This window comes from Erpetoichthys calabaricus, chromosome 2 (genome assembly GCF_900747795.2).
Source record: "Erpetoichthys calabaricus chromosome 2, fErpCal1.3, whole genome shotgun sequence".
Lineage (NCBI taxonomy): Eukaryota > Metazoa > Chordata > Cladistia > Polypteriformes > Polypteridae > Erpetoichthys > Erpetoichthys calabaricus.
Genome location: NC_041395.2, coordinates 30798366 through 30942544, shown reverse-complemented (window position 1 = coordinate 30942544; position 144179 = coordinate 30798366). Strand labels below are relative to the sequence as shown.

The 144179-nt window shown below is 40.9% G+C and overlaps 1 protein-coding gene across 1 annotated transcript; it reads left to right on the top strand.

The window, feature by feature from the left end:
- Positions 1–38663: 38663 nt before the first annotated feature.
- LOC114645724 (von Willebrand factor A domain-containing protein 5A-like) lies at positions 38664–130109 on the top strand. Its single transcript, XM_051922125.1, has 18 exons — positions 38664–38703; positions 40023–40225; positions 47252–47474; positions 51023–51189; positions 52286–52400; positions 57395–57570; positions 62738–62826; positions 62915–63059; positions 71585–71664; positions 77461–77575; positions 77654–77812; positions 102159–102262; positions 102522–102749; positions 119556–120066; positions 120160–120259; positions 124397–124542; positions 128935–129061; positions 129969–130109. Exons 1-18 carry the CDS (start codon positions 38667–38669, stop codon positions 130046–130048), a joined length of 2805 nt encoding a protein of 934 aa, XP_051778085.1. The 5' UTR covers positions 38664–38666; the 3' UTR covers positions 130049–130109.
- The last annotated feature ends 14070 nt before the right edge of the window (positions 130110–144179 follow it).

The window sequence follows — 144179 nt, the reverse complement described above, 5'->3', positions numbered from 1 at the left end:
TATACGAGGGGTGTACAATAATTTATTTTCCATGACTATGAAAACAAGGTGATGGACCTTCAGCCAGCCCATTACCACCTCCTTGATGTCATTATCATGAGAAATCGCTGTCCACATAAGAATTTTCTTCAGGTTTCAAAAGAGAAAATAATCACTGGGGGATTCTCCATCAACAGAACATCCTTTGTATCCCAGAAAACTATTGCCTTGACTTTTCCGTCCAACTGCTGCACATAAAATTTCTTGGGGTCACAGACCCCTTATGCTTCCTTTGCATTGATTTTTGTTTCATTTTAGGGTCATGGTGGTGACCCCATGTTTCATCCCAAGTAAAAAATCTGTGAGAAAAAGTTAGTGGATTTTTCTCTAAGAAGGTTCAAGTTCTTGTGACTGAATTCTTGCTTATATGCTTTTTGATTTGACCTTAGACCTTTGCTTTCTCGCCTTTAACATCATCAAATGAGCATGGATGGTTTTGTAAACTGTTCCAGCTGACATGCCTAGTTCATGAGCTATAAAAACCTTAATATGCTAATCTTCCATAATTATGGCCTCCACTTTTTGGCACATCTCCTGTGAAGATGCCTCCACACTCACACATCCCCCAACGCAGACATCGGATACAATTGTTTAATTGTATCAAAAGTAATAGTTATGGTAGTAGTAATAATATTGAATTCTTGGTTGGCAAGAATGACTATAAATGGAACAGTACATGAAATGAGAACAGTAAAAATGTATTCAAAAAGTGTTCTTAATATTTTGTAGAAATTGTATCCTGTGTTGCCTCTTGCCATTTCCCAGAAGGCCGATGGATCATGGGATCTTGACGAATCATTGCTATCTGTACTTGATAAGACAGAACAAGAAGTGCTAAAGAAAATGCCAGCACAGGTCAGCTAACAGCTGTTAAAATCCTTTAAAGTTGTGCTAAATCTAATTTAGGTGCTGCACAAATGCATTTATTTCTCTTATTACAAGACCTTAATGATAGCTTCTTTTGGTTTTAATCACATTAACAAAGTATCAATAAAGTTGTTATTTTTTTCCATACTTACATATTTTTATTATAGAATGTTCAGAGGTGTCTTAAGGGAAACTTAAGTAATTTGTCTTGACATTGCATACTTTAGTATAAGATCTGTGTATTCTCCATATTTACAAATAATTTTTTTACCAGTGAATCAAATGCTCTTAATTTTTACATTTACTTATTTGGCAGATCCCTTTATTCAAGGCGACTTACAACATTTGAGATACATTTGGTTACATTTCATTTGTAATTCCAGTTGGAGCACAGGCAAGTGACTTGACTTACTTATGGTCACATAGTGGTGTCAGTAGTGGAATTTGAACCCCATATTTACAAGTAATTTTTTTACCAGTGAACCAAAGGCTCTTAATTTTTACATTCACTTATTTGGCAGATCCCTTCATCCAAGGTGACTTAAAACATCTGAGATACATTTGGTTAAATTTGATTTGTTTTTCCCATTTGGAGCACAGGCAAGTGACGTGACTTGACTTGCTCATGGTCATAAAGTGGTGTCAGTAGTGGGATTTGAACCATCAACTTCAGGGTTTGAGGTCCAAAGTCATAGACACTATGCCGTACTGCACAGAGTAGAAGAACCATTTTACTGTAATGATTTATAAGTGTTATGAAGCCCCAGAGAAGTCCTTGTTAAGTTCTTGTTACATAACAGTATGTGAGAATGCACCTCAAGTGACAATGGTTTGGTTTAATAAATGACCTTACCAGGTTTCTTAATAGAAACCTCAATAGTCCCTTTAACATCCTGCTAAATATAATATGAATGCACTCTGCTAGTTTTCTTCTTTTAAAAAGCACACGTCATGTTTAAAATAATGATCAATAGAATGGTGCATACCTGCATCCATTCAGGTGCTTATAAAGGGGTGTGTGACAATGTCAGGGGGCAGAGGGAATGCAAGTTTTTGGAAGGGGTTGGGTTCTGCTTTGCATGTGTCTCTTTAAAGGGACCTTGGGGAGATATGTCATCTGCCACCTGTCCACTTCCTTCGGGTTCACTGGCTGGCACTGGATTGAAAACAACAGGAAGGAAAAAAAAGGTGTTAAAGTTTTGAAGAGTGTGCTTTGGTGGTTTTGTTAAAGTATTTCGGCTGAGTGTTATAAAGAGCACACATGTGGAGAGTTCCTGGAACTGGAAAGCATTGGTAAGCGTGCACCCGTGCTCTCTCAAGAGCAAGTGAGTGCCCACTGTCACCCATCTTAATAAAAAGACAAGTAGTCTGTGTATCTGTGTCTGTCCAGCCAATATGCCTCTGTCATTCCAACAGATGGCACATCACAATGGAAGTACACTTTTTGAACTGAGGTGGTGCAGTTGTTGCGCTGTTGCCTCACAGTAACGAGACCAGGGTTCTCGTCCCAGGTCCTCCCTGTGTGGAGACCCCGTTTCTATATGTGTTTTCTCCTGCAATCCAAAGACATGCAAGTTAGGTGTATTGGTGATACTAAATTGGCCCTAATGTCTGTTTGATGTGAGTGTGTGAAACCAACATAGATGCAGTATTAATACATTACAGGGCCCAGATGTGTGCATCGTAGGAGACGGGTCAAGTGAAAGAGACCTTCACATTCATTATGTCACCAGGAAGTGACGGTATAAATACAGCGGCAGCTTCAAACTAAGCTATGCTTCAGTTGGATAAACAACAGCTAGAAAGTCTTTAGTGACAATTAGGACAAGTGCCAGGTTTTGTGTTTGGTTTTTAATAGTTTTCTTGACTTTTTAACTTTGATTTCTACTTCACCCCTGTGTTTTGTTTGCATGGTTACCTTTTTCATCTTCTGGTTTTGACCTTGCCTAGCCTTGACAATAATTCAGCTTTGTGTTTCTTATCTCCCAGTCTTTTAGTTCACTCACTGTAACTTCCTGTGACTCTGTCACATAACACCATGCAGTACATAAAGCTGGTTCAGAAAATGGATGTATGGAGTTACTGTGATAATAACTATCCAGCCACCCATTTACTTAATTTCATGTAGAAATTAGGTGGCACTGTTGTAGCATCCCTTCACCCAGAATAATGTCAAGGGGGTCAAAACATGCAAAAAGATTTTAAAGTGTATTAGAATAGTACAGTACCTGTGTTCATGTACAGATCCAAATGTACAATTTATTTTGGAAACTGTTAAAGTCGGTCAGTCAGTCAGTCATTGTCTAACCTGCTTTGTCCTGAACCGAGTTGCGGGGGTCTGCTGGAGCCTATCCCAGCTAACATAGGGCACAAGATAGAAACAAACCCTGGACAGGGCACCAGTCCACCACAGGGCAAACACACACACACCCCCAACACCAAGCACACACTAGGGCCGATTTAGGATCATCAATTCTCCTAATCTGAATGTTTTCAACTGTGGGAGTGTGCCTTTTTATTTCTACCATGATTAAACCTGAGGATTAAACTGTGACCACCATATTTAAGCATTGCTTCCATACTGTTCTTGCTCTTTTTGTCTTTTCAGCTAAAAAATACATCATTATGGGTAACTTTCCTAGCAGTACTCTGGCTTGGTGGTTTCAATGATCTTCTGAATTCTGAGGTGGAGATGATCACAATGAAAGCAGTCAGCTGGATTGTCCCACACATAGGTATATCTTGTTATAATCATTTCACTTATATGGGTACCACAAACCTGCTAAGGTAGTCAAAATGCTAAAGCTGTGGCATAGAATTAAAAGTATGCAGTGTGCTTGACGTGCATAGATTTCTCAATGCCATTATTACCAGTCATAAATACTTGTGCTTAACTTTCTTTTCTTTAAGATTTAAACTTTGAGCACTAGGTAAAGTATGGAGGCAACACGACAATGTTGCACACTTCACCACATCCAAATGATATGGCTGTTAACCTCCTTGGCGTTAAACCCAAGCGTCTCTGGGGCTTGGAAAGCTATTGTCACAATAATGACCATCAGACATTGCGAAGGTTTGGGGCAGCCACCCGTATAATTGTTTACGGCTGCAAAACGAACTAATCATTAAAGACATGTGCATTCAACTGAGTCCAAAACAGAACTGATTCTCTTCAGGCAATATGGCGGCTTTAAAGGCCAGCGGAGGAAGTGACGTCATCAGCACCGGAACCGGAAGGGACATCATTGGCTGCCCCAGAGCCGGATGGTATTTCCCTAGAATGGTCTGCAAAAGATTGAGAGGGAAAATTAGTGCACTTCACCACCCCCTGGTCTGGCATGGAATTACATATATTCAAGCCCTTTAGTTGTCTCCAAAACACACGTGTGTGACACTATGTACAGTATGTAAATATGGTAAATCCTGAATAGTACTTGGGTTAACCCACTTTGATGAGATATGGAACATTAAGCCCAGCAGTATTTTGCTTCCATCATGTAGATGAAATAACATCATACTGCAAAAAATCATGAATTCTTCTAAGCGTTCTTCCACTCAATGGTAACTCATCGATATTTATGAGTTTGGTGGAGTCATCAATCAAAATACAGTGTCATGTAAACGACAAGCGTTTAAGCTGTTGTCTTTAGAGCAAAGTGAAACTGAAGCATTTGTTGAATCAAACTTTGGTGACGACAATTGTGAACTGGTCATCAGACATTGACACAGATAGTGAAACTGACACATGCGGCACTGTATAACTGCAAGGCTATGATATGCCTGGTGAATTCGATTCCGTAAAAGTTCACTGTATTGCAAGTAGCTTTGCAGCAAAAAAGACTAAAATGATTGCTATCAGGTGGAAGGCCAAGAAAGATGTTAGCTCCCTAAGTACTGTTCATCATGCAGCAACTGTCAATGTCATTTCAGGGTTAATGTGGAAGCCACTTAGCCTTACAATAACACAAGGGGCGCATCCATTGTGTAGGTCAGGCACTGACATGCTACCCTCTCATGCACACGCAACCTTATAAGAAAATTGCAGAAGGAAACACACTTCTGTTGTCCTGATTGTGATGTTGAACTGTGCGCTGGTAATTTTTTAAATGAAGCCGGAGTAATTTATTTTATAGTTGCTTTTTTTTCCTTTATATTTACTTGACACTGAGTAAATAGATGACTATCGTTATTTGATTCTGGAGAATTTTGAAGCTGTCAAGGTCTTGCTGGGACTTCGAGATGGACCAATAAAAAACTTCTGGCTTGCATGGGGACAACTTTTGGTGCTTTTTTATTCAAAGGGCAGAGTGACTAGGTTGAATCACTCCACACTTATTTAACAACTTGTTATGAATACTCTTACTGACATGCTACCCTCTCATGCACAAGCAACAAAACACACTTCTGTTGTCCCGATTGTGATGCTGAACTGTGTGCTGGTAATTTTTTAAATGAAGCCGGAGTAATTTATTTTATAGTTGCTTTTTTTTCCTTTATATTTACTTGACACTGAGTAAATAGATGACTATCGTTATTTGATTCTGGAGAATTTTGAAGCTGTCAAGGTCTTGCTGGGACTTCGAGATGGACCAATAAAAAACTTCTGGCTTGCATGGGGACAACTTTTGGTGCTTTTTTATTCAAAGGGCAGAGTGACTAGGTTGAATCACTCCACACTTATTTAACAACTTGTTATGAATACTCTTACTGACATGCTACCCTCTCATGCACAAGCAACAAAACACACTTCTGTTGTCCCGATTGTGATGCTGAACTGTGTGCTGGTAATTTTTCAAAACGTGTCACACAAAGGAAGTGTACTAAATCTGCATCAGTACAGCAGTGGACATTAGGCATACCTTTCCTACTGTATTATGTTGACGTGTTAGTATTCACATATCTCTGTTTACACATAATAACATTTTTTCTTGTTAAAAATAATTCAGCATTTTTGGGTCATATTTCTATGGGTAAACATTAACACTAAGGAGGCCTTTTCTGTCTCACTCCACGCTGTCTGTGCAACGCGGCTGCAGAGAGCTTAAACATCTCGGCACAGCCACATAAAAAACGACAAGGAGTGAGCTTTCTTGAAGGCTTTTACTGGACGTACCTCGTTGTAAACTGAAATATATACAAAAGAAACATACAGATATATACAGGTGTACAACCAAAGACAATAAAGAATGATTTACAAAGCAATACATAGCAGACAGTGTACATTAAACAATAAAGCTTTAAAAGACACTTACAAGGCGAGTGATTTCCACGGTTGGATCAAGACAAAGAGAAGCACGTAGACAGAGGTTCAAATTGCTGTGTACCACAACTAACCAGACCCAGGGGTTTATATACCCTAAAGATACGCTTCGGAGGTGACTGAAACAAGAGATAAAGGGGTGCCTACATGAGACATATGGGGTGTATTGTATTCAAATGTTTATTATGGGACCTATGTGTTTTTATGTGAGTTTCATAGACTTTTATAGCAACACTGTGAGTGTGGGACGTGACTGACTGGTATGTTAATAAATGACAAGATGTAGAGGGAGCACAGTTCACCAAATAACAGTAACAGCTAACAAGATGTGAGACAGAACAAGGCCATTGCCACAAACAACACTGTGGCACCCAAACAAGATCCATCCATCCATCCATTTTCCAACCCGCTGAATCCGAACACAGGGTCACGGGGGTCTGCTGGAGCCAATCCCAGCCAACACAGGGCACAAGGCAGGAACTAACCCTGGGCAGGGTGCCAACCCACCGCAGGACACACACAAACACACCCACACACCAAGCACACACTAGGGCCAATGTAGAATCGCCAATCCACCTAACCTGCATGTCTTTGGACTGTGGGAGGAAACCGGAGCACCCGGAGGAAACCCACGCAGACACGGGGAGAACATGCAAACTCCACACAGGGAGGACCAGGGAAGCGAACCCAGGTCCCCAGGTCTCCCAACTGCGAGGCAGCAGCGCTACCCACTGCGCCACCGTGCCGCCTACCCAAACAAGATAACATACAAAAATAAAAACAAGTATTGTATTTGTAAAAAATATGTAGAAACTATCACTCAAATTCCTGACACCCACCTGTGTCAGAGGAACAGCACTACCCCACATATTCCCTGCAGAGATCATGTGCCCTCTAGCAGCCAGGAGATATTACAGCTTGTGCCATATCTTCCCTGCCATCACACATGGACAGGCCAATATGATGGACAAGTCAAGAAGTGCACAACATTGACCTTAGAAACTGTCACGTTAATGGCATCACGTGTCGCACCCTCAGGACCATCCTGGCTAACAATGGCATTTCCACCATCAGAATAACTCTAATATTGGTGGAGTCCATATGAAAGACATAATTGTATCAAGGGACAACATGATTTAATTTTTATGAGGTTAAAAATGCATCAGATTGGAAAACACATGTAACCATTAATATCCTTAGTGCCCAAATCCCCCAAAGTGTTGCCTCAGTTATATTTTGAGACCAGAGATAAGTTAAAAAAAAATTGAAAAACAAATACCAGATTGTAGCGGGGCTACATAGTTAGTGTTGTCAAATGTCAGTACTGAAGGCGTCTTGTTCCATTGTCCCGTTTGCTGTCTGTGTGTATCAGTGAATGCCGTCCCCCTTGATGGAAGGAGACTGCAACCTCAAACCTGGAAAGCACCTGTTCACTATTAATCAATTACAGCCGTCACAGGACTATTTAAGTAATCAGGAGGGAATAGTCGAGAGAGGAGAAAGGAAGGAGAAGGAGAGAGAGGAGAACATTTTTTCAACCACGGATTCAACTTACCTGCTGTATTTCACATCGCGCATTTTCATCTAGTTTGTTTTTCAATCCGCCGGATTTACCTCAATACCCTCGTCAAGAGAGACCCCGGGGTTGGACTTCATCATCCACCACGCGCCGAGGATTCACGGTGAGGCTGCTCCATTTTGTTCCGGGAAATTCAAACGACTCATTTATTGCTAGTTCAGTCAACCGTATTCAGAACAGTTTTTATAACCGGACTCAAGTTCACGATCATTCAGTATATCATTCATTTTTTGTTATTCGTGTTGTGTGTTATATGTTACAGGGGCAAGGGAGGGTTTGTAGTATTAAAATATGGTGGTGTCTCGTTGTTGATGTGGTGGAGGGATATTTATATTTATATGTTTATCTTTCTATCTTTGCATTTGTCTTTTGTTTGATTTAATCAGTATAATTTTACATACCGGCTTTTGTGTGTTTATATTTACACCGTCGATTGTGGGGAAAAGTGTAATATGTTAGAGGTACGACTTGATAGTTAGATTCATATTCAGTAAATTATCCAGGCCACAGGTCTTGGAGGTGTAGCTGCCGGCTGGGTAAGGGGTCGGCCTTTACAAGATCATGACAACAACAGGGTCAAAGTCTGGTTTTTCCACTTCGTTTATGGTTTTTAATTAACAGGATGGCACTAAGGTGCAGCTTCCTTGATTTATAGTTTTTTTTTTCCTTTATATTTACTTGACACTGAGTAAATAGATGACTATCTTTATTTGATTCTGGAGAAGATAAACTGGACGAGTGTTTCGAAGCTGGCAAGGACTTGCTGGGACTTCGAGATGGACCAATAAAAACCTTCTGGCTTGCCTGGGGACAACTTTTGGTGCTTTTTTATTCAAAGGGCAGAGTGATTAGTTTGAATCACTCCACAATTATTTAACATCTTGTTATGAATACTCTTACTAAAGAAGTGTTGTAGTCTGGATCTGGAAATAAATATTGTAAGGTAAATTGAAGCCTGTGGTGTGCTGGTGCCTTGCCCTTGGTTTGTTTCCTGCCTTGCGTCCTGTGTTGCCTGGGATTGGCTCCAGCAGACCCCCGTGACCCTGTACTTAGGATATAGCGGGTTGGATAATGGATGGATGGATAAATTGAAGCATAGCAAGTTGGAAATGACGGCGGTGGGTTGGCACCCTGCCCAGGATTGCTTCCTGCCTTGTGCCCTGTGTTGGCTGGGATTGGCTCCAGCAGACCCCGTGACCCTGTGTTCAGATTCAGCGGGTTGGAAAATGGATGGATGGATGGAAGTTGGAAATGAGAACATGACATTGAGCCTGCATCTGAACATCGTAAAGACTATAATCATCACAACAGGTGGGGCAGTACGAATAAGGGTAAAAAAATAAAAATTCAGTGCATTCAAAAATGTATTTTACTGGGATCCAAAATCAATCAATGTGTCAAATCAGGCCTTGAGGTCAAACAACCCATAGTCTTGGATCAAAGTGCAAAATTCAGCATGAACAAGACCTGGAAAGAAGATGTCAGCTAGGGCTGGGAGGTATACCGGTTCATACTGAAAACAGTTTTTTATTTTTGTTATGATATGGATTTTTCTTATACCGCAACACTGGTTTAAATAGCCTAAACATTCAGAACATGGAGTAGTGGGAAACTGTTTAAGGGGGAACCTTTTTCACTGCTACACATGCATGCAACAGAGAACATGCGTTAGTGAAGGTATTGAGTGGTAAAAATGGACAGAGAACATTCTGAAACTGAAGCTGTAACAGATGATAAAGTTGAACATGATGGCACAGAAGAACTTTTGCCGAAAAAAGGAGCCGTGTCTGTTGTCTGAAGATAATTTGGTAGTAAAAACATACCATAGTAATAAGAAATGTACAATGAATGTGTGTATAATCAGTTTTCTGTTATCTCTATTATCAGTCAGTACAGGTAGTCCCCTACTTACTATGGTTCAACTTAGATTTTTCGAAGTTACGATGTCGAAAGCGAGACGATAATTTATATAAAATTGTGTAAAATATAAATTTTCAAGTTGACGCGGCAAGTGGACATTTTTGTGGGCCGAGCAATGCGGTACGATATGTTGCCGGAAACTCCCACGTTGTGAGATGCCTCAGTCTAGCTAGCGATCGATAGAGATCAGTGATCTTGTTGTTACAGCACTTTTCGATACGCTTTTGCTAGAAGGAAAGTTAGCTTTGTTGATTTGACCTTGATTCCCTGCATGTGCATGACAAGCAAAGAGCAAACAGCTTCTAAAATGGCATGTGGAGAGATACCAAAGTGAATGTCAGTCAGTCAGTCATTCTCCAACCCGCTATATCTTAACACAGGGTCACGGGGGGGGGGGGGTCTGCTGGAGCCAATCCCAGCTAACACAGCGTGCAAGTCAGGAACAAATCCTTGGGCAGGGCGCCAACCCACCACAGGACACACACACACCCTCTAGGGACAATTTAGGATCGCTTATGCACCTAACCTGCATGTCTTTGGATTGTGGGAGGAAACCAGAGCACCCGGAGGAAACCCATGCAGACACGGGGAGAACATGCAAACTCCACGCAGGGAGGACCCGGGAAGCACACCCTGGTCTCCTTAATGCAAGGCTACCACTGCGCCACCCCCAAAGTGAATGCTCAAAACAAAATAATCCGTGGATGACTTTTTGCATATTCTCGTTGAATCAGACTCTGATTTGTCGGATTTTGATGCAAGTGATCTGGAGATGGAGATTGAAAATGAAAGTGAGGTACTGGGATCAGCTGATCAGTCCCCAGCTGATCGTGGTGCTAAACACGTTCCTGTAGCTGATGCACCTATGGCAACGTTTGCCTGGGATGACCGACACTTATAACAACACGAGGTACAAACCATATTGCGTCTCACTGCAACGGTTACCCCTGCGCACCTGTCTCACAAAGACAGCCAGGCAGCCTGCCCACCGTGCATTCCTGCTGGCCTAATTTGAAGCAAGGTCCATATTAATACAATTTGTGTTAATGATGGTTCAATTGGTAAAGATGTCATCACCAAGTTGCACTTGTTTTGTTTTTATTTTTATTTGGTGAATACTGTGTAATGTACCTGGGCTTGAAGCCTTGAAGTAATAGTATTCTTACTGGAAGTTGCACTATTATTTATTTTATTGTTATTATTTACTAGGGGGCTCCTCCCCCTGCTCGCTTCGCTCGCCAACCCCTGGTCTTGGGTAGTCCGAAATACATTTGAAAGAGATTATTGTCTTTCACATTGCAACTTCATTAACGACGGGAAGATTGTATTGTGTTGGATCTTGTTCTTTGTCCTTTATTAATACTAAAGCAATTGTAGTTGGTGCTACACCTTCTGCTTCCGCTTTTGTATTGGCCTCTCTTTCAACCTTATGTAGCATTTTTATAGATTTAGCTAATGGGTGATTGTTTATGACTTCAGCGACGTTTCTCATTATCAGCTCTGTGCATTGCTTGTTTTCAGGAAGGGTCATTCGTTGATTGTGTCATCTGGATTTAACACGTAGATTTGTGCATATTTGCGTTCGTGATTTGGTTGAGGGTGCACTGTTCCAGTCTGATGTAATATTTGTCCACATACGCGAAAGCAGTATGGGCCATTGCCAGCTGGTGGCCTGATATTTAGCCCGGTAGATGCAAAAGCAAATGAACTATTGTAGGATCTAATGCAGTCCATAAAGTTTTTACTTTCGGGTACATTGTTAGTTAGAAGCTTCTGTAGATATTCAGGATATTCATCTAAAGGAGGCAGTCTAACCTGACCCTTTTGACAACGTGTAAACTGATTAGTTGTATTGCCAGTTGTTTCTTCAGGAAAGTTAAGTGAATGACAATGACTGCAGATGACATTCATTAATCCCAATGAATTTTCATTAATAGTGGACTCATTATAGAATGCGTTGTCAGCTAATTGGCGGAATTGTTTAGCGGCTGTTTGAGAGGCGCGTTGTAGGCGCCTGCGTTTATTAATTCTATTTAGGCGGGCTCGTTTTTGTATGTCCGATCTCTTTCTGTTTGGAGCCGTGCCTGCTTTGCTTGCGGCATTTCAGACCTGCGTTGTAGGCGCCTGCGTTCATTGATTTTATCATTCTTATTACCCAGGCACGTGGACCATGCTGTGTAGTGTGGACGTTTAGTTCAGAAGCGCGTTGAAGGTGCCTGTGCCTTTCGTACTATCTCGGGTTTCACTTAGTTCATCAGCGCGTTGTAGGCACCTGCGCCTCTCGGGTTTCACTTAGTTCAGAAGCACATTGTATGCGCCTGCGCATTTCGTACTATCTCGCGTCTTCCATAGTATCTTGGGTTTCACTACGCTGTATGTTGAGGACTTTTCGGGACTCCGTAGTAGCTTCCATTTGACTCTGGGGTGAGGCACAGAATCCTCTTTTTTTTTGTGGCTGTGTCTTTCGTCTTTAGCTATTGGCGCGTTGTTGCTTCATTTCTTATTTACGTTAGTTGAGCTCTTTCGTTTTTGAGCTGTGACTCCTTCGTTCGCAGTGGATCAGACTTCACTTGCGGTTTATGAGACGTGCGCTGTAGGCGCCTGCGCACTATGTCTCCTGCGTCCATTGCCGTGTACCTGCGTCTGTGCCTTCCGGCTTACCATTCTCGGTTAGTAATATGGATTAGTTTAAATGTTATGCACTTTAATGATAGTAAAGTTGTTTAAAAAGTCACTTTAACGTGTCAATGGACAGAGATTGTTAACATTAACAGAAAGTGTACTTGGTTTACAAAAAAATTTACTATTTATTCCTTTTATAAGACATGTTCAATGCAATAGAACATTTGACAAGCACCTCTGGATATTTTACTATGTCTAAATATGTTGTCAAAATTATAGTTTAAGTTGTTTGCAAAATTTGTTCAATAAAAAGGTTGTATATTTTGACTGCAATTGTCATGCAATGTGATTCCTTCTCTTCATTAGTGCCACCTCCTTGAAAACTATCACTTTATGGGGCCATGCAAACCCGTATTAATACTTGTGTGCACATGTTTTTTTGTACAATTCTCATGACAGTGGAATAGGTTATTCTTAGCCAGTCTACTGCAGTAATTGTAGTGGAAAATGTGGTTAACATCCACTCATGCATGGGGAAAAAAATACCATTGAATACCATGAAACTGGCATAATTTTGAAAAATACTGTGATACAGAATTTTGGTCATACCGCCCAGCACTAATGTCAGCTTTGCAACTAGCGATATTGATTTGCATGGCAATGAAAGTTGGACTTTGAAATTGGCAGATAGCTGAAAGATTAATGCATTTGAATTATGGTGCTGGAGGAAGCTGCTTTGCACACTGTAAATAGTGAATGTAGCAAATGGAGAAGTTCTAAGTCACATCAAGGCAAACATCATTCTGGAAGGAATGATCACCAAGTTAAGACAGACTGATTTTGGCCATGTAATACATGCCATCGGTTTAGATGCTTGGAAAAATCAGAGAGAAGAATAACAATGAACACACTAGATAAATGCCATCAGAAAGGAAAACAGGCATGTGTTTGTAGCACCTAATGGATGAAGTGCAAGAAAGCTGTCCCAGACAAGTCGAAAATGACTAAATGAATAAAAAAGAAAGAAAATGAAATGCCTGAAAAATGTGATAACACATTAGTGTGTAGGGGTTCTTATGAAGATATTGAGTCCATAATCACAACAGCCCAGGTAAAAATGAAAAGGAGGATTGATCAACAAAAGTGCATCACAGATGAATATACAGTGTCACGCATGAGCGCATAGGGAGCAGCTTAAACACCTGACAAGCAGCGCAAAATCTCATGTCCGGGGACAATGGCAGTGTACTAACCTTTCTCTCTTTGTTCCTTCAGGAAAGATGAAAATCGACCGCCATGAGTTCACCCAATCACGGTAAACAAAGACGCAAGCCACTTCCGGGTTCCTTCCTTCCCTCTGGTCACCACTACCTATCCACCACAGCAGTTCTTTCCCAGCATTCTGTCCCCACCTCATAAATTGTCTGACTGTCATTTTTTCTGTGGTCTGTGTTATGTGTACAACTCATATTGCTGCAAAGAAGAACTTCACAGTATACGGGGATGGATTCCCCAAACCTTTACAATCTTTTGTGTCTGTTTATTTTACAGTGGCGTAGCTGGCAGGATCCAAAGTCCGAAGATGTCAGAAGAGCAGGACCTGAACACTGTGTTGACTACCATAATGACAGAGCTCCAGAGTGTGAAATTAGAGCTCGCGCCAACCAGGACGGAGCTGGCGGAGACCAAGACACGGCTGGCGGCAGTAGAAGCGGTAAAACCGCCTCCACCTCCTCCGATCGTACCACTAGCTGAGTCGGACGACATAGAATCATACCTGCTGGTATTTTGAGAGTACTGGCTCTCATAATCAGTGGCCGAGGGCAACATATTAGTGTTGCACCTGAAGAGCACTGCGCCTATTATGACCTCCCCGAGGAGGAAGCCGCTGATTATGATCTCCTGAGGACCGAAATCTATAAGCGCCACGCCGTGACCTCAGGCCAGAAGGCGAGTGAATGGTGGCACTGGAGGTTTGACCCTGATAGCCCAGCGAGTGGCCCAGGCATTCGAATTCTGGGACAAGCTGGGGTGCTGGCTAAGGCCGGATATAAACCAGGCATGCCAGGTGCTAGAGCAGGTGGCCTGTGAGGGTCTAGTGAATGCCATGCCGGAGTACCTCGCCCAGCAGGTCCGCCAGCATCCCTTTAAAGACATGAATGTCTTCTAGAGGTCTTAGAGCACCAGCTGGCAGTGAACTGACCCGGGGGGTCAGAAAAGTCTGCTCACGGAGCCTGACAGGGACATGTCGCTCCCCCTGAACCCACCCGTCGCGTTGCAAAGGCTCCGGTGAGACCAAAGGAGAAGGTTCCCAGCCTGCCGTGCTGTTTCAATTGCGGAGAGCTGGGACATATTCTAACCACCTGCCCACTAAACGCCGAACTGATGGACTGCACTTGGCTCAAAGGAGAGAGATACTGTGCTCTGTCGAATCCCCTGGCTGTTCCAAACACGGGAGTGGTACTGGTGAATGGGCATTCGATGTTGGCATTGTTTGATTCCAGGAGCAATATCACCATTGTTGCTTATATTATATTCAACCGTGACAATGGGTAGCCCAGAAAACAAGGGTGACCTGTGTACATGGGGAGACCAAACTGTATAGATCCACAAAATGCTTTATAACCTGGAGGGGTGACCCTAAACAACTGCTCGTAGCTGTCCTGCCTAAGCCCCCCTTCCTGGTTATAGGACATGGCTGGTAGAAAAATAAAAGCGGTAGGCTGGAACCCACTCCTATAGCTAGGTTGGGTCTGATTATGGACGGACAAGAAACCTTTCCAGCTACTCCCACACTGTGTTCTTCGGCAACTATTGATGGCGTGGACAGACGGGAGTTGGACCTTCTGCGACTGACCTCAGCCCGGAACTAGACTCGGGTGGGGATCCGCTTCCGGTCCACCAGCAAGATCCGTTAACCAACTAGACTTTCAGTTTCAGTCTATGCCAGCTTCATTTAAAAGGGAGCAGTGAAACGATGATTCCCTGAAGTTCACCAGGTATGCCATCGTTTCCGTTGACAGACCAACACCAGAAAGTCCCCCACCACTGGGACCCTACTTTGTTCTAAAAAAATTATCTGTTGTATCGGGTAGCGGAAAACGAAGGAAAGGTCAGGATGTTGTTGTTAGTTCCATGGACCTACCGGCGGGAGGTCTTCGAGCTAGCCCACGGACACCTCTTAGGCGCCACCCATCTCGGGGCCGAGAAAATGTTAGAGAGAGTGAAACTCTGATTCTGTTGGCCCAGAATCAATGAGGAGGTCCGACATTTGTATCAATCCTGTCTAGAGTGTCGGCTACATCAGATACCTAGGAGGGATCATGCTCCTCTAGTCCCCTCATTGATATACCCTTTGAATGGATCAGTGTTGACCTTGTAGGTCCCATGGAGCCTTCGAAGAGAGGCTATAAATACATATTAGTTATGGTCGATTATGCTACTCGATACCCAAAGGTGGTTCCCCTGCGAACGGCTAATACTAAGAATACCACACGGAAATTGGTAGGGCTTTTCCCGAGTGGGCATACCCAAGGAAGTCCTTACGGACCAGGGTACATTCTTTACTTTAGATACGTTCAGGGAGGTTGCCAAGTTACTCCGTATTAAGCATCTTAAAACGTCTGTTTATCACCCACAGACGGAATGGGTTGCTGGAAAGATTCAAACAAACTCTAAAACAGATGCTCCGCAAGGTAGTCAGCGAGGTCGGTAGGAACTGGGACCAGCTTCTGCCTCTGGTACTTTTTGCCTATCGGGAGGTACTGCAAGCCTCTATGGGGGTTTCCCCTTTTGAGCTGTTGTACGGATGCCACCCCCAGGGTATATTGGACATCCTAAAAGAAGGGTGGGAAGGAGAGGCACTTCCCTCTACCAATATATTGGAATATATCGCGCAGTTATGCAATAGATTGTCCAAAATCCGACCTCTACTAAAACAGCACATGTCGAAAGCTCAAGCAGCGCAGGCATGGAACTATAACCAGAATACCTCCCTGTGGGAGTTCCAGCCAGGAGATTCAGTGATGATGCTCGTGCCCACTTTCCACTCTAAATTATTGGCTCATTGGCAAGGCCCTTACAAGATTAAAGAGAGAAAAGGTCTCGTCGATTATTTGGTGAAACAACCAAACCATTGACCGAGCGAGTGGGTGTATCATATCAACTTACTAAAGTCGTGGAAGGACAGGGAAGACCGCTCTCTCGCCAGCCCAGCCCACTCCCTTTTCTCAAAAAGATTGGTCCTTAATCTCCGCCACATTTTGAGTTCCCGCCAGTGACAGGAGCTGGAAACTACGATCCTGCCTGTCCCAGAAGTGGTCAGCGCACCACTGAATATGATGTATTGACTGCATTTTATTTAACCTTTCAACAAGGCCTATGCAGCTTATTTGCACTGAAGAAGATTTTTGTTTATCTCCAGTTTATATCGACTACCTGTTGTCACTTCATATTGCAATAAGGGCATCTAGTGCGAATAAAGCAGTTTTTGTTAACTGTGAGCAGTTTCATTCCATTAATGCACAAGTCATCTGTGATGTCCAAGATATGGCTGAAGAACGCTGAGTACCAGTAAGGCAAACTCGAGGCTGTCATAACCAGTGACGTTCACAGCCATTTTGGTGGGCAGTGGGTGGCAGGGTATCTAATGTTTGAACACCCAGAAGACGGAGAAGTGGTTTATGGTCTGTTTCCATGAGGAAATAGTGAACAAGTCTTGGAACCCCTCCCAAGCCCATGTCAAGCTCAGTGCTTCCTTTTCTATATGTGCACAATGCTGCTTAGCTGTAGTTAGAGCATTTCATTGATGTGCCACAGGTCTCCATGCCTCCTCCCACCTCTGCAAGAAGACACCACCCAGTATAAAGGAAGAAGCATCAGCTGACACTGTGGTATCTTGGCTGGGGTCATATGCAACTAACACAGGTGCTGAGGCTAAGTCATCCTGCTGCTTCTTAAAGGCTGCAAACTGCTCAGTAACCATTCTACACTGAAAATGCTCAGGCCTTGAGGCTATTCCGAATGAAAGATGATTAAAAAAGAATCTGCCAAAGGTGTGAGGAAGGTGCAGTACCCAGCTGTCTAATTTGCCAAAACCCCATGTTTGCATTGTGGTTGCTAAATATTTTGTATCCTGCCAAAATTCAAAGAGTCTGGTCAACTGGAGGAAGAAGGTATTTTTCTCTCCTCATAACCTCACTCAGTTTAGAGAGATCCTTGCACATGTAAACATCTACGCTCTTTTTCGTAACCACAACTAACCCTGAGCACCAATCAGTAGGGTCCTCTACTCTGCTAATGGCACTAATTTTCTCGATATGGTGGAGCTCCTCTTTGACTTGGCACAAGAACAGCAGAGGGATCTGCCTTGGGGGTCTTCAGAGAGAAGGGTACTGCATCTAGCCTAAGCCTGCTGTATAACCGTAAGCCACTGCACTTCTTTAGATAGCTCACCTGTGTAATCGCCATACCAATACTGTCAAGCCATGCTACCATTTCAAAACTAGTGATGGCTAGCCCACCAAGAAATGCTATGTACATCAATTAAAAATCTGCAAACATCTTGTGTCACCCCTTTTCAGTGAAAGGTTTGTGACCCCCACAGTGTTTAGTTGTTGTGGATTAGACCCCAAGAGAGGTCTGGTCACAGGTTTCAGAGGTGGCTTAGAAGTATGTGAAAAAATATCCATGAACACCTCTTTTGGGATAGCAGTCACATCTGCCTTCATGTCAACTTTAAATTTTACATTTGTGCCTACAACTACAATGTCCTCCATCCAAGGGTCATCAGTGGCTGACGCAGTTCCAAGAAATATACTGATGTCCTCTGTAACCTCATACACCATTTAAGCTGATAAGCACACACACTCAAAATGCCCGTTTTAGCACATAGACGACGGTTCACATCATTTGCAGGGCACAAACATTTGGGATGGGAGGGGATTTTCTCACATTTGTACCACTTGCTGTTTTCCACTTCACTTTATTCTGTCTTTGTTGTGCAGGGTTTTCCTTTCTTTGAGGACATGTTGCTCTTAATCACTCTGTCCATTGAGCCTTCACAGTTGCATTCGGTTTGGTTCAGCGTGCAGGCTGCTTTGCTGCCATTTCACTTCTTCAGATTGCCTAACCATATTAACTGCTTTCTCCAAAGTCAAATCTTTATCAAATTTTATGCGCTCTGAAAACCCTACATCAGCTAGGCCAACAACTAGCCTGTCTTGTATGGGCTCATCATGAAGCTGTCCCTAATTACAGTTTTGTGCTAACACACATAGGGCAGTAATGAATGAATCCACCAAATCACTTTCCTCCTGTGTTCTCATATTAAATGTGGCCCATTCATAAATCATGTTTTGCTTGACAATAAAGAAAGAATTAGAGTCATCTCTTAGAGTTAGAAAAGTGTGCCTCTACACATCAGTGAAATTCAGTCCTCTCAAAATGTCATCTGCCTTATGTCCTATGAAAAAAAGCAGCGTGTTAACCTGGTTAATGAATAGACAAACGCAGGTTACTGGCCAAATGGAAGCGTTCAAAACACCATATCCATCTGGGCCATTTTTGGGGTTTAGAGAAATCATGTGGCTCTGGCGGCTGAATGCTAATGATGCGTTCCATTTACTTTGGTAGCCTGGATGTCACAGCTGGGAATGACGTCACACGTTCCAGTAAAACATTCAGAAAACCAATATGGAAGTCTCCACGATAACCTTTGCCGTACTTGCATTTTTGGAATAAATAGCAGTTGATAATAATGCATCATGTTGTATTTTGTGCATCCAAACACTGTAGCAACATGTCCACAGATAAAAGTTGGTCAGTACCGTGTGTACAACTGATTTAAATGAGACACAAATAGACAAACGTGCTAATAAAGACAATAATACAATAGCTTTCAATATACTGTAGTTTGCAGTATACGTTGCCATTTTGGATTGACGTCCTATCTGAAGGCCCAGGTTCGTGAGTAGGCAATCTGACTTGTGGAGGTGTTCTAGTTGGAAATTCCAACCTCCCAGTTCAAATGAAACACAACATAAATGTGGTGCTTGGTTCTGGTGCACACCCATCATGGCATCGCTCTGCACTCTAAGATGCATTCCAATCCTTTACAAGTAAAGGCTGGTAAGTTTTTCCCACTTTTAACTTGGAACTTACACCCTTACACTTAAACTTTGACTTCTCTTATTTGCACTGTGTGAAAGTGAAACAATATATCTCATAGTGAACTTCTGACACCATGTTGTGTTCGGCAACAAAGCAATTGTGAGTCTGACTCTGTGGTTCAAGCAGTTAACCCTTTTATTCAAGGACTCTCTTTTTCCCTGTAGCCTCCTCCACCTCCAGCCTACATTACCCATGAGGCCATGCTCTCATACATATTTAAATCATAGCACAGATTATCCTACAATCTTTAGAATGAATAATCATTACATTACATGATGGGGGGGGGAGGCATTTTCTATCTAATAGTCATATTAGTTTGGTACTTCTGAAATAAAATGCAGTATTCTGTTGGAAAGTGATGGTGTACAAATGACATTCCAATTAATCATTTTTAAGTGCATTCCATCCAGATCGCGTAACTACTTTTGGTTAATACGTGTGCTGTTCCCTTGTAAGAAGGGATAACAGTCCATCTTACTTTATAGTTACTGTGTGCTTGTTAGTGTGCACAGGGCCGGATTAAGACCCTTAGATGCCCTAAGCACTAAGTAATTTTGGTGCCCCCTCACACTATTAATTCAAAATATTAAAACATTAACAAACTAGAAAATAAAATTTGATTTTATTATCGAAAATTCAAAATTAAATAAAACATACTTATAGTAAGAAGGAAAATAATATTTATTTTTTTATGCTTCATTTTATTTTTATCTTAATAATTTTGTCCTACTTTTTTTCCTTGCAAACTCTTTGATTAGATCTTCATAATCAATCTTACGTAGCACATCTGCTTCTATACATAATAGAGATAAGGCATCCAGCCTGCCTTGATGCATAGTTGTTCTGAGAGGATTTTTAATATATTTCAACTGAGAAAATGAGCGCTCAGCTGAGCAGTTTGTGACCATTAATGTTAAAAATATACGAAAGGCAATGTCTACATTTGGAAAAGCACACTCAATCTTCTAAAATTATTTTATAAAGTTCTGCATGACTGAATCTTGTTTTTACATTTTCTGTTGCACTGAACTTATGGCGCACATAAAAATGAAACTGCTGAAGTTCAGCTGAGAAATTACTGTTGAAGTAATGAAAACCGTATTTACCATTTTGATTATTTATTATTTATTTATGGCTTTTGTGTCAGTGTAGCAAATCTATTTACACATATTCTTAGTACAAGATTTGAAGAATATTTTGTGAAAATTTTGTTAATAAATCTTTTATTAGTAAATAAGTTATAAACAATTTTATCCAATAGTAATCAGCTGTACCATTTTCACTTTTACATAATGTAAATGAATTTTAAAATATCCAAGAATAGAATTAAATAGACTTACCAGAATATTTTTTCCCCAAACTGGGACAATTTTTTTGTTTTTGCTTAAAACAGAAAATAACGCTTTCTACGCACTAGAAATTTATTTTAAGTTAAATAACAGATAATTCACGAAACACAACAATTACGTGATAATAATTTTTAATCAACTATTAACTATTATTTAAAAAATATAAAAACATATTGTTTTGAATCGACTTATTTTCACAATATTTTGATATAACATGGCGTTTAAGGGAATCACCATGAAACGGGTTATTCCCCATCGTAGATGGCACCAGTATGCAGAACGCACTGTGTAAGGCGCCATCTACGAACAGTGACGGCATAGGGAGGTACAGGGAGGTATTATTCATTTTCATTAAATTTTGAAAATGGCTATAAATTTAATTAATTTATGTGGGCGGCACGGTGGCGCAGTGGGTAGCGCTGCTGCCTCACAGTTGAGAGACCTGGGGACCTGGGTTCGCTTCCTGGGTCCTCCCTGTGTGGAGTTTGCATGTTCTCCCCGTGTCTGCGTGGGTTTCCTCCGGGCGCTCCGGTTTCCTCCCACAGTCCAAAGACATGCAGGTTAGGTGGATTGGCGATTCTAAATTGGCCCTAGTGTGTGCTTGGTGTGTGGGTGTGTTTGTGTGTGTCCTGCGGTGGGTTGGCACCCTGCCCGGGATTGTTCCTGCCTTGTGCCCTGTGTTGGCTGGGATTGGCTCCAGCAGACCCCCGTGACCCTGTGTTCGGATTCAGCGGGTTGGGAAATGGATGTATGGATAATTTATGTGATAAATTCGGCCATGAAAAATTTTTGTGGTGCCACCTTTGCCCTTGATGCCCTAAGCATGTGCTTACTTTGCTTATATGGTTAATCCAGCACTGAGTGTGCAACTGTTGGTGAAGACGATGTAAAAGTGTAGGTCGGGTAGTGAGAAAAGCAAAGAACGGAAAAGGAGGATTAGAAAACACACAAAAGAGTTTATGGCTCCTGGTTCAGGTTTTGTCATCAGTAGCAGCACATTCCAACGAGAGACAAAATCAGTCAGCTGGCGCTAGTTCGATGAGTAGCACCCAGTTATCCAGTACGACCACCAAACCGTCTTGTCACGGCGAAAGTTAAGGGTAAGGCAGTAGGAATAATTCTGATAGGAATGAATTTTTAACCCTCACTTTTGGTCGCTGCCACACTTAGTAACTGACATGATCAAAACTGATATAACGAAAAATAAATACAGTGTTGTACATTCCCAAAAGATTCCCGTACACCGATCCGCAAAAAAAGAAAAGATGTATTTTTTATGTTGTGGAAGAAATTAAATTTAAAGTGTCACCACATGAAGCCAGATTTCGCCTTGGGGACAAAAAAGTTCTGTAATTAATTGCGTATTTTTGCAGCGCCAGGATGCTGTCTTCCCTCTCGTAAAATAATGGTTTCATTATTCATATGTTTTTATTATATATAAAGTTGTTTTGTTAAACTTCTTTGGTCCACGAAAATATTAGACATGCATTTCCCAGTCTTTTGCTAACAAGTGTTTGGAAACCGTGGGACTAGACCATAGGTAGTACGCTTTTTTTCTTTCTTTGCAAGTTATGGGAAAGGGAAAAAGTTGTAAGATAAGCCTATGCCTTTCGCTTAAAAAATAGTAACGTATTAAATTCCGTATAATATAATATATACATTTTCTTATTACCGTGATTGTGTGTTTACTGGTAGTTGGTGATCGTGGTTAGTTAGGGACGTTTATGTTACTACCAGTTTTGAGATGTACTAAGACGCACGCCGTTGCAAAACACGAGTATCCTAGAGAAACATCTGCGCATACACGTGAAGTATGTGCTTTTTAAATGGGATTCGAAATCCTGGGTCTATAAACCCTGCAGCTGTAATCACTACACCGCCTTTGAACTATTTTCGAATTATTCCTATTGGCTAACTAAAAAGATTACAATATGCAAGCTTTCGAGGTAACTCAGTCCCCTTCTTAAAAAGTGTCATTTTGCTTGCTAGTTTCAGGGGCGATCCCTATTCAATATATTTTGAATATGTCAAAAATAAGGCTCTCCGATTGGACATTAAACATCTAATGGACGTATCAGTTTTCCAGTCGCTGGAAGGAGAACACCCCTTATGGGCGTGTTATGATGGGACCGCACACCTTATTGGATGAAATTCCACGAATAAACGTGCACACACATAGGCTACCCAGTAATAAACATTTCGACTTGTTTTCCAATAGGGTGGTCTAGATCTAATTATGCAATTTTCATTACGCTAAAACTTATTAAGTTTATTACATCCATCCTGTAGATTTTCAGTTCAGAAGCAGCGGCGCACTGATTAAGTTGTTTGAAAACGTATTTCTGCAGGTAAGATACTATACCGCTTTGTAAATATCTAAGTGTAGGCAGCGGACGGCATTCTACTTAAGTTTTCTTTCATATAGCTTATTCGGGCTTTTTTCCTACTGTAAAGATATAATAATTACGTCATGGTTAAAATAATATTGCTGAGAAAAGGCGTGACGTGAACTGGACCTGTCGAGCCCCCGCGCGTGTTAATTCAATCAGACGGATTTACGATTTACTCCATAAATCTGTTTTATGTCTTTTCCTGCATCTCCCATTTAGGGGTCGCCACAGCGGATCATCCGTCATCTTCCTGCCATTCCCTTGTTGTCCTCTGCTCTGTCAGCGCTACTGGACTGTATCGCTCAAACAATCTGTCATACCAGTCATCTCCTAATTATCTGCAAGGTCGTTATTATTCTCTAATACAGAATTTAATGCTTGTTCAAATCATCATTTTGGTGTATTTTACAAAATGTCAGATATGGTTTTCACCAAAACGGAGTCTTTTGCTTCTGTTTTTTTTTTTTTTTTTTTAAATTTTTACACCATTGGGCTCTCACTTTGAATGACTATCCTCATGGTTTCTTTCTGTTTTGCATACCATAAAATTTCAAAAGTGACCTATTAGACCACCTGCTCAAAATGAGCCACACCCTTGTTAAACAACCAGGACTATTTTTTTTACAAGCTTTTTATTTAGGCCTGATTGGTTTAGTTTAAATATAATCGTGAGGATCGAAGTGTTGCTGGGGTGTGTGATAGATAGTGAAAATGTAGTGAGTGCAGGTGAATCCCTGGACTTTTCCTGTTATTTGACATTTATTCTTGTATATGCTAATCCCGTTTATGAGCAGGGCTGCAGGGTGTGCCCTCTAGTCATCCGGATGGTGGATCCAACAATGGGTACAGCACAGCTATATGGCACTCCACTGGAAATGGTGTCTCACTGTGACTTGATATGTGGTCATGCGTGGGCAGTTCTCATTAATGAAGGCTTAGATACAATAGCAACTTTAAAAACCTGTCGATTTAGTATGTGCATATATCAAAGATAGTGCGTCCTTTCTTCTGATGTTCCTGTATACGTGTTGAGATTTTTTTTGACGTTTGTCCTATGTATACAGCTGAGCAAGAATTGCATGGAATACTATAAACTGCGTTTCGTGTTTCGGCACTATCTTTGATATATGCACATACTAAATCAACAGGACACACATTCAACTGGGACAACGTGAAAGTAAAATGTAAGGCCAGTACAAAAAGCGCCAGAGAGTTGGCCGAGTCTTGGCTATCAGATGAAAACGCCATCAACAGACACTTGGACATAAACCCAGCATATGCCAACTTAAGAAGGGCATATGCACTTTAATTTAACGATACCCCCCCCTCCCCCTTGATCATACTGACTTAGTCACCTCCACCCACACCCCCCTCCATACTGAATGTGTTGCTATATATTGCCTTTGATTCTTGTAAGTCTAAGCATTATCCTCTGATGAAGACCCCTGATAGGGGTTGAAAGCTCAGGAATAAAACTATTTTATGATACGTGATTCGTTTTTTCTCCCTTTGTGGATCTCCAACTGCAAATATATATATATATATATATATATATATATATATATATATATATATATATATACTGTATATATATATACACACAGTGGAACCTCGGTTAACAAACTTAATCCATTCCGCAACTCTGTTTGCTACCCAAAACGTTCGCTAACCTAAGCAATTTTCCCATTGAAATTAATGTAAATACAATTAATGTGTTCCAGTCTCAGAAATTTTGTAATTTTATTTTTTTAAGGGTTTTTCTGTAATGAAAAATATACAAAAAAAATGTATATATCATTAGTACAAACAAATAAACTAAATTACATAAAACAGCACTGTATTTACCTTGTTTGTTGTAGTTGGTGGCATAGGTGGATAGCGGAGGAAGAGGAGAAGGAAGCTACTGTTTTGAAGGGGAATCCCCCTCCATAAAAACATTGGGTTACACTGATTTGCCATTTTTTCATGTCGCGATTCCTTTTCTTTGGGCACAAGAAAGCGATCTAATAAGATTTGTCTTTTTCTTTGCTGCAGAATTTTTCTAAAATGCGATATTGCATTGTCATTCATTATGTTACTTGCCCTATTAGCCACAACTTTGTTAGGGTTGTGCTTCTTAATAAATGCCTGCACATCATTCCACTTATTGTAAATTTCCTTTATCTGAGCACTAGTGATTTCCACCTTAACCTCCTCTTCCTTGCATTAGCACAAAATAAAAGTGTAAGCCTGTCTTTCATAGACTTGTGTCCAGGTAGTGCCTTCTCCTCTTGGGTGATGTAGGTTCTTCTGGGCATTTTTTTCCAGAATAACCCAGTCTCGTCACAATTAAAACACTTGATGTGAGAGGTAGCCTTCACTTTCAACAAACTCCGCGAATTCATCCACAAAGGCTTTTGCTGGTGTTTCATTTGAACTTGCAGCCTCCCCGTGCCTTATAACACTATGAAATCCTCTTCACCAGCGAAAATGATCAAACCACCGCTTTAAAGTCTTGCTCGTCGGCACTTGCACTGGGTGTTTTGGTCAACAAATCACTGCGTAACTGGTTAGCCTTTTCACAAATTATTGCTTCGCTGACACCATCTTCAGCCAAATTGACAGCAGTTTTTCCACTTCTTCTAGCACTTTGGACCTTTGTTTCGTTAACACAGTCACTCCTTTAGCCACTTCAGCCACCTTAAATGCCTCTTTGTTGTTTAGAATTGTACAGACAGTCGATTTCGGCATATTGTATTCCTTTGTGATGTCAGAAACACGAATGCCATTCTCGTGTTTTGATATAATTTCTTTCTTTACTGCTACACTAACACGTTTCCCACTGCCACTATCACTAACACGTTTCTTTTTCTTAGGTGCCATAACGAGTAAATATGTACATAACAAATAACATTGAAACTGAAAAAATAACAAAAAAGTAACGTTAGTGAACACAACACTCAGAAAAGCAATGTTTACAGCAAGCATGTCAAAGCACAAATGAGCATGGACGCACAAAAACCGGTCTGTGCTTGCGTTTGTTATCCAAATTTCAGTTGTTAACTAACACAAAAATTGTTCAAAATAAAAGTTTATTAACCAATTTGTTCGTTAAGTAGTGCGTTCTTTAACCGAGGTTCCACTGTATATATATATATATATATATATATATATACTGTATATATATTTACAGTACACCCCCAAAATTTGCGGGCGTTACGTACCTAGAGCAGCCGCGAATTGTAAAAAACTGTGAATTTTGGATGTGGTTAAAAAAATGCTTATTTTTATAGTGTAAACCCTAAATATGCCCCCAAAAAACTTTAATTTGATTTCAAATTCAGCTTAATACATTACCTAAAAAAAGAATGTAAAGGTAAATCTGTATACTGTACTGCTATGTCTATGTCACTGCCTTTTTTCTTGAGTCTGATCCTCCAATTAGCTGTGAACCACCCAATCTCACTGAGATTGCACAGGGGGTGAACCAGCTGGGTTTGGGGGATTGGGAAGGCTGCAGGGATCTGTGGTATCTTTGGTGAACTTCTCCAGGCTGATGGTAAGGCTGTCCTCTTGGCATTGCAAGCAATCTTTGCTTCCAGTTGGGAGACTGGCATCATCCCAGCTGACTGGAAAATGGGACTTGTCGTCCCTATCTGGAAAGGGAAGGGTGATCGCCTGGATTGCAGCAACTACAGGGGGATAACACTGCTCTCGGTGCCAGGTAAGGTCCTTGCTAGGGTCGTCCTCAATAGGATCCGTGATCACTTGCTCACCTACCAGCGACCGGAACAGTCTGGTTTTATGCCTAAGAAGTCTACCATTGATTGCATCCTGGCACTGAGGGTTCTCATGGAGCGCAAACACGAATATCGGCAGAGTTTCTTTGCAGCTTTTGTCGATTTTTGCAAAGCGTTCAACTCAATTGATCGAGCTGCCCTGTGGAACATCCTGAGGGTTCGCGGGATCCCCTCGAGGTTGCTGAATATCATGGCAGGCCTGTACACAGGTACTGTGAGTGCTGTGCAGAGTGGAGGCAGGACTTCTGCATTTTTCCTAGTTGATTCTGGGGTTCATCAGGGGTGTGTTTTTGCTCCTACTCTGTTCAATGCTTGTATGGATTGGGTGTTGGGCAAGGTCATGGGGTCCAGCGGCTGTGGGGCATCTGTTGGTGAAGAAAGATTCACAGATCTTGACTTTGCTGACGATCAGTCAATGGAGGCTCTGATCAGGATGCTCGAGAGACTGAGTGAGGAGTCTGAGTATCTGGGCTTGCGAGTGTCCTGGATAAAAACCAAGATCCAGGCCTTTAATGACCTCTTGGGCACAGCCATAAGCAGTGTGTCTGTTTATGGAGAGAATGTTGACCTTGTTGAGAGGTTTACTTACCTTGGCAGTGACATTCATGTCTCTGGTGACTCTTCCTGTGGAGTCAGTAGACGGATTGGGAGAGCATGGGGGGTCATAAGTTCACTGGAAAGGGGTGTGTGGCGCTCCCGATATCTATGCAAAAGGACGAAGGTCCAAGTTTTTAGAATCCTGGTGCTTCCTGTCTTGCTATATGGTTGCGAGACATGGACGCTCTCCAGTGACCTGAGACGAAGACTGGACTCCTTTGGTACTGTGTCTCTCCGGAAAATTCTTGGGTACCATTGGTTTGACTTTGTGTCGAATGAGCGGTTGCTCATAGAGTCCCGAATGAGGCACATTACCTGCATTGTGAGGGAGCGTCAGTTACGGCACTACAGCCATGTGGCGCGTTTCCCCGAGGGTGATCCAGCTCGTAAGATCCTCATTGTTGGGGACCTGAGTGGCTGGACCAGGCCAAGGGGTCACCCACGTAACACCTGGCTGCGGCAGACAGAGGGTCATTTCCGGAGGGCGGAACTGGACCATGTGTCTGCCTGGGAGGTTGCAAACTGGGATCCCGAGTTGTTTCGCCGTGTAGTGGGTGCAGCAACGCACTGTACCAGTGCTTGCTCCCCAACTTTACTTGACTTGACTTGATTTATGTCTCCCGCAGTGCTAGAATGTAAAATACCGATGTTACCGCTATATGTACTGTAGTTCATGCAAGCGCGTTTTCATTGCCAGAATCCTTAGGGAGGTGCAGGACGTTTTGACGGCATCTTGGAGCTTTAAGTGTTAAACTGCCACATACTTGGGTGTTAATGCATCCCTGGACTCCAAATACTTTTTTGCTGCACTTTAAGTAAACATCACAATTCACAAAGAAAACGTGAAATTTTAACAAAACACATTTTTTCCATGCAAAGAGCATCAAAATTACTGCAACACTGATCATTTTACACACTGCTAATGAACTGTAAAAAGCTATTTAAAAAAACTACTGAAACAATATGTACAAAGTGCAACTGACAGATGAAACTCAGTAAATCACCGAGCCAACTGTGCTTGAGCTGGCAGCACACAAACACACAGAGGTAAACGCTGACGCTGTCTCAGTCCCAGAGACAGTCAGGGTGCAGTGCTGCAGGGTGTCACGCTTGGGTCACAGAATTGCACAGAAACACAGGAGATTGTAGAGACAGGAACTTTATTCAAACACTTCAAACAAACAAATATGTCTCTTTCCGAAGTTAAACGAGCTCAGTATGCAGTTAGTTATCGATTAAAGAATAGACAAACATCATAGGGGAGCACAACCCCCAACAGGAGCAGAGGATGTTGTGGGAGTAGAGAGAAACAAAGCAATCAGCCAAAAAGGACAGGTGCTGTTCAGGCTTTTAAGTAGCATCGCACAAGAAGCATATCACACGACAGAGCAGCCGCAAGTAAGGGAGCAATGTGAAAGTAGACTGTCAGCGTTTTTTAAGAGGGGTTTTTTGAGGAGCGTCCGTGTCTTCTAGGGGTGCATTCAGCTCCCGTGCTCACAAGGGGCTGGCAGTGGTTCATGAGTTGGCTGCTCAACAAATGTACAACACTGACTGATCAGCTCCTGTGTGCTCGCAAATGGAACTGGGAAACGACTATAGCAGGTTGTGGCGGTTTAAGGGTTAAGAGGAACAAAACGGAAAACACGAACACTCAGCTGGAGATGCATCACAGTCAATCAGCAGCAAGAAGAAATTAATAACGCTGTAGCAGTCCGGTGCCGCTAAGATTTACACTGTCAAGAAGACGGCGATTTATTTATTTTTATGTTGGAGATTCCAGGGACTTTGACCCAACCTGCACGCACTCACAAACAGAGACAAAAACAAAACAATCTGATAATCAAACAGCAAATGAAGAATGTAATGAAAACAACAATGCCACCCCTGTTCTCCTTACAGCGATTACACATTAAATACAACAAAGCACCAACAAAACACATACAGTAAATCATGAAAAACTGCAACAGATAAAATGTAATGATGAAAATAGATAGTCTAGAGATCCGCATGTTGAATGGGAATGTAAAGATAGTCCTACCGCTAGTTTCTGAAATGTTGAAGATGGGTTCAGGAGTGCTTCTTTGCAGAATGGCCATGAATCCACTTACAGTCCTCATGTACACAGGCAGACAATGCAGACGCCAAACACGAAATGATCCAGGACAAAACGAATAAGTACAGGTAACCCAACAGAAGGCAGGCAGAGAGACAGGAACTTGAAACACAAATTACAAAAACTTTTTTTTTGCTTTTGGTCACCGGCCCCCTTTGTAAAAGCAGCGCTGACATCCTTTGACCCCAATAGCCCCAGCACCATCAGCAGAAGACTAATCAGAGCCACTGCAGGGACTGCTGGGAATCGCAGTTTCAAATTCTGTTGGCTACTTTCACCATCCTAAGCCGTGTTTGTGCTGCAGTTGCTTCCTGTTCTCTCTATAGTACAGTATTGCCATGAAAAAAGCCATAAAAATTGCTGAGGATATTTGCGGTTTCTGCTAATAATTATTGGATAGGTTCTAAGGGGAAAAAAAAAAAATATATATATATATATATATATATATATACATATATTGCATGTCTACAAACATACCATTTACATTAAATACTGGTCATCTTTTATAGTAACATCTCAGATCATTTGCGTAATGAACAGATTTTGGTAATTGAGAGTGCCTAATTATATACTTTGAATGTCCAGCTATTGAAACAACACCTGAAGTGACACATTCTCAGCCCGCTTAGAGATGGGGAGAACATGGAAACTCCATACAGACACTAACCAGGCTAGCAATCAAATCTGAGCTTGTGGCATGGTTGAATAATAATAATAATAATGCATTTTATTCATACATCACCTTTTGAATGCTCAAAGCACAACACAGATAAGCAAAGGAATGTAATAGACATAAAAGCAATGAGGACAGGATACAAACTAATGTCAAACATTAATATGTATTTGAAAATCTAGGTTTTGAGTTAGATTAAGAAACAAGCAAGAAGAAAAAGAAGAAAGCTAAAGACATAGCACAATTTTTGTATGGTTACTAGGAATATGAATGTTGAGATTTCAATCAACCACGATGATAAGGAAAAATTAATAGGATTAGAGAGGATTTAATTATCAGTTTTATAGCGTTATGCTGGAGAAACATCAAGTATTCAATTGCTATTTGTTTGCTAGACTGCTGCACCACTGCAAATTAAACACTTGGGCCAGAAATCCCCTGTTAAAAACTTTGCAATTTTACATCATTCTAAATATATTAAGCTTATCGAACTCAATCCATTTACTATCTGTGAAACAATTAAAATAGAGAAGTTCATCATTATAGTGTGACAAAATGCACTCTGCAAAAAACCGCACCGACCACATTAAAACTAAACATATACTACTGATGTCTGGTCTCTTGAGAACATTGATTACATACTTAATCTGTCACTGCAAAGGTACTGTCAATAAACATGCAGTTGTATACATGGAGACACTTGTGAGGCTTTCTGCTCCTTCTTGTCTACTCACGTCATCTGATGAAATGGCATCTAGTGATTCCAACTCTGCATGGTATGAAATCTCAGTCCAGGCTCTTCGTGTATAGCTCCTAAGTGGTGGAATGAGCTGCTTGCCTCCATTGAAAATTCTGACTCCTTCAGTTTTTATAAGAAATCTGTAAACACTCTCTGTTCTTTGTTAAATTTCTGTTTAAGTGATGTTAGCTGTTAGGTTTTATTATCTAGGAATTGAAATGAATTTCACTTGTGGTGATCAGTTTTGAACCTGCGCCCTGTTAACGTTTGTTCCCAAACAGTGTCCCATTGTGATGTTACTCGATTATGTTAACCTCTTGTAAATTGTTATTGATTAAAGCATCTGCTGAGCAAATACATGTGAATGTAAGTGTAAACTCCCTAGTGAGTTCTCACCTAGAGTACTGTGCTCAGTTTTGGTCTCCATATTACAAAAGTGAAATAAAAGTGCTGTAGAAAGAGCAGAAGAGGAACTAGGCAGATTCAGAACCAGGGAGAATGAGTGTGGAGGAGCAAATGGAGGATCTTAACATTTTCAGATTAAGCTAACAGAGACTTAAAAATGACATGAAATTATGAAAGGAATTAGTACAGGGGAGTCCTACCATTATTACTTCAACAAGGATACATGGAAATTATGATAAAATTTCATACAATAGTTTTTTTTTGTTTTTTTTTTTAACACAAATAACCATAGACACATGGAATAAATTACCAATTAGTGTGGTAGAGAGTAGGACTTTGGGGATCTTCAGGGAACTCTGCATAATGCTCTGTGTAGAATTTGGAATTTGGGTGCATAGACAAAACTGGAAATGTGTGTGCACACAAAAAAATCCAGATGCATTAAACTGTGCATACGCCAAGTTCCATGCACTTCCCCTTTATAAATGCCAGTGAACATGAAATTTAATACATGTGCACTCGCCTACAGCCCCATCCCAACACCTCCCTGAATATGCAAATCAATCAATCAATATAAATAGCCCCTCCCATTCAGTGTTTTGTTAAAAGGCAATGGCAAACGCACATGGAGAAAAAAAAAGAATTTCAGTGAATGCAAAGTGGAAGCAAGGAAAAAGCATACTACTTGTAAAGGCAACAAAAGGAAGTTGATGGAGTGATACAGCATGGCGGGGACACTCAGAAAATTCAAGTTCAGAAAGTCACACAGTGTCCGAAATAGAAATGAAGTGGTCAGATATCAAAGTCCACATGAAAAGGCAAGTCGCAGTCCACCGTCTGTTTATTCTGTTTCAGACAATATTACAAAAGCTGACCCCTGTGCGATGGTCAGGTGGTGATGGTGCTGCTCTGCCCAGCACATCTTCGGGCGCTGGCTACACACACGCCTTTGCATTAGAAACCAGTGGGCGACCATCTGGCTGTGTGCTGACGGACGCTGTTCTGGAGTCACAAAGTGCAATAGTGGATACTGTAAGAGATGTGGCCAATGAACTATGGAATTTAAGGGCTGTACTATGTGATACTGACCACAAATTAAATAAATTGGCTAAAAAATAAATTCTGCATCTGATTACCTGTTTTTACATTCTGCTAATTACCTTTAAAATGACGTTGTAGCGCTGTCTGATTTGGCTGATCATTTGGTGGGTCAGGGTCAGGTTCAACATACCGAATCTCTTCAGGTACGGGCAAGCCGCGATTGTGTGGCACATTATGCAGCACACTACATGCTTGCACAATGTGACACACTTTCTGCGAACTATAGAACAGCACATTAATAGAGTGTAAATGCTTTCATTTTACATAAGCAAATTCATTCTGTGAAGATGTCTTTATAGTGTAGCATTGTGCCACACAATGCCATAGCGGATCGATTCTCTGCTCTTTAAATGGCTCTTCAAGGTTACTGGCTATCCTTAAACGGACTGCTTGCCTTTTACTGCACTAGTTGAAAAAAGCACCTGCTATAGATGTTGTAATGGCAGCTCATTCTTTTGGTGATTCATCCTTGGCTGATGTAATTTGTCCGGTACCATTGCAATAGCAATATGCATGCAGTTGACCGCTCCGATCACATTTGGAAAACCGGATGTTGCTGCAAATTGCACTTTGATGTTTTCCAGTTCAACAACAGTATAAGGAAATCTTATATATCTGGATGAAAATTGGATAATGCCTTCCTATACATCAGGCATGGTGTGACTCAGTGATGATTGTGAAATAACTGATTGGTCATCAGTTCAATTTGTAAAGATCCTATGACTAAAAACCACAGGATGAACAGAACTTGCAAAGGAGCAGGTAGAGCACAAATCCTCGATGTCTGTCATTGTAAAGCCGGCATCAGTTCAGCACACAGCTCCAAGAAGATAGCTCTTGGAAATCAAAGCCAACTTAGAAGCCAGCCATCATCATCTATACATACATGCTGTCTTCTAATTCTTCCATTTGTGATGCATTCGAACAACACTAGAGCAGCCATGGTAGTTTCAATAGTTTGGCCATTTTGTGCACCACTATATAGTTACAAAATGATTACAATGAAGTGCCTTAAATTTGTAAACAATATGCTATTGATTTCGGTGTATTTGATAACGCCCGTGTCATGGATGCAAATATGATAAAGAAAGGTAAACTACACAAAAACAGTAGCACTACTTTGAGGCTGTCTGCCGCCAGTTTGCAAAACTGAGCATAAAAGTGCATATGCACAGTGTGAGGCTGCCGTGAAAATGTGCATAGCTTTACTCCAAGTTTAGTTTTTATAAATCTCAAAGTAAGCGTGAAAATGGGCATACACAACATTTTTGTGTGTACGCTCTGTTTATACATGAGGCCCCAGATATTGACACAATGCTATTTTAAAGACGGTGATTTGGATTTACAAGTGTGTTATGCTAAATGGCTTGTTCTTATTAAAATTGTTCTAATGTTCTAAAACAGTGGTTCCCAACCTTTTCTATGCCTCACACTCTTAGAGGATGTTTGATTTCTTTTCTCACCTCCTACAAAAGTAATATCACATATGAAGATGAAGATGTCAAATTTTGTATTTTTAGAATACAAGTTGAACCACAAAGTACTATTGGGAAATATTTGAACTCAACAACACCAGCACTGCAGTTCTAAAGCAGATGTGCTGCACTACTGCCAGGACCACCAACAGGAGAGATGGACTGAGTGTAAGCAGCAGGTATTACATCCAATTCAGTCCCCTTTGATGACCCCCCCCCCCCCCCCCCAAGGCAAAAATGTACATCAAACATTGAAATCAGTGATGTTTCATGATCAGGGGTTGCATAAAAATCAAAACTAGATTTCACCCTTCTCTACAGATCATTGCAAAAAAAAAAAAAGCGCTCTGCTCACAGTACGGATCCCACAAGAATATGCATTTCTGTGGCTCATTCACAGGTGACAATTGCATGCGCAATGCTTGATTCTTTTCATATCGTAGGACAGGAGTACTAACAAATAAATGACCTACAAATTATGGCATACTACAAAACACTAATTGTACCACAATAACACACCTCACTCAATTTTGGCAACTCGTGACACAGCCTTCCTCTTTGTCCCACCATCTGAAATGCCCAGACCAGACTTAAACCCCACAGAATGTGGAAAGACCTGAAGATGACAGTTTACAGACACTTCTCATACAAACCAATGGAGCTTGAGAGGACTCACCAGGAAGAACAGAATAAACCTCCCTAAATCGACGCGTGCAAAGCTTGTAGAAACTGTTAAGGGTAAAGTCACAGTTAAAGAGAACACCTTTATTAGCACCTGTTGATTCACCCACAGTAACTGAATTATGTTTGGATTCAGCGGTTTGGAAAATGGATGGATGGATGGATGGTTACACTTCTTACACTTGGTTCTTAAATGCACAATTAATTACTGGAGTAGATTAGTGATGGTATGCAATTCTCATGTCCTTTCATGAATCTGATAAACAGAACCCATGAGTTGGGATGTCTTCTCTTCTTGCTTAGAACGAAGCACAGCTGGGTCACAGGACAAAAGACTAATTAAAATGCTTTCTAAGAGTAAACGCTAATATGCTACAACTGCGCCACCATGCCGCCCCCTTACTATTTATTATTATTATTATTAATTATATTTATTTACATATGTGATTTACCATGGGCGGCATGGTGTCGCAGTGGTAGCACTGCACTCTCGCAGTAAGGAGACCAGGGTTTGCTTCTCGGGTCCTCCCTGCATGGAGTTTGCATGTTCTCCCCGTGTCTGCGTGGGTTTCCTCCGGGCGCTCCGGTTTCCTCCCACAGTCCAATGACATGCAGGTTAGGTGCATTGGCGATCCTAAATTGTCCCTAGTGTGTGCTTGGTGTATGTGTTTGTGTGCGTGCATGCTCTGCGGTGGGCTGGCACCCTGCCTGGGGTTTGGTTCCTGCCTTGTGCCCTGTGTTGGCTGGGATTGGCTCCAGCAGACCCCCGTGACCCTGTAGTTAGGATATAGCGGGTTGGATAATGGATGAATAAATAGTAAGGGAAGGAGACATTTGCCTGAGGGCTCCAGGGCTCTGACTTTGTCTGGCTTGTCTGACTCCTTTTTTACAATCTGGCTGTGGTTCTACAGTTAGCTGATAGACAGATTGATTATTGTTTTTCTTTTATGTTAATTTGTTTCTACTTTATTTTTGATGCATTTTAACAAATCTGTATCCTCGTATGTGATTGTTCTGTATTTAGTGAGTGGTATAATCTATTTTTGTTTTTTGCCTTGCAGTTTGTGCTATTCTGTTGTATTTCTAAGGTGGCCATGATAGATTGACCATCTAGCTCAGTGCAGAGGATTTCTTGTATTCTGTTTTGTGTGTTGTATTTACCCTATTTTTTGACACCCATTGCACTCAACCTACCTGGAAGGGGGTCTCTCTCTGCATTGCCTTTCCCACAATTTTTTCCATTTTTTTTCTTGTCTTTTTAGAGAGTCAAGGCTTTGGTCTGTCAAAAACAGGGTCTGTTAAAGCCCATTGAGGCATTCCTTGTGTGATTTTGGGCTATTTGAGAAATATCTTTGGTAAAAAAACAATAATTTAAATAAATAAAGCACCCTTATATAAGAACGATCTATAAATAAGAGAATTCTAAATGACAGTCCAGTGATAAGGCCAGGGTGGACAGGAAAAATGTGAAAAGTTAAACTGGAGAAATGAAAAAAGAAAACAAAGATAGATAGATAGATAGATAGATAGATAGATAGATAGATAGATAGATAGATAGATAGATAGATAGATAGATAGATAGATAGATAGATAGATAGATAGATAGATAGATAGATAGATAGATAGATACTTTATTAATCCCAGGGGGAAATTCACATACTCCAGCAGCAAAAAATATTAAATTAAAGAGTAATAAAAAATGCAGGTAAAAAACAGACAATAACTTGAATAATGTTCAACGTTTACCCCCTCTGGTGGAATTGAAGAGTCGCATAGTTTGGGGGAGGAATGATCTTCTCAGTCTGTCAGTGGAGCAGGACAGTGACAGCAGTCTGTCGCTGAAACTGCTCCTCTGTCTGGAGATGACACTGTTTAATGGATGTAGTGGATTCTCCATAATTGATAGGAGCCTGCTGAGTGCCCGTTGCTCTGCTACGGATGTCAAACCGTCCAGCTCTATGCCAACAATAGAGCCTGCCTTCCTCACCAGTTTGTCCAGGCGTGAGGCATCCTTCTTCTTAATGCTGCCTCCCCAGCACACCACTGCGTAGAAGAGGGCACTCGCCACAACCATCTGATAGAACATCTGCAGCATCTTACTGCAGATGTTGAAGGATGCCAGTCTTCTAAGGAAGTACAGGCGGCTCTGTCCTTTCTTGAGAGGTTGAGGGCAAAAGACCCCACTGGGCATTTTGCCTAACATAGAATGTTCTTAAGTAGTTCTTTATTGCTTTTTTTTTTCTTCTTAGAGGATTTAATGCAGCAGGTGTTGTGACAGGTTGGGCTATCCACTTTCATTCAGACATCTCAGTGGACTGCAAGAAGTCATATAACCGTGCCATGTGTATACATGTAACATTCTAAAGTAGCCGACGCCCGCCGTAGCATATGGCAGTGAAAGAATAGGAATGGAAAACGGTGAGAAAGGAATTCAGAAATCAAGAAGAAATAAATACTTCTTGAAAGACGGAGTTGTGAATAGGTGTTTTGGTGGAGACGACAGTTCATGAGTCGAAAGATCTAACCCTAGAAAAAGCCATGTACAACTGACCGTGGCTGAAGACTGGTTGTTGTAGATTAACGCAAATCTTTGCAAACGTTTGTCCTTGGGACTTGTTGATAGTCATGGAGAAGGCGAGTCTGAGTGGGAATTGTGTGCGTTTAAATTTTAAAGGGGAGATTGGTGTCGTAAGGAAGGAGAGAGATTCTGGGAATGAAGATTGTTTCAAAATTTTGGATAGCGATCAGTTTGCACTCAATAATATTTGTATGTATTTGGGTAACAAAGAGTCTTGCTCCGTTGCAAAGACCTTTTGATGGCATAATATTTCGGAGGAGCATAACTACAGCTCCCAGCTTCAGATGAAGGATATGGGGAGACATGCCAGTTGGTGTGAGGGTGTGTAAAAACTCCTGTGGGTACATTAGTTGATCATTAGGATCGTCACTGACTACTGTATCTACACTCTTGAAGGTCACTTTTTCATCCTGTATAAGATCAAGAACTTTGTTGTTAATATGTAGAGAATCGTCGTTTGTGACGTTCAGTACTGGTCTTGTAGCAAGTTCTTGGGGAGTCACAGTCGAGAAATTAATTTCACCATAAAGTTGAGCAACTGGGTCTTGTTGTTGTGGTAAACATTGAGAAGGTAGTTCTACCATGTCCTCAGTTTTACCTTCCCGAACTTGAAGAAGCCATTGAACAACTTGAGTTTCACTTTCGAGAGCTCTCATATTTTTTGTGAGTTTTAGGACTTTCATTTCATTCCACAGCCTGTGTTTGTTGATGGAAGAGGCAGCGGTGAGGGCTCGAGAACCGCGAAAGATGACAGGCAATATTTGACGGAAATTAGGGATGCTGTCATCCATTTTATAACAAAGGATTAGGAAACAGCCATCACAGTATAACGAAAATAGGAAGGAGCGAAACGAATAGCAAGGAGCGAAACCAATGCCAATGGCCGACAGACTACCTTCCTGTAGCAGACTATGGAAAAGACTCCCAGGCGCACATATGGCTGAAGTGAAAGGTCACGCGGTCAGGCTAGATATAGGGTGGTGATGTGACACCAATGGGGTCATGAGATAGGAGCGGGGGATGCGGTAGTCCGAAGGAGGAATAGGAATCGAGAAAAGCAGTGTGGGGGTGTATGGGAGGCCTCAGGCGGCGTGGAGAAGGGTTTTGAAGAGCAGGAATAGGAATCAAGAAATGCCGTGTCGGCTGTGTGTGGGCGGGACCAGTTTTGAAGAGGAAGCAGGACAAACCAGAAGAGAAATATATATATAAGAGATTCCATGTTTGTCTTATTGTTCGGAGAGCATGGTATTTTTAAGTACTAATATCAGTGTTCAGAAGTCATCCACTTTAAAAATAATGATATTTTTGTTTATCTTTACAGTAGGTACAATGAACTGTGGTCTTCTAACTTTAAAAAAGGAGCCAGGTAAGAATATATGTGTGTGTGTGTGTGTGTGTGTGTGTGTGTGTGTGTGTGTGTGTGTATTATATATATATAATTTTTTTTTTTTTTTGTAGTCTCTACTTTTTCACAATTGCAAATAATATGCCATAACTAAATGATAAAATTTAAGCTATTTTTAAGTTTACTGGTTTGGTTTCTACCACACGTTACAAAAATGGAAAGTGAAATTCCTCTGCAGGATGAGTTTAAGCGAGTGCTTTTAATTGTTGTGGTACGTTTATAAATACCTTAAACGGGGTGCCACCTGATTGTGTCACTGATTGGGCACTTAATTACATTTGCATACAAAACAATTTACAGGTGGTAGAAAAATAATAATGGTAAATATTGAATGGGCCACAGTAATGATTTAAGATGCCTTGAAAGATAAGCATGGAAGTGGATGCCAGAAGTGTCATCTTCCAGTATGTGGCCAGCTTTCTTTATTTTCATCCAGTGCAGTGCCACAGATTAATAAAGAACAGACTACCACTCTGAGAATGTTCAGTGCTGGAAACAAACATGTTTTGAAGATTCCAGGAACATAATGCTTTCTGTTTTTGTGACAGATGATGTTTGCCAATGTTTTACGCCAAAGAAATTCACTCCTAATAGCTAATGTGTGGTGTGTGTAGTGGTGCAAAAATGGCTGCCGTTGCATCAACCAAGTGGGTGCTACACATTGGTGTTGGTTGAAGTGGTTTCCCTCTCTCTATGAAAAATGCTTTTAGTCCGAGAAAAACTTTATATAAATGTAATCAATAATTAGTTGACCATCTCTTCACGCATGTCTTGTTCAGAGGGCTAAAGTTAAGTTATTGCCCTTTAATATTTTTCTAACTTATTTTTTGTATACAAGGACACATCTTTTTTCATACCCAGTGCTATACTTTTTGGACAGTTCAAAACAGAAAATTTAAGGCTATAGCGAGTAAGAAGAAGGAGTCAGTGTACTACCTTCAAATATGTTCAAGAATAAATGTACACTGCCATCTATAAGCTGCATTGGCAAAATACAATAGCATTCAGTGTGAAATGGAAAATACGAATAAGCAGCCAACTTCATCTTTGTCCTCCTCTGGCCATGGTGTTGACGTTGTTGGGTCAGACTTGACTGGAGGCGTTATACTGAATAGATTGGTATGGTGAGAAGGTCTTGCCAGGTTCTTACTAGTTTTATAATAACATTTTTTTTTTGTTTTTTCATGAATTGCTAATTGTTATTGCTGACTTTAAAATTCTTTTTAAGTTTATTGATGATTTCAGCATTGATCTGTGTTCTTTCAATCTTCATTTTTCAGTGCCCCTGAAGAGCATATCAGTGGAAGTCTCTGTTAATGGATTTATTGCAGATGTTTCATCTACTCTCACCTATGAAAACGCCGAGTCCAATCCCGTGGAGGCTGTGTTTGTCTTCCCTATGGAAGATGGATCTTCAGTCTATGACTTTCATGCCGAGATTGGCTGTAATCTAATTGAAGCCACAATTAAAGAGAAACAAGAAGTAAGTTAACCTCAAAACGGGCTTCACTGAGTTGGTCATAGATATTTTTTCTTTGTGCATGTAACAATTTCTAATTTTTTTTTTTTAATTATATTTTACCTGGTTAGACCATGGTCAGGAACCAAACTGGAACGTGCTTTAATTCTGACTGAGTGGTTTTAACATGTAGCATGCTAGATTTTACCTTTTTAAGTTTTGAACCCTTGATGTGGACAGGCCTGTTTTCATTCATAAAACTGAAAGGGTACAGTACTTTTAAATACCTCTTAATCCATCATATCTCTTAATTTTTAAGCGGTATTGTTTATTTTCAAATCATTTTATTGAGGAGTATTTTGGATAATTTTAAATAAATCCATAAATAAATGTGATATACAACTAATTAAATATATTGTGCAATGCAAAAATAAATAATATTAAAATGATTATATAGGAGCATAAATGTGTCAAAAAATGTATGTATTTTGTTATTATTTCTTTGTGTGTTATTTCATTATTTTATTATTATTTCAGTGACACCAAATGCGACATAAAATAAACCTTGAAATTTATACTGTCAATTTCACCCATCAAAATATGAGAATTTAATGATTGGTTCAGTAATTGTTAGAGACCTGTCCCTAGTGGCTGCAGTTTAGAGCAACTGAGCAATGAACTTTTGGATTTCCAAGGCAAGCAAAGCACAATAACCAGAGTGCATCTGTGAGTGACTGCTGGAATCCATGGCAAAAAGAAAGTTGGCATCCATGCAAGAAAAAGCTGCCCAGAGATGCTGCACAAAGCGGCTAGTTTAATTCAAGATGCTCTGAATTCATGATTCTTTCAGGAGTCTGCATATGGATGTTGTGGGAAGCAGCCCGGACACAGACAGGCAGACATCGTTTAAATGCATCACACACGTTTATTCACAACTATTATATACAAAGTGAAGCACACAACCCAGTGCCGCAGCACCAATCACCCTCAGTCCAGGCCCTCAACAATGCCGCTCTTTGCCGCCCTCTCCTCTCCTCCAGGCTTTGTCCTCTTCCACATGACTCCAGCTATCGAATGGAGGGAGGTGGCCTCTTTTATAATCACCCGGATGTGCTCCAGGTGCCTCCCAATGAGCGCCGGCCCGCACTCCCTGGTGTGGCGGAAGTGCAGGCTGTGCACCCGGAAGCACTCTGGGTGTCCCTGGTCTTCTTTCCCCCCAGCACTTCCGGTTGTGGCGGAAGTGCCGAGGGCCAGGGCTCCTCAGGCATTCGGGTGCCCCCGGCAGTGACCACGGGCCCCTATAGGGTTGAGCTTCCAAGCTCTGTTCCCGTGGACCCATACCATCCAGGACGGCTGCTCTCTCGTGGTCCGAAGAAGGTGTAGTCCCTCTTCCGGTCCTTCCGGGCGTCCCGGCTGAGTACCGCCCCCAGCCGCTTGCCACAGTGTGTTTGCTGGAAATGTGGCACTTGACGTCCAAACATTCATGCCCACTATACCCAACATTGACATCCAAACATTCATGCCCACTAAAGCACAACATTAGCAAATTTTACTGGTACCTCCTGTGGGGGAGATAAGTCCAGGGGTGAATTAAATAAATTAATTTATTAGTGGTTCTAATGGCTTTTAACATAACCTGACAGCGTAACTTGCAGTGGTGCAAGATGCACATATGAATGTATGTACTTCCTTAATATTATAATTTCCATTTAAGTAGTGGCAGCACAATAAATACCAGGCACCAGCTGGGTGACAGAATGAATGAAACGGGGCAAGAGGGGAAAAAATGGTTAGTGAAAGAAAAAGAATTGACAGGTAATAAAGAAGTGACCACTTGTCAGAGGGGTATCCGAGAGAGCGACAAAGTGATATGGGCAGCATCGGCCATGCTGACAAGTTCAACAGAACAAGACTGAGAGCTTTTGTGGAGGTTCTAGGTCATAGCTGTGATCAAGTCTGCTGAACAGTGGAGCAAATGCAATGGAGAGAGACCACAGAAGCGTGCGGAATGCGGGAGGATCAAGGTGTGGCAGCATCTGAGTGATGGGTAGGGAGCCCTGAGGAGCTGTGGATTACCGACTGAGGTGGCAGCTCTGGGCTGCTGTGGGTTACTGGCTGAGGTGGCAGTTCAGATCTGTGTGGTGAACCGGGATGAGGCGGGCTGCTTTCTTGAGAATCCCGATGTCCTGACGAGGATGATGAGAGAGAGAGAAAGAGAGATAATGAAAAAGGTTTACTTCTCTACTTTGATGATGCTTAAACATATGTATTGGATGTATTTATTTATTTGCACTCAAGAAAACTGATTTGTTTTTATGTCACAGATTTTAAAGAAGATTTATTTATTGAAATGCATTGTTTGCTTGCACTTTTTAAACACGTTAAATCTATATTGAAAAATTAATCTCCACTGTTCTTCTTTACTTGTCTCCTCACTCACCCTGGACCATCTTGGTCATAACTGAATGTCCTGGAACTGAAGGATGTGTCCATGGACTGCGGGCACAGGATACCACACTATCTAGATAGCTTTATAAATAGTCTTTTTATATCATGTCTTGTCCTGCGGTGGGTTGGCACCCTGCCCAGGATTGTTTCCTGCCTTGTGCCCTGTGTTGGCTGGGATTGGCTCCAGCAGACCCCCGTGACCCTGTGTTCGGATTCAGCGGGTTGGAAAATGGATGGATGGATGGATATCATGTCTTTTTATCCTCATAACTGATTGTTGAAATAATTGTTTTAAACATCACACACAAGGAATGTTCAAAAAATTTCCGCACTTTTATATTTTCATTGGAAAAGGTGAAGACAGGAGGAGTAATAATTGGGCATTAAAAAGTTGAGTTGGTACGAAGCTGGGAAAATTGCATCACAAACGAAGGTGACTATGTAGAAAAGTGATGTAATTTGTTTTTGAAATTCTTAATGAATAAACTTTTTGAACGTCCCTCGTATATGTAGCTGTGATATTTCTTGAAGTTTATTTTTAACCTCTAAGCACATCGATGTGACAGTGTCTACATTTCAAGAAAAAATAAGTAGCTGTGTACTGAATTGGCGTTAGACCTAAGTGAAGAACACTTTTGTGATTTCAGCCAACTCACTAAGAATTAGACCTGATCAATGTACTGAAGATCATCCACCAATTAAAAAACAGTAGTTGTTAAAGCCCATCCTCTCAACTTTGGTAGTTAAAAATGACAATTTAATATTCCTAGGCTTATTTTATGTTGCATGTGTTCTCATTGAAATTGATAAATTCTGAAAGAAATAAGCAACAAAATATATGCATTTCAGGAATTATTTATTCTTGCATATCATTTAATTATTATTGATTTATTGTCTCATTGCACATTATATTTATTTGTACATTTTGTATTCACAGTACAATACAGAACCTCAACCAAACAGATGTACACTATAATACCAGTGCTTGCCATCTGCAGAAATTCACAGATGAATTCATTATCATATGCTGCATTAATAATGGAGACCAGTCGGGGTACAGTGGCTTGTGAAGGACTTTGTGTTGTGATGCAGGATAGGGATGCTCTGATCATTACTGATTTCATGTTACTTGATTGGCCAATTCCAATTTGTTTTCCCACTTTATTCCTTTAAAAACTTTTTGCACTAAGCTCCTGCATAACCAGATGCTTAGAAGCATTATGTCCTATATTAAAGCGTATCCTTATAATTAAACTATAGAACACAGGTGTTAGCTGTTCATTTTTTATTAACAAAATGAAATTCTGTAGGCTTATTGCTCAGTGGCCGTAAAAATACTAAAATAAATAAAATTTCCTTAAAATACATACTAATAAAATATGTTCAAAAATATCCATCATACATAAGGCATAAAATAAAATCAAAGGCTTCTCATAATTGCAAGCTCTCATATTGTACCTATCTTAAACAAGGCTCATTAAAAGTTTCCACAATTTCTCTAACAACAAAAAAAATATATACTGCACAATCACACAATAAAATAATTGCAATTAAACACTGCTTAAATGTAAATATACCTGGTTTTATTGATTTTAATCATTAATTGCACTGCAGCTTTTTACTGTTAAAGTATAAATTTATTATATTTATACAAGTGTTTGGTTATTTTTCAATGTATGAGTTTTGACAGTCATAATTCTTTGTAATACCTCGTGCAAAGGAGCACTGCAACTAAATTACCATAAAGCCTAGAAATGCATGGGCTGAGAAGACCATTTTTTGTGATCGGCCAATTTACTGATCACTGATAGAGTCTTTTTTAGTGTAAATCTGGCAATTTAAATCGGAAGCTGATCGATCAGAATATCCCAAGTGCAGGGAGAACCATCTGCAGTACAACATCAGTGTAGTGGACTTCTGGCGTACCAAAATCCTCTGAGATCAGTCACCTTTTAGGGGGGGATTTGGAAGTGAAGCTACAAGTACCTGTGGTTTCATATAAATAGCAAAGTGGACTGGTTTGACAACACAGTAGCGCTGCAAAAGAACGTCCAGAGCAGAGTGTACTTCCTGAGGAGACTTGGGCCTTTGGTGTGTTCAGGAAGCTTCAGGAAAAGTTTTTATGAATGTGTTGTAGCCAGTGTGTCGTTCAGTGCTGTGGTCACCAGGGAAAGCACCTTGAGTTCAGGCAATGTCAGCTCCATCACAGTGATAGCCCCAGATACCCTGGAAGCTGTTGTGCAAAAGAAAAGGGTGCAAAATTGGATGGCATCTTGAAAAATCCTCTCAATTCCCTCCTGGAGGTGCTCTCTTAGATCACTTTTAGCCACAGGCTCATTCCTCCAGGGTGTGCTGAGTGCTTCTGGGGACCTTTTCTGACTGCTTCTATCAGGCAATTCAGTACTTCCTCCCAATGTCATAGATTAAGTACTGATACTCTTTGAGTTCACTTGTACTCATTTTACCATTTCTGCACAATATATATTTATTATTTGTTAATTTATTTATCTATCAATTAATTGTATTATTTAAAATTTGCACTGGGTGTGACGAGGTTGGACAGGATTAGAAATGAGTACATTAGAGGGTCAGCTCAGGTTGGACAGTTGGAAAACAAAGATAGAGGGGCGAGATTGCGTTGGTTTGGACATGTACAGAGGAGAGAGATACAGGGAAAAGGGTGCTAAGGATGGAGCTGCCAGGCAAGAGGAAAAGAGGAAGGCCTAAGCAAAGTTTTATGGATGTGGTAAGAGAGGTCATGCGAGTGATGGGTGTAACAGAACAAGACACAGAGATATGGAAAAAGATAATCCGCTGTGGCAACCCCGAACGGGAGCAGCAGAAAACACCCGCGTATCCGAAGAGCGACCCTACAATGACCTCAGGCAGCAGGTGGCATGGCTTTACCTAATTTTCAGTTCTATTACTGGGCAGCAAACATACAAGCCATTAAAACCTGGACACAAAAAAAGGAACATACACAGGCTTGGATCGCAATAGACGTAAAATCCTGTAGTACTTCTTTATACTCCCTGCTCTGCGCTCCAATAAATGCAAGTTATCGCAAATATACTAATAACCCAATTGTACTTTACTCACATAGAATATAGAACCAACTTAGAAAGCATTTTAAGATGAAAAATCTTTTATCCCTGGCTCCTCTTCAAGAGAACCACCTCTTTCAACCCTCGCAAACATATCCAGTTTTTAATAACTGGAAAAGATTTGGGATTAAAATGCTCATAGATCTTTATATAGACAACATATTTGCATCTTTTGAACAATTACGTTTCAAATTCAACCTCCCAGCTACACATTTCTTTCACTATCTTCAAATTAGAAACTTTGTTAAGCAGAAACTGCCCGATTTTCCTCACCTCGTACCCTCCACCATGCTGGAAAAAATACTGCTTAATTTCGAGGAATTAAACACCATTTCCACATTATATAAAATCCTATTAGAGTCCCTACCTTTCAAAGACCCAAGAGGACATTGGGAAAAAGAATCTCTTAAATCAATATATCAGAAAAGGAGTGGAAGGTAGCAATGCAGAAAATTCACTCGAGCTCCATATGTGCAAAGCATAGAATTATTCAACTAAAAATTATATATCGAGCTCATCTGTCTCTCTTAAAACTGTCCAAAATGTTTCCAGGGCAAGATCCAACCTGCGAACACTGCAACCAAGCTCCAGCCTCACTGGGTCACATGTTTTGGGCCTGCACCAAACTAACATCATTTTGGACCAAAATTTTTAAGTGCCTTTCAGACAGCCTTGGGGTCACAATCCCTCCTAACCCACTAACAGCTGTGTTCGGTGTTCTTCCAGACGGACTTGAAGTGGAGAAGGACAAGCAAACGGTGATTGCATTCACTACACTTTTGGCACGCAGACTTATTTTGTTAAATTGGAAGAATCCTAACTCTCCTCTGATAAGTCAGTGGAAAACCGATGTTTTATATTATTTGAAATTGGAAAAAATCAAATTCTCAGTTAGAGGATCTGTACAGAATTTTTTCAAAACCTGGCAGGATCTAATCAATAATATTTTAGAATAAGAGAAATAATTATTACCGCTTTATTCCCCTTCTCCATAATTTAATTTTTTTTTTTTTTTTTTATTTTTTTTTTTTATTATTTACCTATATATATTTTTTCTTTCCTTTTGTTTATTTTTGCCCTATTAAAAAACCCTAAGCAATTCTCCTTTGGCTAAGCTCTCCTTCTCAAGGGTGGGGTTTGATTTGTCTTTAATTCTTTTTTGTTATGAATTAATCTATATGTATGGAATGATTACAATAAAATTAATAAAATTTATAAAAAAAAGAAAGAAGAAGTAGTTCTGTGATTCTGTATCTTTATTTTTTATGTTTCTGTTTCTGCATGCATTTAAATTTCCCCTTGGGATTAATAAAGTTTATCTAATCTAATATAATCACACTTACTGATAGAATTACATAATTATTCCAAATCTGTTATACACTTTGACATGTGTTTACATTTCTGCTGTCTTAGATTTAAAACAGTTTTACAGGCAATTCTTTGTTCATGCAAACCATTTAATATATTTAAAGTGTGTTGTAATTTGTTATGATTATAGGCAAGATATGACTATGATGATGCCATAAGCAGTGGACAGGAAGCCTTCCTCCTAGAAGAGAGTGACGAGAGCCCAGATGTGTTCCGTCTCAGTGTTGGCAGCCTACCTGCAGGTCAGACAGCTTCAGTTTCGCTCTCCTATGTGACAGAGCTGCCTGTCCAGGCTGATGACGCTCTTCGATTCTTCCTGCCTACTGTGCTCTGTCCACGATACACCCCACAAGGTGAGAAAAATATTTATCAGCTCAGTACTACTATTCACTTAAGAGTCATTTGTCTATCACTGTTTGTACACTACAGAAAAATACATTCAAACAGCTCTTCAGAATTTTGTTTTGACACTATTTATTATACACCTTTAGGAAAGAATACCAGCTAGTGGTTAATTTTGCTGCCTTATGGATCCAACATTGTGGGTTCAATCCTGCCCCAGGGATTTTGTTTTAATCTTTTATTAGTAAGTTTAGTAAAAGGAATATGGACTACTAGGAATCAATTCTGATCAAATCTTTTGAAGTTTCATATTTTTTTTGGTTGGTTAAAATATCAGCTGAAAAATTGGTTATATTTTGTGTATTAAATATGTGTCTGTGTGTGTGACTATACGCAACAATAGCCTCTCAATCTCACCCACAACCCTTAACTCTACCAAATATTAAATAAAACGAAATCTTAAAATTTGAATGAATTCTTTAATAGCATCTTTCTCCCATTGTGCTTTAGAGATTCTCAACTTAACTATCCATGGAATTTAGTACAATTTTTTTATTCATACACAATATAGGAAAATGGTATTTAGTCAAGCTGACAACAGTCATTTATGCAGTCTTGTGCAAGGTGGTAGGAGTATAAAAAACTACATGTAAGGTCCACAGGGATTTAGTTCAGTTGTTTTTGTTTTGTCTAAATTAAAATAGGGTAGTGACCTGCAGTGAGCAAGTAATGTGTTTGTTCAGTTACAATGATTTTTCAGACAACTGCATTGCTCAAGTTACAAAAAAATGTACAATTGGATAAATTAGGGATGTTAGATGATATCAGAATCATACAGTATATGGATCTGAAAGTAATTTCTTGAAATAATTTTAGTAGCGTAAGACCAATAATTCAATTTGATATACATATAATGATGAATTCATTGTGTTCTGGGTGATATCGTAATTTAAGGGAATGCTGGATTACAGCACAAACATTTCTGTGGTTTGGAGCTTTTTCAGAGGAAGTGAAAGTGACATTTAATAACCCATTTTGTAACACTTGCTCAACTAATGTCGTGAATGAAGGGACCAAGATGTAAAATTTCAATACCAAGAACTTAATTATACACCTGAAGACACATCTCTCAAACTAATATACTGTACAGATTTAGTCAAAGGTAAAGAGGAGTGTCCTATATCACCACACACAAAATTAAAAGCTGTGCTCACCATGTTGAACAGTTCTTTGAAAAATTAAAGAGACTTGTCAAATATTCTTTCAGAACTATATTATGTGCTCACAAATCATTTCCATCAGTTTGTGAAAAACAGAAGTTACAAGGGTGTTATCTTTCAGTTGAACGGTGGTGTCAAGGAAGCTTGACGGACAGACAGACCTACCTGAGAAGTGATAGCTTCCACCCCAAGCATATAAGGCACTCCATTATTTTCAGCCAAGCAATACGCTACAACTGTATTTGCTCAGACCTGACAGACTGGGATAAACAACTGCAGGAGCTTAGACAAGATTTCATCAGACAAGCATATACACCAAAACAACAGACACTCAAATAAGAAAAGCTACTGCCATACCCGGAGACAACCTTCTGGAATATAAAAACAAAGACAACAAGAACTGCATTCCCCTTGTTGACATCTATAAACCCACATCTTGAAGCACTTCGAAAAATTATAAAAGAAGTTCAGCCAATACTAAATAATGATGATATGCTGAAAAATGGATTTCCAGAATCTCCCCTCCTGGCATACAGACAACCACCAAACCTGCAGAAACTAATAGTACGAAGCTCCCTAAGTGAACCAACAGAAAATGGGACAACTCCCTGCCTACAGAAAATATGTAAAACATTTGCTCAAATTTATGAAACTGATTGTGTAGTTATACCACACTGCTGACTGGAACATCACATAAAGGGATCATTCTCCTGCTGATCATCTAATGTGGTCTACCTAAGTCTCTGTATGAAATATCCTGAAATTGCACTCTGTGGGAGAAACTGGACAAACACTCTGCCAAAGAATGAACTTGCACAGGTTCCACATCAAGCATGGCAACATTGATGTTCCTGTAGCAGTTCACTTTAATAGCCATGGACACTGAGAGGGACTTTATAATCACAGTGCTTATGGGCAATTTCAGATCTGATTTCTAAGCTGGGTAGCCAAATACTTTTACTACAAGATAGTTTGAAGTTGCAAGTTAACATTTCCCATAAAACAGCCAAGAGTGTCAGTGTGCACATATTTATTAAGTGTGTAGAATGAGTTTGTTAATTTGCTCACCTGTAAAGGTCATATTAAAATTCTTATTTAATCTTTAATTTCTTTCTATGTATTGTTATTTATTATATGTTATTTTAGTTTATTTGTTTATTGTTAGTACAGATTGGATACAGATTTTATGTGTTGTTTAAATCTTTTAATTCAAAATAGTATTAATCATCATCATCATCATCATCTTTAAACAATTAATTTAAATGCATTAATCCACAAAATAATATAATTGCAAACATCAAGGCCATAACATACAAAAGAGTGCTCATCACTACTCAGAGTGAATAGAAACATCACGTCTTCTAGCCTCAAGTAGCAAAAGAAAGCATAGCTGGGAACAAGGAAAAAAAAGACTATTGAATGCATTTAACATGTTTCAGTGTTCACCTGCGATTATGTTGTCTGGGTTTCTAGTGTGCATTAGATTAAAATGGAGTAGTGTGGTGTGTGACCTATTTCTCCATGATTACATCACTTTGTGCATGGAAGAATCCCACTTTTGTGAGGGGTGATATTTTCAAGTGTCACCTGAGAAGCAACAATTATACGAAAGTCAAGCATTACAGATACACTATGAATAAAAAAGTAGAAATATTTATTAATAATAATATTTATACTACAAACATGTATGTAGCATACAGTCCCTGTGTTCTAATATATATATTTTTTTAATATTACAATTTTTATCATAATTTTTGACTAATTTGACAACGCTAACCAAAGTGTTATATATATATATGACTAATTATTCTGAGTCTCACAGTAAGAAGACCTGGGTTTGTGTTCCCAGGTCCTCCCTACATGGTGCGTTGTCTCCCTGTGTCTGCTTGAATTTCCTCTGGGTGCTTCAGTTTCCTCCCACAGTCCAACGACATGCAGGTTAGGTAAATTGGCGATACTAAATTGACTCTAGTGTGTGTGTGTGTGTGTGTGTGCGTGTGTGTGTGTGTGTGTGTGTTTGAGTGTGAATGTGAGTGTTTGCCTTGTCGTGGACTGGCACCCTGTACAGGGTTTGTTCCTGCCTTGAACCCTATGCAAGCTGGGGTAGGCTTCAACACCCCCCAGTGTTCAGGACTAAGCTGGTTAGAAAATGACATGACACAATTATTCAGCAGGTGCAGGGGTTTTTGTCTTGTGGTGTCAGGGTGGTGGATTCCCTGCCTATGTGAAAGTTCATGTGTGATCATGAATTTAAAGCTGTGAGTTTACTTTTCTAAGCTTGAATCCAAGTTGAGGTACATCGCTGTTCTAAAGAGATGTTTATAACCTCTGTCTTTCAGGTTCTACTTCTCTAACAAGTGAAGTGCCCTTTGTTCCCTGTGACTCAGTTCCCTACTCCCTGTCTCTCAACTGCCATTTGTCCTCACTCAATGGGATTGCATCTGTGAAATCCAACTCCTCACTGAGCCCCCTGGAATATCTGAGTGATGACAAGACAGAAGCTAAGGTGCCTTTGTTGGTTTCCATGTCAGATTTAAATGACGGTCACATGTTAAAAATAAAATTACAGCCGATCATAAACATTGTTATACAACTGCTTGTCGTATTTTTATCAGTCTATTGTTATCAACTGTTTATCTCTATTGTTACATGCCCTTAGTTTTACTAAAATTTCCAGTTCAATTATTGTAAGTTAATTATTTGTTGAATATGAATATTCTTGGATATAATATTCTTTTTTTGTAGGTTTTTTTTGCCAAATTAAATTTCCAGTTTGTGATGTAAAATAAACGTGTGTATCACTTTCGATGAAGGTGTCAGACAAATGCACAATACTACTGAATTAGTAACTAATTTTTTTTATTTCATAAAAGCAAAGAAAAATAATGCACATTTTTATAATTCTTGTGAGACAATGTCTCCTTGAATTATTGTGAGAGAACTAGAAATCCGGGGGATAAGAAACACCGGCAATGTCAGAAAAGAGGATCAAGTTAACCAGGAGGGCAAAGCACAGGGGCAATGCAAAACTCACAGTTAAAAATAGTTCACGAATGAAACAAAACCTTGTGCTAGGCCTACTCATAATAAAGCTAACTGTTTTTTTGTTGACTATCTGTGCCAGAAATGGAAGCCGATTTCTGTCCATCCAGCAGTTACCACCTGTGAGGCATATTCACCATTAATGTTTGCAGTGTACCAGCTATTGAAATACAATTTGTAATGCATTTAGTAATAAAATGCATTGCATTTTTCATTCCAGCAGATGGTGCATTACAAACATTAGCACTGCTTTTATGACACGCATGCCAAATGGTATATGACAGACATGGCAACTGGAAGGACACACAGATACAAATAAACACACAGACACTTGTCCTTTTATTGAGGTGGATTATCCAATTGAGAGATAACTTAGTCCAGGGCTGTCATCATGTTAATACCATCAATTCCTGGGCTATGTGACCCATCTCCCATGTCTTGTAAATAACAGAACAGGAGTAAAAATTAAAACATCGTACTTGTGTATTTAACTATATAATGATATTGGGCAAAAGACTGAGAAGATGAAATAATATTTTGTTTCTTCTTGATTTTTGTAGGTGTCATTGTCCCCAGGATTCCAATTTGATCGTGATGTTGAGCTTTTGATATATTATAGCCAAGCACATCAGCCGACTGTTGTGGTGGAAGCTGGTCTCTCAACAGCAGCTGAAGGTAAAAGTGTACTTCACTGTCTAAAGAGCATCATTTTAACATAATACATTTTCAAGAAATTTAAAATACATTTATTACAAAGGTTCATCCAATCTGTGCTTCAATTTGGCAGGAGACACCTTTTTAGTGAAACTATGTTGTTGTTTTTTTTTTTAATCTTATTTTTGCTGGCGCAAAATACTCCTACACACCTCAAACCATTCAACAGGGGACATAAGAATAACCAAACATATGAGGGAGAAAAACAAGCTTGATTTTTAAAATTTCTTTAAATTTATTGAAACAAATGGCTGCAAAGGAACCAAATCCACATCATCAAATAAGAATTTCTGTTAAAACAGAGAGAAGGCCAGATTCTTGCCTGTCATTGATTCTTCTTGGCTCTTCAGCTGTGCTTGTGGTGACTTGCTTCAGTGAAAAGATGGATGGGTTGATGACTTCCATAAAGACAGTACTCAGATGTTCACTCATGAAGACACAATGTGTAGCTACAACAAAATATTGCAGCTGTCCTTATTTATTGTCTAATTAATATTTACCATGTTTTGTGCATTAGCATTACAATTCCATATACTGTACACTCATCTTTCCACTGAATTCATATCTTATGATAATGGTTTCAATTTGAATTATTTCTTGTTTTCTGGTAGCACGTTGTCAGCTTTTTTATGTTCAATACTAGACATTAAGCCCGTTACAATAACGGGCGCTAGAACAGTAGTTCATAAACTTTAGTAGGAACAGTCTATATTAAATGGCAAGAGACCTTTTACCTCATTAAATTTTTCCTGTAAAATGCCTGTAATTTTCTCTGACAGTAATACTGGCTTTGCTGTCCGTAATATGCGTTTAATTTTCTGTCACAACAGTGGGCAATCAGCAGATTCTCCCCAGCAACTGATGTAATGTACGCGAAAATAAATCCACTTTTACTTTACACTTTACCAGGCCAAGCTTCTTAATCGCAAATCTGACATCCTCAGAGTGAACACTTGCACAACAATGGGGAAGCTGGTCTCCGCGTCTCAGTACCCGATTGGATTTTTCGTGTTTTCTGTTTTAGGTCTTACCTCATTTACCGAAATCCGATTGGATTGGCCGCGCGATATTTTATAGGTCCCGCCCTCTCTGTGTTGTGTGACGTGTCAGGCGGCCTTTGAAGCAACTGCTTTGAAGCGTCACACCGTGCCCCGCGCATGCGCACTTCACCAGAAGACACACACACACGGACACCTGGACGCACACAGGGATTTTATTAAAGAGGATGGGTTGAGTTATGCAGAATTTCATTTTCTTAATGAGTTTCCCTGTAAAAATTTGTGATAGTGAAATTACTTTTGCGTCTTGTGCCAGTGACAGTTTAGATAGATAGATAGATAGATAGATAGATAGATAGATAGATAGATAGATAGATAGATAGATAGATAGATAGATAGATAGATAGATAGATAGATAGATAGATAGATAGATAGATAGATAGATAGATAGATAGATAGATAGATAGATAGATAGATAGATAGATAGATCTTTATTGTCATTGTCACTTTTACAAAGGAACAACGAAATTGAAGGTGCAGTCAACTCAGTGTGAGGCATAAGAGTTAAAAAGACAAGAAGAGAGAAAATAATAAACTGAATAGCAATTAAAGCACTTTACAAAATGTACAAATTGCACTTGTTATATATACAAATTACACTGGTTAAATGTACAAATTGCACCTGTTGACTTAAAGTCTCACCCTGCCCAGGGCTTGTTTCCTGCCTTGTGCCCTGTGTTGGCTGGGATTGTCTCCAGCAGACCCCCGTGACCCTGTAATTAGGATATAGCAGGTTGGATAATGGATGGATGGATGGACTTAAGGTCTACAGTATATTGCACATTGGGATAATGATATGGAGCAGTTTTTTCTGAGTTCAGGGCCATGATTGCTTTTGGATAAGAGCTGTTTTTAAGGCGGTTTGTCCTGGTTTTCATTGCTCTGTATCTGTTATTTATCTGTGTTTATCTGTATCTGTATTTATTATTAGTGGCTGCTTTTATGTTGAGGAAACACAGGTCGCACAAAGCACTTCCTCATCGCCCAAATTTGTGGAGTGATATAAAAAAGTTTAGTGTGTTATTATTTTGACAGTGTACCTGGTAAATAAGTTTTGCGCAAACAAATGTTTTAGGGCAATTTAGGGTTCAGATGTTTGGCTTGACAAAGGTGTGCCTCTACCTGTTTCCTGGTTCACCTTTTATCTTATGGTCGTTTGTTAAATTTTGATACACCTAGGAGGAGGCTGGTGGTTGCGAGTATGCCCCAGTGGAAGTAATCGCTAGGCCTACACTCGAGAAGGGGGCTGGAGAAGATGCGCTCCTTAGAACTACATTTGAGAGTAGGAGAAGCCCCATTAAATGGCAAAGGACTATTGTTCTGAGTGATGTCCTGCAGACACAGGGGGACTGGCAGTGGGAACTAAAACCTAAAATAAATGGTTGACCGCACTTGTTGGCGGACATCTTCTCTTGCTGCAAGGTCTCGAAGAGATAAGCAGAGGAGATGCCAAATTTTAGAAAGATTGTAGAAAATGGGGCTCATGTTTTTATAACGGAAATCTTGCCTGAGTTTTAACCTGTTTTTTTATTGAAAATATTGTTTCTATATGGATTGCTATTAACTTCCACAAAAGTCACCGTTTTTATGGATTATGTATTTATTTATTATGAACAGCACTGAACTACTTTACTGTTTTCAATAAAAAATACTGGAGCACTTCGCACCCCCTCTTGCGTATTGTGTGTGTGTCCTCATTTGTCCTGCTCATCCTCAGTTTCTTTATCAGTAGTTCTGGGTTTAAGCTGCCATGGACCATGGAGCCAACCTGGATCATTACGCTCTCTCATACTGGCAAAACACATTTCTAGGACTGTAGGCGTAATTTTATTTTCTAATTTCTCTCTGGATGTTTGCATTTCAAAAAACCTTCTTCTGCAGCTCATATACAGATGCAGCCATTCAAAATGCACAAGGCTTACTGTGTATGTGCATCAGTCGACTGCACGAAACTACCTGGTTTCAGAAATATGTACTATTGTGACTGTAGTACCTCATAAAACCACCAGAAGTTGTAGCAAAATCTAGAAATGGAGCATTTGACCTGTTACCAGAAAAAGTAAAGGTGTGAAGGCTTGGCAACAGTCTCTTTTTTCCAGTTATTATACTGTTTAGACTTAAATTTTAAACAGGTATAGATAAGGTTGTCAGGATAACAAATTTCTATATGATGCCAAGAGAATTATTGAAATTCCATACCATTTTTGACACCCAGTATAGGATATAATGTAACACATTAAAAATGTATTTAAATAAACTGAATTTCTGTATGCATTAAAATTTCTATATTGATGAAAACAAATAATTGAAATTTTAGTCATTCAAGCACAGGAATAATTAACTACAGTAGTAGTCAATAGCTTTGGCATTAACCTTAATTCGCATTGCCATCCATCCCAAAAGCTGCATTTTCCACCCACCTGCAGTCGTAATCTTGTATAGGCCAATTTTGAATTTTGAGCTGGTTTGTCCAACATTATGAGGAAACTCTAGCAAAAACAGGGCTATCATCAAAGTAAACAAAATCCTCAGTTCACAATCCTTGCTGTGCTGAACGGCACTTTTCATAATGCAGTTCAAAGAAAAACACACCATGCTGCTGCATCCATGCAGACCCCATCAATGAAGCTGCTGCCACAGCCGGCCACATCCAATCAGCTTTCACTTTAGTCACCATCCCACAATTCAGTTTGTACTGTAATACACCAATACACTAATATGTGAGCACTTCAAATGCAATAGTTTCCTTTGTCTTACAGAACTGAAATATAAAATTCTATTATTAACCTACAAAGCTTTAAATGGCCTCACACAGGACTGCATCAGTGATCTTCTCCATCACTCTGCTCCTGTTTGCCCACTAAGGTCCTATGATTCTGGCAATCTTGTTGCTTTCCGTGGGTGACAAGGCCTTCAGCTGTATAGCGCCCAGATTTTGGAATGACCTCCCTAAATTAATTAATTAGATCAGCTGACTCCCTTCATTCCTTTAAAAAAACAACTTAAAACTCATCTGTTCAGGAAGGTTTTTAACTCAACATTAACATTCTGACCCTTCTTTCAGTTTACCTCTCTGTCCAGGTGCTAAGGATAATGTGTGTGTGTGTGTTATATCACAAATGATATTATTTGTCCAGGCTTTTCTTTTAGTACTGAATTTAATATTTTACTTTGGTTTATTTTCTTTAATTCTATTTAATGTTTTGTATTTCCTGTATTTATCTGTTTTTTTGTTCAATGCAGAAATATTTATACCCAATCTGCTCCTATTGTTACATATATCCTGCTGTTTAAATGAGCACCTTGAGTATGGAAAATGTGCTATATAAATAAAATGTATTATTATTGTGAATAAAATTCTTTTACAAAGCGGACTGCAACTCTAGCCATGTCACTTGGTAGCTTACGAGGCTGAGCTGTCAAATGCCAGAGCAAACCAGGAGTGCATTCGCAATGCAGGCTGTAAAAGTGATACCATGAACAATGATAACTGAAACAATTTTAAAAATGTTAGTCAGTGCCGATCGATATTTTGATACTTTTAATAACCCTTGCTAAACAGGAGTTCATGAACATGATGTGCATTTTCAGGCTTATATCTGCACAAAGAAAATCCAAAGTATTTTAGGAGTAGGAGATAATAATAGCAATGCATAATAAGTATTTATATAATTGTGTGTTTCAAGACATTCAGGAATATATTACAATATAAAACCTTAAAATACAAAAGTATAGGTGTTAGTATTACTGGAGGTGAATAGTCTATGAAAACGTACACAGCAGTATCCCAGCCTTATCATGAATATTTTATCCATTAAAGCCTTTAACAGCGTGTAATACTATGATAGAGTGGAGTGGGAAATGGTTATAATTTGTTTTTCTCATATGTTAATATAGGTTCCTTAATGGGAGTCCCACTTGTGATGGTTAGGTTGTATCCAGAATTCTCTCGTTTCACAGAAGAATCACTCACCAAAAATGGCGAGTTCATCTTTTTGATGGATTGTTCAGGCAGCATGAAAGAAACAATGAAATGGGAATGCAACTCCGTCAGGCGCATTGAGAGTGCACGCGTATGTATATACTGTTTATTAGCTTCTCCTGTAACATTCTTTTGACTCAATTTATTGACAGTGCATTCAAATATTATTTATATCCACCTTACACTGAAAGGTTAAAGAAAAGTTAAACTTATTCCAATTGGACATCTTAGTTATAATTGCAGTGTTAACTAGAGCACACAGTGGATTCAGTATTCTGACCCTTTCACTTTCTGCACACTTTATTGTGTTGTAGATTTTATTTTAAATGGATTCATTTGCCATTTTGCCCATCAGTCTATACTCAATAAACTATAATGTCAAAGTGATAGCATGTTTTCAGAAAGGCCTGAAAATCTATTAAAAATCAAAAAGCGATATCTGTTACCCATATACAGTAAGTATACAGTATTATTTAATAATATTCAGTAATTTGTTAGAAGCCTGTTTGGCAGTAATTACAGCTTTTGTTTGGCAGTTTATCACATTTTGAGGTGTTTTCTGTGGTGTGAGAGTTAATTTAAAAAATACATTTTGCTCTTAAGAACTTGGGTTTTGGTTGTCACTAAGGAATCATGCTTTTTTGCTTTTTTTCACCCGCACAAGAGCAGAAGTAGCTGGGTATTTGGAGATGCGCTTGGAAAAGTTACTTGTACTTGTTTTTGTTATCTGTATTCTAATTAGCATTGAGGAGGTAGGATAGAAGGCAGCAGTAACTGACATAAGCTATAAGCAAATAACTGCATCATCCATATTACTAAACGAGAATGGTAAACCGGATATGGACGCAGGGACCTGCCCGTGGACGCAAAAGACATAGTGCGCAAGTGCCACACAAAGCCCCCCCCCCCCCCCAGAGTGAAACGGGAGAGACTACGCACGTGCGCAGGCGCCACACAAAGCCCCCCCCCCCACCCACCAGAGCAAAACGGGAGAGACTACGAACCGTCAGAGTAGGAAACAAAGTAAAACCTCATAAAGAAGTTAAAGAACAGGGACAAACACATGGAGAACAGGTTATAGAACAAAGCCCCCCTGCCCAGAGTAAAACGAGACAGACTACGAACCGTCTGACATGCCGCAAGCACGATAAAGAGAGCGTCAGAGTAGGAAACAAAGTAAAAACCTCATAAAGAGGTTAAAGAACAGGGACAAACACATGGAGAACAGGTTATAGAACAAAGCCCCCCTGCCCAGAGTAAAACGAGAAAGACTACGAACCGTCTGACATGCCGCAAGCAGGATAAAGCGAGGTCAGAAATAAAACACAGAGTAGGAAACAAAGTAAAACTTTATAAAGGGATTAAAGAACGGGGACAAACACATTGAGAGCGGGTTACAGATGATGAAAACTGGAATGCAACAGCTTCAAAAAAACCTAGGCACGAAACACATGCACACCGAGATACAGAATATAAAGACAGAAACAACAACAGTTAAACGTCCACACAGTGGAGGTACACAGCATGGTAAAAACAGACATAATACGGAAAGCGCAGGCGTCGCCGCCATATTGTGAGTGGCACTAATGCGTGGTGAAAGCGCAGGAGGAGACATAGTAAAACAAGAGGAGTCAACGCCCCCTACGGAGTCCACAAAGGTTCATACATCAAACCCGAGATGGTACGGACACGCGTCTGAAACCGCGGAAGCAAAACTGTCTCGGCTCCAAAACCAAACAGCTCAACAAGTGACACAGCTTCGACACCGAGCCCGCGTGGACAGATCTAATGAACGTGGACCCCTACAACGCACATCTCAAACTACGTAGGCAAAGCAGGCACGGATTCAACACGACACAGCTCCAGTGACCGAGATACAAACATGCGCCTGCCTGGATATAATTAATGAACGCAGGCACCTGCAACGTGCGTCTGAAATGCCGCAGACCAGGCAGGCACTGCTCCAAAAAGAAAGAGCTTGACTAAACGAGATACGAAGTGAAATGGGAAACACTACAGAGTCCGCAGTGCTCCACAATGCACCGCATAATAGTTCGGAAAGAGCTTCATAGTAACAGTGGGGAGACCCAGAGTGACACGGGCGAACGCTCCGTATTAAACATATGTCATCCTCACACATCTAACCTATACAGCATAGGTAAATCACATTACAGTGATGTATTATTAACAGTACGATAAACGTCACAGTATCGCAAACAAATGAAAATTATTACTCGAAAAAGGGAAATTATATTCACCACGGACCAGGTGTCATTGAAACAAAAGCAGAATAAAGCGAAATCAGAAATGAAAGACAGAGTAGAAAGCAAAGTAAGACGTCATAAACAGGTTAAACGAGGGGGCCAAACACATGGACAGCAAGTTACTGATAATGAAGACTGGAATTCAAAAGCTTCAAAAACCAAAGCTCGACTGACCGAGATACAAACTGAAACGGGAAACACTACGGGGTCCGCAGTAGTCCACAATGCACCGCATAATAGTGCGGACGGAGCTCCGTATTAACAGTGGGGAGCCCCAGAGTGACACGAGCGAACGCTCTGTATTAAACGTGCGTCATCCTCACACGTGGCTACCCAGCGGGCACGGGTTCAAAATGCCGGGGGTAGGTGAGCGAAGCGAGCAGGGGGCGGAGCCCCCTTGTAACAGCTATTCCTTAGTTTAAAAGAAATGAAAAAAAAAGGCCACGGCTGACTTCAAAACAGTGCGAGTGGAGAGCTTTTAAGTAAGGAATAAGAGCGCAAAGTTAGGAGAACAGACAGAGAAAAGTAAAATTAACCTCATAGAAGGACAAACAGCAGTTGAGAGGGAGAACAGTACAGGACCTTAATTTGACAGAAGGTGTAAAATAGCTGTAGCAGTTCTTTGTGTTACCATTTAAGTTAAATAATTTAATTTTAATATGAAAAGTTAAGGCACTTTGACTATTGCTGAATCAAATTTTAATATTGAGGCCAGTGCAGTCCAAGGATGTTGGACTTTTTAGATGATGGTTTAGAGGAGTCAATTGTCTATGAGGGCTGCATCTGCAGGAGATGCCAGCTGATCCAGCAGTGTCACCGAACTGGAGGAGGAGTTGCCTGGCCTGCCTTGTAGTAGAGAATTGGCGGGCCTGTCCTTTAGAGAGATAGTGTGCACCCCTAAGGTGGCGTGGGAGGAGATTTCAGACCAGACAGGCATAAGGTAAAGGGTGCACACTGTCCGGCGACATCAACCCAAGTGTCAAATTATTATCAGGTCCTCTCAGAGCAGGATGATGTCTCTGATGATTCTGAGGTGGTAAGCAGGGATGAGGAGCCGCAACGGGCCACCTCAAAACCTCTTCCCAGAAACAGATAGGCAGTGACTTAGTCATTAGGGGGATTGAAGTGCAGGTGTGCTCCAGAGACAGAGAGTCTCGCATGGTGTTTTGCCTTCTGGTTGCACAGGTAGGGGACCTCCCTGTAAGGATGGATAGGCTCTTGGCCAGAGCGGGGGTGGATTCAGTTGTCATGACATACAAATGACATACGTAAGGGTGGTCTGTCAGTTCTGCAATCCTAATTCAAAGAGCTGGGTGCCAAGCTAAGGAGCAGAACTGACAAGGTAGTCTTCTACGAATATATAAGGATATAGCTTTATGGGGCATTAGGACTCCTTTTGGAACAGATGGGACCTATTCCGCCGCGACAGGTTACATCTGGGGCACCAATGTATTGGGGAGGCATATGTGTAGGCTAGACGAGGATTGTTTAAACTAGGGAATGTCGGGCAGGGAGTTTAGGACAGGCCAGGTTTAGATCTATACATGGAGGTACAAATAAAGGTGTAGAAATAAAAAGTAGTATTGTAAAATCTAACCAAACAATTAAATGTAGAAGGAGTAACACATTAATAATAGCTTGCCTTAATGCTAGAAGTATCAAAAATAAGGTAAGTGAGTTGGAGCTCTATGTAGCAGAGCATAATTATGATATTATATCAATAACGGAAACCTGGCTAAATAACAAAGATGGGGATGAGTGAAACAGAGGGATACACATTTTTAGGAAGGATATACAGAACAGAAAAGGAGGTGGGATCATCGAATGGACAGAAACATAATGTCCCAGAGGTGTTCTATTGGATTTAGGTCAGGCGAGCATCGGGGCCAGTCAATGTAATCAATTCCTTTATCCTCCAGGAACTGCCTGCATACTCTCGCCACATGAGGCCGGGCATTGTCCTTCACCAGGAGGAACCCAGAACCTGTTTTTGCCAGTTATCAATCACCTGCTGCAGTTGCTTAACAATGTGACAGATTTGACTTGGATCAACACCAAAGTGCTTGGCAACAGACACTTGACTTTCCTTACTATCAATTCATTTTAACACTTCTACTCTATCCGCTAATGTCAGGGCTTTTAACGTTTTTGAAGTCTTACACGCTGCCATATTAGACTACACCTAATGTAATGATATTCGTCAACTTTTCAAAAAACTAAATTATGTCGATCATATGTCATTGATGTTCTTTTCAGATCTGTCGGCTTTCTAGGTTGCTGAAATAACAGACTCCGCCCACGCATATGCCAGGAATTGTCGACTTTGTATAGTGTCGTCTCTGTCTGTACAGTGTATCAACTACAGTCGACTCCACTTGTGTGCATGTCATTTGAGCGCACACTCCGCTTAGCTGCACATGACTTGCACGGTCCCTATTTGCATAAAGTCAAGTGTAGTCGACTCCGCTTAAGTGCAGGTGGCGATCTCGTCCGGAGGTCTTGCACTTAAATGGAGTAGACAGTAAGCGGAAAACGGACTCGCACGGCCATTGCAGCTATCCGAAGCCGACTGACCTGAAAATCATGAAACGGGAATATTAAAGTCATTGCAGCAAACCGGAAATTGCAGATGTGTATAGCAAAAAAAACAGGCCCAAAACCTGTATTGCAGCTAATCAAATTGCAGGTAAGTGGAGTTGACTGTATGTTTGTGTGTGTGTATGTGTGTATGTGTGTGTATATATATATATATATATTACACACATACACATTGTATATATAGTATACATTTATCTATTTATGTGTGTATTTATTTAAAGACCTCCTGTAAAGAGCCTAAGTTTCCCCTGCATTCAAAATTCTATTTCTGACTGTCTATTCTAAAGATCAAAATCAATATACAGTATGCGTATATTAACTCAGTAATGACTTTTCTTTGATTAATAGTCTTGTGTTTTATTTATTATTAAAAATGTGATTCCTCCTTTCTTATAGGACACTCTGCTGCTTCTTCTTAAAAGTCTTCCTTTTGGCTGTTACTTTAATATTTGTCTGTTTGGGTCACGTTTTAAGTTTTTCTTTCCGTAAGTATTTTAGAATAAATTTCCCCTTCTTAAAGTTCATTGCTGTTTCTTCCTTTGTTTGTAATGCTTTTAATGTTTCTTCTTGCAGCAAAAGTGTTGAGTATACACAGCAGACAATGGAGTCTGCCATGAAGAAAGTAAAGGACATGGACGCTAACTTAGGAGGAACAGAAATCTTACGCCCACTTCGTGAGATTTTTCGGAAGCCCTGCAAACCTGGGTACCCCAGACAGGTAGTATGGTGATATTAAGCAACTGGCTCACAAGACAAAGATGTTGACTTTTAAACTATTAAATTTGCTGTTGGCTTGATGTGAAATAAGTCATGGTAGTCCATTATGTTTACCAAAAGTTCACTCCTGTCTAGTCTTCTTCTGTTCTTCACTTTCCGCTGTGCTTATTTACAGTATATCACCAGATGAGCTCGTATACAGTTTGGTGAGTAGCAGAGGCCATTTATGCTCTGGTGAAGTACATCTTTCAAGTGAAACCCAGGAATTACCTCTAGAGCTCTGGATAGTTTGTAGGAGCCCTGAAACCATTTTTAAGAATCTGTCTGTACTGGTGGTCCTGCATTTCTGTACCACAGAGGTACACTAATGGTCTCCAGTTAGCTTGAGGATCCTGCATAAATCAAACAGGGAAACTATAGTACCCTCAGTTTTGTCCGTTGGTTGTACTTAAATTGATGGCACTAACTAAGTAGCATTCACAAAGGGTATATTTTTTTTACACTTACCATTTATACAGACTGCATCAAAATGAATTAAAAATAGAATAATATGATGTAAGATAGTGTATATAAGCAACGTTTTTATTGTTATCAATCTGAGTTTGGATATGTTTTGAAGAATTTTTCAATTATTTTCTTGCCATATGTATCGTTTTTTTAAACAATGCTTTCATTGTCATACCATTTTGTTCTGGTTATTTTTGACAGGAACCATCATCTTAATTTGTTGTTTATGGCTGCGATTCCAATTGTTAGTCACACGGGCGCTGCTTCATATGGCATCATCAGTCAGATGGTATTTAAGAAGCTTAGGTGTCCAAATTTTGTATCAAACTCACTTTATCTGTTAAGTTAGGGGAATGCTGGTTTCTGCATGCTTTCTGCATATAGTACAGAATTTTCTCTGACATAGCTGTGATGCTAACTGCAGCCATGGGTACTTTGTGGAATTTCTTCCATATTTAATCTGCTGAAAAAGTTGTTCCATTATTTGAAAAGTTATTTTCCATTAGTTTTGTCATAATGCTGCTTGTAATTTTGATTCTTTGCACTAGTTTGTGGTATTGAGGCAGTAGTGGGATGGTGTGCCTTGTCCTCTCCTAATTAACAAAGTACAGTGGAACCTTGGTTCACGACCATAATTCGTTCCAAAACTCTGGTCGTAAACCGAGTTGGTCATGAACCGAAGCAATTTCTCCCATAGGATTGTATGTAAATACAATTAATCCGTTCCAGACGTACGAACTGTATGTATATATGTATATATATATATATATATATATATATGTATATATATATATATATATATATATATTAGTTTTTAAGCACAAATATAGTTAATTATACCATAGAATGCACAGCGTAATGGTAAACTAAATGTAAAAACATTGAATAACACTGAGAAAACCTTGAACAACAGAGAAAACTAATACTGCAATAGTTCGCGCTATAGTGTTAGGAACCGCTTGCTAAAAACACTTTTTTTAATGAGTTTTAAGCACAGGGGAAAAAATGAACATTTGAAAAATCCGTAATTTAATAAACCACCAAGAAAAGTAACATTGCAACAATGCAGGCTACGAACCGATCACTGTAAACAGAACTGAAAACAAAAACAAGCCTTCTCTACCTTATGCGTCCCTCGCTCGCTCTCTCTCTCTTGCTCTCGCTGTCTCTCCCGCGCCTGTGTGTGTGTGTGTCTCTCTCTTTTGCGAGCCTGGAGCGCCTGTGTGTGTGTCTCTCTAGTGAGCTCCTGTGTGTGTGCGTGCCTCTCTCTCACGTGTTCCTGTGTGTGTGCGCGGCTCTCTTTCTCGGGCTGCCTGTGTGTGTTCCTCTGTCTCTCGCGCTGCCTCTCTCTCCTGCTGCCTCTGTGTGTGTGTGTGTGTGTGTGTGTGCGCGTGTGTGTGTGTGTGTGTGTATGTGTGTCGTGCTCTCTCACTCTCTCTCTCTTGCTCGCTGCACAGGAAATACACAGGGAGAGACTGAACATGTACAAACCGAAAGAGAACCTGGCTTGTTCGTATACCGAGTGTGTGGTCGTGAACCGAGGCAAAAGTTTGGCGAACTTTTTGGTCGTAAACCGAGTTGTACGTGTACCGAGACGTTCGTGAACCGAGGTTCCACTGTATGCATTAATTACTACCTTATTTATATCCTGGTAAACGACAAGAGGATGCAATTAACTTTTGACATTCTTGTCTTCACTGCCCCAGTTGCTTTGCAGGTAACACTATTGTTTCTTTTGCTTGCTTTAGAGACTTGTGGCATAATTTTCTTATATTGCTCACTAGTGGGTGTATGCATGTTAGGAAGGTAGTTATGGCAGTCTGGTGCACTATTAGCAGCTGTCTTTAAAAGCAACTCCCTAATTAAGATTGTACATGAAGATTTTGTCCTTTTGTTGTTATTAGATTGCTTTTGATTAGAAAAATATTGGGAAAAATCTGGGAAATTCTATTTGCAAATCAAGTACTCTTTTTCACAATGATACCCAAAAATAAATGAAAATTATAAACCATTAAAAAAATGTAATTCAAAAACTGAAATAGCAAACGTTTTCAGGTTTTCATCCCCAAACACATTTGTAGCTCATCTCCTCTAAGTGCTTGGCTGAACCACCCTACGCAGCAATTACAGGAAGTAGTCTTTTTGGATAAGTCTATAAATTATGCAGCATAATGGAACAGGAGTTGTTCAAGACCTCCTAGCAGATCAAGCTGCTGTGCCAGGTTAGTAGAGGAGCAACAACGGATAGCAAGTTTTAGATCTCACCACAGTTGTTCAATGGAGTTATTATCAGGACTGTGACTGAGCTCCTCATGGACATCAGTTGTCTACATTTTAGGCAACACCAATGTTGTTCTGGCAGTGTGTTTTGTGTCATTGTCCTGTAGAAAAACAGATCTCCTCCCTAGTTTAGCCCTTATGTCAGAGTAGAGCAGTTTTTCCTCTTAGATCTATGTAAATTGTACAACATCCATCTTCCCATCAATCCTGACCAGATTGCCAGTCCTTGCTACTGGAATAACATGATGCTACCAGTTGCCCCATTTTATGCCAGGGATTGTGTTTCCCAGCTGAGGTGCCATGTTCGGTTTATGCTCCTCATACCGCTTAGTGTTCAAATCAAAAAGTTCCACCGTAGTCTCATAAGATCTCATATTTTAAATTCTTTACTGTTTTCAGTCAGGGCTTCTTTCTTACCAGTTTTCTAGGCCTCGGAAATGTTAAGCTGTGAAAATCCTCCCCAGTTATAGTAACTGACATATGCAACTCAGTCAGAGAGACAGCACCACTCTCTGACAAATGGCATTCTTGTTTGACTACTAAGTTTAGAGTGGTGGCCTTATCTACTGTGATTGATGGACTGCACTGATTTCTGAGGTACGTTCAATGCTGTTGAGATGGTCTTGTGCTCTTGTACAGATCTGCGTTTCTCTAATCATATTCCTAAAGTGAATGGTGTTTTGTCTCCATTTTGGTTTGCTTTGTTGAAAACATCTATTATACTGTTGTTAATTGAGAAAAAGTGATCCACCCATTTCCTACACAGGCGAAGATCATCAAAAATGGGCTAAGTTGGTGAAGTAATGCACTGTTACCCTTAAATTTTTAAAGAATATGGATAGTTTTTTAAAAAACTCATAGTTTTAATGTTCGTTGAAACATTTTCAATTTGTTTCTTTTGATTTGGCATGATGTACACAATTTTGTAGATCTGCTAGAGTCACAGAAGGAATAGATTGTTCTTTTTATTTATTTTTTTTGCTTCTCAGGTAACATTTCAGTTTGGCTAAATAACACCCTCTAGAGGCCACCACTGCTGTACAGTGAATTCAGAAAGTATTCAGACCCCTTCACTCTTTGCACATTTTGCTATGTTGCACCCATATGCCAAAATCATTATTCAGACCCTCTGCTCAGTACTTCATTTAAGCACCTTTGGCAAAGATTACAGTTCTCTTGGGTCTGACACAACAAGCTTTGCACAACTGTATTTGGGGATTAGCTGTCATTGTTCTCTCACAATCCTCTCAGTCTCCGTCGATTTGATAGAGCCTGTTGGTAGAAGCTATTTTCAGGTATCTACAGAGATATTTGCTGGGTTCCAATCTGCTGTCTGGATGGGTCACTCAAGAACATTCACAGAGATAACCCTAAGCCATCCCTTTGTTGTCTTTGCTTTCTGCTTAAGGAAGCTGAATTTCTCCTTGGGGATTAGTAAAATATATCAAATCTTATCTAATTGTCTTATTGGAAGGTGGACCTTTGGCCCTGTCTGAAGTTCTGAACACTCTGGAGCAGGTTTTCATTAAGGATATCTATGTTGGGCTTTCCCTCAGTCCTAACTAGTTTCACTGTCCTTACTGCCAAAAGCAACACAACAGCATAATGTTGCCACCACCATGCTACACCGTTACAATGGTGTTGTACAGATGATGAGCGCTGGCTGGTTTCCTCCAGATGTGACACTTAGAATTGAGGCCAAAACCGTTTCACCAGACCAGAGAATCTTATTTCTTGTAGTTTGAGAGTTATGTGGGTGCCTTGTTGCAGACTCAGAGTGGTCTTTCAATGTGTTGTCTGACTTCTCCCTTAAAACCAAGGTTAGTGTTTTACCTTTGTAGTTGTTCTTCTGGAAGTTTCTCCCATCTTCATACAGATTCTTTGGAGCTCAGCCAGAGTGACCATTGGGTCACCTCTTTTACTGAAGCCCTACTCCCCCAGTTGCTCAGTTTATTATAATGATTGATCTACACTTTTTTCATGTAAGAATTATTATGGCTTGCTGCTCCCTTGGTAACCTTCAATGCTAACAGATGATTTTAGTACTTTCTTGAGATCTGTGCCTCTCCACATTATCTTATCTCTAAGCTCTGCAGACTGTGAACTGTGAGACCTTCTATACACAGGTGTGTGTGCCTTTCCAGATCATGTCCAATAAGTTGAATTGACCACAGGTGGATGCCAAACAAGATGTAGAAGCATGTCAGTGATCATCAATAGAATGAGATACACCTGAGCCAGATTTCAAATGCCATAGCAAAGGGGTTGAATATGTGTCAATGTGACATTTCATTTTTTTGTTATCTACTGTATATATATATAAGTCAATGTATATGTATGTGTATGTATGTACGAACGGCTGGAGCGATTTTCATGAAACTTGGTACACATGTTTCTCATTGGTAGACTAAAAATACTGTAGGGTGAAATCAACCCTAACCCACCCCCTTTCTGGGTAGGGTGGGGGGTGATCTTGTGGTCTTCTATGCATGTTATCATCCAGTTGACACTCGGAATGACCACCAGAGGGCGAACTGGAGGTGACTGCCAGCATTCTCTATGTTTGAGTACCACAACTCCCCTGTTGCTGTTGAAATTAAATAGAGTTGGCCAGTTCCAAGTGTCAACTGGATGATAACATATATACAAGACCGCAAGACAAGCACATTAGTGAGTCTTCATTGTTTGTTAATTTATTTTTATTTTTAATTTTTGTTAAATTATATATTTCTCAAACAATTAAAAAAAAACACTTTATTTTCCTCCCGGGCAACGCTAGTTTTTCAGAAATTTACAACTGCAACTCTCACCAGCAGAAGTGGATGGGAAAATGAGACTAGGTAAATTAGCAAAAATTTCTACAATTTTATTTTTGATTTGTCATTATGTGGTATTGAGTTTTTTTTGATGAGGGGAAAAATGAATTCAAACGATTTTAGCATAAGGCCTCAATATAGCAGAATGTGAAAAAAGTGAAGGAGTCTGAATATATTGTCACACACATGTGCTCCTCGGGGACACATGCTGTTTGGGGACAGCTTAAATGCTGTGGTGATGGTAATTAATTGCCGATTCACTGTTTACTAACGCCTCTTCTCTTCCTCTCCCTACAGACCTGGGGCCTCATGTATAAATGGTGCGTGCGCACAGAAATGTTGCGTACGAACCTTTCCACGCTCAAATCGCGATGTATAAAACCTAAACTTGGCGTAAAGCCACGCACATTTCCATGGTAACTCATACCTTGGCGTACGCAATTTCTCTGCTCAGTTTTGCAGACTGGCGGCACCCAGTGTCAAAGCAGTGCTACTGTTCCTGTGTGATCACCCTTTCTTTCTTAGCTCCATATTCCTGACGCGGCTTTATAAATACACTGAAACTAACTGCATATTGTTTATTAGTGTAATGCATCTGATTGTAATTAACCTGTTGCAATTTAATGGTCCAGGTAATAGCCATAGTATTCCAAATACCATAACTGCCTAGCGTTGTTACTCTCACTGCATCTTCTTCTTCTTTCAGCTGCTCCCGTTAAGGGTTGCCACTGCGGATCATCTTTTTCCATATTACTCTCACTGCACCACTCGGAGTATTTATATCACTGTATCTGAGTGTGAATCACAGCAGCAATTGATCGGAAAGAGAATTATCGGTATACAGTTTCAAGTACACACTACCTCAACCACGGCAAAAAGCGTCAAAAGCCTTTCCTGTACGGACCTCGCGTTTCAGAAACAGTTTCATCCCAAGAACTATAAACGAACCCAATCAGTCCATCAAGTGCTCCTTGTAGAACTGTTTGTACTTATAAGTACAATGACCTCACTTTAAACTGACACTACAGTTATAATATTGCACAACCTGCGCCACTTTATAAAGCGCATATGATGACAATATCATTTTTAAGATGAAATGCAGCAAAATATGTTGCTTATAGTATACAGATAAAACTTTAACTTCATTTAAATAATCTGTATTGTTAATAATTAAACATGTGAAGACACGGTGCAGCAGCGCTAGCTAGTTCAGGGATTGTTCCTGCATTGCGTTGTATTCTTGCGCTGACGCGACACTGAAAGGATAGACGGATAGAATAATTAAACATGTACAGTACTACGAAGATATTTCAATGTTCCTTAAAAGTTTTGAAGAATCGGCGTTCTAAGCTTACAGATGGCTTAACGTCTATTACAGAGCTGATTGTGTGGCGATTGGGTATTTGGAGAAAGAAAAGGAAGGACAGGAATTGGAGATTAGTACGTCTGAAAGAGACAGTACTGCTGTGATAAATTATTTCATCGAAGGTCGCACATGGCGCAGCAAGCCTCTTGCATGAGATATGAACAATCACTGCGCCACCGTGTTCCCATGTTTAATAACATGCTTTCATTCCTATCATCATGAAAATGATATCACGTATACATCTCAGTATTTTAATTATTCAGAGAGCTGTAATATCACAAATGTAATGGATTCTGTGTCCTGTCGGAGAAAGAGAAAGAACGGAAGCACGTAGTGATTCACACACATAGAGCACATAGAAGATCAAATACAGAATAAAGCATTTAACGTGCTACTTGAGAAACTAGTAAAATAAACGATTTTAAGATGAAGTTTATGATGTTCTACTTTAATGTCAAAATAAACTACGTGATTAAAGTGGAAATTTCGAGATTAAAGTTGACATTTCATGCTTTTTTTTCTCCACTGTGTGCCTATTTTTTTTGTCTGTTCCCTAATAAGCTTTCATATGACACTAAGACGGTGGGCTACGACTTGCTTTTCACGGCGACTTTGATATGTGATTTCTTTTTTATTTCGGGCACTGTGCGACTTTGTGAATTTGATCTTTCGAGTTTCTCCGACACTCTGTCACTCGATCAACTTTCTTTTGTTGATTATACCACTGTTTAAACCAACAAATAGTAGGTTTTTCCTTTGCCTCCACTTGGTATTCGCTGAAATTCTTATATTTTCCCCCGTGCTTTTCCCATTGTCTTTTCACAGAAGGCTATTTATATTGATTTGCATATTCAAAGAGGCGTAATTCTGGGAGGAGTTGGGGCGGGACAGAAGGCGCGTGCACGTGCGTTACTTTTCACGCTGATCGGGATTTATGTAGTGGAAGAACGTGAAATTTTGCGTGCGCACAGATTCCTGCATCTGGATTTTTCTGTGCGTACGCACAATCCCACTTTTGTGCTTACGCCATGTTATAGTGTGAGTTCTACGCACGGCGTTATACATGAGGCCCCTGATGATTGACATCCCTACCACCTCTGATGTCACGTCCGGTGTCCATTCCCCTGGACCCTCCTCATCTGGATTCGTTTATCATGAGAATCTTTGTACATCCTACTGTCTGTGCCACTGTAATGAAAACCATAGACAAGCATAAAGATTTGGGGCTCCCACAGGAAAACCCCATAGAACTGAAAATAAATGCAAGTTATAAATGTGTTGAGGAAGGGCAAAAAGACATCTTTATAAACGCTAGTGACTGCTCCAAGATGGCGACACTTCCTGTTAAGTACAGGTCAGGAGGACGGATATCTGGAAGTGACATACGAGGTGGTAGGGATATCATTCATCTTGCAACATTCTGTGGCCACTGTATATGACTACTCTTTCAAAAGTATTGTTTTAGCAATTATAATTTCTGTCTGTATCCTCACACTCTTGTTAGGAATCATTACATTCTTTAAGTTACAATTTTAAAGTAATAATTATTTTTTTCAGTTGTTTGTATTCACTGATGGTGCAGTTGGAAACATAAAGGAAGTCATCGAAAAAGTAAAAAGAAACTCTGCCAAACACAGGTATTGTGTCTCTTTGAGTTTATGTTGAACTTTGGTATAAAAAAACAATGGAAAAGCCCAGGAGAACACAATCATCTTGGCTTTCAATCATAACTTATCATACATATGTAAATGATGTAAAGAAAAGTAAATGGTTTATTTAGCATGTACTTATTTGGTTTACTTGCAGTATTACTACAGATAATTGTTATTCATTCATTTATGTAAAGCTGGCTGCCTATACATTCAAAGAATTGTCTCCAAACTCTGTACTTTTCATAGTTAAAATAACCATTATGTATTTTGAATTTTCCAGAGAATTTCTCCAAATCCTCAGTGTAGAATCCTTTTACTAAACTGTGATTTGAATACTACTTTTTAAAATCAAGAAAGCAATAAAAATTCAACGTATTATTTGTCACGTATTTTTCAATATGGCTGCATGGTGATCTCATTGCTAATGTTGTGCAGTTTATGTACTCTTCCTATGCCTGTAATTTTTCCTTGGATAAAGTGCCTATGAAAAGTATTGACCCTCTAATGTTCTAGAGCATTAAATCACAGTGGCTTTTATGACACTGCTCAACAGAGAAAGACTCTTCAATGTCAAAGTGAAAGAGAATCTCTGTAAAGAGGGTAAATTAATTCCAAATGTAAAACTCAAAAAAGGTGATTGCATAAGTATTTAATATGATACACCTAAACATCCTTAGCACAGCCAATTGGTTTTAGAAGCCATAGAATTAGTTCAACTGAGATCATCTGTCTGTGGTTTCAGTTGATTGTAGTATAAATTCCCCTGTATCTGGAAGGTCTAACTTGCGGAGAGTCAGTATGGTGGATTAACCTACACACGAAGACAAAAAAACACTCCAAGCACTAATTAGAAAAGTTTTTGAAAAGCACAAGTCAGAGGATGGAAACAAGAAGATGCACTGAATATCCCTTGAATTATTAGGGTCAGTTGCAGTGTGCTAACAGCTTGGAGTGAACCCGTACTGATCTGGTCTTAGTATGTATTTACAGTAAAAAAATAACTTTTGGGTTTAGTGCTGTTGCAATGTGCATTAGAGCCACAGACTAGTAGCAAACCAGGACTAAGTACAGTGTTAGTGTGCGTTTTGAAGTCAGAGAAGGGGAGCAAAGTTGTGTACTATCTTAGCCCACATTGTGTGCAGCGTTAAGGGTCTTAGTACAGTGGGTAATGTTACAAAATGAATTACACATGTATCAAACAGAACATAAAAAAACACTAGTATGGCATTCAATTAATATGGAAACAGCATTTTAAATATTATATATATATATATATATATATATATATATATATAATATATATATATATATATATAATATGAGGAATGTTCAAAAGTTTCCACTCTTTTTTTAACTGTATTTATTAACAATTTCAAAAAACAAATTACACTTTTCTACATCAACACATTCCTTTGCGATACAATTTTCTCAGTCACATGACACTCTCAGCCATGACCGATTACTACTTCTCCCGCCTTCACTGTTTCCAACGAAAATATAAAAGTGCGGAAACTTTTTGAATGTCTCTCGTGTGTGTATATATATATATATATATATATATATATATATATATATATATATATATATATATATATATATATATACTTGTCATTTAGCCCGTTACAATAACGTTCGCTAGAACAGTAGTGCATAAACATTAGTAGGAACAGTCTATATTAAATGGCAAGAGACTTTGACCTCATTCTTTTTGTCGGTCGTATTTTTCTTTCTTTCAGCCTTTCTTTTGTTGATGTTTACTTGTTGAGCTGACTGTTCTTCGTGGGCTGCCGCCGTGTATTGTGTGTCTTTAATTTTCTGTGACAGTAATACTGTCTTGTACTGCTCTATTCAATAAGGGCGTGCACAAAAAGGTGGGCTTCAAAAGGGCGACCTCAATTGAGCCCCTCCGAGGCTGTCACTCCCGTTTTGTTAGTGTCACACGCCTGTCTGTGGCACCCCATCGCCAGCGAAGTGTCCTCCTGCCAGACGGTCCGTCCAATGAGGGCCGACTTCCCACGAAGCAGGTTCTACTGCTCGTCCCGGGTCTGGTCCTGCAACACACAGAAACAACGGGGCAGAGCCACTGCCTGGACACCCTTCCCTGGCGTCCCTCTGTGCCACGCACTGGCAGTGCTCCCCCCTCTGACGGGGACCCCAGAACTTGCCTGTTCGGCACCCCCTCCGCAGGTTCCATATCCCTCCTGATGACAACACTGACGGGACCGCCTGCATTCTTTTCTTCTCCGCTGACTTTGGGGATCGGCCCTTCTCTGGACGTGCGCACCCAGCTGAATGTCCCTTCTTATCGGAGGAATCGGCATTCACCCCTCGATTCCTCCTATCACTCTTGGACGCCCCGACAGTCTGGGTCTGTGCATGGGAAACGCACAGATCCAAGCCCGTCTGCGTCCATACAGAATGACGGGAGACTGTCGCAGGCTTGGGGCGTCGGGCGCTAGGACCCAGGGCACTCATCATCCCCTGTCCTGCCTGCCCTCTTGATGTTGCTCCCCTCACCTCGCGAACAGCCTGCACCGCCGCATCCGCTGTTGGAGACCCACCTACTCGGTTCCGATCACAAATGTCACGGGCCCCTTCGGTTGGATCTCCCTTATGCTTTACGGGGCCGGCTTTACCTACCTTCCCCGCCGTACAGCTCCGGCCAAAGGATCCAGCGACGCGCCCTTCCACCGCAGCATCTGTAATGACGCGCCTGCCTTCACCTTCAACTCCTTCAGGTCCACACGGAGCGTACTGAGCACCTGCAACAGCGGCGCTACGGCCTGAAGGGACTCCTCCAGCGCACGCAGCACTACAGGCAAGGACAGGCAGGAAGTCAGCCGGCGCAGAAGCTACCTGTCTGTCAGCCCCTTGCTTCGACTGCTTCCTGTGGGCCTCCTCCTCCGGCCCAATCGGGTCTCCCCCCGGCACGAGATGGGCATTCGTTGGTCCCGCCTCCATCCAATCATCAGCGGGTATGCAAGACACACCACCCAATCCCATGCCTGTCACAGGGAGCAACTTCCGGCCTGCGGCCATTTTGGCTCTTCTCCTCCTGGACTCTTTGAGTTGCAGCGTCTCCTTTTCTGCAGCCTCTGCTTCTGCTGCCGCTTCCTGAAAGCCCCGCAGAGCAGCGCGAGTCTGCCACCGACAAGGATCCGAGCAGCCCCTGCCTGCTAAACACAAAACACACACGGCCCCGCAGGGCCAGTTGCCGACAAGCAGGGAACTCACCTCCCGGGTCCCGTCTGTCCGGGGAAATGTCCTCGGCATGGCCTCCCTTGACACAGCTCCGTCCCGGGCGCCCTCTGCGACAGCACACTTCCTGGAGCCCACTGCACTCAGGTAAGGCCTGTCGATCTTCCGCCGCACCAGAAGAGAACCTTGTGACCGCAGTGCGTTAACAGTCCGTGGAACAAGACTTTCTCGCAGGGCTGTGGGCATGCCGCTCCTGTGGCACGTGTGGGGTCCTCTGCTGCGCCGGACCGTGCACAACATTGATTTTTGTATAGGTCCCCGCCTTGTATCAGGCGGAGCATCCTGCCGACTACGCCAGTGTGGAATGAGCCCGGGACACAGACAGGCAGACATGTTTTAAGCACCACCACACGTTTATTTACACAACTAATGTCCATAAGTGCACCACAAACCCCAATCTTCCTCAAAGTCCAGGCCAACCACACTATGCCTCTTCTTCGGACCGCCTCCTTCTCTCTCTCTCCGACCTTGTCCTGCTTATACCTGACTCCAGCCTTGAATGAAGAGAAGCAGCCCCTTTTATCTCTACCCGGATGTGCTCCAGGTGTGCACCGGCAATCCCGCGGACACGCCCCAGTGTGGCGGAAGTGCCTGCTGTCCTCCCTGAAGCACTCCGGGTGTTCCCTCTTTTCTTCCCCCCAGCACTTCCTGGTGTGGCGGAAGTACTGGGGTCCAGGGTCCTTTAGGCACGGGGACGCCCCCTGGCGGTGACCACGGGCCCCTACAGGGTTGGGCTTCCAAGCCCTGTACCCGTGGCCCCCAATACAACCAGGGTGGTCGCCCCCTCGTGGTCTGGAGGAGGCATGAGCCCTCCTCCTGTCTCCCTGGGCGTCCCGGCCGGGTAGGAATCCCAGCCGGGTGCCACAATATATATATATATATATATATATATATATATATATATATATATATATATATATATATATATATTATATATAGAGAGAGAGATTTGGACTTAAGTATGCTGTCATACTGAATCAAATATATTTAACTCAATGCCGCAGAAAAAGAAAAGTTATGCATGGGAATATTTATATTGCATAATATAAGAAATTGGAAAAATATGAGTCAACATACATTTAAAGATTAATGTTCAGTAAAAAGACACAGATCTGATGTCACTAATTAAGAAATGACTCAGTGGCTAGGTCGGAAAGTGCATATTTAAAGACGCTGCCACTTTCTTCCATACTGTATCCCTTCACTTTGTCTTGTAGATGTCATGTCTCACAGCATATATTATATCATAGACCTTTTGCTCTACTGCAAAGGCATTCTTTTATATTTTATATGCTTTAGAGGCTGTTAAATTAATTTGATTATTTGGTGAAACTGGGCACATAATGAATGACAACTATTCACTCTTCTCAAAATGCCAGATGAGTTACACTGAGACAATTATGCTTCAGATATGATTCTACTAATGTGTTTTTTCCATTGTCATTACTTTCTGTTTAGTGATCTCAGGGTTTTTTCACGTTTTGAAGTCAATAACGTTTACAGTAACAACAATGATGCTCTTTTTGATGAGGAGCACATTTTAAAGGTGTAACCATTGACAAGTTTTATATTTGTGTGTTTGGGTTTATTTTATGGGTTTCGACCATGCAGAATCTATTTTTGAGGTCATTTAATTGTTTTAATGTGTTTTGAAGAAGTTTTATTTTATTCCTATTATTCTCATTACCACAGTTGTCACATCAATTACATCACTGGTTGTGACGATATAAATCTGCCCATGATCATGTTTCACATTATCCCTTAGTAGATAAATCTTCTAAAGTAGTTTATTTACCAAGTAGGCCCTAGTGTCAGGTCTCGTTTTTGGTTTTTGATCTGCTTTTTGACTTTGACTTCTCACTGTCCCTTGTGTTTTGGTTGCAACATCATTTGTCATTTTTGGCTATGTTCTGTTATTCCTGTCTGACTGCAATCTCCTAGTTATTTTCTGTTCTCACAATAATCATTTGACCACCAGTGTGTCATAACAAAAAGAACAGTTGGTATCTACTATACTAATTGCTTTCATAATTTTAAATACTTCTTTTTCTGTCACATTTTCAGTCTTTCTTCATGGTTTACAATGTGGTGTATTTCTGGAAATAGTTTTGTTACTCTACTCTGGACTTACTTTAGTGCTGTTATGGTATATGACTTTAGTAGTATGTAGACCAGAACTGCACAGAATATTCTAGACAACTTCCTAGAAGTGTAATTACAATGTGCTTATTGCTTCCTCAAAAAAGTAATTAAATAAACTTCTGCCATAGGGTTGTAAACATTAACTGAATCTGCACAGTTGTTAATGTGAATTGTCAATCAATAATACATAAATATTTTCAGTGCTCACTTATCAAATGCAGAATATGTTTGTTTTAGTTTAACTCTATCTCACTGAAATTGTTACCATTGTGTTTTCTTGAGATTGAAAATAATACAGTATATGTTCACCTTTGTCATTTCTTCCAGATAATGTTTATCACAATCTCCATTTGTGATACTTTGTTTTTAATTTTCTTTCAGATGTTTTACATTTGGAATTGGAGATGGCGTTTCTACAGCTTTGATTAAAGGCATGGCCAAAGCAGGGAATGGTCATTTCCAATTTGTGTGTGGAAAAGATAGAATGCAAGAAAAAGTAAGACATTCAGATTATTTTGAGTGTTTAGTTGAGAGAAGAGAAGACATGTTTAGTGGAATAATTCTCTCCTTTTAGGTGATGCAGACTCTGCGTTTCGCCTTGCAGCCAGCAGTCACCAATGTTGCGTTAAACTGGCATGTTCCAGATGGAATGGAGGTAGTTCCTGTGTCAGAAACACCAACAATGCTGTTCAGTGGTCAACAGTTGATCTTGTACTCACAGCTGAAAGGCAAGGTGAGAGTGAAATGCTTAATATTCACTGCATGCCAGTAATTGAAAGCTGTACTGTGCCTAAACTTTGTAGCTTCTTTTAAAGTGTGGAGGGTCTTATCTATACAGATAGAAAATAATTTTGAACACAACAAATGTTTTGATGAGAATAGGCAAATCAACACAACCTACTGTAGCTCATCAATTTCTGTATTATAGTAATGACTACTACATGGGTGTCAAACTCACAGCCCGCGGGATGAGTATTTTTGTGGCCCAGCCAAATGTTTGCCAATGAAAGTGATTAATACATATAGCCGTATTGCATGCATTTCCTTTATACACAGGCAAACCATTTCCCCCACTATTTACAATACAATACAATACAATTTATTTTTGTATAGCCCAAAATCACACAGGAAGTGCCGCAATGGGCTTTAACAGACCCTGCCTCTTGACAGCCCCCCAGCCTTGACTCTCTAAGAAGACAAGGAAAAACTCCCAAAAAAACCTAGTAGGGAAAAATGGAAGAAACCTTGGGAAAGGCAATTCAAAGAGAGACCCCTTTCCAGGTAGATTGGGCGTGCAGTGGGTGTCAAAAGAAGGGGGTCAATACAATACAATACAGTACAGTACACAGAACAATTTCTCAATATAGTAAGAAATAAAAAATATAAATTTTAGAAGTACAGAGCAGAATTTAACAGTAGATGATATATCCCATAACAAGATTTGTATTTGTATAGAGTCCTGGAGACCTCATCCTTCAAGCTGCCTCCCCCATTTGGCCATTCCACAGCTGAAACAGTGCTGGGCCAGCCAATCCGATGAAATCCTACCAGCCAATTAATTATATGCCTACTATCACATGCCAGTGCCACACCTACGTCCAGTCGTCAGTCATGTTTGAACTGACTTGTTTGGTGTGTGTAACAGGAAATATTTCGCTTTCGGTGAACAAGAAAAATTCGCTTCCCGGGTCCTCCCTGCGTGGAGTTTGCATGTTCTCCCCGTGTCTGCGTGGGTTTCCTCCGGGTGCTCCGGTTTAATCCCACAGTCCAAAGACATGCAGGTTAGGTCGATTGGCAATTCTAAATTGGCCCTAATGTGTGCTTGGTGTGTGTGTGTGTATCCTACGGTGGGTTGGTGCCCTGCCCCGGATTGATTCCCTGCCTTGCGCCCTGTGTTGGCTGGGATTGGCTCCAGCAGATCCCCGTGACCCTGTGTTCGGATTCAGTGGGTTGGAAAATGGATGGATGGATGGATGAACAAGAAAAATGTGTTTATTTACGTTATGCTTATTAATTTGAGCAGTTATTTAGTGTCTGGTAAGTTGATGTTCAAGAAAAAATAACAATTTTTATTAAAATATTCAATTATTTTATGTTAACGATTATTAATTTTTATCAGTCCTTTGTATCCAGCATGTCTCTATCGAAACCAAGTGGTAGTAATAAATGAAAAACGAACATCGAAATTTCCAAGTAAAGTGAGAATTGGAGTATTTTTGCTGTGAAGTTAAAAATAAAATAATCTGCTTAATATGTAATAATATTATCAGTATACCAAAGTTGTACAACATTAATCGTCACTATCAACAAAATATGACAATTACGAGGGTTTAATGAGACAAGAAAAGTTGAAAGAGCTAAAGTCAGGACTGAAAAAACAACAGTTCAAGTTTACTAAAGTATCACAAGAAAGTGAAGTGGTGGTGCATGCAAGCTACATTTTGTCGGAGTTAATAGCTAAACACTCCAGACCTTTTACTGATGGTGATTTAATTAAGGAATGTCTAATTAAAGCTGCAGAAATTATTTGTCCTGAAAATATGAAGGCTTTTCAAACAATCTCTTTGTCTCGAAATACAGTTGCGAAAGAATTACTGATTTGGCCGCCAATTTACAGTAAGTGTTCAGATCAAAGCAAAATGATCAAGTTTCGAAGCTTTTCCCATTGCCTATGACGAGAGTACGGACATTGGGGGCGTAGCTCAATTAGCTTGGTTTCTTTGTGCTTGCAACATAGATTTCAACATTTTTGAGGAATTATTGGAACTAGTACCAATGCATAACACTAGTACAGGACAAGATATATTTAATTGTGTTTTTGAACTTCTACCTCTGTCAAAATAAACTTCTGTAGCTACAGATGGAGCTACGTCTATGACCGGAAAAAACAATGGTTTTGTGGCATTACTGCAAAAAAAAACAAAGTAAAATTTATGGCGGATCCAAGATTCATCATACACATTGCATTATACATCAAGAAGTATTATGCGCAAAAGTAATAAACGTGTGTTGACATCTGTCAAAAAATTATTCATGTCATAAAGTCTCGAGGCTTAAATCAGCGACAGTTCTCTGCTTTCTTAAGTGAATTAGACGGTGAATATTCCGGTTTGAGGGCGGCACGGTGGCGCAGTGGTAGCGCTGCTGCCTCGCAGTTAGGAGACCTGGGTTCGCTTCCCGGGTCCTCCCTGTGTGGAGTTTGCATGTTCTCCCTGTGTCTGCGTGGGTTTCCTCCGGGCACTCCGGTTTCCTCCCACAGTCCAAAGACATGCAGGTTAGGTGGATTGGCAATTCTAAATTGTCCCTAGTGTGTGCTTGGTGTGTGGGTGTGTTTGTGTGTGTCCTGTGGTGGGTTGGCACCCTACCCAGGATTGGTTCCTGCCTTGTGCCCTGTGTTGGCTGGGATTGGCTCCAGCAGACCCCCGTGACCCTGTGTTCGGATTCAGCGGGTTGGAAAATGGATGGATGGATATTCCGGTTTGTCCTACTATACCGAGGTACATTGGCTATCCTGCTTCAAGATTCTTAAACAATTCTGGGACTTGAAAAAAGAAATATGTCAGTTCTTAATAACTAAAATCAAGACACAAGCCTGTTTTTTGACACAGTGTGGTTGTAAGATTTATCCTTCATGGTTGATATAACAAAACACTTACTGTATATGATTTAAATTTTAAAACTGCAAGGAAAAGATCAGATCATTAAGAACATGTGTGACCAAGTTAAGGCATTCAATTGTAAACTAGTTCTTTGGGAAAAGCAGTTGAAAAATGAAGATTTAACGCACTTTCCGACATGCAACATGAACAAATCAAGTTTAAGTGAAACTGCATTGTATCAAAAATACACAGAAAAAATTTTATAAGCCTTAGAACTGAATTTGAAACAAGGTTTGCAGGAAGACAAGTTTTCTTTGTTCTATTTTTTCAATAAATATTGAATCAGTGCCTAATCAAATGCAAATGGAGGTAATTGAGATCCAGTGCGATTCAGATTTGAAGGCAAAATTCAGTGAACTTGGCGTGCCTGGATTTTACAAATATTTACCTGCCAGGTTTGAAAATACCCAAAAATTCGCATATGAAATTATATCCATGATTGGAAGTACTTATCGGTGTGAGCAGTTATTTATAATTATGAAGGGAAATAAGTCTCCTGTCAGATCCAGAATTACTGACATTCACCTTGGATCAGTTCTGAAAGTAAACACTGCGAACAAGATTTCCCCCGAAGTAGAAAAGATAGTATCAGAGAAGAGATGCCAAGTGTCAGGGAGAAAACATTACTTTTATCATTGTTCATGTTCTTTTTTATACTGTAGTTTTCAAAATAAACCTGTGTTTTTATGAAAATTTAAGTTTTTATTTTTTGCGGCCCACATAAATTTAAACCTCATTTATTTTGGTCGTGTTAGCCTTTGAGTTTGACATGCTTGGTCTACTACATACGACTTGGTAACTCATTTTAAGAAATGGTATAAAATTTTGTACTGTTACTGTATATAAAAATCTTGCATTCTAATCAAGAAAATTGAGAGGAAGAAATTGTGCTTCCACACCAACTGAATAAATATTTTTTAAGAGTGGCTTTGTTCAGGGTTACACGTAATATAGAGACAAAGATTGCTTTATAAGATAGAGACCAAATAAAAAATTTGGATGCGAGGAAAAGAAACCCAGTGAGACTTAAGAACAGACCCTATATGAAGATAAAAATGTGAGCCAATCTTCATGGCGGAAGATGGACCCATGGCGGAGCAGAGCCGGGTCCGTAGAAGTTGAAAGGGGCAGACGCATAGCCGATTAGCCACGTGGTCATGGGAAGGTAAACAGAGAGCCCTTAAAGTGGCGACGGGACAGAAGCAGGCAGGCAGACACAACAATTCAATCAACAAGGTTTATGAAAAAATAACATGAAATAACTATATACATACAATAAATAAAAATCAAACAACAATCCAAGGTTTATGAAAAAATAACATCCAATAACTATATACATACAATGAATGCAAAAGGCAGTTTTTTGCAATAAAGAAATAATTAAAAAAAAAATCATCTACAGATTAAATAAATAAATAAAATGATACATTAAAAACAAAATCCTTTAATGGCAATCCCCCCGGAACGATTTTGCTTTTCTCTTCTCTTTTCCTCCAGCCACTCCTGCATAGTTTTGCCGGCTGAGGTGGAGCAAAAGGTTTCCCTCCCAAAGCGGCTGTGGTAGAACTCTTTCATTTTAGAATGGCCGCAGCACTGGCAAACAAAGGCCTCCACCTTCTACCTTTGTTTGAGAGGGATACCTTGTTGTCGCACCAGCTCCTCCACCTCCTGCTTCTTCCTCTGCCACCAGGCAGTGGTGCGGGGTACTGAAGTTTCGGCTGGTGGTGGTGGAAGTGGAGGAATGGTAGTGTCAGCTGGCGGGGGGAGTGGCTGGGTGGCGGGTGCTTCATGTGGCATGGGGGGTGCCAAACGATGGCTGGTGCTACATCCACGGGGCCCTGAGGTCCGGTCAGGCGGATCACGGAACTCAAACTGTTGTGAAGCGGACAGCTCGGGGCCCATGGGCCATGGGCGTATGGCAGGGGTGAGCTCTGAAGCAAGGGCCGAGCTGCTTGGCAATGGCACGGTCATCTCCAGAGCCTGCCGTACCAGCTCCCTGGTGTGAGCATAGTGCCTACAGAGACACAAAGCAAAGGAAATCAGGGTGGGAGGGAGGAGAGGGGCATGGTGGACCCCACTTGTCCAGTGTGTACTTACCATTGTGCCAAGGTGCGCTGATTGAGGGGGAATAGCTGAATGCGTGTCTGGGCCACGAGTACCGGGTTTGTAAGGACATTCTCCTGAATGCAGATGTAATCGCGCATTACAGCTGCCCAGTGGTTCACCCTCACGCTGCAGATGGTGGTTCCTTCAGGGTGAATCCTGGACAGCTCTATACAAATAGCCTCCACAAGGCGGCTGATGTTTGGCATCAGTGCAGCATGGCCGCCTTGGCCGACAATGCACCTACAAAATTCGGGGGGTGGGTTTGGGGGAGAGAGAGAGAGAGAGAGAGAGAGAGTCAGTCCTGCCATCAATATCTGATCAAAAGGAAAGAGGCCACGCCAAAGAGGTTGATCACCTACCGTTGCAAGCTCTTCACTCCCGGTGTGACACTGGTCTGCGAGTGCTTGCGTCGGAACCTCCTCTTCACCAGTCTTTCCTGGTGGCGTGGTGGGAAGTGGACTGGGGCCTTGTCACCCTCCAGCAATCGTTCCCAGAGGGAAACGATCTCCGCCACTGCAAGAGACTGCAGGCCAGGTGGACCACGTGCTCGTAACCCAGGTCAGTGTCAGGTCCAAAGCTATTCTGTTGGGGGAAGAGAGTGGAAGTGAGAAAGGGGTGTACTCATCAGATATTGCACAGGTATATCATGACTCGTCGGGAGAGACTTACCGGCTCGTGGCACACCCTTTGAATGGCCTCATCTCTAGGGGAGGTCTCCTGGTCGGCTGGCCCAGACTGTGAGGTGCCAATGGCAGGGCGCGACTGGGATGTGTCAGACGACAACGGTTTCGAAGTAGGCGGGGTGAAGTCCTCCTCTAGGCCGAAGAGGGTATGGTTGTGATGCTCCTCTACCGACCCCTCGTCCTCTTGGAAGCCCTCATCGACACTATCATCTTCGTCATCTGTGTCCGTCCCATCCGGAGCGTCGGGATCGCTGTCTATCACTTCCTCCAGCACTCGACCGGTCTGTGACAATAGGTACTGGACGCCAATGAGCTCACCTGTGAAAAAGAGGGAACTGGCTTAAAATGAAAAGGAGGGAGGGAGGAAGACAGACAAGACAAGACAAGGGCTGGACGCCCGCCTCACCAGTGTACTTCGCAGGCCGGGTGTAATCCTCAACCAGCTTCATGTGATATACAAGTTCACTCAGCTCATTGAGGGAGTGCTGGAGTTGGCCACTGTAGCAGACAATATCACGGTCTGCTGCCTCCACTGCCTGTGCCGCACAGTCCTCGTTCCACCGCACCAGGCCTTCCAGGAGATAGGCCTGAAAGTGGGGCGCGCTGGCTGAAGTGCCTGAAAGACACGGTGAGAGAGACAGAGAGAAATATACAATGACACCCACTCCCTCGCACAACACAGGTCACAAAGAACAGGTTTCTGGGCACCCTTACCAGGTATGAAGAGGTTCAGATGCAGGTGGAATGACTCCAACGAAGTTGAACCTCTCGCACACCTGAACACCGGCAGCGTGATCCCCCCTTTGACCAGCTGCCCGGTCTGCATGTACAGGTGCACGCCAGGTGGGTCCTAGATGCAGTGGAGCTGGCGCCTCTGAGTCTTCCAAATGTCCTGGATCTTGTCACGGTCTAAAAGCAGGATACCCATGGTGTCAGTGGCATCCCAGAAGGCCTCCAGCATCTCGTCAATGACCCCACGCGTGCGGCGGTGACAGTGGTGGGCCAGCTCCTTTAACAGGATGTTTCCGAAGCCGGAGTCTCGGGGACCCTTCCCCGCCTCACCAGCCGGGCGACGTCTCCCTGGTCCCACTCAAAAATACAGAACGAGAGACGCACCATGAAGAGGCTGTGTAGTGGGTGGCACTCCATGGTGACACCCGCTGCGAAGCGTCGCATCAGGTGCCACATGTCAAGCCGCAGCTGTAGCTGATCCCACTGGTGGAATAACGGGGACACCTTATATGGCCAACCGTGGGAACAGCAGTCTTGGTCCACATACAGAACCAGAGGCGGGGACACATTGGCATCACAGTATCGCTGCATCAACCCGGTGGCCGTGGGGTGCAGGCCAGCGCCCTCGGCTGCAGTGAGGACGCTGATCAAGATCTGGCCATGCTCATTCCCCATGTTGGTCACCCAGGCTGCCGTACCTGCCCCGGCACTAGCGAGTTTCTTGGTCACCTGAACGATGAAAGGGAGAGTGACGGTGAGCTGGAAGTAAAGGAGAAAAGAAGGAAGGAGGGGATGGTGATATTGCTCACCTTCTTGGTCAAGACCATCTTCAAGATTGAGCCAAAGATGGAAATGATCCGGGCCTTGGTCTCTTCTAGCCTCGAAGCCACCTCCCAGGCGTAGACAGACAGCAACCACTTTGCACCGAGCACCGGGGTCATCCGTGGTGGTAGAGGCAGAGTTGCAGATGGCTCATCACCCGATGTGATGAACTTGGCAAACGCGAACAGGTACTTTTTGGACTGCAACATCCAGGACCTGGTGTGCTCCTCGAGCAGATATCTGTGCAGCCGGTTGGCCCCATTTCCCAGCGTGCGCTCACGCATCTGCCCGATGAGCTTTTTGTCGCAGGATAACCTGTGTTAGACAGAGCAGGGATGTTAGGACCGCCCGTGTGTGCCTGTCTACCTGTGGAGAGTTGACGTAGCCATCGGAGACTCCTTGTCTGACCTGTAAGTCAGGATAGCTGGAAACTCATCCCGGTGGGTGTGGTGCAGCTAATCCAAGACATCCTGCGACCAGCCCGCCACCTTCTTCCTGCAGCGCTGGCACTCCATGTACTCTGGCCATAAAGTACCATCTGCACGCCATGCAGGAGAGCTTGTAGCCCCACATGCGGTACGGCATCCACAGGAAGAACGGGAGTTGAAAAAAGGTGTGTGGCGATGTTGGGGGCTGGAGGTGCACGTTGCGGGGGCCAGGAGGATACCACCAAAGGAGAAGGTTGGAGGAAAGCACAGGCTTTCCATCCTTGCCCGTGGTGAAAAGGACCCAACTTACTCACACATGCTGTTCCTTAGGTAGTGAAGTCCTCCAGCCCTCGGGCAAAAGTAGCTGTGTGTGAGTGAGAGTGAGAATATCAGAATCAGACAGGGTTTGTTCCTTTCCCGGCAATGCAATTCAAAGAAACACATTCTTTTAACTCACCTCTCTCCTGGCTACAGACAGCGTTTGCGAAGGCTGCTTCCCCGGATCAGCCATTGGTTGGGAGCACTGGGATGGCACGGGCCCTCCACTGGTTGCAGACTGGGAGGTAGATGCTGAGGAAGGTTGTTTACAAATTCAAACAAATAACAGGTTAAACAGAAAAAGTTAAGGAGCCACCACAATATTTCCATGGGTGGCGGTCACTTACCAGCCTCCAACTCCATGCTGGCCGACAGCAGCACGTCATTGGGAATCTCGATGACGGAGGCTGCTGCAGAGAGATAGTCGGTGGGGGTAACAGTGGTGGTTTTGGGAAGGGAGGAGGTTGGTCTTGGTCCCGATGTTGGTGGTCTGGCGCCAGAGCCATTTGATGTAACTGCGTTGGGGTACGAAAGCGGGAACGGTAACAGGTGAACAAATGGAAGCAGGGTCCCACTACCTTGCTGTGCCCTTCCCCTCAGACCCCACCCAAAAGTCTCTTACCTCTTGGCCTCCCGATCTTCTGCATCGTAAAGGGCCTGAAATGTCAGGTGTCCATGTTGGCCGAAGCCGACGAGCCTCTTGCCCTCGTCCAGGGTCCTGGCCGACCCATCTCTCTCCAGTTTTCACATCGGGAAAGAGCCAGGCGTAGGACTCCAGGGAATTCTTATTGTCTCGCCAGCGGACTATCTGACACCTGGCCATCTTCGCGCTCCCTCTGGTGGGTTGCCAACACCATGACGGCATAGCCAAGGTCATGGGTCAGCAACCATTTTAAAGTTTGACCCTGGTACTGTCCAAACTGGAGCTTGCTGGTGATGCGCTCCAGCTTGGAGTCCCCAGGGTCACCACCTGCTGCCTGCACGTGTCTCCTGGCCTGCTTCCTGACCATCTCAGCCGACATTACCCTAGACGGCATGGCGCCGCTCAGGCCGTATGCCTTGGCAACCTAGATCGCCTCGGCGGATGCCTTGAGAGTCAGTTCGCCGGAGGTCTCGCGGCAGAACTGTGGCACAGGGTTCAAGCTGGATAAATTAGATAAACCAATAGAAAGTTACAGTTCCATTCCAAAGTTTTACAACACCTCTGTTTTTCTTCAAATTTAACAAGCTGGAATGCAACGAGCGACCTGAAACAGATCCGCAGGAAACTGGCAGACATTTACATTTAAAGTTTAGGTTACCAAAAACTGAAATTAAAAGAAATTTCAGAATATTACAAATTGGTCTTCAGGGAACAACTAATAGGTTACAACCTACATATAGTCTGCACCAAGCGACATGGGCTCCAACAGAGAGAAAATAAAGAGTAACTGAGCATGCAAAAAGGAAAAAAACGAACAAGGGAACAACAGGATGATAAACTGCCAACTTTGAACAAATTCTATATGCACCAAGCCCAATATTCCAAAAAGTTTTTGTTTTTTTTTAATTAACCTTTGTGTTATTTAACCTATGAATACTTGCATGTCAACCCTGCATGTGATGTTGGGTCTATTAAAACAACGCAATCAACCAGTACGTCAATTAAAGAAAAAAACCTTTGTTTTAAGAGGAACACTGCTACTACAAACACAGACTCGCGTAGGAACTCTAGTGGCAGCCATGGTAAGGGATACCAGAAACAGTTAATTCTGAAAGAATAAGGGTACACAGACACTAAATAAATAAATAGAATGGTTAGTAATACTAATCCTGACTTTTTTTAAGCCTTTAATAATATTTCAACTACCTTATTACACTGCAATTTGCTATTGTTAGCATTATTATTATTAACAAACATAATTATAATGCAATTCTGTCCAGACTATTTACAGATATTTATATTACTTAAACCAATTTGCTAAAAAGAAAAAAGAATACTTTTGTTAATATGTACAAAACAAAAACATTCTCATTAGATTAAACTGCACCTGTTTTATTTCACTTCACTATAATCCTTGTATAGTAGTAGCACTAATAGTTATATTACTTATTATACTACTTTTCAAAGTATTGTTATGTAGTCGCTAAAAAGAAAAAAAACACTTTCATTAATATGCACATAAGAAAATAAAATTAATTACATTAAACTACAAGTTTTATTACACTTCAATTTAATTCTTGTGTACTGATAGTAGTAGCAATAGTACCATATTAATAGTACCAGCTGGCCCACTTTCTTTCGGAACAGAAAATAGAACGCATTTTGTTTAGCCAGTCAAAATTTACAAAACTATCAGACTAAGAACACCTCGACCAATTAGAACACAGGCGTTTCGAAGGCGAGCCAATCGCTGCACAGGGCTGCTTGTCAATCACCCGAGAAAACAGAACAAAATAAGAACAGAATTAGAACCGAAGATTGGGACTCAGAAGCGGTTCTAACAAAAGGGTGATCATGGCAGTTTTGACAGAATCATTTATTCGGGTGGTGGAGATGACAGAATTAAGCATTTGGAAAACATGGGCCAAAGATTGCTGACAAAAACATTGACATTAAGTTCTGACTGGCAACACATCTGGCCCTGCTGACTTCCCAGATTGCATAGAGTCTATAAAACTTCTTTAATTTCAACAACAGTAAATGGTGCAACTATAGTAAAGGCAGGGCTGGATTAAGACCCTTAGATGCCCTAAGCACTAAGTAATTTTGGTGCCCCCTTACACTAGTAATTCAAAATATTAAAACAATAACAAACTAGAAAATAAAATTTTATTTTATTATCGAACCCCTCCTTTAACTGCCACCATATCATGGTGGAGGGTTTTGCGTGTCCCAATGATCCTAGGAGCTCTGTTGTCCGGGGCTTTATGTCCCTGGTAGGGCCACCCAAGGCAAACTGGTCCTAGGTGAGGGATGAGACAAAGAGTGGTTAAACAAACCTTCTATGATGAATGAAAACTTTGGACGGCGTTTTCCCTTGGCCGGACACGGGTCACCGGGGCCCCCCTCTGGAGCCAGGCCTGGTTGTGGGGCTTGATGGCGAGCGCCTGGTGGCCGGGCCTGCACCCATGGGGCTCGGCCGGGCACAGCCCGAAGAGGCAACGTGGGTCCCCCTTCCCATGGGCTCACCACCTATGGGAGGGGCCAAGGAGGTCGGGTGCAGTGTGAGTTGGGTGGTGGCCGAAGGCGGGGACCTTGGCGGTCCGATCCTCGGCTACAGAAGCTGGATCTTGGGACGTGGAATGTCACCTCTCTGAAGGGTAAGGAGCCTGAGCTAGTGCACGAGGTCGAGACGTTCTGGCTAGATATAGTCGGACTCACCTCGACGCACAGCTTGGACTCTGGAACCAATCTCCTTGAGAGGGGCTGGACTCTCTACCACTCTGGAGTTGCCCCCGGTGAGAGGAGCTGAGCAGGTGTGGGTATACTTATTGCCCCCCGACTTGGAGCCTGTTCATTGGGGTTTACCCCCTGGACGAGAGGGTAGCCTCCCTCCGCCTTCGGGTGGGGGGACGGGTCCTAACTGTTGTTTGTGCGTGTGAGCCGAACAGCAGTTTGGAGTACCCACCCTTTTTGGAGTCCCTAGCGGGGGTGCTAGAAGGCATACCTTCTGGGGACTCCCTCATACTGCTGGGAGACTTCAATGCTCACGTGGGCAATGACAGTGAGACCTGGAAGGGCGTGATTGGGAGGAATGGCCCCCCCGATCTGAACCCGAGCGGTGTTTTGTTATTGGACTTCTGTGCTCGTCACGGATTGTCCATAACGAACACCATGTTCAAGCATAGGGGTGTTCATATGTGCACTTGGCACCAGGACACCCTAGGCCTCAGTTCGATGATCGACTTTGTGGTCGTGTCGTCGGACTTGCGGCCACATGTCTTGGACACTCGGGAGAAGAGAGGGGCGGAGCTGTCAACTGATCACCACCTGGTGGTGAGTAGGCTTCGATGGTGGGGGAGGATGCCGGTCAGGCCTGGTAGGCCCAAACGTGTTGTGTGGGTCTGCTGGGAATGTCTGGCAGAGCCCCCTGTCAGAAGTAGCTTCAACTCCCACCTCCGGCAGAACTTTGACCACGTCCCGAGGGTGGTGGGGGACATTAAGTCCGAATGGGCCATGTTCCGTGCCTCTATTGTTGAGGCGGCTGACCAGAGCTGTGACCGTAAGGTGGTCGGTGCCTTTCGTGGTGGCAATCCCCGAACCCATTGGTGGACACCGGCGGTGAGGGATGCTGTCAAGCTGAAGAAGGAGTCCTACCAGTCCCTTTTGTCCTGTGGGACTCTGGAGGCAGCTAATAGGTACCGGCAGGCCAAGCGGAATGCAGCTTCGGTGGCTGCTGAGGCAAAAACTCGGGCGTGGGAGGAGTTTGGGGAGGCCATGGATAACGACTTTCGGACGGCTTCGAGGAGATTCTAGTCCACCGTCTGGCATCTCAGGAGGGGGAAGTAGTACAGTGTCAACACTGTATATGGTGGGGATAGTGCGCTGCTGACCTCGACTCGGGACGTTGTGGGTCGGTGGGGGGAGTACTTCATAGACCTCCTCAATCCCACTAACATGCCTTCCAATGACGAAGCAGAGCCTGGGGACTCGGAGGTGGGCTCCCCCATCTCTGGGAGTGAGGTCACCGAGGTGGTCAAAAAACTCCTTGGTGGCAGGGCCCCGAGGGTGGATGAGATACGCCCGGAGTTCCTCAAGACTCTGGATGTTGTAGGGCTCTCTTGGTTGACACGTCACTCGGCAACATTGCATGGACATCAGGGACAGTGCCTCTGGATTGGCAGACTGGGGTGGTGGTCCCCCTCTTTAAGAAAGGGGACCAGATGGTGTGTTCCAACTACAGAGGGATCACACTCCTCAGCATCCCTGGAAAAGTCTATTCGGGGGTTCTGGAGAGGAGGGTCCGTCGAATAGTTGAGCCTCCGATTCAGGAGGAACAGTGTGGTTTTTGTCCTGGTCGCGGAACAGTGGACCAGCTCTACACCCTTAGCAGGGTCCTGGAGGGTGCATGGGAGTTTGCCCAACCAGTCTACATGTGTTTTGTGGACTTGGAAAAGGCATTCGACCGTGTCCCTTGGGGATTCCTGTGGGGGGTACTCCGAGAGTATGGGGTACCGGACCCCCTGATAAGGGCTGTTCGGTCCCTGTACGATCGGTGCCAGAGCTTGGTCCGCATTGCCGACATTAAGTCGAACCCGTTTCCAGTGAGAGTTGGACTCCGCCAAGGCTGCCCTTTGTCACCAATTCTGTTCATAACTTTTATGGACAGAATTTCTAGGCGCAGCCAGGGCGTTAAGGGGGTCCAGTTTGGTGGACTCAGGATTGGGTCACTGCTTTTTGCAGATGATGTTGTCCTGTTTGCTTCATCAGGCCGTGATCTTCAGCTCTCTCTAGATCGGTTCGCAGCTGAGTGTGAAACGGCTGGGATGGGAATCAGCACCTCCAAATCCGAGACCATGGTCCTCAGCCGGAAAAGGGTGGAGTGCCCTCTCAGGATTGGGAGCGAGATCCTGCCCCAAGTGGAGGAGTTCAATTATCTCGGGACCTTGTTCACGAGTGAGGGAAGAATGGAGCGTGAGATCGACAGGTGGATCGGTGTGGCATCCGCAGTAATGCGGGCTCTGCATCGGTCTGTCGTGGTGAAAAAGGAGCTGAGCCATAAGGCAAAGCTCTCAATTTACCAGTGGATCTACGTTCCTACCCTCACCTATGGTCATGAGCTATGGGTAGTGACCGAAAGAACGAGATCGTGAATACAAGCGGCTGAAATGAGTTTCCTCCGTAGGGTGTCTGGGCTCTCCCTTAAAGATAGGGTGAGAAGCTCAGTCATCCGGGAGGGGCTCAGAGTAGAGCCGCTGCTCCTCCGCATCGAGAGGAGTCAGATGAGGTGGCTTGGGCATCTGAACAGGATGCCTCCTGGACGCCTCCCTGGTGAGGTGTTCCAGGCACGTCTAACTGGGAGGAGGCCCAGGGGAAGACCCAGGACACGCTGGAGGGACTATGTCTCTCGGCTGGCCTAGGAACGCCTTGGGATTCTCCCGGAAGAGCTAGAAGAAGTGGCCGGGGAGAGGGAAGTCTGGGCATCTTTGCTCAAGCTGCTACCCCCGCGACCCGACCTCGGATAAGCGGAAGAGGATGGATGGATGAATGGATTTATTATCAAAAATTCAAAATTAAACAAAATATACTTATAGTAAGAAGGAAAATAATATTTATTTTTGTATGCTTCATTTTATTTTTATCTTAATAATTTTCTCCTACTTCTTTTCCTTGCAAACTCTTTGATTAGATCTTCATAATCAATCTTACGTAACACATCTGCTTCTATACATAATAGAGATAAGGCATCCAGCCTGCCTTGATGCATAGTTGTTCTGAGAGGATTTTTAATATACAGTATTTCAACTGAGAAAATGAGTGCTCAGCTGAGCAGTTTGTGACCATTAATGTTAAAAATATATGAAAGGCAATGTCTACATTTGGAAAAGCACACTCAATATTGTCTTCTAAAATTATTTTATAAAGTTCTGCATGACTGAATCTTGTTTTTACATTTTCTGTTGCACTGAACTTATGGCGCACATATAAATGAAACTGCTGAAGTTCAGCTGAGAAATTACTGTTGAAGTCCTCTGGGTAAGCATCAATCAGCTTTTCCCAGTACTTAGAATACCTTTCAGTGTTAGTAGATGATGAAGTGACATATGGCAGATCATTTAGAAAAGAAAATCTCTCAGCTATTTCTGTGTATATCTCTCCTCTCCTTTTCATCTCAGTTTCAAGTTTGTCAACAATTATGCAAAAGGTGCTGATATGAAATTTATCTCTGGCATTCAGATATACTTCTGGTGTACCTCCATCATTGGGTAGCTTCTTTCTGATATGTTTGCGAGTTGTAGCTGCCTTGTAATCGACATCTGGTAACATTTCCTTTACTTCTTTTTCATATTTTTCAAATTCATTTCGTAAAGTACACAGTTGATCACCTAATGATACATACAGATCTGCACGTGTTTTTAAGTTCACATCCTCATCTTGTAGAACTTTGCTTACTCTGTGAAAATTCTGCAAAATCTCATTCCAAAAATTCAACATAAAAACGAATTCTAGCTCTTGCATCTTATCTGCAATATTATTTGCTTCTCTTCTAGCATCTCCCTTTTGTGACTGGTCTTCGGCTATATATTCTAATGCTTCTAAAATTTTAAAGAAAGATTTTGAAATTGCTGTTATTGCCATAGCATGTGCCTCCCATCTTGTATCAGTGAGGGATTTTAAGACATTTTCATTTTTAATACGATCTTTAAGAATTTTCCACCGGTTGGTTGAGGCGGAAAAGAAGATATAGAGTAACTGTACTGTAGAGAAGAAATTAACAGCCTCTTGACAGCAGTCAACAGCGCTTCGGCCAACCAGATTTAGAGAATGAGCTGCACATGGCACAGATATATGAAAATGGCTATAAATTTAATTAATTTAATAAGTTATGTGATAAATTCGGCCATGAAAAATTTTTGTGGTGCCCCCTTTACCCTTGATGCCCTAAGCATGTGCTTACTTTGCTTACAATATATGATTAATCCAGCACTGAGTAAAGGCATCATCATCCTAGAGTTTAGGAATGGGGCAGACTAGAAAAGAAAGAGCTGATTTCTTCATAGTTTGGGGTTGTAAAAAGCAAAAAATAAATGGGAGAAAACTCAAAAAACTGTCCATTAATCTTGATCAAATTATTAGTAAGATGCCTTGTCTAATTCTGAAGAGAAGTGACTGTAGCATACACTTCAAACTTAGGTAGCCTAAGAACTAATAATTTACTCTGCCTGGCCCCAGCAGTATAATATCTGGGCCATATCTCTGTTTTGTAAGAGAACAGAATTCAACTCTATTCTTATATTATAAACAAAGGATACATGATCAGGATTAAACATGCAGGGATGGCATTTTACAGAGCAATGAGCTGAGATACTAAGTCAGAGATTTTCTGTCTATGAGAACATGCCAGACCGAAAGCATAACTAACTGAAACAAATTTCACCTTTAATTGCTATCCAAACATGCTGTGCCCTCCACGATTTTTGAGACAACGATGCATTTTTCCTTGATTTACCCCTCTGCTATACAGTTTAAAATTGCAAATCAAACAATTCAGAGGTGATTAAAGTCCATCCATTTTCCAACCCGCTGAATCCGAACACAGGGTCACGGGAGTCTGCTGGAGCCAATCCCAGCCAACACAGGGCACAAGGCAGGAACCAATCCTGGGCAGGGTGCCAACCCACCGCAGGACACAGACAAACACACCAAGCACACACTAGGGCCAATTTAGAATTGCCAAGCCACCTAACCTGCATGTCTTTGGACTGTGGGAGGAAACCGGAGCGCCCGGAGGAAACCCACGCAGACACGGGGAGAACATGCAAACTCCACACAGGGAGGACCTGGGAAGCGAACCCGGGTCTCCTAACTGCGAGGCAGCAGCGCTACCACTGCGCCACCGTGCCGCCCCGGTGATTAAAGTACACATTGCAAACTTTAATCTAAAAGTATTTGCATACATTTCAGTCACACCAAGTAGAATGACAACACTTTTTACACATGGTCCCCCATTTCACTGAACGTGGTGTTTTCTATTGAGCCTGATTGAACTCTTTGAAAGCGTTCTAAAATTTTTCACAGAATGTTTGATCATGAAGCAATAATGACTAACCAGATATAGGCTACTCAGATGTGAAGCATTTGAAAGAGATGGCACGAGCAGTTATAAATTAAATATAGTCTAATTCAAAATGGGAATGGTGTCTGGCACAGTAAAAAGAAAACTGATGCAGATAACAACTGGGATGGTCCTTTTCCTCTTTAGAAAACACATCTATTTGAAATGTTGACTTGTCAGACCATGAAATATGATTCCACTGTGCTACTCCCCATCTCAGATGAGACCAAACTCAGTTGGTGGACAGTGTTGATGATATATGGCTTCTGCTTTGCATAGTAAAGAACTAACTTGCCTTTGACAAAGGCTTATTCCTGAGCTCTTGTCATTATAACCATTACAGGTACATGATGGTTTTTAAGACAGTTACATTTCAGGAACTGAAAGTCAAGCGAAGGTAGAAGTGGTTTTCAGCCTTGCCCTTTATGCACCGAGATCTCACCAAATTCCTCGAATCTTGTAATTATATTGTGCTCAATGTAGAGTGAAATGGCCAAAATCCTACCAACTTGCTTTGTGGAACGTTATTCCCAAAGTGCTGGATTATTCACTGATGCATCTGTTGGCAAATTTATGAGGGCTCCTTAAATACTAGAATACAATTGTTATCATCACTTTGTTATTTCAACAGGTCACCTCACTGTTAGTTTTAAACTACCCCAGTTCCAAATTTTTTGGAATGTATTGAGAGGCATCAATTTTAGAATAAACATATATCTTCAAAAATCAATGAGGTTGATAAGGTAAAACATGAAATACCTTGTCTTTGTTTTGTTTTTGTTTGAATACAAGTCAAAGTAAATTTACAAATCACTCATTTTTGTTTTAATTAGCATTCTCCACACTGTACCAGCCCTTTTGATATTGGGGTTGTAAATATACACACAGGAAAAGATGAAGAGTTAAAAAATAAAAGATGAAATAATAGGTGGCATATTTACTGGAAAAGATGAAGAGTTAAAAAATAAAATAGTAGGTGGCATTATACTCTATACATTAAGTATGTAAAAAAAAAATCAAGCAACTAATGTGCAAATACATAAAGCCAGGAGAGTAAGCCTGCAACTTACGCCGCAGACGTCCATATCTGATGACAAGGCCCTGACTGACTCAATGACTGCCTGATAGGAAATTCTGGGCTTTTTGCAGTTTTCACAAGTAATCAAACTCAAGGTCATGACCACCCAGTACCAAAAAAATCCAACCTCACCAAAAAGTTATTTCAAATGTGAATAAATTAGAAAAATCCATTATGATGTTTTGAAACTGAAAGTAGCAAACAGCCATCTTAGCTCAGATTGCAGAATAGCTCAGCCACAGAATGTTACTTGTCCAACTGCAAGCAAGCACCATTATGGTTGTAGTTCCTCTAGTATTATTTTTTTATAGTTATACTGATCTTATTCACGTTTTACATATACATATGACAGTTTTGCTTTACATGATTTAGACCAAAGTAAATAAATAACTTTCCTCATCACCACCTTTCTTGGTTTCCTTTTCTCAAACTACCTGTGTTCATTCTTGCATTTGGCACTGCTCTGCATTTTGCAGTGTTGTGTTAAAAGGGCACGCCTGCTGCTGAAAAGGCCAGGAATGTGGTGCCTTTGGTGGAGAGTAGATATGGCTTTCATGGTTCCATACATCTATAAGAGAGAAAAAGAAATTGGCAAATGTTTTACTGTTGATGCACCAAAAACAGTAAATTGTGACCAGGATACAAAACATGAATGCAACAGCAGGACACAGCAATGCTAACCACTGTGCAGCATTCTAGATTTCAGGTAAAAAGTTTGTTTCATTTTCACAAAGACTTTCATCATTTAGTATGCATTTGTTTGTTTGTTTTTTTTTTGTGTGTTTTTTATTAATTTAGTAAGACTGCTAACAATTGTTGCTTTAATGTTTATTGAGTATGCCTTATTATTCTGTTTTAGCATTCTATGAAGCCTATTATTAAGTACTAGTCATTTAGCCCGTTACAATAACGGGCACTAGAACAGTAGTGCATAAACATTAGTAGGAAGTCTATATTAAATGGCAAGGGACTTTGACCTCATTCTTTTTGTTGGTCGTATTTTTCTTTCTTTCAGACTTTCTTTTGTTGATGTTTACTTGCTGAGCTGACCGTTCTTCGTGGGCTGCCGCCATGTATTGTGTGTCTTTAATTTTCTGTGACAGTAATACTGTCTTGTACGTCCGCTGGCTTGTACGTCCGTAATATACCTTTAATTTTCTCTGGCGGTAATACAGGCATGCGCGTCGGTAATATGCCTTTAATCTCCTCTGACAGTAATACTGGCTTGTATGTGGCTGTAATATGCGTCACTGTATTGTGTACCTTTAATTTCCTCTCACAGTAATACTGGTTTGTATTTCCGTAAAACACCTGTAACTTTCTCAGACAGTAATATCACGCATCGCACCGTGCCCCGCGCATGCGCGCTTCACCAGAAGACACACACACACACACGGACATCTGGACGCACAAAGGGATTTTATTAAAGAGGATACCTTGTTTAACTTTATCAGTTTATTTAAATTTTTATTATAAATGCCATTATTTTATTTTACTTTTTATTAACTAAGTTGTTTATTAAGTGTACCACATGGTGTAAGGGCAGTGGAGGGAGCTGTATGGTTGGTGGTCAGCTTTTGTGGATTTACTGGGGATGCCTGTACATGCAGATGAATAATTCTAAGTGATGTCAAAAACTACTAACAATGTTTACAAAGGATGAATGAGCTTGAGGATTTATTTGTGTTTCCAAAAATATTCTGTTTAAAAGTATCCATTAAATTAAACCATTGGTTATTAATATCTTCTTTGATAAAAAGGCATTAGACTTTTGTTCAGCTCATATAGAATTATTAGCATTTGTCAATTAATTAATCCTAAGGGCAAACTCTTAAAAGCTAGTGTTGATTTAAGGAGTGATTTATTTAACTATTGCCAAATATACCTAGCTTTGGGAAGGGCGCACAATTGCAATGATGTTAGGAATTTAGCCCACTCCCATTGTAGCAAATATTTTGCACAGAGAATTATTGTACATTTTAGGAATTGCATGTGTGCCCACAGGTATTCTGTTAAAATTATGTCAGTCAGTCAGTCAGTCAGTCAGTCAGTCAGTCAGTCATTTTCCAACCCGCTATATCCTAACACAGGGTCACGGGGGTCTGCTGGAGCCAATCCCAGCCAGCATAGGGCACAAGGCAGGAACAAACCCCATGCAGGGCGCCAGCCCACTGCAGGGCAGACACACACTAGGGACAATTTAGGATCACCAATGCACGCACCTAACCTGCATGTCTTTGGACTGTGGGAGGAAACCCACGCAGACACAGGGAGAACATGCAAACTCCACTCAGGGCGGACCTGGGAAGCGAACCCAGGTCTCCTTATTGTGAGGTAGCAGCGCTTCCACTGCGCCCCTGTGCTGCCTACTTAAAATTATGTATTAAACAAAATGATTCCTTACTAATGCTTTCTCGAATAAAAAGTACATTACACATGTAATATGTTTTCTAAAAATAAAAGTGTTACAATACTAACTACTGTTTTATACCTTGTGTATGATAGCCAGTCCATTTTGTATCTATTAAGCTGTACGATTATTCTGTTATTTTATTACCTAATCATAATAACACCAGGGGCAGCACAGTGGCACAGTGGCAGTGCTGCTGCCTCGCAGTAACTAGACCAGGGTTTGTGTCCCAGGTCCTCCCTGCATGGAATTTGCATTTCTCCCCATTTCCTCCCAAAGAATGCAGATTAGGTAGATGACGACATTAACTTGGCCCTTGTGTGCAGTTGGGGCGTGTGTGTGTGTTCACCCTGCGATGGACTGGCACCCTGTCCATGGTTTGTTCCTGCCTTGTGCCCTGTGCCAACTGTGTTAGTTCACTTGCCTCTCTTTCTCCTGTATCATTTTTAAGTTGGTAGTTTAAAATTATTACTATAGGTTATAAGCATGTCTCTGTCATACATGGCTGCAGGCATAATGCCTAAAACAATGATGTGTAATTAGAAATATTCAGGCTACTCTTATTAAAACATTGCTCCATCTGTAGAAGAGAAAAAAAACGTAAATGGATTGTGCAGACCCTGACTTGATATTGTGACAATCTCATTGAATAAGGCACACAGGAGCTGCTTTTCTGTCCACATTTGTTGACTGGCTTTGTATTATGATTGCCACAATATAAAATGGTACCCTGCCTCTGCCCATTTGGCCTTTCCAAATAGTAAACCAAGTCCATCTTTGACTTGTCTGCATTTTGCCTGCTCTTTTTCTTCTCTTGCTATTCCCACCTGGTCAGCGTCTTATTAACTAACCCGTATTCCTCCTGATCTCCAACTGTTCTGCCTGTTTGGCGCAAAAGCACTGCCACATATCTGTCAGCCCCTGTCATTTAGTACCCCTTTGGAAATGTGCCCTGTGCCCTCACACAAAGTGCTTTCCCCTGGTCTTCCGCCCAACCCTGCTTTCCATCCCCAACAGCTGTCCATGAAGCAGCAAGGTGCATCACCATATGTTTGTAACACAGGACAGCAGCTGAGTACTACAAACAGGACCCAAGCAGCATTCTCATAAGAACTTCATGCTTTGCAACTTCACTGCAAGTAAAAAAATAAAAGTAAAAATTGTAATAATAATGTAGCGAAGTATGGTACCAGCATATGTGGCTCATAAGGATTAAATCTCCTTTTCATGTTTGACTTCATAATTCACTGTCCTGACAAGCACTTGCACAAGATGGTAGTGCAAGTGCAGATGTTACACTTTTATAGGTTGTAGAACTGCTTGGGGTTTTGATGTGCTGCTATGACTTTTTTTTGCAGTTGGTATTTGCTCTTGCTGCAGCCGACACTGCCAATATTATTATTATTATTATAACAAAGTACAAAAGAAAGCATGTGCAAGTGCGCATGTAAAGCCCAGAACTGCTGTCCTAAGTTTGAAAATATTAAAGTATTAACTTATTTTTAATTTTGATATTCAAACCTTATGTTTGGGTAGTTTGACAGCCCTTATTTATAAAAAAAATAATATTTATATATTGTAAAAGGAACAGACTCGGGGCAGCCACCCATATAATATTCCTAGCTGCAAAGGTTTTCTTTTTCATTCAACAGAGTTGTTGATCGTACAGATTCCAAGACAGAACTGATGAAGGTTGGAAAAGATGTCAGTTTTAAGTGGTCAGACAGGAAGTGATGTATGTTAACCGGATGTGATGTAGGGTGACCGGAAATTATGTTTCTCTGGCATCAGCCTGGGTGCCGGAACTGGAAGTGACACTCTTGATTTAGATACGTTTTCCCGCGGCTGGTCTGTAGAGATAGCAGGAGAAGGTTTAGTGCACCCTGCCCTGGCGTGGAATTACCTTTACTTTGTCTACACAACGTCCCCCTATTCACACGTATGTGACAATATATATAATATATATTTTATATATATATACTGTGAAGAAAACACACAAAACAACTTTAAGGGTTGGGGATTCCGTCCCTGTACACTGTAAAGCAATGAATTCCAAGAATAACGGTCAGTTATCAAGTACTGTATAACAGATAATGATTAACATGAAGCACTGACATTTTATGAGGTGGGAACGGAAATGAGGAAGATGGGAGAGGAGGCGCTGAGAATCTTGGGATGGAGTGACGTCATCAAAGCAGGACTGGAGTGGATAAAGGAACCCGGAAGCTGCTCGGACTTCTGGTTAGGGTATTGGAGACGAATTCACGGTGGTGTTTTCTCATCTTTCCTGTTAAAATAAAGAGAGAGCGGTTAGTACACTGTCGCCGTCCCCTGCCTTGCGGTTTTGCACTGCTCGTCGGGTTCTTTAGCTGTTCCCTAATCGCTCATGTGTGACAATACATACATATTATATTTGTATATTTTGGGGCGTCAACCAAGTAGTCTCCTTTAATTTGTGACAGGAATAAACAAAATTGATGCCCATCTTTGGCAGGGTTGCCCTGTATCTCAGGCCAAAATAACAAAAGAATCTACTCTTAATTGAGACATCACTTTGTAAGAAGAGTTCCATCTAGCGGCTTGTCCAGGAGTCAAATGACACCTCTCTTTGGGAGTCTGGGATTCGTATCAATGGAGAACCAGAAGGGGCAGAATCAGGTACTCTCACTGGGAATTTTTTATTGCTACAAAGAGATAAGGAAAAGACAATATTAGCGAATAACGCCCCCTCTCATTCCAGCAGGTTATTACATACCTTGACAGAGAGCATAAGGAGATCTTCTGACATACATGGATATGTGTATGTATGTATATATATTATAACAAGAATGACCAAGAAACATTGGGAAGGTTTGGGGCAGCCACCCATATAATATATCACAGCTGCAAAATCTGTCCAAAAGCAAAGACATGTTCACACAACAAGTCTAAAACAGAACTGACTATTGTCTTAAGATGGCGGCTTTTAAATGCTTGCAGAGGAAGTGATGTCATCAAGACCGGAACCAGAAGTGACGTCATTGGCTGCCCCAGAATCGGGTGGGATTTCCCAAGAATGGTCTGCAAGGAATTGAGAGAGAGAATTAGCGGACTTCACCACCCCCTGGTTCGGCGTGGAATTACATCTATTCAGACCCTTTAGTTGTCCCCTAATCACGCGTGTGTATACTATATATATATATATACAGTATATTGTAGGAGAAGAACGGGCATCCCGGCCAGGAAAGGGGATGGTTTACTTACATGGAGGGGAAGCTAGGATGGAACAAAAGTTAAACTGGCCAGCTGGATGGAAAGAAACCTTTGTGACCTGCCGGTATAAAATAATGGAAGGACCCGTGAAAACTAGAACTGATTTGGGGGTCCGTACCTGGTCGGAATGCCTATAAATGTCTCCCCCCGTGGACTAAATGTCAGCAGCCCTGGATATCGGTACCCATCCAGACACCAGCAGGAAGTGCTGGGAATTGTAGTCCAGTAGTGCAGGCCTGCTGGAGTCCGGAGGTGCCGCCAAGAGGTGCCCTAATATTTTGGACTTGCTTCCAACAGGCAAAGCCCTGGCACTGGACGTACTCCCAGGTCCTAAATTAAAAGGACCTTGGCTAGTTAGAACTGGGAGGAAGGAAGGCAACACTCGACTGGAGGAGAACAGTACGGTGGTGAGACAGAGAGGAAGGAGAGATATCTTGTGCTTGTGGTTTGGTGCTTTTTATGAGGTATTTAAATAATAAACAACTATTTGTTTGAATCCAGGACTGTGTTTGTGTGGTCGTATTTGGGGCTCTCTGGTGCCCCTAGCCTTCACAGTATATACAGCATGTATGTGTGTGTATTTTTTTCTTGATCATCACTACAAAACATATGGAGTAAGTAACATATAAACAATATAATATTTGGATAGAGTATTCCATGGTGGGGCTCATTACTATGCATAGGCTACTTTTTTGTGTACAACACTATATATACACCTACTGGTATAGGCTCCACAATACTATCACTGTACACTAATGTATAACCTTTTTCTTTGTTTGTTTAATTCTGGAAAAATCCAATATTATAAATTAACTTACCATTTTTTTTACAGGTTGATGAGACTGCAGTTGGTCATGTGTCTCTGCAGTATAGTCTGTGTGACATGGAACACAAAACAGAAATGCATTTTGCGCTTAATTGTGCCAAGCATAGCAGGTATGGTTATTTCAAGATGTATGAACATTACTGAAATTAATGTTTTGTGGCAAGATATGTATAAGAATTGGATATGTCATCCATACTGAGAAAGTTGTTCTGTGATATCTACGTTAAAACTTAAATTCCTTGAGTTTGGTGCCTGGCTGAATGGCAGTTTTATATGATTTGATTAATTTGTTATCTGGTGCCAGTGTTAAATCTTCACTTTCTATAAGATGTGCCCAAAATGACATGTTAAGTATGTTTGTGTGTTTAGACTAACAGCTCACCGTTTAGCTGCTAAATCACTGATTAACCAAATGGAAGAGAAAAAGGAAGAGCAATTACTTACAGGTGGTGAGAATGAAAACCTGAAGAAAAACATTGTAGAGATGAGCTCAGAGGCCAGAGTCCTCTCCCCTTACACAGCTTTTATTGCTATCAACAAAGAAAGCAGGGAGGCTATTCAGGCACCCCTGATCAGGAGAGACATTCCTTGTGGTAAGTGCTTCTATTTTCATGCATTTTTGATAGCTACTATTTATTAGACAGAAACCCAGCCACAGGGGATGCACAAACCAGTGTGACTCTTCGTGCCGGTTCCAAGCCCGGATAAATGGGGAGGGTTACATCAGGAAGGGCATCCGGTGTAAAATTTTGCCAAATCAATATGCGGACAACAATACAAATTTCCATACCGGATCGGTCGAGCCCCAGGTTAACAACGACCACCACCAGTAATGTTAGCCAACAGGGTGCTGGCGAAAACTGGGTTACTGTTGGCTGAAGAAGAAGAAGGAGAAGAAGAGGAGGGAGACGTGTCCGGAGGCAGGAGGAGAGGAGGCAAGTAAAGAGAGTGGAACTGAGGGTAGGGACTTTGAATGTTGACAGTATGACTGGTAAGGGGAGAGAGTTAGCAGATATGATGGAGAGAAGGCAAGTTGATATATTGTGCATGCAAGAGACTAAATGGAAGGGGAGTAAGGCCAGGTGGATTGGAGGTGGATTCAAATTGTTCTAATACGGTGTGCATGGGAGGTGAAATGGGGTAGGAGTTATTCTGAAAGAACAGTATGTCAAGAGTGTTCTGCAGATGAAAAGAGTGTCAGGCAGAGTAATGATTATAAAGCTGGAAATTGGAGGTGTGATAATGAATGTTGTTAGTGCATATGCCCCGCAAGTTGGGTGTGCAATGGGTGAGAACGAAGATTTTTGGAGTGAGTTGAATGAAGTGATGAACACTGTTCCCAAGGGACAGAAACTGATGATTGGAGCAGATTTCAATGGGCATGTTGGTGAAGGGAACAGTGGAGACAAGGAGGTGATGGGTAGGTATGGTGTCAAGGAGAGGAATGAAGAAGGTCAGAGGATAGTGGATTTTGCCAAAAGGATGGACATGGCTGTGGTGAATACGTATTTTAAGAAGAGGGAGGAACATAGGGTTACATACAAGAGTGGAGGACGATGCACACAGGTAGATTAAATCCTATGCAGAAGAGTCAATCTGAAGGAGATTGAAGACTGCAAAGTGGTGGCAGGGGAAAGTGTAGTTAAGCAGCATAGGATGGTGGTCTGTAGGATGATGTTGGAGATCAAGAAGAGGAAGAGAGTGAGGGCAGAGCCAAGGATCAAATGGTGGAAGTTGAAAAAGGAAGGCTGCAAGGTTGAGTTTAGGGAGGAGGTGAGACAGGCACTGGGTGACAGTGAAGAGTTACCAGAAAGCTGGGAAACTACAGCAGATGTAGTAAGGGTGACAGCAAGAAGAGTGCTTGGCTTGACATCTGGAAAGAGGAAGGAGGAAATGGAAACATGATGATGCAATGAGGAAATAGAGGAGAGTATACAGAGGAAGAGGATGGCAAAAAAAGAAGTGGGATAGTCAGAGCGATGCAGAAAGTAGACCAAGAGTTACAAGGAGATCAGGCGCAAAGTGAAGAGAGAGGTGGCGAAGGCTAAAGAAAAGGCATATGATGAGTTGTATGAGAGGTTGAACACAAAGGAGGGAGAAAAGGACCTTTACCGATTGACTAGACAGAGGGACTGAGCTGGGAAAGATGTGCAGCAGGTTAGGGTGATAAAGGATAAAGATGGAAACATACTCACAAGCGAAGAGAGTGTGTTGAGCAGATGGAAAGAGTACTTTGAGAGGCTGATGAATGAAGAGAACGAGAGAGAGAGGAGGTTGGATGATGTGGAGATAGTGAATCAGGAAGTGCAAAGGATTAGCAAGAAGGAAGTAAGGACAGCTATGAAGAGGATGAAAAATGGAAAGGTTGTTGGTCCAGATGACATACCTATGGAAGCATGGAGATGTTTAGGAGAGATGGCAGTGGAGTTTTTAACCAGATTGTTTAATGGAATCTTTGAAAATGAGAGGATGCCTGAGGAGTGGAGAAGAAGTGTACTGGTGCCGATATTTATGTGCAGGACTGCAGTAACTACAGGGGAATAAAATTGATGAGCCACAGCATGAAGTTATGGGAAAGAGTAGTAGAAGCTAGGTTAAGAAGTGAGGTGATGATTAGTGAGCTGCAGTATGGTTTCATGCCAGGAAAGAGCACCACAGATGCAATGTTTGCTCTGAGGATGGTGAAAGAGAAGTTTAGAGAAGACCAGAAGGAGTTGCATTGCGTCTTTGTGGACCTGGAGAAAGCATATGACAGGGTGCTTCGAGAGGAGCTGTGGTATTGTATGAGGAAGTTGGGAGTGGCAGAGAAGTTTGTAAGAGTTGTACAGGATATGTACGAGGGAAGTGTGACAGTGGTGAGGTCTGTGGTAGGAGCGACGGATGCGTTCAGCATGGAGGTGGGATTACATCAGGGATCAGCTCTGAGCCCTTTCTTATTTGCAATGGTGATGGACAGGTTGACAGACGAGATTAGACAGGAGTCCCCATGGACTATGATGTTTGCTGATGACATTTTAATCTGTAGTGATAGTAGGGAGCAGGTTGAGGAGACCCTGGAGAGGTGGAGATATGCTCTAGAGAGGAGAGGAATGAAGGTCAGTAGGAACAAAACAGAATACATGTGTGTAAATGAGAGGGAGGTCAGTGGAATGGTGAGGATGCAGGGAGTAGAGTTGGCGAAGGTGGATGAGTTTAAATACTTGGGATCAACAGTACAGAGTAATGGGATTGTGGAAGAAAGGTGAAAAACAGAGTGCAGGCAGGGTGGAATGGGTGGAGAAGAGTGTCAGGAGTAATTTGTGACAGACGGGTATCGGCAAGAGTGAAAGGGAAGGTCTACAGAACGGTAGTGAGACCAGCTATGTTATGTGGGTTGGAGACGGTGGCACTGACCAGAAAGCAGGAGGCAGAGCTGCAGGTAGCAGAGTTAAAAATGTTAAGATTTACACTGGGTGTGACGAGGATGAATAGGATTAGAAATGAGTACATTAGAGGGTCAGCTCAAGTTGGACGGTTGGGAGACTGTTATACTATGTGTTTTTTTATTTAAGTTTAATGTCACTGTTCTCTGTGCCCACTGTTATGGACTCATTCATACAGGCAGACCAAATATGGTACACAGGGCACAGCATCTTCATTTAGAATTGCTGAGCCAAGCACAGGACTAGATAGCCACAGACAATTGGACAATTGAATAGTCAGCCTAAAGACAGACCAGTATATTTTTGTCTTCTGTCAGTACACTATTTTCTTTCCTTTTTGGTAGAATGAGAACTGTATATAGGCATTGTGCTATTCCTGTACTTTTTGAAGGTGGGGCTAGAATCCTTCCTGTCCTTGTTTGGAACCAGAGAAACGCACCCTGCACATGGAACAACTGAATATAAGGATGGACACCTACGGCCAACACTTTGAAGCTTCCGGGCAGAAGAGTATGTCTTCTGTCCGAGGCCGAGCAGAAGATTATGTCTTCTGTCTGGCTAAAATCCTTTCAGCGTGGCAACGAAAGATGATGGACTGCACAGATCAAGAGTCCCGCGGCTTGATATGTCTGTCATAAGCTTCCCGTTTGTAATGCCGCGTGAAACCGTCAATAAAGAGCTAGAATTATCCTAACTTGTCATGTAAGCTTGTAACCGTCATTTTGCATGCTGGGTGGGATAATACCTTTTTAATTTATAATAATTTATAATTCAGGTTAATTAAAACGCTGCAATATAAAATAACACATTTCCAGAGAGCTAATGCCTCTTAAGGAAACAAATTGGCGTAGTCGGCAGGATTGTGGCTAACTTAATAACCGTATATTATTATTTATAAAATATATATATAATATATGCTTCTGATAATGACGGCAATGAAGGGTCGGTCGAAATATTGAATATTTTTTGGGGTTTAGTCGAGCGCTCAGACATGGATGCCCCGACCGAGATGCCAGACCCTAATTGGAATGGGGATATTACGATTTAATAATAATCGTAATTAATCCCGGCAAAAGACAAGAGGCGGTCTTGTTCTGGGTCCCGGGCAAACAAAAGATAGCTGCCAATGACTTATGGTAGCGTCTGTTTAACTACACCATGCAGGTTGGAATTTTAAGTCCAACGCATGGGTATAAAATTGTGGGATTTGAACTGGAATAAACAGAAACAACGGTTTAAAAAAAAAAAAAATATAGCAAGAGACTGGTTGTCCTGAATAAATTTAAACGGCACCCACGTAGGACAACACAGATTAACTGCCGTACGAAGTCCAAAACCTGCCTGAAAACTAAATGCCGTGTTGGGGAACACTTATTTAAATAAGTTGCATCGTTTAACCATTAGAAACAATATTTTGAAAAGCAATAAAGAGCTGTGCGTTAAGATTTGATGTAGATAGGCATGCTGGCACTTACTTTGTGGTTTAATGATTCAAGCATATAGAAGATCTGGAAGTTGATGACTTACAGATAAATGGTAAAAAATGCTGATAAAATCCATAATGGCTCGATCGCACTCGCTAAAATAAATTGTAGAAAACTTTAATGGCATAATAAGAAATCCAATGCACACGGTTCGTCCACGTGTTACAACGCAGTGAGTGAGCTGGGCAGCTGTTGTAATCACTCTGCCTTAAAAGGTTAAAGGTTTTTGGCAAACCCCCCCACCTATTTTGGTACTTCTAAAAAAATCATGCCGTGTGTTTAAACACACAGAAAATATTGAAATCGCCTTTTAAATATAGCTTAAATTCCGAACTACGTTATAAGCTAATGTTTAAAAAGAAACTGTAATGCAAAGAGCTGTAACTAAAAATTGGAAAAGATAATTATCGATTTGTGTAATTGGTTTAGCGCAAATGAATGTCTCCACTTTTGTGTAAGGCTTCTAAACATGCAAAACATTTCTCCTATTGAACCCTGATCAAGTTTAAAGGTAAAATGCTCTTTTAATAATACTAGATGATAAGGGAGACAAGTTCTTGCGATAAGCAGCATGTGCCTGATTGTGCATGAATGGAAGTTGTGTATTTTAAGTGCTATAAAGGAACAGCACGGTGGCGCAGTGGTCAGCACACTTGTTACGAATAAAGGTTCAAGCACGTATGTTTTCCTTGTTAAGTCAGAATGTTCTTTGTGACCGCGTAACTTTTAATGGGAATTCTTTCTTGTTGTGGAATTGTGCTGCGTGATTTCCTGAGTGGATTGTCCTTACTGTCGCTGGAAATTGTGGCCCGCCACGGAAATTAGTGTTTCCTTGTTGTCGCTGGGCGCAAATTTCGCCACGGACATTTTTCATGATCTGGAAACTAGCGCGTATGAAACCTAAGGTAAGATGAATTCCCAATTTAATGTTTGCGGCCTGAGAAATTGTTTTAATAAGCATGAAGGAAAAGACGCGTTTAAGTGTGTTGAATGGTGAAACCTTATAGGAAAAAAAAACACACCCTCAAGTGAGTTCATAGTACGTGTGATAAAGATTTCTCTGAATGAATGAATTACAATTGAAAGAAAACTTTATTCTATGAATGAAATGCAATTGTAAAAGAGAGTGTGAGTATGTTGAAATGACTGAAACGAGTGAAGGCTGATTGTTTGTGAACAGCTGCTTTCCCCAGTGTGCTGAATGTTGTTTGAAGAACCTCTGTTTAGCCAAGTAATTTTGCTTGTGCATGAAGTGGGATTTAGAACCTAGCAAAGAAAAGAAGAAGAAATTATTCTTATTAAGAGGCTGGGGTGGCAGATGCCTGTTTATGTCAATTGTCAATGTGTGTTTCTATGTGTGTCAGCTGACTAAAAATAATGTGAAGGAAAACTGGGAGACGTCCCATATAATAATATAATAACATAATTGTTATAGTAATCGGGAATCATATTAAAATTTAATTGTTTTAGTAATACATGTACTGTCTAAAAATGTTAGCAATTAAAGCTGAGAAAAGTGATCCTAAGAATATTGATAATGCGGGCTGTGTTTAAGGTTAAGTGAAGCCTGGAATGTTTTTGAAGTCTTCAAACAGATGCAAGTGATAAATAGATGACCTATGCGCTTGCAAGGCAAAAAGACAGCCAGCCGCACAGTCAGTTAAAGAGTCAAGACTTTAAACATTTTACAAAATCTGAATAAAGTTTTATTAGCATAAAGTTTTATGTATAACTCAAGCCTAAAGATGATGTTTTTCCTACAGAGACAAAGTCAGAGAGGCGAGATTGCGTTGGTTTGGACATGTGCAGAGGAGAGATGCTGGGTATATTGGGAGAAGGTTGATAAGGATAGAGCTGCCAGGGAAGAGGAAAAGAGGAAGGACTAAGAGAAGGTTTATGGATGTGGTGAGAGAGGACTTGCAGGTGATGGGTGTAACAGAGCAAGATGCAGAGGACAGAAAGATATGGAAGAAGATGATCCACTGTGGCAACCCCTAATGGGAGCAGCTTAAAGAAGAAGAAGAGTATTTATTAGGCAGAGTTTTGTTTTCCTTTTTAACATCTTTTTAATTGACTGATGAATTAGAAGTTATATTAGAAGAAGTTATAGCCATACATTAATGTTTTTCTACTTGGTTTACTTGAGGACTTAATTGATCATCTTTCCTAAGTTTCTTTATCCAATTTATGGCCATTTCTGAGTCTTGTAAAAGGGCTATTTAAGTGAGCCTAATTTGCAACATGACACTGTTGTCTTTGATTTCTTCATATGAACAAATTCAGAAAGTGAAGATTTTTGCCTCATAATTTCATGCCAGATGATATACTTTAATATTTGAATGGTATACCTAAAATCAATTTTACTCATTTATATTCTGAACTTGCCTGTTCCAATAGAGGGTTGCTCGGTACAACAGCTTGTCCTGGGAGCATTGGGCAACACCGAGTCCTTTAAAGTCACCAGTCAGTTATATGGGATCATGATTTTAGTTAATTCAACTATTTTGTTTCGCTTAATTACTGACATCCCAATTGAAATAGTTCACTAGTAAATAAATAGTTCAATAGTAAACTAACAAACACTGTTGTAAGTCGCTCTGGATAAGAGCGTCTGCTAAATGATGTAAATGTAAATGTAAAATAAAGATGGACAGTTATTTCTAACTAGCTGAAGTATCTGGTGTTGCCCAGGTATGTTTGTATAACAGCTGAGGAAAGAAAGCAAACACGTGTTGTTTTTCAAATGCTGGTCAATGTTGGCTGAAATTCCGGGGTCCAATCTGTCATCTGCGTTACCTTTTTATCAATTTGTTTGCTTTTATGAGTTGAGAATGAGATCTTTTTTGGTGTGATTGGATTCCATAATTGCAATAAACCCTTGCTAGGTTGGAACAACGAGCACGATTTCATTGGATTTCCTGGTTTACTGCGGTTTCACAAATATGTTTTTAGTCCCACATCAGTAAACTAGGTGGCTTGTTGAATAATTGAATCATTGATGCAGCGTGTCAGCTGAGCAAATCTACCAGTTTAGTGATGCTCCCTCTATGACGCCGCTTCGTCATGTAACTTTTGAAACTCCATAAACTCTATATATGTTAAGATCGGTTAACTGTAATATACATGCAGAATTTTATGAATATTTACTAAGCTGTTTTGACATAATAGGTGTTTTTGTGGGGTTGGCCTTTCCCAATACGATTATTGAAACTTCATGAAGCCTATATTTTAATTAGCATAAACAATAATGTAAATGCAAAAGTTAGTGAAAGTTGACATAACCTGTTTCAACAATTATGAAATGGCAATAAACCTGTTTGTAAGTTAATGAATATTTGGCAGATTGTCTCTTCAACTAAGACAAAATCTAAAAATCACCCACTAAAATATACTTTACATAAAAAAAGTAATCCAAAAAGAGGGATTCCATGGTTTGGTCACTATCAGTAATGCTTGCATGATAGCTTGATGGTCACACCTTACAGCATTTAATACCACTCATATAACTCATACATATACTGTATGTATATGTAATTTCACTCATGCTGGAGTGATAAAGTCCAGTAAGAGATGTGCCTTTTCTCACTAAATTTAATTGATACTTAAATTTCTTTATAATTAAGTTTAATAGATCAGCAGAACTACTATTTCCAGAAACCTTACAAAGACATGAATATCTTTCCTGTATTTGATATTGTGAATATTCAAAGAGGATCTGCTGGACTGCAGCATAGACAAAGTCCACCCACATTTTTTAACTTTAGCCAACCTCCCCTAATGACTGTGAGAACATTGTTAACCGCACCAGGAGATGCACATGCATTTAAGTAATTTTAATAAGAGTCAATGTCAAAAACTCGAAGAAGCTGCTGTCAGAAACAAAACAGCTAAACTATAAGTGAAGTCAACACAAGGATTTCCTGGAGTCAAAAAGAAATTAAAGGAACACGCATCAGATCTCAATGGGAAAAAAAAATCCTGCCAGATATCTCTGCTGATATGGACTGATATGGTAATGTGTTAGGAATGAAAGGATGCCACATCGTTTGATGGAAATGACAATTATCAACCTACAGAGGGCTGAATTCAAAGACACCCCGAAAATCAAAGTGAAAAAATGATGCCGCACGCAGGCGAGTCCATTTGGCTGAAATGTCATTGCAGCAACTCCAAATCATACTCAGAAGTTTGTATGCCCCCACATGCTTTTTATGAATGCCTGACAATGTTCTAACTGAGCTTCTGGACAGTCTGAGGTGCATCCTGGTGGCGTTGGATGGACCAAAACATAATGTCCCAGAGATGTTCTATTGGATTTAAGTCAGGCAAGTGTGGAGACCAGTCAATGGTATCAATTCCTTCTTCCTCCAGGAACTGCCTGCATACTCTTGCCACATGAGGCCAGGCATTGTCGTGCACCAGGAGGACCCCAGGACCCACTGTACCAGTATAGGGTCTGACAATGGGCCCAAGGATTTCATCCCAATACCTAATGGCAGTCAAGGTGCCATTGTCTAGCCTTTAGAGGTCTGTGTGTCCCTCCATGGATATGCCACCCCCCACAGATCATCACTGACCCACCACCAAACCAGTCATGCTGAATGATGTTACAGGCAGCATAACATTCTCCACGCTTCTCTAGACCCTTTAATGTCTGTCACATGTGTTCAGGGTGAACCTGCTCTCATCTGTGAAAAGCACAAGGTGCCAGTGGTGGACCTGCCAATTCTGGTATTCTGTGGCAAATGCCAATCGAGCTCCACGGTGCCACGAAGTGAGCACAGGGCCCACTAGAGGAAGTCGGGCCGTCAGGACACCCTCATGAAGTCTGTTTCTAATTGTTTGGTCAGAGACATTCATACCAGTGGCCTGCCGGAGGTCATTTTGTAGGCTCTGGCATGCTTATCCTGTTCCTCTTTGCCCAAAGAAGCAGATACTGGTCTGTCCTGCTGATGGGTTAAGGACCTTCTACAGCCCTGTTCAGCTCTCCTAGAGTATCTGCCTGTCTCCTGGAATCTCCTCCATGCCTTTGAGACTGTGCTGGGAGACAGAACAAACCTTCTGGCAATGGCACGTATTGATGTGCCATCCTGGAGAAGTTGGGCTATCTGTGCCACCTCTATAGGGTCCAGGTATCGCCTCATGCTATCAGTAGTGACGCTGACCGTACCCAAATGCAAAACGAGTGACAAAACAGATGAGGAGGGAAAAATGTCAGTGGCCTCCTCTACCTGTTAAACCATTCATTCCTGTTTTGGGGGTTGTCTTATTGTTGCCCCTCTAGTGCACCTGTTGTTAATTTCACTGATTAACAGCCCCCTCTGCTACTTAACTAACCAGATCAATAACCCAGATGTTTCATTGGCTTGATGCTATACTCGGATTAAAAAGTGTTCCTTTAATTTGTTTGAGCAGTATATTTTTATTTAATAACATTTTATTTTATAATTTTCAAAATCTGATTTTATGTCCATCTGAAATAAACAAATTCTTTAAAATGAAATAACTTCAGTTGACAAGCTGCACTAAAGTATAAGATGAAGCCATAGAACACATATTTCAGTTTAGTACAGTACTTTACAATATTATTTGTTTTATTTGTTTACTTCTGTTTGTATTAAATTAATTAAACTTAAATCTTATATTACATAACATACTGTACTTCTATCTTACTTTCTTTTTTCCAAGATTGCTGAAATATATCTAGTATTAAGATTGTAGCCTGAAGTGTTATTCATCTAAATTGATTAAAAAAGAGTCATAACTGTTCATACATGTGTTTAAAGCTTGTATTTACAGTTTTTTTTTTTACTTTTTTTTTTGCTACTATATTTGTGCAAAAAGTACAAAAAATTATAACAGTTCTAATATTAGAATCTCACTATAAATGTTATTTTTTTCTTTTAAGTGATGATTTTATTTGTTTTGCAAAGTCACTTGCAATGTAGGTCATGAAAAAACAAATGTAATGCCATTCACCCATGCATCCATGTTAAAAACTTTCTACATTTATTTTTAGGGGAATACTATTTGAAGTTTGATTTGGAATCAGGTAATAAAATATTTCTTTATTCTTTGCTGTAAATAAATCCGCCTTTAGCTTCAGGAGAGTCTTATGTTCTGATAACACTAATGTCTGGAGGTGCTTTGTTCAATGTCATTTGTGGTTGTACTGGAAATGTTTGAAAACTACAGGGCACACTGATCTCTTCAGTACTGAGTGTATAATGTAAAAGCTAAGTTATTTATTTTTATTTATTATCTTTAATATATAAATTTGTTTTTTACTTTTTGAAAATTAGAACATTAACATGCCTGCTACTCAATCAAATCAGTAATAATAACCTAACAGATACAATTTACTTAAATATCAATCCAGAGAAAATAAAAGAAAAACAGAAATACAAAGGGAAAAAAAAGAAAAACATGTTTGCTTTTAATCTTGTTTTAGAGGCCAAGTTATTTGATCATTGGTTTTAAAATCGTTATTTCCCACACAGACGGTCTCACTGATGTCAAAATGTCTACAAACCCTGGCTAAAGTGTTGTCACATTACTGCAGTGCAGACGGCTACAGTGACTTAAAATGTACTCTTTATTTCCATTACACTAAAAACAACCTCACTGTTGCATTATCTAAAGCAGGAGTCTCAAACCTTTTTTCTCCTGAGAGCTACTTTTACAAAATGAAAATGGCTGAGAGCTACTCATGTTTTCTAACGTTTATTCTCATAGCTTATTTCAACCCAAACAAACTGAATAAGCTTGTTTCCTCACTCACTCGCCAGCTTCAGGGTGTGTTCCTTAACTCCGCTTAAAAAAACAAACGAGAGAACAACTGAATTCAACTTTTTTTGATATTTAAAATAAAGTGTTACTTAGGTCTTGATGAGTTTGAGTCCGGATATTCTCTTAAGTGTATGCCACATTGAAAAGAAAGATTTGCAATTCAGATTGTGGATCGTGATGTGATTTTTTGGAAAGATTGCCCACCCCTAATTTGACAAATCAAGTTTTCAAATTTATGTAGGATACATTAACCCTTTGGCGAGCAACTTGGAAAGGAGTTGCAAACTACCGGTGGCTCACAAGCAACGTGTTGGAGACCCCTGATCTAAAGACTAGGAAACAAGTGGACCTCTAGTCTTGAAACAAAGGTGGTTCATGCCGTTCTTTTTCCCCATTGCATACAACATGTTCCAAATAGTTTCTTCTTGTACTTCATGAAGATGTAATATTTTTTTAGTATTTCAGCTGGTCTATATAGAACAAGCAACACCTTTCTATTTTTACAATACCTTATTTTCTTTTCACCATGAAACAGTAATATTCCACAGTGAACATATTGCTGATCCAACTTTCCTAAGTAGTGTTCATTGAAAGTACCAAGCACTGCTTGTTTGTCAGGATGCATTTTTTGTTGCATTTGTGGAATGTGGCAGGACCGATCAGAGGACTTTACTAACCTGTCCAATTGGTAGTAGCCGAGTAGCCAATACAGACTTATTGGGAATTCCTCAGTCTTGGGAAAAAGTTGCACACCCTGGTCCCCATCATGAGTGGGGTACAAAGGCTTACCCATTCGTCTCTGCATCAGGTAGACACATGTTGATCCTTTCAGTGTTGAGCGCATGAAGTCCAGACTTATAAGGGCATCAGGACCCTCTTATTTCTGAATCTCATGTGTCACTCATGCACAACAGGCCTCTCAAATTTTTCTTTTCTACTGCGCACAGCCGGTAATGCAACCTCACATGTCCGTCCCAGTCCCAACCCATGGTTTGCAGCGAGGAACTTATTTGTGAATAGGTGTGAATAGACCGTGGGTGTTGCAAAATGGGTTACACTTTAATAATAATGGATAACAAAATCCGTGGTTTGCAGCAAGGACCTTATTTGTGAATAGGTGTGAAAAGACCATGGGTGTTCCAAAAGACAGTCCCACTACTCCCCAATGCCATATGTACATTTTTTTTTGAATGGTTGTCTCCATTTTATTAGCAGTCCTTTACATGCCCATTGCCAGTTACATGAGGCTGCATGTGATATCAGGATTTCTTATTTATTCAAGATGGCAGCAGATAGGTACTTCAATGTGGGTATTGGATTCAGCTTGTTTTTTAACTCTTTTTCCTTTAGTCTTCATGCTAGTGGAGGCTAAAAGGCACTTCAATCAACATTTTAGTGTGAGGACTACTAGCTCCATTTCGTTTGATTATGGATTCAAGTGTAATCTCTAGTTTTGTTCATTTGTTTTTTATAATGTCAAGGTTTTGACCCTAGCCCTTTGTTACAGCCTTTTTGCCCTGTTCTTTGTGTAAACAAAATTGAAAATGCCATTAGTCACGTATAACCTTCATTAAATGGAAACACAAATCTCTTTTGGTTATATACCTGTCATTTAAGATGGAACATTACCTAACTTTTGTTACTGGTAAAATAATAACATTAAGTAATGTTCAGAGTGTACCTGAATTAATATTCTTTTTAGTTTGTGTTTCAGCAACGCCTTGTGATAGTTCTCAGAAAGCCTCCCCCCCAAAGAAGAAGGGTTCTTCATTAATACCTAAAATTTTCATGAAATGTTTATCACCTGCTTCTAACTCAATGAGTGAACTCCCAAGTAATAATATTAATGTTGATGACGTTCTCCAAGAATCTCCACCAAGTAAGGAAAATGTCCACAATTTTTTTTACATATGTATGTATTTATTTTTGTTCTCATATAGTGCCTTGAATTTGTTTGTAGATGTTTATTTTTGGACAATACAGAGAAAATAATTTTTACTAAAAGTGAAATAGTAAAACATTATATATATATATATATTGTAAATAAGACAAAAAACATGCATAAAGGGTTGGGGTTTCCGGCCCTGTATACTGTCAAAAAGTAAACTCAAAGCAATTATGCACTCAGACATGCGTCCAACCAAGAACATCATCCCTTCGCAGAGGGGAACATAAATAAGGTGGGACCGGAAGCTGGTGACGGGAATGCTGGGAGGAACCGAGGTGTTTTATGGGTCGTGATGTCATCAAGTCAGGTCAGAGGAAGGAATGGAAATGCGGAAGTGGTTACGGGTGAATTAAATGGCGTCCTGAGATCGCTTAGGGCAGCGCTGCGTCTGGCTTTCTGCGGGAACAAGAGAAAGAAAGGTTAGTGCCCAGTCTCCATCCCCTGGCAGACTGTTGTACGCTGCTCATCGGGTCTTTCCGCGGCCCCCTAAACGCACGTGCGTGACATGACCCCCCTTTCAGCCCAGACCCATCGGGTCGGGCGGCCCAAACCGAGAGGTCGTGGATCCGTGAGAGAGCATCAGCATTGGCCTGCAGGTTGCCCCAACGACAAGTGACAGTAAACTTGTAAGGCTGAAGGTCCAAAACCCACCTGGTGACTCGGGGGTTCGTTTCCCTATGGACAGCAATCCACTGGAGAGCGGCATGGTCTCTCACTAGGGTGAACTCCCGACCCAACAGATAGTACCTCAGGTGAGTTACTGCCCACTTGATGGCCAGGGCTTCCCGCTCCACCGCAGCATATCTCATCTCCCGGTCCAACAGTTTCCGGCTCAGGTAACTTACAGGGTGCTCGACACCGTCAATGCTTTGGCTCAGCACGGCGCCAAGACCTGTGTCCGAAGCATCGGTCTGGAGGACAAAAGGGAGAGAAAAGTCAGGGGTTCTCAATACTTGTGCCGTGGTCAGGGCCAATTTAGGTTACTAAATGCTTGTTCCGTTAGATTATCCCATACCACATGCAAAGGGGCCTTCTTCTTTGTTAAATTGGTCAAGGGTGCGGCCCTCTCGGAGAAACGAGGTACAAACCGGCGGAAGTAGCTTGCTAACCCCAAGAAAGCTTGCACTTGTTTCTTGATTGTCGGACGGGGCCATTCCAATATGGTCTTAATTTTAGAGCATTGTGGTTTTACCACTCCTCCGCCCACCAGGTAGCCTAGATATTTGGCCTCAGTTAGTCCGAAGTAACATTTACGCAGATTAATGTGGAGGCCGGCTTTCGCTAGCATTAAGAGAACGGCATAAACCTGCAAGATATGTTCCTCCCAGGTGCCGGAATAGATGACTATGTCATCCAGGTAGGCGGCACAATAGGACTGGTGGACTTTTAGCACTCTGTCTACCAGACGTTGGAAGGTCGCTGACGCCCCGTGCAGCCCAAATGGGAGGACCTTATGCTGCCAATGCCCACTAGGGGTGCTGAAGGCTGTCTTTTCCTTGGCGGATGCCGTTAAGGGAATTTGCCAGTATCCTTTCGTCATATCAAGGGTAGTCAAATATCGAGCCGTACCCAGGCGCTTAATGAGCTCGTCTACACGGGGCATGAGGTAGGCATCAAACTTGGAGATCTGGTTCAGACGTCTAAAGTCATTACAGAACCTCCATGAGCCGTCGGGTTTAGAAACGAGGACGATGGGACTGGACCAGGGGCTGTGACTTTCCTCAATTACATCCAACGCCAGCATTTTTTTTGATCTCCAGCTCCACCTCGGCTCGTTTTGCTTCCGGGAGTCTATAGGGGTGTTCCCGCACTACCCTCCCCGGGTCAGTCACAATGTCGTGCTCAATCAGCGAGGTGCGTCCTGGTGTCTCACTGACTACTTCCGGAACGGACAGGATAACTGATTCTAGCTCCTGCCTTTGGGTGGCCGTCAAATCGGGTCCGAGGTTAAGGTCTACTGTTTTAGAGAAGAGGGAGAGGGAGTTCCCTGGGAGAGGGCAGTCTTCCCGGTCTTTCCAGGGTTTCAGCAAGTTGACATGGTATATCCTCTCGCTCGGCCGACGATTTGGTTGTTTCACCAGATAGTCGACGAGCCCTTTTCTCTCTTTTACCTCGTACGGGCCCAGCCAATGAGCCAATAATTTAGAATGGGAAGTAGGCACCAGTACCATCACACGATCCCCCAGGTGGAACTCCTAGATGGTGGTGTTTCGGTTATAATGTCACGCCTGTGCTGCTTGAGCCTTTGACATGTGTTCTTTTAACAGAGGCCGAACCTTCTCTAACCATTCGCGCAGTTGCTCGACGTATTCCAAAATATTGGAGGAGGGAAGTGCCTCTCCTTCCCATCCTTCTTTAAGTATGTCTAATATTCCCCGGGGTTGGCGGCCATATAACAACTCAAAGGGGGAAAACCCGGTAGAGGCTTGTGGCACCTCCCGGTAAGCAAACAGGACTAGAGGTAAAAGTTGATCCCAGTTCCTACTGTCCGCGTCGACTACCTTGCGGAGCATCTGTTTGAGGGTCTGGTTAAATCGTTCCACTAAACCATCCGTCTGAGGATGATACACAGACGTTTTTAAATGCTTAATACGGAGTAACTTGGCAACCTCCCTGAACGTATCTGAAGTAAACGGTGTACCTTGGTCCGTAAGGACTTCTTTAGGTATACCTACTCGGGAGAAGAGGGCCACTAACTCCCGTGCGACATTTTTTGTATTCGCAGAGCGCAATGGTACTGCTTAGGGGTACCGGGTCGCGTAATCTACAATGACTAATATATATTTAAAGCCACGGTTTGAAGGCAGCAGGGGCCCAACAAGATCGATTCCGATCCTTTCAAACGGGATGTCAATAAGAGGAATCGGAACGAGAGGAGCACGGTCCCTTCGGGGAATCTGACGTAGCTGACAATCCGGGCAAGACTGACAGAAACGGCGGACCTCCTCATTAATTCCGAGCCAATAAAACCGGAGTTTAATCCTCTCCAGTGTTTTGTCTGCCCCGAGGTGGGCGCCAAGGAGGTGGGCGTGTGCCAGTTCACAAACCTCCCGCCGGTAGGTTCGTGGCACTAGCAACAACTTCCGTACCTCGCCTTCATGATCCGCGACTCGATACAACAGGTCGTTTTCTAAAACAAAGTAGGGTCCCGGTGGTAGGGGAACAAGCGGCGTGTTGCCGTCAACCAAAACAATAGCATTCCGGGCAAACTTTAGAGAGTCATCATTCCATTGCTCTCGTTTAAATGAGGCCGGTGTGGCTTTAAACTGATTATCCACCTGGCACAACGGATCCAGGGGGCTGACGCTGACCTTCTGTGCCTGAACTTCCGGGCCAGGGTCCGTCACCAAAATATCTCCCCCCCTATCGTCTACGTTATCAGTTGTCGCCGCAGTGCACGGCGTGAGGGCCGCGGGGACGTTAGCCTGCCCGTCCATAATAAGACCCAATCCGGCGGTGGGAGTGGCGATTTTCTTACCGCATTTGTTATCAGACCAGTCTTGTCCTAATATAACTGGAAAGGGGGGATTGGGAAGCACGGCAACTTGGAGCCATCTCGGTTCGCCCCTCCAGGTAATAAAACAGTTAGCGGACCTGTAAGACTTGGTCTTTCCATGCACACATGTAACTTTCACATATCGGGATATCCACTGTCGCGGTAAGACAAAACGGCAAGCAACAATGGTAATGTTACTCCCGGAATCGAAAAGTGCCACCACTGAGTGACCATTAATTAACACCACTCCCGTGTTGGGAACAGCCAAGGGATTAGACAGAGCACAATACCTCTCTCCTTTGACCCAGGTGCAGTCCATGAGCGCCACGTTATGAGGACAGGCGGGCAGGGTATGCCCGACTTCACCACACTTGAAACAGCGGGGCAAAGCCGGGGTTTTTTCCTTTTGCTTACCTGGAGGCTCCGCATTGCGACGGAAGGGCTCAGGGGTGGCAATGCGTCCCTGTCGGGCACCACGAGCAGACCTCTCCGCTGCCCCGCCTCGGTTCACCGCCAGTTGACGCTCCAGGACATCCAGGAGGCTTTTCATATCACTGAACGGGTGTCGCCGGACCTGCTGGGTGAGATATTCTGGCATGCCGTTAATAAAGCCCTCACAGGCTACTTGCTCGACTATATGTTGGGCCTGATTGACGTCTGGCCGAAGCCAGCGTCCCATATTGCTCCAAAACTCGAAACCCTGGGCTCTGCCTGGGCGATCAGGGTCATACCTCCACTGCCTCCACTCACTCGCCTGCTGGTCCGACGTGATGCCGTATTGGCTTAGTATTTCAGCCTTTAGGAGGTCATACTGGGCGGCTTCCTCGATGGGTAGGTCGTGATACGCCTTCTGAGCGATCCCCTTCAGGTACGGCGCCAGTATGGAGGCCCATTCCGCGCACGGCCACTGGTTGCGAGAGGCAGTCCTCTCGAACGTAGAGAGATACGCCTCTATATCATCGGCCTCCGTGAGTGGCACAATAGGAGGAGGGGGAGGCCGCGCGGGCTCCGGTCTAGCTGCTTCGGTTGCTGCGAGTCGGGTCTGGGTATCCGCCAACTCCTGCTCGGTGGCGGCTTGTTTCTGCTGTAGGGCATGCAGCTGGTTCGCCAGGTTGGTCAGCACGCTATTGAGGTCCTGTCCTTCACTCATTTTCAGACTTCTGTATCCTGCCGACTACGCCACTGTAAATAAGACAAAAAACACGCATAAAGGGTTGGGGTTTCCAGCCCCATATACTGTCAAAAAGTAAACTCAAAGCAATTATGCGCTCAGACATGCATCCAACCAAGAACATCATCCCTTCGCAGAGGGGAACATAAATAAGGTGGGACCGGAAGCTGGTGACGGGAATGCTGGGAGGAACCGAGGTGTTTTATGGGTCGTGATGTCATCAAGTCAGGTCAGAGGAAGGAATGGAAATGCGGAAGTGGTTACGGGTGAATTAAATGGCGTCCTGAGATCGCTTAGGGCAGCGCTGCGTCTGGCTTTCTGCGGGAACAAGAGAAAGAAAGGTTAGTGCCCCGTCTCCATCCCCTGGCAGACTGCTGTACGCTGCTCATTGGGTCTATCTGCGGCCCCCTAAACGCGCGTGCGTGACAAAATATATATATATATATATATAGATATATAGACAGACAGACAGACAGACAGACAGACAGACAGACAGACAGACAGACAGACAGACAGACAGACAGACAGACAGACAGATAGATAGATAGATAGATAGATAGATAGATAGATAGATAGATAGATAGATAGATAGATAGATAGATAGATAGATAGATAGATAGATACTTTATTAATCCCAATGGGAAATTCACATATATATATAATATACTTTCAAGAGAGGAGTAAAAAAGCAATAAAGCAGAAATCTCTTTAAACATAACTTTGGTAGTACAATGGAGAACCTTAAACAAGATCTTAGTAGACAGTCCTCCTTAGATCTTTCTTTCTCTGGAAGAATCAATATCATAATAATGAGTATCCCACCAAAGCACCAATGCAAATCCTTGTTTAACCGTTGTTACCTTGAGGGTCAAAAATTACCTACATCTGACTTTTCAAATAGAAAAGGAAACCCTAACACAATTTTCTTTCAGCATGAAATTTAATGACTTTTCCTGCAATGTCCCTACTACTACTACTACAAAAAAATCAGACATTGCTTTTTTTTGAAGTATTATTATTTGCTAATGACATTGTGATCTGTAGCGAGAGTAGGGAGCAGGTCGAGGAGACCCTGGAAAGTTGGAGATATGCTCTAGAGAGGAGAGGAATGAACGTCAGTAGGAACAAGACAGAATACATGTGTGTAAATGAGAGGGAGGTCAGTGGAATGGTGAGGATGCAGGGAGTAAAGTTGGTGAAGGTGGATGAATTTAAATACTTTGGATCAACAATTCAGAGTAGCAGAGATTGTGGAAGAGAGGTGAAAAAGACAGTGCAGGCAGGATGGAATGGATGGAGAAGAGTGTCAGGAGTGATTTGTGACAGGTGGGTATCATCAAGAGTGAAAGGGAAGGTCTACAGGACAGTAGTGAGACCAGCTGTGTTATATGGGTTGGAGATGGTGGCACTGACCAGAAAGCAGGAGACAGAGCTGGAGGTGGCAGAGTTAAAGTTGTTAAGATTTGCATTGAGTGTGACAAGGATGGACAGGATTAGAAATGAGGATATTAGAGGGTCGGCTCAGGGTGAAAGGTTGGGAGACAAAGTCAAGTCAAGTTAAGTCAAGTTGGGGAGCATGCACTGGTACAGTGTGTTGCCACACCCACTACACGACGAAACAACTCGGGATCCCGGTTTGCAACCCCCCCAGGCAGACACATGGTCCAGTCAAACCCTCCGGAAATTATCCTCTATTTGCCACAGCAACCAGGTGTTACATGGGCGACCTCTTGGCCTGGTCCAGCCACTCGGGTCCCCAACAATGAGGATCTTATGAGCTGGATCACGCTTGGGGAAATGCGCCACATGGCCGTAGTGAAGTAGCTGACGCTCCCTCACAATGCAGGTAATGTGCCTCATTCGGGACTCCATGAGCAACCACTCATTTGACACAAAGTCAAACCAACATTACCCAAGGATTTTCCGGAAAGATGCAGTACCAAAGGAGTCCAGTCTTCCTCTCAGGTCACTGGATAGCGTCCATGTCTCGCAACTATATAGCAAGACAGGAAGCTCAATGAGTCTAAAGACTTGGACCATTGTCCTTTTCCATAGATATCAGGAGTGCCACACACCCCTTTCCAGTGACCTCATGATGCCCAATGCTCTTCCAATCTGTTTACTGACTTCATAGGAAGAGTCACCAGACACATGAATGTCACTGCCCAGGTAAACAAACCTCTCGACAAGGTCAACACTCTCTCCGCAAACAGACACACTTCTGATGGCTGTGCCTGAGAGGTCATTAAAGGCCTGGATCTTGGTTTTTATCCAGGACACTCGCAAGACCAAACACTCAGACTCCTCGCTCAGTCTCTCAAGCGCCCCGATCAGAGCCTCCATTGACTCCACAAAGATCACAGCATCATCAACAAAGTCATGATCCGTGAATCTTTCTTCACCAACAAATGCCCACCGCCGCTGGACCCCACAACCTTGCCCAAAACCCAGTCCATACAAGCATTGAACAGAGTAGGAGCAAGAACAAAGAAACTCAGAGAGGCAATATTACGTTAGTTTTGGACATGTGCAGAGAAGACATGCTGGATATATTGGGAGAAGGATCATAAGGATAGAGCTGCCGGGGAAGAGGAGATGAGAAGGGCCTAAGAGAAAGTTTATGGATGTGGTGAGAGAGGACATGCAGGTGGGGGGTGTAACAGAGCAAGATGCAGAAGACAGGACGAAAAAGATGATCCGCTGTGGCAACCCCTAACAGGAGCAGCTGAAAGAAGAAGGTCATAAGCTGCATACCTGGATGCCCCTAAATGTTTCAACCAATCCATAAGGTACTACTGACTAGTCTGAATGACGATTCAAAAAGCATCCCCGGAGTATATTAAGAAATTTCAGCATACTCACCTCATAAAAATCTTAGGAACAGAGTGCAAGGTGGTCAGTTAATTAATACGTCAGAAATGGAATGGCATTCAGTAATTCATAAAACAGATTCTATTTCAATAAATATGAAGCATGCCATATTTGAACTATAAATAGTCCCATCTAAAGGTGTCTAAAATATAGCCAGGGCAAGATCCAACTTGTGAGAGATGTCTCACAAAAGAGTACATCTCTGGGTCAAATGTTTTGAGAATGCCCAACAATTTAAACCATTTTGGGCCCAAATTTTTTACTGTTCTTTGAGTATGGTTTTATTTAAAATCACATGTAATGCCTTAACTGCAATATTTGGAGTAATACCAGATGGGGAGAGAAATCAGTTACAATGCCATTTGCTTTCACAGAGATTTATATTGTACAGCTGGAAGAATAGTATAACTCAGTGGGAAAGTGATATTTTATGTTATCTCAAATCGGTAAAAAATCTAATTCTCATCATGAGAATCTGTTCGAGATTTTTTAAAAACTTGGCAAGAACTCATTAGTATAATTCCAAAGTAGCAGGTTGGGGCAGTGCTGTGCTGAACCAGTAATGAGCAAAGCAGAAAAAAAGTAAATAATAGAATTACAACTAAACAGAGTGCCATTATGAACAATGCAACACATATTCTCTCTGACACACTAACACTGAGGACTTTAAGCCAATGAATTGTTCATCAGAAGTGTGTCAAGAAAGACTATGGGGGCTCCTTTATACCAACAGCAATACATCTCTATAATACCTCATTAGGACTGTGATCACCAAGTCAATCTTTTTTGTCATTTCATTCTTCAAAATTAACCATTTTTAGACGAGGCTCTTTAATCATAAAACTCTCTTACTTGGATGGGGATTTTAGTTAGTTTCACAGATTATACTTTTGCACTTGCTATGCTATTTCCATTTTATTGGGTTATTTTTCAAATAAAAAAGAGAAAGCAAGCAAACATAAAGGATGCAGTGTATTCGTTGCAATCTATGTTCTTGTGTAGTTCCTTCTTGTTTAATATATCATATGAACATATTATATGCAATGTTCCATTCTCTTATAAGTTCCAGTGGAGGAAGAGAAACAAAAAGATCCCATGTTGAAACTGATATCTTTCCAAAAAGCAAATGGATCTTGGGAATTGCAGCAAGAATTAATAAATTCGTTTAACAAGGCAGAACAAGAAGTGCTACAGAAAATGCCAAAAGAGGTATGATCTTTGACACACAGTTTAGATTGTTCTTGGCTTTACTGACGCATATTAAATGTTAACTAATAAATTAAGTAAAGATAATAGGTGACCTGCTAGACTGGAGAAAAAAATAGTGAATTAAATGCCATGTCACATTTGACGACTTTTCCGGCAATTTTCAGTCGTAGCCTTCATTTACATAATGTTAGAGAGTCGGATGTGGTCGTTGGTGCTCTCCTGTGAAGATCAGTCATGTCTTCATGTTCTTTTTCATTCTTTCTCTCTTAATAGGCTTCTTTAATGTGCTTGATGCTCAACAGATGTTGCTGCTGTTCTTTGTCTTTCTGCCATCATGGTGGTTATCACTTGGTTTCTCAATCACTTTTCCATAAACACATGACTGCATGTCATGACCACCAAATTTCTGCCCTCTAATGTTTTGGGAATTTCCACAACTTATCAGGTCATTAAGTTTTTGATTAAGACAAAGGTCAAGATTCTAATCCTAGTCATTTGTGATGTTATTGTTTGTTACAAACCATAGACATTTGTACATACACATTTCCAAAAAATATTAAACTAGGCCAATAAGGAGATAGCTTAGAATCAGACACATCACTACATTTGGGCAAAATTTGGTTGGTAGTTCAATCATTAGCTGCAGAGCTTGACAGATTTTTCTTTTACATGCCAAACACATGTATGTTTACCTGCAGATGGCATCTATAATTGTGCCAGACTGGAATGCTTTTGGATGCAACCCTAATATAGAACACTTCAACCTACCTTCCTGTACTTTCTTAGGTATCTTAGATATCTCTCCACAACCTTTTATTGTTGTACCTTTTATTGTACTTCTGATTTCTTCTTCTGTCATTTTTTTAACTCCACACATCCATCTCAACATTCTCTTTTCTGCCACATCTAACTTTTTCTCATGTGTTCACTTTACTGCCCTTGTCTCAGCTCCATACATCATTGCTGGTCTTACGACTGTCTTGAAAACTTTACCTTTAATCTTCATCCAATTGCTCCATCCACACAGCACTGTATGGGTTATCTCTGCATCTAGTTTGCCATCTTGAACTACCATTGTACTTGATATTTAAATGTATCCTCTCTTTTCAATAGATCTCTCTTCAGGCTAACTTCTGAATTCTTGTCATTATTAAACTTCAAATATTCTGTCTTCTTCCTATTTATATTCAGTCCTTCATCCTCCAAAGTCCTTCCCTGTTCTTCCAACTTCCTTTCCACTTCCTCTTTTCTGGACCTACGCAAAATATTGTCATCAGTCAAAATAGCCTGAAGGAGGAGGATTGGCCTTTTAGCCCACCAACCAACACATCCATAATGAGATCAAAGAGGTAAGGACTTAAATAAGATCCCTGGTGCAGACCTTCTCTATTGGGATTTTATCTGTTACCCCAACACTGCTTTTAACCCAAGTCCTCACTCTCTCATACCTATACTGGACAATCCAGACATTCTTTTCTAGCACTTCTTTCTCTCTCCTGCACCTCCAGACCACTTAATATGACACTCTATCATAAGTCTTCTCCAAATCAATAAACACAATATCCTTTATGTTTTTCTTGATGTTTCTCTCTTGTGGAAGAAATAAATTGAAATGTATTAAAGAAACACATTTGTCCTCAACTAGGACTTATTTTAATCAGAATTTCAGACAGGAGGAAGCTTCTTCATGTGTCTTTAATTTCCCTTCATGAAGAGGGACCACCCCATCACAGTAGTCTGCTAAGGGAATGTTCCCTGAGAAGAGGTGTCACAGAAATTGCCACAGAGTAAAAATAGAGACCCGCATTTGTAGACAATTGATTTACATAACAGTGCTGAATTAATGCCAACATATCCATCTGACATTTACTGTCTTTGGTTTCAAAGACATGAGATGTTTTCAGCAGAGGGCATAACCAGCTTACATACCCCAAGCTAAAAGCCTCATTTCACTATAGTCTTCTTCTTCTCCACATTTCTTAACTTCTGCTTTTACCCTTCTTTTATGAAATCTTCTGTGTACGTGACAACTGTCAAGTCTTACTGGGTACATGACATTCAGCCACTTCTTAAACCACCTAAGCCATTTTTTCTGTTTACCCAACCATTGCACAAGTCTCTTCATGCTATTTCAAGAACAAATGCTATATACTGTATGTCTTCCTTAATGTACACTGCACACAAAAACACTTCATGCACAAACCGTGTTATCCTTTAACACTAGAATTACCAGAGCCTATGAAAAAACTTGTAGATCCGGCCCACCTTAAATCCCATCACACCTCTCCGTCAGCGTCTTTTGTCCTGTAAATGTGCCGATAAAGACAAGCAGCAAGCAGCCTACTATTCCATCCCCCCACAGCTGCAGAACGTGCACAAACCTCTCCCAGCTCATGCCTTGATTGATTATCTGGGAGTAAAGTGCTGGAGTTTTAGAGTGGAAATAATAGATCGTTATTTGGAACACATGCATTTCATATGTGTTCCGTTTCTACAATAATCTATGTAAACACATTGTTTAAACAGAAACATGTTTTATATTTTAGTAGTAAATGACAAAATGTTAGCATAAACTATATAATGTGTGAAGCCTGAAGTCCAAAGATCAAATAAACACTTTCACAAAAGGTTCAAGAACGATACAACAGCTTCCGTGGTGTAGCAGTCAGATTTGCTGACTTGTAATCAAGAGTCCCTGGTTCAACTCCGACTGCCTCCTATATTTGCCGTCTACAGTAGTGAGCTGCTCTTATTGTTAATATTATACAGTACACACATACATTTGGTTTGTGTCTGTAACAGACGGTGTACATTTATAGGACTTGTAAAAGTTACCGTTTCTTTTTTTCACTTTTATTCTCTCAGTCATGATCATGATACATACTACTGCCCTAGGGATCTGACGCTGTTAGTTTTTATTTGAAACCGGGAGTAACTGTCGATGTGAGTGGTGTTTTGAGGCAATGGAACTGGACATTCTCTGATTTGGAGGGATAAAAGCTGATGCACAAATGCTGGTGAATCTTCGTATCTCACCGTCACTTGATTTTTTTTTTTATTCAGTTTTATTGAGTGTTCCTGCTCATGCTGAATGAGTATGCACCTTATGGTGTATGATGTCAAAAAAAAAAACAGAGACATACTGTAGGTATATATGATATTTAGAATTATTCATTTTATGACCTGTATAGTACATTTCGGAAAACATTGTGGCACGGATGCAACATTATTCATATTATTCATATTCATTCGCATAACATCTTGCGGTTGTAATCAATGACTGAGTGTTTTTTTTTTTTCCCATCTTGCCAGTCCTCACATGTTGCTGTATGGTGATATTTCTTTTGTACTCCAGGACATGCAGAGGAAAGAATAGTACAGAGAGGTCAGTTCAGCGCTATATGCAATCATCAGATTCAAATGTTAACAGTTCACACACAAGCAAGGACCGTCCTTCCTACATTTACGACATGTGTACCTATTGCAATGTGCACACTTCTCTCTATGCTGTGGTTTAGTTAATTTAGTTGAGTTACCTACTGATGAAGACTGTAACTGCATTTACCCAAAATTACCAAAGTTCTGCAGCTTCAGTATGCTTCATGGGATTCTAGCTAAAATTTGACACGTTGAAATGATTCCACAGACAAAATATCTTAGTTTTAAAAACTTTTGTAAAAATTCAAAGTAAAGCAGTTCATGCAAAAATAGAGAAACAATTGATATACCAAGGAAAAGTTTAAGGCTTATATATCTTGTTTGTTTCTTTAAATTCTCTCATACAATTGAACCATTTCTAAATGTTCAGAAAACTGTATGCTTGTCCCATTTTAATGTTGTAAATGAGTCTTTCAGTCCCTGCTAGCACTGAGACCTATTCTAAGCAACAACTAACTCAATTAATACACTATATAGTAGATATAGAAAGAAAACTTACAGGGGGTAAAAGACTATACCATATTCTAATAGCTCTTCTTCTCTAGGAGCCAAGCAAACACTATATTAGTTTAAGTCAAAGCATTAACTTTCTAAGATTAGCTCTTACAAAAATTTGACCAAAGCTTTGAATAAAAGAAATGGAAAAGTTATGTTGGGTTAAAAAGCCTGCTCTAATGTTTTTTTTTTCCTAAACAGTGCATGTCCTTCAGTCTTTCTGTTGTTTCCATCTTGATAATCTCCCTAAAACCCCAGTGTCTTCTGTAAATGTGTTACGGTATTGCACTCTGACATTGCGGTCATTAGTAGTTTGTTGACTTTAACACTTAAATCTTCTGTCGTTCATGTAATCACAAATTGCAGCAGTCCTAGGTAAATAAAATGATTTGTGTAAACTAATAATAAAAATCCAACCACTTCCTATAAACCTGTCCTTGTGTTTACTTTGCTTTTTAGATAAGTGACAAGTCAGTTTGGGCCACATTTTTGGCACTACTGTGGCTCCATGGCTTCAACTCTCATATGAAGGATGAGTGGAAGTTTGTGGCACTAAAAGCAGTCTCTTGGATAAAAGCACAACCAGGTATGTCCTTTTAATTATATTTACTAGTAAAGCATGTACTGTAGCATTTTGTCAGACTCGGGTAACCTTTTTGAAAGTGATGCACAGATGTGGACAAATTTGTTGGTATCTGTCCAGCTCATTGAAAAAGTGCTGTCTGCCTCCTGAAAAGCAATGAATTTGAAAAGCAATTGTCCTGTGTACTCCTACATGACTTTATTATGTCATTAAGGAAAGCAAAGCAAGTGTGTAAAGGGATCAAGTATTGCGTATTCTTCAAAGATATTCTATGGGTACCCCCTGGAAAGGACCCTAAATAATTAGATTCAAGTGATTTTTTTAAACTGTCTGTTTACTTTAATTCTCTGTCTAAATCATCTGTGGTCAGTTTTCTCTTTAGCCAGATCATTGTCTGGTCTGATTTCTAATCAGCTCTCTCTGTCACTCTAGCCAGCTTATTGTCTGACTTATTGTCCTCTTATCATTGAGACTCATAAACTTTTCCTGTCCCTTCCCATGTTTCCTTCTGGTGGAAGGGCTCGTATCTATACCATCACCACAGAAATCTTCCTGGATCTCATATATACCTGTCTTCATAAAAGGAGCTCATATAAATAAACTACTTTCTGATTTATCCTAACATGGTGCTCTTTGTTAATTCCAGTTATACGTTGTTTAATTTTGACATGCTTTACTTGCATCACTTATTTTTGTTACTGACATAAAGGCTTCTGGGAAAACACAATGAAGCATTTTGAGTTTTCTTTATCTCATCCGTGCTCAGGATAAAGCGGATATAGGAAATGGATGAGTGGATGGATGAATGTTGTTTGGTGAAAGTCAAAAATTATTGAAAACATTAAGAAGTATAACTTTTTACTTCAGTTATTCGATCTTTATTAAGTACTTCTCATTTTATATTTTGCAGGCTTAAATCTAAGTATCTGCCTACAAGCTGGGAATGATTTGCTGGGATGTCAGCTGGATCTGAAGATGCTTGAACTCTAACCAAAAAACTGGCCACAAGTTTTACAATAGCCAGCAACTGAGGCATTTTAGCTACTTTGTGTGAATTCTTTTAGCATATACGGTTTTGAAAACTTGTTTTACCGTAAGCTTTTAATGTTTCAGATAGCTTTCCTTTGGTATCAGGTTTTTAAAAAATGTTTTCCTTGACAAATAATGTATATAAAGTTTCACTTCTGCAGTATAAATAATGGAGAATTTCAAAGGATAACTTAAAAATTTTTCAAGTTGAAGTTGTTTTTTGACAATCGTAGTATACATTAGTTTGCCACATGAAAGTGTGTTCTAAAGTGACAAATTTTCTATAAATTTTAAAACTACCTAGCCCGTTCTTGTGTTTAAAATTGAAATGAATAGGGCCGGGGTCCAAATATGAAAGCGCGAAAGTCTTAAAACCTGAAGAATATGTTCATTTTGAAGCAGAATGGGTTTTGATTTAAGAAAACGTGCCTTTCACATTTCTGAGGCATGCTTGTGACAACTAAAGTAAAGTGGAACTAATACATTTGATCACAGATTCTTTGCACTATTTTCTTTAGGTAAGGATACGTTTCCTGTTTGCTTGCCTGCTCACAGAAGACATTATGGGTGGAGTTTTGAGATTTCCACAAATTTACCCAAAAAACATAAAAGAGGTGTCTTTTAGGATATTATCTGCTTAAATTTCAATGAAAACTGGGAAAATGGGGATGTTGTACAACCTGTGACCAGTAATGTGTATCGGCTTCAGCTTGACAGAGAGATTTAGGCTGGATGATTTAACAATTGACCTATAGTAAGGGAGATAATATAATCCAAAATAATCAACTGCATTTATGTGAAACTTGCATGTTATTTTTTTTTAGCTCCAAAAGATTTCTCTGTTATAATTAAGGCTGAGTTTGAGAATTAGCAGTTATTCATAATGTGCGGTAGCCATGTTAAGTCTTCTTTTTTATTCCTGTTCTATGAAATGCCAGCTTAATCTATCTGTAATCAAGTTTAATGAGAACAGGGATTACCTTATTTGCTTAAGAATCAGAGACATACAGTAAGGGAATAATTATGTGATGGTCTTGTAATTTACCTGAGAACTTGTCATGGCACTTTGCAGCTGCCCTCAGTGAAGAGCGCTATACAAAAAATAAACTAAACTAAACTGAATTGAATTGCTGAGTGTCTTTACAATCACTTCAAGAGTGAAAGGCCGTCTTTTTCTTTTCTAATGATTCTGTGAATAAGTAACCCCTTCTTTGACTGGAAGAAATGATGAAGCTATCAAAAAATGTTCTTCATGCCACTTCTGTAGCTCACTCCAGTCAATCCAACCACCTAAATTTAAGTATGGTTCACAACTCACCATTTTATCTATGATTCTGATAAGGTTTGTTTTTGGCACAGTGCAAGACTGAAGGATACTGAAATCTTTAATTTTTTTTTGTTACTTTTGTACAAGAGAATGGAAAGCATCTTTAGGGAACAGACAAGAACGTGGTTAGTGGACAAATATGTCTTCTGAGCAGATGAGATTTGAAGCAACCAGGAGAAGAATATGAAAACAGAAACAGGTCAAAATTGGGACGTCAAAGAAAACTGTGCATTAAGGCCAAAAATGAAGAGCAAAATTCTAAGCCAGGGACAACAGCGAAAGCTTTATACACAAATAGCATGATTTTAGTAAAGCAATGAAATGTGTTTTTACTTTCTCGTATATATAGCACAGAGAAAGTATAGCAATTGTGAACAAATTCGACCTTGAGATTTTGATGAATCTCCACGTTTCATGCGCTCCTGAACACATTTTGACCATTTTTTCAGTTATGTCTGTTTGTTCGTGTCTGTCTGTCTGTATTTACGGAAACACCATAACTTGAGAACGCTTTCAGCCAAATAATTGAAATATGGAATATGTTTATTATATCAAAATGTTAGTTTTCTATCAACTTTTGGGCAACATATGTCAACTAGAAGTGGTACTTTACCTGAGCACTTTTCAAAATTTTTCAAATAAACTGGTACATAGTTTAAATAAATAATTAATTGAAAAATTGTATAGTAGTTTTTCATGTGAAATTGCATTATAAGAAGAGAAAAATAATTGAAACTTACTTAGGGTAAGAAACGCATAGATACAGAATTTCACCTTAATCGGATAAATGGAAATGATATCTTAACAGGTACAGTATTAGCACTATTACATATGCATTACTACCATTATATAAATAGAGATAAATAATTTGGGTGGCATGGTGGCACAGTGGTAGCGCTGCTGCCTCGCAGTTAGGAAACACGGGTTCACTTCCCGGGTCCTCTCTGCATGGAGTTTGCATGTTCTCCCCTTGTCTGCGTGGGTTTCCTCCGGGTGCTTTGGTTTCTTCCCACAGTCCAAAGGCATGCAGGTTAGGTGCATTGGCAATCCTAAATTGTCCCTAGTGTGTGGGTGTGTGTGCCCTGCGGTGGGCTGGTGCCCTGCCCGGGGTTTGTTTCGTGCCTTGCACCCTGTGTTGGCTGGGATTGGCTCCAGCAGACCCCCGTGACCCTGTAGATGGGATATAGTGGGTTGAATGATGAATTGATAAATAATTTAAATTTTATATGATCATTACTTATCTTTAGATATAAAATTTGACCTTGATCAGGTGATTGGAAGTGGTATATTACTGACCACAAAAAACAATCAAATTTGAAATTTCAGTTTGATCAGATTACTGAAAGTAGTTCTTTGCCATATAAACTTACATTATAAACAAAGATAAATAATTGAAATTGTGCAAGAAACACACAGATATGAAGTTTCATTATAATCGGACAACCAAAATACTTTACCTGAGCAGGGATAAGGAAAGTTGAGTGGAGAACAATCCAGATTTTTTTATGCTTTACAAAAGACTGGTAAATTGGCACTCATCAATGCCCTTAACAAAATAACTAACTATAGTTAATATACGGAAGTATAATTCCGACGTTTGGTATGGATCATTGTGACACATCTCCATCCATCCATCCATTTTCCAACCCGCTGAATCCGAACACAGGGTCACGGGGGTCTGCTGGAGCCAATCCCAGCCAACACAGGGCACAAGGCAGGAACCAATCCCGGGCAGGGTGCCAACCCACCGCAGGACACACACAAACACACCCACACACCAAGCCCAATTTAGAATCGCCAATCCACCTAACCTGCATGTCTTTGGACTGTGGGAGGAAACCGGAGCGCCCGGAGGAAACCCATGCAGACACGGGGAGAACATGCAAACTCCACGCAGGGAGGACCCGGGAAGCGAACCCAGGTCCCCAGGTATCCCAACTGCGAGGCAGCAGCGCTACCCACTGCGCCACCGTGCCGCCTGTGACACATCTGGTATAATAAAAGTTTATTGCCTCGTAGGATTGATGTTTTTATGCGTAACAAATTTGTGTCAACCTTTTTTTACCCAGAACAACTTTATCTTCTAGAATTTACCCCATCACTTAGATTGACAACATTTCAATATGCCTGCTTGACATTTGAATCTTTGATATTGTTGAAGCAGGTTTATCTGTTAAACAGATTATCATATTTTGACATTTATGTACTTGATACAATATTTCTTAAGGCAAATTGTGTTCCACTATTGTTTTGAGCTGTGGTTTTTTTTTTAAATATACTTTTTTTTTTGGTTTTGTGCTTAAGATATAGAACTTTTAGTGATTTAATAGTGTTTGGGAAATTTTCTTCATTGTGCTGGTTCTGAATTTCAACAAAGGTTATTAATTCATTGGTGTAATTACACAACATATTGTTAGTAAGTATTTATTTGTGCTCAATACTTATCACGTATGATTGGCTACATATGAACACTAACAGTTGGTAAGTTTGTTTTTCATTGTTACACATTACTTTATCAATGAAAGAAATTTGTTTTCTCGGCAATTACAGTAGTAGTCTACTACTGTAACTAATTTAGTAAATTATATTATGATCAAATAAATCATTGTTTTGTAATTTTTCCAGTAAAAGATAATTTTTAATTAAAGTACAGATATTCTTTAAAATTTTGAAATTTACATACCATACCTTTCTGATTTGTGCTACACATTTACTTCTTTGTTCTTACGTTTAGTTCCACAAATTGTATTTCAGATATGTTTTGATCTTTCATCAATTTTGTACTGTTTGTGAATCCATTGACATTTCTTCTCATTTTCTGTATTTTTTGGATTGCCTGGACTTTTTTTATTACCTAACATTTAATTTTTTTATTTAAAAATGAGAGTTAAAAAGCAAACAGCATCACAAAGGCAGAACAAAATGTATCAGTTGCATACGTGTTTACACTCTGATTTTTCATGTAAACTGAATGAAAGTGTTAAAGACAGGGCTTGAATAATATATAATTTTGGGAACATCTAATTATTAATTTTATTTAGTAGCAGTTTATTAATTACGCTTCATGTATTATTATTTTTAACTGTTATTTAACTTATCAACAATGCAAAGAAATTACATGATGCAAACACAAAATAACACCACAATTGGAAGTTTATCTAATAAGGTAAAAGAACTATCAAATAAACTTAAAATTTGAATAGGTACATGTTTTGTTTCACAAGTTGACATATTCATACAATTATTATATAATCTCTATGTAAGCGAGAAAACTGAGTGAAGAACACTCCAGATTTTTTATCTTCAGCTCGAATAGAGAAGGATTGCCTCATGAGGCCCTTTACTCTATCGCAATATGCAGGGTACGACCACCCAGGACACGACCATAACAACCGTGACGTTTCCTAAACAACTGGGGCCCAAATATGGCAATGAATTTCTGCAGAAAAATGGTGATTAAAAGGTCACCCAAAAATGTACTTACAATTTGAATGGACTGGAATAGCAAATAATGCCAGAATTGAATTCAGGGGTTCTTAAGAGCCACCAAAACTTTTTGATTTTTTACAACAGTCTAGAAGTTAAAATACCAGAGAGGATTAAAGAAAATTGAAACACCAGAACACTATCTAGACATGCAAGTCTTAAAAAAAATAAATAACTAGTGAAGACAAACAACTAGAGATACTCCCCTGAAACTTCTACTGTGAAGTTTGTGTGTTTGTTTAATTCAGAACCAACACTAGGGATAAAGATGCTGTGTGCCATCACTTTTTATAGGTGGGACAAGTTGACACACGCTGTCACAAGACTCCTCCAAGTCATGTGCCCAAAAATGACTATAGTGACTGCTAACAACGTGACTACAGCCATACAAAACCATCATAAAATGGTAGCAAACATCCAGAAACTATCCTAACCTGTAACATTCTGATTTCTTGCATATTCCATGTTACCAGAATATGATATCAATGCCTAGCCAACTCGGGGCAGTAACGGGACAGCCTAATTACCATGAGATATTTCACACACTGTTTGAAAACCCAGAATTTTGGTTTATAATAAGGAAAATCTTCTCCTTGTATTACTGTGATGACTGACTATGCTGAGTTACCATCAACACCGACTAACTAATCTAAATATAAAACTTCATCATTCTCACTAGATTGTGGCCTTTGAATCAAAAACAAATCACTCTTTCAAACTATTTAAAATGTGTGAAACCCAGTTCATTACTTACTGTATTGTTAAACAATAACTTATTTTCCAAGTGATAGGATTTAAAGTTAATAGAGCAAAATGCAAACCCTGAATAGACACACATATCCACATAAGTACAATACAACTTCAACATATATTCTTCCACATACCTTTTTTTTTGTAAAAAATAAAATAAAACATATTAAACAATGTCTATTCTATGTAAAAGGTCAGGAAAATCTGAACATGGTAGTTATATGTATTTTGTTGTTGTGTTGTTGATGTTTTTACAGTAGCATTTAAATGTTTTTCAAGAAACATATGAAGAAAGCATATAACCATTCCAAGAAACATAATTAATATATTTAAACATCCCCTTAAAAATGCATAACCCCATGTCCCAAAAGTAGATGTAAACCAGTCTGCTAATTCTTTTCTGAAAAGAACACTTTTTTTTCAACCTCCTGCTCCATGTGCTGTTTTTTGCGTATAAACAGTCATGTCTGTAATATTATGAGAAGCATCTGGAGTGTATGTACAACAGTGGGAACCAATAACAGCACACATTCCTCCTTGAAAGAATGGTATCATGTCCAGTGCTATGCTATTTTGAAGAACAATAGTCCTCATGACTACTTGTTCAGCAGTAAGTTCTTGGAGCGAACAGGAAGTTAAGTTGGCTACTGTTTCCAGTACATTAGAAAGATTAATGATTGTAGTATCGAGGGCTAAAACGCCAAACTGAGGAAAAAACAAAGCAGCAACAGTCTCTTCATTCATAAGGGCTCTCCTGCCCCGTGAAGGCTGTCTGGGAGATGTTTGATGAACAGTCACATGAGAAACAACGCAAGCAATATAACAAGAGCCACACCATCTGGTTGGCAACAAGGAATATGCATTTTGACCACACACAACCTAAGTTCCATTGAGGGCCACCAATGGTTTAGGAAGAGTTATTTGCAGAATAGGTTTCGATTGATACCCCAGCCAAATTGGCATAATAACACAGCACACTTGCGTTATTCAGTGCCTGAGAGTGGCAACTCGGTGACAAACCAAGTTTGCTTAACAAGCGGGAGCATCCCCTTTTGATACGTGAGATGGACCATGAGAAATTTGGGCCATCCAAGGCAAAAGGGACTGTGGGGCTACAAGGTGGCCATCTTTGGAATGTCACAGACCCTTAGTGTCAGGTGCACATCTGGCTGCTATCCAGACCTACCTTTCTTTCTCACTAGCTTGAATTTGCATGTTAAGTAATTGAGTGAGGTCTACTTGTGGAGTTTAGACAGGACACTGGAGTACTGAAGGGCCTGTCATTGCTGCCTGCTTGGTGTGAAAGTCAGATAAAGTCTTTCCTCTGGTCACCATGTCATTGCCTTTAGTATATGTCTGACATTTTATCACAGCTAGTGCTAAAGGCAAATGCAAAGCATCGAGCAAATTTAAAATTAGTGTGCTGTGTCTAATAGGAGAGCCAAAGGGTATTAAATATCTGCAATGTTTCAAAGATCTCCAGAACCATAGACTACTCTAAAAGCATAGCAAGAGTCAGTGTAAATATTAGTTGTTTGATCTTTAGCTAGTATACAAGCCCTAGTCAAGGCAAATATTTCTGGCCCTGTAGATGAACATTTGTTTGAAAGTTTAGTCTTTTCTATGCACTCTGTTTCTGTACATACAGCATAATCTGTCTGAATATTGCCATCCTCAGAACGGATGGAGGAGACATCCACAAAAACCACCAAGTTAGCATTTGACAAAGGTGTGGCTTGGAGATCTGCTTGAGGAGTAACAATGTGAAAAATCACCAGTCACAATCATGAGAATCCTCATCCTTGAACAACGCTTTAACATTAGGAGCACCTGAAATGTACAGTTCATATTTGATTCATCTATAAGCAGTCAAGTGCTGAATAGCTGCTTTAGTCTAAATAGTAGCTGTTTCCTGATAATAATCTGCATTCTCGACACAACCTGCCGTAGATGTTTCCAATCAGCTGTGATACCACACACACGTACAATGGATTAAAACAGTCTGAGTGGTGCACTGAGAGTAACAACACTAAAGCAGTTATGGTATTTGGAATAATTTGTTCATTCCAGGTACCATTAATATTGTTACAGAATGATTACAATCAAGTGAATTCAATTTGAACGATATGCAATTAATTTTGGTGTATTTGATAAATCCCATGTCAATGATGCAAATCTGAAAAAAGGGAGACCACAAAGAAACAGTAGCCCTGTTTTGACACTGGGTGCTGCCAGTTTGCAAAACCGAGCAGAAATGTCCATATGCAAGGGGAGGAGGCTGCTATGAGAATGTGTGTTGCTTTACGCCAAGTTTAGTTTTTATACATCGTGATGTGAGCATGGAAACGGGCATACACAACATTTTTGTGTGTACGCACCATTTATACATGAGGCCCCAGGACTCCAAAGACTAGGACATTTGTCCTTTTTCATAGATACCAGGAGTGCCACACACCCCTTTCCAGCAATGTCATGAATTGCTCTCTCAGTTCGTCTACTGACTTCATAGGAAGAGTCACCACAGACATATATATCGCTACCGAGGTACTGTATGTAAAGCTCTTGATGAGGTCAACATTCTCTCCACAGACGGACACACTGCTGATGGCTGTGCCCAAGAGGTCATCAAAGGCCTGGATCTTGGTTTTTATCCAGGACACTCACAAGCCCAGACACTCAGACTTCTCACTCAGTCTCTAAAGAGCCCCGATCAGAGCCTTCATTGACACTGTGAAGATCACAGCATCACCAGCAAAGTCAAGATCAGTGAATCTTTCTTCACTAACAGAAGCCCCACTGCCACTGGTCCCCACGACCCTGCCCATCACCCAGTCCATGCAAGCAAAGAACAGAGTAGATAGTAGACAAGGTGTCCATTCATCTACCTCCTGGTTACATTTTGAACTGCAATGTAATGTTGGGATTGAAGAAGCGTTAGGGATTTCAGGGTAAAGGGATTTGGCCTGTGGAACCTCCACAGAATTTGGATCAGGGATCTGCTCCAACTGCTTATGCTCCTGTTCCCATATATTTTCTTTCATCTTTTGTATTTCTTTCCATTGATTTTCCAATTTACTGGCCATAATTGATTGATTGTGTTTGTCACATAATTCACCTTTCCAAACTTTAGATGCTCTTTCTTTAGTCCAATGTTTTTTATCTTTGGATAATATATTTTGTAAATTAGTCCACCTTCCACTGGCCACTGTATTAATCCTGCAGTCTTTTTGTGCCATTTCTTTTTATATTCATTAACATCTGGCCCATATTTATTAGCCATCTGTGCAGCAGGACTAAGTTTACTCATTCTTACTTCACAATTTTGACCTAAACTTTGTTTTTGACCCAGTGCCACTAAATTAATGCCGGTTTAGCTACCAGAACCACTCCAAAATTTATCAAGTTAAAAGAGCAAGTTTACATCTTGCCTGAAGACGGGGCCTGAATTGTCTCGAAAGCTTGCATATTGTAATCTTTTTAGTTAGCCAACAAAAGGTGTCATTTTGCTTGGCTTTTCTCTAAGTTAAAAGAGGAGAATGCAAGCCCTGAATAAAGACATACAGTATATCCACATAAATACAATAAAAATGGAGCAGATATTCTTCCACGTGGCCTAGCTTATTGTGTAGTAACTGTATGATATTGTTTTGCATCGCGACACAATAACGTGATATAGCAAAATACTGAGAAAGAAACACAATTAGTAGTCAGTGATATACTGTAAGTTTACAGTCAATTTTTTACAATATGGAATTGAAAGAGTTTTTTGGAAATGTGCTTTTCAAAAAGCCCAGTTTAATTAAAAAAAAAGTCTTAAACATAGGGACATTTTGAAATAGAACCTGCAGTAATTACATTTTCCTTATTAAAACTAAATAAAATGATGCAATTGGATTTCATAATTACATGACTGTATTTTTTTTTTAAATTTAATGATCCATCCATCCATTAACCAACCCACTATATCCTAACTACAGGGTCACAGGGGTCTGCTGGAGCCAATCCCAGCCAACACAGGGCGCAAGGCAGGAAACAAACCCTGGGCAGGGTGCCAGCCCACTGCAGGATACACACACAGGGACAATTTAGAATCACCAACGCACCAAACCTGCATGTCTTTGGACTGTGGGAGGAAACCCACACAGACACGGGGAGAACATGCAAACTCCACGCAGGGAGGACCTGGGAAGCGAACCCTGGTCTCCTAACTGCGAGGCAGCAGTGCTACCCACTGCACCGCCAAAATGTAATGATTTTATTAAATATTTCTCTGAACTTTTTATGCAATTATGCTTTTGGCAAATGTGCTGTTTGAAAAGTACAGTTTAATAAAAACAGTGTAAAACTAAGGACATTTTTTAATAGAACCTGCAATAATTACATTTCATAATAATAAGATCATTTTAATTTTTTTCACATTTTAATGATTTATTTAATACATCTCTGCACTTTATTATGCAATCATTTATTTTATAATTCCTTTATTTACTTATTCTGATACAAATGATATGTCGTACCAACCAGTCACTGTTTCAACTCTGACTTTAATGATGCATGTATAGAGGAAAATTTCAGGAAAAAAAAATTAAACACAGTAAATAAACAGGCACATAAATGTACTGTGAGATGTGGAAACAGGTAAATAATAACATACAATGTGTGTATAAATAATGTGTCATAAAATATATTTTTGTTACCTGTTTCTTTATGTATTTATTGAATGTATCTTTATTTACTTATTTTCGTGACACATACCTGCAGCAGTGTACTCCTTTGAACGTGGAAGCTCCGTTATCCTTGATAAACATAAAGTCATCTGAACAGTCAAGAAAGTCGAGGTAAGCCGCCCCAATTCGGTCTCTTCATAAGGCATGGCAGGATTTCCTTTATGAGGTCCATAATAAACAAGAAAAATTGAGTCAAAAATATGAAATTTTAAAATGTATGCTTCAATTTCAATGTTTAAAGTCTACATTTTCTTCATTGTAGTAGAACCCTCATTTTTTGTAGTAGAGTTCTCATTTTTCACCATCTCATTGAGGTTCACTAAGGCTAGACCCCTACTAAAGGATCAAGTAATCAAAAGTAACATCATATTCGCAGTCACTGACCTTAAAGTAGCCGAAAACGATACCTCACATGCTTATGTTTGAAAACCGTCATTTTCAACCTTCTGCGAGTGGCTCTTAGAGGGCTAGGATCACCGGTAAAGAATTTAAAATCAAAAATATTATCATATTCGTGATCAGCACCCTCGAATTATCATGAAGTGACACCCCACGTGCCTCTATGAGTGCTCCCCATTTTTTTCGAAGTGTCATGAAAAGAAGTAAGGATTGAAGTAGCCAACACAACTTCAGATCCTTCTAATCATTTTTTGCTGAACACATACAGTATTGGTTTACTCTTTATCACATGGGTATCATTTCCTACACAAAACATTAAATTATATGTATTTTTTTTTTTTTTTTGAGTCAGGTCGCGCCGTACCAAAAAAAAAAAAAAAGTAATTTCCAAGCGTTCATAAGTAATTCTTAAGACCACAATGAACACTCATTTAAAGTAACGAGGCGGCTATTTTGTTCACAACATTCACAAAAAAAGAAATCAAGAGAATGCACTAAATGAGTTCAGTATTCACAGTTCTATATTTATATTATACGATTACAACACATTTTGCTCAAAAATGACATCGAGATACCAGCAAACTGACCGCATAATTAAGTATTACATATAAAGTTAATGTTACATTTAAAGTGTTTCAACCAACACTGAGTCAGAAGTCAGGGCATTATCCTGATTTTTAAACTTTATTATATATTTTATTTGCTAATTATAATCAAAGAGACTGCGGTGGGCTGGCTGGGGTTTGTTTCCTGCCTTGCGCCCTATGTTGGCTGGGATTGGCTCCGGTGTTCTGACGATTTGTCCTACTTTGTCGAAGTATCCTACCGTAGTTTATTTGTGGAAATGTTCACATTTCTCAATTTATTCTCTATGCATCATTTAATGCCCGAAAGAGACACAGCCTGATGCAAAGATTTCACAAGACGGTCATTACTCGTGCATGGATACAATGGGCTGTACAAGATTAAAAGTCACACATGCAAAATATACAACTTATAAAATGTTGACAGTAAATACCTATGCAGTAAACTGTAATAAATGCATTAATGTAGTAAGGCTAAGAAAAGCATACATATTACTGAAATACAGTAACACCTCAAACTTCAACACTAGGTAGAAAAGTTGCGTGATTTTGGTCTGTGCATGCGTAGTATCAGTGAGTAGATCATTTCGATGGGTAGGATGTTTCGTTAGGACACCGGCAGAACCCCGTGACCCTGTAGTTAAGATATAGCGGGTTGGATAATGGATGGATGGATAATCAAAGAGACATTTAATAGCGTAAATCTATAACAAACATTGATGCTGCAAATACCCATTGCAATCTGCGGTCCTTTCTTAATTTAAACATTCGTCTTGGCAAAAGTCATGTTGAACACAACAAAATACAGCATTGTACAAAATAATACTTACAGGTAATACTTTCTTAAGTGGTAACAACGGAACAAATGATTTCCAAACATCTGGAAGATTCGCTTTAGAAAGACACGCTGCTGCCAAGCAAAACGTCCCGCCTACTAAACGTCACTGCACTCGCGGTTCTATCCGAGTTATTATACAAATGGCCAGCAGAGGTCACCCAAACACAGAGCTGTTAAAACGCTGGCAGGGCCGGAGTAACTGCTTTTAGATAATTGAGATGACTCACCCTGCAGCAGCGGCTGGATGCGCTTTATGGAAGTGACTCAGAAGTTGGCTGGGCTTATTGTCGCGCAGTAAGTGACATCTGAGCAAGTGTGTGGAAAAGCTGCACAACAGTGGTAAGAAGTAACTAGCAACCATTTTATGAATAAACACATTCCACTTCAGTGTTTCTAGAATTTGGAGGCTTTTCTAAAAAAAATTCTGACCCTCTTGAAAAAAAATAAATAAATAAAATTAATAATAATATGGCATTGCTGCAAGGCTGATGGCAAAACTTCAAGTTATCTTTTTTTTTACCTTCTTCTGTGTTATTTTTTTTTCATATCTTAAAATTACACAGGTATACACTGAAAATAAAACACAATTTGATGTGATATTTATATATTTTTGGGTGCTGAATTCAAAAATGAAAACTACTTTTTTCACAAAACACAAGCTGCCAGTTATATTTTTTATTGGCACTACAATTAATTAAATATTAATATTTTATTTCAATGATAATTTGATTGGATTAAATATTGTCTAATGTTAAACTTTATGTTTAAAGCTTTGAAAATCTTGAGGAAGTTAACTACAATGCGAACCTCAGTGTTTATATGTGGGGACCTGAACGTTCTGTGGATCTTACTGAGTCAGCAGTCAGGGCATACAACATTTCTGTGATTTGTCTGTGAGTGGGACAGCAGTGCCAAGAACTTACATTGGAATGGCCAGCTAGAAAAAAAAAAAACAAAAAACGATTGCTTGGTGCCAAAAACGTCGTCAGACTTATCTAGGTGGCTCCACATAGAACGCTACTACCACTGCATTATATTAACCTCCCTGGTGTTCAGCTTGAGCTTCTTCCAGGCTCAGACCTCAGACTTAATTCTATAAAAATGGTTATTCCTGAAAGTCTCTCAGGTTAAGATGTTATGATCCAGTGTACAGCATTAAGTACAAATACTGATCGGGACAGTATTGTGATGCTATTTAGTAGATAAAAAACGGCATGCTGCCAAAAAATATTTATTTACTGGGAGCTCATCCCAGTAAGCATCAAGCACAAGGCAGGAACAGTCCCTGAATAGAGTGCCAGAATATTGTAAGGTGAACACACACACACACACACACACACACACACACACACACACACACACAGAGTCACACACGTGCACACCAAACCTGCATGTCTTTTAACTTTGGGAGGTAACTGGAGCACCCGGTGGACACACGGAGAACATGCAAAGTACACACCAGGAACACCTGAGGCTTACAAGACTGCAGTGCTATAACTGCACCGCTCCCCAATTCATATCTTCTCGTAAAAAAAAGGTTCTTAACAATTTAAAATAATTCAGACTACCTTCTTTTCATATGTGAGTCATATTACAATTACTAAACTTTGAGCCAAGTAACAGCAACCTGAAACAGTGACATCTAGAGTGAGCGGACATCTTAATGATTATATTTTAATGAAGTGGGATAAATGCTAATTGGAGAGGCGAGCTGCCCTCCTACCTCACTCCCAAGAAGGATAGAATCCTTCATGAAAACCCCTTTGGAAACGGAATTGTTACAACACAAGCAAGTAGTTACAATTAATTTAAATCGAAAACATTTCTAAGCATTCCATGGCCTTAAAAATGACCCACTTTAATGTTTAAAAAACACTGAAACGTCTTGATGGAATGTGTTTAGTAGTAACATTAGTCATAAAAGCAAATGCTAATCATTTTTAATAAATTACATTACATAAATTTTATCACTTCTAGTCTC

Coding starts and splice junctions, on each gene's coding strand:
- LOC114645724 (XM_051922125.1), top strand. CDS start 38,667: ATGAACTGTGGTCTTCTAACTTTAAAAAAGGAGCCAG. Junction 47,475..51,022: donor TCCACGATACACCCCACAAG/GTGAGAAAAATA, acceptor TCTGTCTTTCAG/GTTCTACTTCTCTAACAAGT. Junction 120,067..120,159: donor TGCTGGTCCGACGTGATGCC/GTATTGGCTTAG, acceptor GATCCCCTTCAG/GTACGGCGCCAGTATGGAGG.